Source organism: Phalacrocorax carbo, chromosome 1 (genome assembly GCF_963921805.1).
Source record: "Phalacrocorax carbo chromosome 1, bPhaCar2.1, whole genome shotgun sequence".
In the NCBI taxonomy this organism is placed as follows: domain Eukaryota; kingdom Metazoa; phylum Chordata; class Aves; order Suliformes; family Phalacrocoracidae; genus Phalacrocorax; species Phalacrocorax carbo.
This window is the reverse complement of record NC_087513.1, coordinates 214,632,815-214,740,534: the sequence shown is the minus strand read 5'-3', so window position 1 is coordinate 214,740,534 and position 107,720 is coordinate 214,632,815. Positions and strand designations below refer to the sequence as shown.

Here is a 107,720-nt window from a genome sequence, read left to right as displayed (position 1 = left end):
CTGACTCCCTTGTTAACCAACTTCCAGCACCAGGCATGGCCTGGGATGCAGCAGATAGATAGCATTTTTATCAGCTTTGCAAGACATTAACTGTGCGACCTGCTCTTCTCCCAGGCACCTGCTACGCACTGCAGGTTAAACAGGGAGCAGAGAGCATGCACAGAAAAAAAAGGGGATGCTCTGCTGGGAGGAGATAAGGACAGAAATTGCCCCATGGTGGTGACCTTAGACAGAAATTGCCCCATTGCTAGATAAATAGGGCTGGCAAGAGGCAGAAGTTCTGCTAGACCCAGTCAGGATCTCTTTGGACTGGACAGACAGAAGTGAGGCTCAGAAGGGACTTGGGGTCTGCTTAGGGTGGCAGCCTGTGGATCAATCCCCTTTACAGCCAACACACCAATCCCCCAAGGGGGATGTTAGGGCAGCACGGACTATCGTTGTCTGTTCTGAAGTTGCATGCATTCATGCAGGAAAAGAAGCCATTAGATACCATTTCTTTCTGTAAATATTGATACCTCTTCTTGCCTTGAGATGGCTTTGTCAGGAAGACATGCCATTGCACCTCCCCATGGTGTTGGGTACCAACTCTGCTGCCAGGAGGAGGGTCCAGTGTTAGCATCATCAGGTTTGCAAGTCATTGCAAAATACAAAGCACAGCAAGTCTCTAGGCATTCCCAAAGCAAAAGCCTGGAGAACTAGTGTGTGTGTCTGCAGATCACTTGGGCAGTGCCTGAAAATTTTCTGTGACACCTGTATTGACATGAGTCAGCTAGATCACCAGAGAAGTAGCATAGCTACCAAATTCATCCATGCAAAGAGACAGCACTTTACCAGAGGAGGGTGCATCCATCAGGGCTAAAGGCAATGGCACTGGGAAATGAAGGGGAACATCCACACTCATTCTGCCCTGACGACAGGGAAAAGCCCTTTCCTCCTGATGCATCTTGTCCAGGAGGACTGATTTTGCTGGGAACAGAGAATGAGTTGTAATTAAGATTCAGCCCTTGGCTCCTGTTAACCTCTTTCTGGCAGAAAAGTGTAGGTGAGCATGGGTGTGAATTCCTTTAAAACCACGTTACATGTTCAGCTTACTTGACAGATCCTTGGTGGGGCATGACAGCCTGGCTTGGGCTCTGAAAGCTCCAGGCCCGAAGTTCAGAGGCATATTCTTCAAAATTTCATACATATAAAAAGAGCACAAGGTCAGGATTAGGCTGATCACTGGATGCACTCAGCAGGATCACAGCCAGTGACTCAGAAATCCCTGCTAGGCCTCTCTAGTCCCTGTTTGGAAGAAGGTACCATGACGAGGTGGATGGAGCAGAGAGCTAACCATCTGCAGCAAGGGAGAATTATCTGCTGTAATGACATCTTTGAAATCAATAGTCCTGGATAACTCACTGCCAGGAGGCATCAAGAAATGACCCGAAAAGCCTTTAACATTAAATCTAACAAGTCTTGGAGAACCTCAGGGAAGAGGAATGGGCTGGCACAGGGCCTGGGTCATAGCAACATCGACAGAGGCGAAGGGGACAACCAGAAGGGTGAGAACCATCAGTTCTTAGCAAAACAACCAGAGCAGTTAATTTGGGATTTCATCAATGAGCTGGTAATCTGGACAAATGTACATATGTCTATAAACACAGTCAGATGGCAGAGCAGAAAACCTTCATCAGCATTCATCACGTTACAGCCTGAGCCTCTGCTGATAAAGGCAGCTGTGGCGGTTTAATACATCGCAGTTCCTCCAAGGCATTCTGCTTTTTTTCCTTCTAAACTGCCTTAGATGAGATTAACAAAACATGCATTAAATGGTGCCAGAACTGGTCCCCTGACAGCTCCTGAAACGTGGCTGTGAAGGAACGGGGTTATAACCCTTTTCTTACCAGAGATGGTTTAATATGGACAGCAGTGTAGAAGCAGATGGAAGCGGGTCCAGGCACTGAGGATTAAAGGGCTCAAAGCCCAGAGCCAGGCTCAGGAGGATGGGCTGCGGAGGAGGCTCTGGAAGGAGGTGCAGGAGGACTTTAAGGGGACTGAAAAGCGTACGGGGTTTGTGGGAGCAGTTCAAAGGTCTGTAGGGCAGAAAATGTACTGGGCTGATAAATAGGTGCATCCACAGAAGGAGAGAGAGTCAAAGGGGTGTCAGTCTGGAGGGCAAATACCCTGTCAGAGGGTCTTTCACCCCTAAAGGGTGAGAGACTGCCTTGAACCGCAATGAGCTTGGGATGGGTGAGAGCCAGCCCAGCTGATGTGCCAGAAGAGGCCCACAAAGGTCCTTGGCATCCAAAATGAAGAAAGGTCCTTCAGAAAAGACACCTTCTTGCCTTAGTAGACAGTAGGCTAGGGCTGCTAGGAGGTGACAGGTCAGTTCTGCTGGCCACACACCAGAGGCTGGGGAAATAGCAGAAGGCCAGGGGTTGGATGCAAAACTTGTCACTGTAAATATTTAGGAATGTAACCTTATCCATCAAAGAGACGGCTAAGAGGGATCATTGCATATGCGTATTTGCATAGGGGAAAGCTGTCTGACAGGCAGAGAAGGGGAGGTTCTTCCGCATGCTGATAAGGGCAATAAGAAGACATGATGGGTGAAAGATAGCTCTAGATTAATTCAGCCTTCGAAGTGGACACCAGCTCACTGCAATGAAGTTAATTAAATATTGGAACGGCTTATCAGAGATGCTGCCGAGTCACCGATGTTTCTTATGCTGAAATAAAGATTAGGTATCTATGAAAGGAGATGCTCTAATCCAGTTTCTGGGAAAAATCTATTTTCTGTATACAGAAGGTCAGATAAGATGATCCTCATGGTGCCTCTTGACTGTGCAGTCTGAATTTAGGAAGTGTAAACTCCCCTGTGTAAGGATCCATCTTCATCTGTTACATGACGTGTCAGGCAAATCGAGGGGAAATGCATAATACAGGCTGAGATCCCAGCTCAAGAGCATGCAGCCAATGCTGGGAAGAGAGCTCAGAAATTCCTGGCTTTTATCCCATTAGCCTACTGGAAGATAGATACACCTCTACATTTCTTCAAACCTCGTATGAATCACAGAACTACTTCAACATTTTTGGTTTTGCCTGGTATTTATTGCAAGAGCAATAAAGAGACGCAGTCTGACTGTGCTAAATCGATAGGGCTGGAAAGGGGTCCCCTGCCCCAGCAAAGTTCAAAATCTTTCTGAGGACACGAGGCAAGCAAGAACGGACTCACCTGCCACTCCTCAGTGGCAGCCTGCAAACACAGTCCTCCAACAGCTCAATGAGATCATGCAAGCCATTCCTCCATGCCAGAAACAGGAGGAGGAAAAGCAGGCAAACCTTAGAAGAGCAGGTAAATAGAGCGGTTGTGATGGAGAAAGGGGCACAAGCCCTAAGGGGATGTGGCCAAAGCAAGGATCTATCCAGCAAGGCAAATTTCTGGATGGTGTCATCTCCAGGGAAGAGAACAGCCAAGAACTACCAAGAATAAGGTCTGGGAGTCATAAACAGCCACATGGAGAAGTGCCAAAATATGCCAGATGGAGCAACCCTTGAAAGTGCCTGTTTCTCTTTGCTGACTTTAAAGGCAGCCGGGGCAATCAGCCCAGGTGGAGGCATTAACACCCGAGACATCGGAAGTTAGGTGAGATGAACTCCAAAGGGCCAGAGGAGGCCCAGATGAAACCGTCACAGCAGCAAGATATTTCTCTAAGGCAAAGGGTTCCCTCTGACTCAGTTTCTCAACTGTGGAAAAGGACTTTCAATATAATCTGTCTGGAATCGTCTACAACTCATCTAATAAGAAAAGGGAATTTCAGAGGGACCAAAACTGCCTGTGAAATCAGGTTGCTGGGTGGCCTCATACATTGGCTGGGGAGGACGCTCAAAAATCCCACTCCAGCAGTGTCAGAAATTAAGTGTAACAAAAAGTCCAGACTAGGATTTTTCCTCCTTTTTTTTAGTTCTTCTTTTGTGATGTATCTTAATGGGGGCAAAAAAAGAAGAAAAAGACAAAAGACAAAAGAAGAAGAAAAAGAAAAAGAAAAAGAAAAAGAAAAAGAAAAAGAAAAAGAAAAAGAAAAAGAAAAAGAAAAAGAAAAAGAAAAAGAAAAAGAAAAAGAAAAAGAAAAAGAAAAAGAAAAAGAAAAAGAAAAAGAAAAAGAAAAAGAAAAAGAAAAAGAAAAAGAGGTAAAACTAAGACATGCTAAATAATCCAGAATAAAAATAAAATGATTCATTGTGGGCAGAAAGGGAACATTGAGCATCAAGGCACAATGAAGTCACTTCAGGGGTTTTTTATTATTTGGTGGGGTTTTTTAATCATTTTGCTGAAACCCCCTTGGAAGACCCCTTTTGCTTCAAACAGAACTAATTTATTTCTTTTTTAATCTTCCTGATTTTGGTCACTGAACCACGAAATCCAATTTCAGCTCAGGTCTCTCGGAGAGCCCTGGGTGTCGGTGACACAGGGGTCCCTGATCACTACGCATTGCTGGGCAGGCAGGAGCAGCGAGGATGGAGCAGAGCTAGCGAACACACGCGCACTTACGCACCGTGGGAATATGTTTGCGAGGGTCAGGGCATGCGGGGTTTCCATCTCTCCTTCTTCCTCTGCTGTCTCAGGCCCCTGCCCCAAGTGGGAACAGGATCCTTTTAACCCTGTCCTGCGTGACGCTGCATGGATCCTGCCTCCCACGGGCTGAACCTGCTGCCTGCGGGGCCTGATCCAGCCCTGCAGTGACAGGGCAAAAGGGATCCTGCAAATGTTGAGGGGTGACCGTGCCACTTCGCCGGGGGTGGGCTGGGTGCGAGGGAGGGAGAAATAAAAACATGTATTGGCCAGACCAAAAGTCCCCCTCAGTGTCCCAGGAAATGCCTGAGAAAAGGGTGAGCACAGGTGCTATTTCCCAGAGCGATTTTCCCAACTCCAGCCACATCCCTCTATCTCCAAGAAGCTCCTGAGCTGGGGGTGGTTTCTAGAAGCCCTCAATGGATTTCTTTTAATGAACCTGACCAGTCCCCCTTCGAGCCTGTGTGACTTTCTCACACTGCCATGGTTCTGCAGCAAGGAATTACTCATTGCGTGAAGAAACACCTTTTTATTACAGAGAGAGAAAGAAAAAGTGGAAGAAAGAAATTATGAAGAGAAATAAAATAAAATAAGGAAAGGAAAGGAAAGGAAAGGAAAGGAAAGGAAAGGAAAGGAAAGGAAAGGAAAGGAAAGGAAAGGAAAGGAAAGGAAAGGAAAGGAAAGGAAAGGAAAGGAAAGGAAAGGAAAGGAAAGGAAAGGAAAGGAAAGGAAAGGAAAGGAAAGGAAAGGAAAGGAAAGGAAAGGAAAGGAAAGGAAAGGAAAGGAAAGGAAAGGAAAGGAAAGGAAAGGAAAGGAAAGGAAAGGAAAGGAAAGGAAAGGAAAGGAAAGGAAAGGAAAGGAAAGGAAAGGAAAAAGAAGAAAGAACAAGGAGATAAACCCCTAGCCTAAAGCACTGCCTCTGTAATGCCCTGTCTGTCCAGGGCTTTCTGCCACAGCAGAGATGGAATTACAGTGCTGGAGGATACTCAATGAAATAATGATTAACCTTTGGATGTAATTAGAACAGGGCTGAGGCAGTGTCAAACAAGCAAGTCTGTGCATCAAAACATCCTTCACAGTGCTGGGGAGCTCAGACCCAAACCGCTCGTGCCTGCCAGGCACAAACCAGGCATGGAGGGCAGAGACGTGGCTGGTTGGTCCCTGCCCATGGTGCCAAGCCAGGCTGGGGTCCTCAGATGGGTCCATGGCTGGAGGACCACGGCTGATCCTCCAGGAGACCTTTGTCATGCTGTGCACTGCACAAACCTATCAAGGGAGACATCCCCCATCCCAAAAGACCACATGGTGGTGGAGGGAAGATCACCCCATCATGTCCTCTGCTTTACAACCATAGCTCTCTCTCCCCAAGGAAAGAAAAATTTCCTCCCCACACCCAAAAGCCACCAGTTATTGACACTTCACAGTGAATTGGGATGAAGTAGGGAGCAATTTCCATGCCTGAGACATGGGAGAAGCAGACCTGAGACTCACAACCTTCTCCAGTGACCAAGAGGGGAAAGGGCAAAGGGGCTGGGAGCGCTGCGAGAAAGCCCCAGACATGGAGCAGGGCTGTGATGGGGGCTCAGGAGGCAATCCCAAACCACCTCATCTGAGGGTCCCTATGTTTTTGCAGAAAAACGCTACTAGGAAAGCTGATCTCCCCCTTCTTTTGGCCACGGGCACTTTGTTTCTGGTGCAGGACAAGAGCTCAACTGAAGAGTGCTCAAGGAGGCTGTGAAGCCCAATGAGTCCACTAAAGCAGTTATCCCAGGTGCTTGAACCCTATGTTCTCCAAAGCCAGAGTAATTTTCTTCCTTTTACTGATGGGGAAACTGAGGCAGAAAGCACAGGATCATAGTGTACCCATAACACCTTCCACAACACAAGGCAGCAGCAGGAATATGTTCCTGCCTGTTCATTCCCAACAGACCCCTGCAATTAGAGGGCCAGTAATGGAAATATGTTGGAGGTGAGTAAATTAAGGCAGGCTTCATTTGCAGGCAGAAAAAAAGACACTGGGAGGAAATGTCAGGTCTTGGGTTTCTAAGCTAGGCTGCTGAGACCAAGAAGAGAGATGCAACACTTTTAATTTTAATTAACTCTTAATTTTAAAAGTTTTCACACTAATAGCTATACTTACAGCAAAAGCTTCTGCTCAGCCACAGTCAGGGAGCTTTTAGAAATTGTTCCTTCTATACCCATGGAACAGGAGCTCAAAACTCATTTGGGACCAGAACTTGACCACTTCTATCCTGATTTTCTCTCCATTTATGTTCCTCTTCTTCATCACAGTTATACTTATCCTGCCTGTGTTTGACTTTTATCCTGCAGGTATATGTGATGATCTGGGGGATAGCAGCAGTGGGTGAGCACTGTCCCCTAAATCACAGAGCTCCCTGCTCATTCTTCCATCTCTTGGACACTTTTGTTAACAGCTTGGCAGGGAAATTGTTGTACAAATTATGCTGTTTACCTGCATGTGCAGCTCTTGAGATCCTCACACCGTGATCATGACGCCAGACAAAATCCATGGGACCCAGAAGCCACTTCTTCATCCCTCTCCCACAAGGATTTTTCTGGGGTTACCCAGAAAAGGAATGAGTTGGCTCCTATAGCTGGTTAGCAGAGGGCTTGCAGCAACAAGATGCGCGCTATTTTAGGTTTAAATGAATAACGTTGTTTGCTACAGGGTCTGCTGAGTGCTGGCAGGTCTCAGATGGCATATAGCTGTGGTCTTGGGAAAGAGCGTTAAAACTGGTTGAAAAAAATCACAGCTAATTGCACTATCACGTCATTAGCAATGTAGTTTCCAAACACTCGCAACAAAAGACTATTGTCACTTCTGGCAGCTCCCAGCATCATCATGCAGGGCTGAAATTTTCAAATTCTCCCATTTAATGGGGATCTGCAGAGTGTTTTCTGTAGCCTGGCCAAGCATGACTGTTCTGCTGGCTCAAAATAGCCAGCGTCCAAGCGTGATTTGCTGGTTTGTGTTGCTAGGAAGACATGAAGCCTTACAAGTGGGAAGACAACTACACAGCTCCAAGCAGCTTAAATGGGCCAAAGTTATTGCCTTTTTGGTGGGTGGGAAACTAAGAGAATAAGGAGCTCACTTCATTGTCCTCTCTCCATCATGGCCAAGGGTTGAACCTGTATCTACTAAACCCTTCCCTACACAGCTGCTCTTTGCTCTGTCCCATGGTCTGTAAGCAGAGGACTTGGGGCTGGAGCTGTTTCTCTAGTATCAGCCATGAGATGGATTTTATCCCTTTTAAAACAAATAGCTGCCTGCTTTATTTTCCAGCTTGCCATGCTCCTCCTTTTGCAATAAGCAGAATTCCACCCTGAAGAATGGGGGACCTCAGTGTGCCCCTCCTAATTAGAAAGGTGTTCAGGAGAAAAGAGGAGGGAATAAATAACCTCCTCATAAATCATTTGCAATGAAAGGGGTGGAGAGGCTAATGATTTTAAATGGATACTTTGGCAATTTCTTTAATGAGAAGAAGCAGGTAATTATGTTGACCTTGGAGATCGCGTTATTCTTCTTGGACCAGAGGAGAGAAGTGATGAAGAACTGCCTAGCACTCACTATGCAAGGGGTGATGGTACAGGAGACTGACACAGTCAATAGCTGACCAGGGAACAGGGCATTTACTATCTTATCTCACTCCTTTCCTACCTCCTAAGTGTTTGTTCTTGTGCCTGGTTTTTCTTGTCTTTTATTTTTCGTTAGGGTTAGGTTAGGGCCCTTGGGTTTGATTACTTGTTCCTTCTTGTGGAGGCAAATGCAATGGAGTGGAGGTTGGGTTCTGAGCTGTCTTTGCATCCAGAATTTGATCCAGAAGCCAATGGGCTTCAGGGAGACATGCAGAACCCAGAGCAACAGAAACTGTGCCCCCAAACCAAGCTGTTCCTAGAAAGCAGCCTCCCACCACACCAAAAAAGGGCAGAAAACTGCATTTTCCCAATGGAGCAGAGTAGAGAAGTTCACCTCCGAGCCTGATCCTGTGCCATCATGTAATGCCAGAGCTGTGTTACACTGAGCAGGGGTCTTTTTGATTTAGAGCCACCAAAGGACTAGTCCTTTACTATGAAATTCTGACTTCTTTGAGATGACACCCCACTAAGAATACTGAGGGTCTCTATACCATAAGACAGCTGAGCACATTGCATCTTTATACCATAAGACAACTGAGCTCAGGAGCCAGGACAAGACACAGGGGCAGGAGGTGGGCATTTGTTTTATCCCATGTAGACATCCCCATCCAAGGCAGCAGCCCAGACTGGACATAGGGGAACAGGCACTGCTCTGTATGAAGTGGGTTGCCTGGGGTGAATATCTGAAGCAGGGCAGATGAATCTCACCACAAAAGCACCTATTTCCCTCCATCGACTATTAAGGAAGCCCATGGTGACCAGCTCCATGATGATCCAGAGAGGTGAAACAAGTCCCACTGTGGGGCTGTTCAGAGAAACAATTTCTTCCATCTCTGCCCCCAGCACTCAAAATTTTGATGCAAGCGCAAGAAGAAATTACTCCCATTTTCCTTCAAATTCCACTTAATTTCCAGACCTTTTGCAGTTCTACCTGGTTTTCCCCAGTAGAACAAAGGTGTGAGCAAAGATGGGAAATGAAGCTATCAACCAAGCCAATCTCTCTTCATTTCTTATTTTGCCAATAGCCACCAAAGGTGTGAGAGTGAAGAAACAACTTAGGAAGTGAAGCGAAGCTGTGCAGAGTCTCGATGCATGATTTCCTCTTTCAGAGACTGATGCTTTGGGCAGATTATTTCAGCCACATGTTTTAATGGTTAGGACTGAAATTCTCCAGAATAACTGTTTGACAGCTTGTCACACAGAAGTTTCACTCTTTCATGTATCACCTGGCAAAGGAGACAGACTTCAGCATCATCTGTCACCTCTGTTCATTAAAACATCATCCAGACAAATGAGTTGTAGTAGCTGGGCAGCAGTAAGGTGGCACAGCAAAAGTCTGAGGCTCTGATGGAAGCAATATCTGCTACAAGAAGATAGGGCAGGGTCGTGTACGAGTTTGAATGCCAGATACACATGAGAAGTAAGAAAGTTTGCTGTTAAAGGTGTGCGAGAACAGGTAGATCCTTGCTCTTCTGCCAATTATTTTTCTCCAGGTTGCCCCAGTTGTGCCACAGAGACTTTCTAAAGAAAAATCCAGTCCAGTCTGCTACAGCCAGATGCTATGGCTGGCCAGCCTAACATTTGAGCTTTGTCTAAATTTGCAACAGCCGTGCTGACCCCTCATATCTCCATCCACCAAATTAATTCCTTGCCTGGCAACGTCCCAGTGGGAACTACTGCTGGCTCTAAATAAAGCCCAAAGGAAGTTTGTTAAGAACTGGAAAGGGAAGGTTAAACAAAATTAAGCTGTCCAAAGCTTGTGAAGATTGGGTGTTTGATGGGATAAGGAGCTGCCCTTCATTCACACCAACCAAAACTCAGAGGTCTTGCTCAGGGAAGACTCCTGCTGCCAGATGTTAAAATACTGAGCTGATCAGTGAAGACCCAGTAAGACCGTGCCTAAAACTTCATCCAAAATATGACCTCTGCCAGGTCTAGGAAAGAAAGGGGGGACAGAAAAGTGTGATTAGCTAAAGTGTAGGAGCCTGGAGCAGAGAGAACTGTAAGCCTATGACCAGCTCATTCACATTGTACAGTTTCCTTCCTGATTTGGGTTGGACTTACTCTAAAGAATGGCCTTGCTGAACCTGGGCCGTTGTCCAAAGTAACTTAATTGACTGTTAACACAATTGCAACTGATAGCAGGAGGCATTTCTTGGTCTCCGCTGAAGGCCCTATGCCTCTCTCTGCACCCATGTTCTCCGTCTACCTACTGCTGTACCTGGGTGGTCACATCGGCCTGCCTCCCCCTCGGTCTCCTGCAGCAGAGCTTTGCATGAGGGGGATTTTCCCCATAAACCCACTCATCTGTGAGCTTTTCTGCCATCAGATTTTGTCCTGAGATACAAATAGAGCTCAAACGTGATGGAGACAAACTGGGGGACCTGTGAGCGACAGAATGGAGAAAGACCAAAGAGCATATGGTCATGAGAGAAAGAGACCAGCAGAATTAGGGTGTGCAAAGGTGCTATTGTGCATATGCGGGAGGAAAATGTGAGAGCAAACACACAACTGTGGGAGGGAACAGCACAAAAGCATGTGTTTAGGGGAATGCAATCCCCAAATCCCATCCCAATTTGTTTCACACCAATTTCTCCCTGCTCTTGTTAGCAGGAGCACTTCGGAGTTGCCCTCCAGCACACGGTGGCAACCAGCCACTTACATTGCGTGCGTTCAGCAAGCCACCAAACAACTCTCCCAGGGAGGACAATCACCGAGGATCTAATTAAAGCTTGTCACGCAGATCTGCTCAGCTGACCAGCCTCCGTGCGAATGAGATGACCTCTGTCAATTTTATCTCCCAATGATCATTGCATCAGGGCCAAATCCCTACAGGGAACTCGACACCTGCTGAGAGGTGGACAAAACAGCCGGTGCTCTAAAGGTGCAGGAGACAGGGAGGACCTGGAAACCCCAGTTGTGCACATGGACTGGTCTGGCTGTCCATTGTCCCAATGGGCTGGGGATGCCTGCTGCCGCCTGTGAGTGTTGGTGAGAGAGCAGGCTGGCAGAGCAGGGCAGGCAGAAATGGCTGAAAACGGGGTCTCCTCTATGCAAAAGCATCATCAGCCCTCTTCTAGAAACATGGGACCACCTCCCACTGTCATTCAACTCCACTAGTGCAGCATTTCAGAGGAGGTGGATATGGAACAAAATACAAAATTATAGCCTACACTTTCCTAATAATCATTGTGCAGAAGTCTCTATCTCCCTACCAGCCTCTGGAAAGGATTTTCAGGCAGATGTCTCCTCTCCAGCCATGCGCCAGGGCTGCAAGCAGTGCGGCTGCGCTAGCACAGTGTTGGGCTCTGCTCCTGTACCTGTGCCTGCACAGAGTTGTCTCAGGGCTCAGCACTGCGCTAACCATGTCCTGGTGGCCCCAGGCAGCTGGGACAAGCAGGGGAAATAGGAGAAGACTGGTCTAAGAGAAGCTGTCCAGCGTGGCAGAGATTTAGAAGCCTGTGACACTGTGATACAGCCCCTGCATCTCTGCCTGTGCTCCCTGATGGTCAGCAGATTGGGAGATGAACATTACTCACCTGAGCTGCCTATTGGGAATGGTTCCTGCCCCATGTTATCCCTGCAAACCTGCTCAGAAATTCAGCAAAGGTGTGAGCCAAGCCACAGCCCAGCCCGGCAATGTAGCAAGAGATAATTGAATGGATACTCCAGGCCTCAGAGCATGCCCTGGCACTAATTAATTGATTAATCCTGAAAAATGGGAGCAGATTTTTGATCAAATTGTCCTTCATAAGATCCCTGAAGGCATGAGGCTTGCAGAAAGGAGAGAGAAATCTCATTAACCAATGTCGCTTATTAGTATCATTTAAATAATCTCTCTGAAGGCCCATATACCCCTTAGGGAAAAAAACAAGGACCAGGAAACTGCTAAACTGCTGTGCATCTGGTGGCAAACACAGGCCTGGGTGACCTATGGGATTTTGATAGATCTGGAGTGTATCTGAAGTTGCATTGGTGTAATGGACTTAAAACTGTCATAAATTACCAGGTAAACAACAGGGAATGCAAAAAAAAAAAAAAAAAGCACTACTCTATGTGGCAGCAAGACCAGAATTGAAAACCTCAGAAAACACCTGACAACATGAGGTCTCAGTTTGTTATTCTCTTGTTAGAATGTAATTGCTTTTTTAATATAAAAGCTTTTTTAATATAAAAGCTTTTAAAATAATTTTCTTGGAGTCGGAATGCGGAGCCCACATAAATATCTCAGGATCGCATTGTCTCATCCTCCACCCCAGCATCCCCAATTCTTTCTGATCAAAAAAATAACCGCATTGCCAAAATCCGACATTCTCATTAGTGTGATCAGTTAATTAGCGCTCATCTCCCTGCAATTAATTTAACAGGTGTCTGTTGCACAGCAAACATTTCATCCGCTCCATTTCCTCACTGCTTGTAACACGAAGGTCCCATTTGTGAAGGGGCTCAGCATCCAAAGGACTGACCGTGAGCTGCTCTCAGGGCTCACATGCCGTGTGCATGCAGGAGCTGTATCTCCAAGCCTCTGCACCAAGCCATGGGCACTCAGATGGCTTGTGTGACACCCATGGCCTGGGTTTTTATAGCACGGCCTTCAGGATGAGAAACTGCAGCTGAAACATGATTAAATCTGGTAGTTTCCTCTCTGGGCCCATGTCTGTTCTCATTGCTGATGGAGACAGTTTGACATTACTGCCTATGGGGTCATTACAGATTACTGGTCCGTAAGCCAGAATACGTGGAGATCATTTTGGAGGCTTCTCCTTTTGTTTGGAGTAGACACTCAGAGCAATTTGGTCTTGGAATCCAGGAAGGAACAACCAATTTCAGGACACAACCTTCAAAGCGCGGGGTCTCCTCCATCTCGGATGTGCGTAGGTGATTCCTTGAGCTCATTTAAGCTGGCACAGGATGATGAGAGCTTCAGGAACCTCTCAGGAACTACACAAAGACAGGAATGACATGAATGACAGGAAGACCCTGGAAAAACATGAAGACCGTGAGGTGTGGAGCAACGTTCAGTTGCTTAGCTCAGCCCAAGTCACTTGACTATAGACACATTTTTCTGACTCCTGGTTGTTTACCTGAAAGTGAAATAATGAAATATCCTTAAGTCATCCAATCTAAACAGTTCCCACGCATCCATTCAGGTCCAGGTATTTGTGAGGCGGGGCACAGCAATTAGTGGGTGCTTTGATACTTCTGAAAGGGATTTTAAGACGACATGTAAAACCTGCTACTGAAGAAGGTTTCCCCAGGAAGCCAGCCTCCAAGAAGGTTGATTTGAAGCTCATTCCTTGGTGATGGTGATAGCCAAGATGGAAGACACCCAAGTTGAGCCTTTGATATGAAAACAGGTAAACAAACAATCAAAGGAAAGAATCTGGGAGGGAGGCAGGGGGGTGCTTTGTCTCCTTCAGGCTGCTCACGAGGAACTGGTCTCTGCCTGAGATTCAGAGTCATTACATTTTTAGTGTAAGGGCTCTCTCTGTTCAACGCCACTTCTACTAAGCGCACTGACTTTCTGTTTGTCTCCCCCAATCTCCACACCTCCCCCAGCCTCCACACCTGAGGAATTTGCTTCTTTTTCCTTGGGTTACTTTTTCTTTCCAGTGCCTTTGCATTGTTTATTGCACTAATTGTGCTGTGTCCCCAGTGCCAGGCAACTTGATTCTAACACTGATACTCTGCTGCATCACCTCAGCGTAACTTTACCAGAACCAACGGGCTAGATTTTTATTTAATCAGAGCAATAGAGTCTCATTTAAATCAATAGCTTTAGCTTTTACATTACTGGTAAACCAACCAGCTTACCCCAACTGAAAATCTGGCCGTGTGATGCTACTCAGGCACCAAGCCACAATACTGCAGTGGAAAATCAAGGCCACTTAATACTGTTAGGTTTTATTACAGCAAAAATGTTGCTTTGAGTTGGAATTACAACAAAGACATTCATGCTCTGATCTGACTCCTCCAGCTCAATCTATTATCTCTGGAAGATAAAAAGATATTAATTCTATGTGTAAAGAATGTCTGGTAAACTGCCAGGTTTTCTTTTTTCTTTTAATTACTGAAAAGGAAGATGGGGAACTGGCTCCCTACCTAAGATCTGGTGCTAAAAGCATTTCATGGTGAGAAATAACTTGAGCAAACATCCTTCCCCTTATCTCTCACAGTTCCTCTAGGCTCATTTTGATTTATTTTTTCTTAAGAGCAAATCCTGCGTAGTTAATAAGCATGGTGATAAAAATAAATCAATGCTCCACATCCAAACTGATGTACTTCTGCTTTGCGCACAATTTTGCCAGCATGCCTCTTAAGGTCTCGGTCATCTTTCTCTCTGTTTTGCATTTTCTTTGCACATCATAGAGGAGAAAAAGGAAAATCAGGCTGAAAGGTGGCATGTAAGATGCTGAGATATAGAGAAGGAACATGTAGATGTAGAGAAGGCCCCTGCAGCTGGGCTGAGGGAGAGGCAGCAGTGGTCTGCAGTAGGCACTGGTCTGCACGAGGCATTGGTTTGCAAGCGTGAGAGTTTCACAGTTGCTGTACTTACTCTCTATCCAACCTCCATCCTGGTGTCTAACGTCTTAATTTGCCACAATGCTGCCCTTGCGGTGAACAGGCATTTTATATCATTATTGATGCCATTGATTGAGCCCTGTGCATTCAGCTTTAAGTCCTTCTGCCTTTTCAGTGCTTGCATGAATTATGCCCTAGTGAGACCACATCTGGAGTGCTGTGTCCAGTTCTGGGCCCCCCAGTTCAATAAGAACAGGGAACTGCTGGAGCAAGCCCAGCGCAGAGCTGCCAAGGTGATCAGGGGCTGGAGCATCTCCCTCGTGAGGAAAGGCTGAGAGACCTGGGCTTGTTCAGCCTGGAGAAGAGAAGGCTGAGGGGGGATCTCATCAATGCCTATAAATACCTGAAGGGTGGGTGTCAGGGGGATGGGGCCGGGCTCTTTTCAGTGGTGCCCAACGCCAGGCCAAGGGGCCACGGGCACAAGCTGGAACACGGGAAGTTCCACCTGAACATGAGGACAAACCCCTTTGCTGTGCGGGTGCCAGAGCAGGGGCACAGGCTGCCCAGAGAGGCTGTGGGGTCCCTTCCCTGGAGACATTCACACCCCGCCTGGACGCAGCCCTGTGCCCCTGCTCTGGGTGTGCCTGCTCCAGCAGGGGTGGGACGGGATGAGCTCCAGAGGGCCCTTCCAACCCCCACCAGTCTGGGATTCTGTGACTCTGTGATTTCCCCTAGGAACAGAGGGAGACTCTGGGCATAAAGGGATGAGCTCCTACATGGTGTGGAGGGGTCACTCCCATTTTGCTGCTGGCTTTGGGCTTGCGTCTGTCTTCCATGAAGATTCCCCACAAACCAGTTTTTGGACTCAGAGCACATGAGCCAGGAGTATCTACATAAGGCCTTAGACTCCTTTGGTTTTGCTTTCAACCCCTGAATAAACAAGCAGCCACAGATGTCGTGTTCCTGATGCCTGAAGACACACACCCAATGTCACGTTACTCTGCCTTGAGATACTGCTCATCAGCCGCCCCTGAGTTTTCCAGCCCGCAGATAACAAGACGTAATCTAGTTTAGGCTCATCCGCTCCGCTCATGAGCTAAGCATAGACTGATAACAGCGCTGTTGCCTGGCCACGAGTTTACACTGAAGAAATTGCTGTGGCTCAGCTGATTTGTTGTAATCTGCTTACACAACAAGCACCAACCATTTCCAAAGCCGTTGTAACAGCTTGCTCCAAGGACAGCAGTTACAGTTTGACAGTGAGACCGTTTAGCTTTAAAGCATAGGCTCCTCCAGGCTCCTCAAAGAGCACTGCTGTCTTTAAGGCTGGTAGTAATAGGCTCTTGACCTCCACTTGGTTCAACAGCTATCACGGAGAAGAAATAGGACTCTAGTGCGGCGCAATGGCTTGGAGATGCTGCATTCAGACGGTCCCTTTGCAGTAGGGATGTTTACAGAGCAGGGGGCAATACATGGAAACGTCACCCCTTGTTTAATTCAGACCGTAAAAAGAGAGCAGTTTCCTGCCTGCATTTTCATGAGCAGGCATTCCCGGCTCGAGCAAATTAATGAGTTTCATCTTGTTCTCCTGCACATTTGATATCACATTGTCCTAGGGCATTTAAAGGAATTAGGTTGGGTGGTTGGGGGTTTTTTTTAAATCCACAAGAAAGGGGCATGTCGCCTCTTTATCTTTGATTTCACCGAAGGTTTCCATTTGTTCAGCTTATTAAAATCCAGCAAAGGGAGGCATTTGAAAACTCTGTTGTGCCTTGCAGAGCTCGGTCACAACGGATTTCACAGGCCACTCTACTCCTCTAAAAAAGGAACACGGTTTAGTCTCGCAAGACCTTGCTGAAATCCATCAGTTTAATTAGGGACTATTTTGCAAGGGTAGAAAATAATTATTGTGCATACAAAGTGGAAATAACCAAAAATTGCCTCATTAACGTTGATTCATTGTAGCCGGCACATAATGAGTAGAGACCGGAGCCCCTGGATGAATGGCGCTCCCTCTGTGCCAACACGCTCCGCATCCATAATGGCTGAATACGGCTCATTTTATGGGAGCAACGGTGCGGAGAGGAGGCAGGGCCACAGGCAGGCAACGTGCACGTGGACCAACATGGTGGTGTCACCCGGCTCCTGCGTAGGAGCCCAGAGGTTGGAGCTTGGGGCATCCCTGAGGGGACAGCTCTTCCTACTCACAGCCCCTAGCCCAGCCTGGGGTCTGCCCTGGGGATGAGGCAAGAACAGCAAATTAAGGGCAGGGAAAAATTTGGGGTTAAAATTGGGAATTGTCTCCACTGAGGTCTTGGTTGCCCTTTTATTACCACTGGCCTCAGATACAAATTTTCCCTGGGCCAGGAGTCTCCGATCACTCTACGAGTCTTGGCCCATGGCTCAGGGATGGCACATGGTCCACGGCGCCTCTCAGCGTTAGGTATAGGTCACACAGGGGAGGACACAACAGCACCCCACACATGCTTCTCCCAGATGGCCAAACCAATGTGCCCTGGGTATACAGCTGCAATGACAGCAAGAACTAACACCCCCAAGTCTGACTCATGATGGAGAACAGGGTTTGCCATCATCAACTGACATTAACACGGATATCAGGACAGCCCAGAAGAGGACGTGTCCTCTGACAGTGGTTTTCAACCTAGACTGGACAAATTCCCACCTGGAGCTACAGACTCTTGTAGCACAGTTGGGGTGGCTAAGCCTGTTGTTTCTACTTTCCTCCGGCCTTTTGGGAGGTCTCATGGACTCACAAGCATCTGCAGACCAGAGGATTTCTGATGCTTTCCTGGTACACTGCATGGAAGTGTGACCTTCAGAGAAAAAACAAAGCACTTCCCAATACGTCTGGGTTAATAGTTGTGTTAAATTTATCTTTATATACGTTCTTAAACACCTCTGGGAAAAATCCTTTTGCTGATTAGGCACGTGAGGCTTGGTGAAGTTTTAGCAGGGCTGTATCTCAATCCTTTACAATTGGCACAGGTAAGCCAAGTCAGCAAGGAGTTGTCTCATTTCATTTCAGAGGCACGATACATCATCTGACTTATCCTAAGGCATGCACCTAAAATGGGTTGGGGAATTGCTTTAGCAGTGGCCATTTCTCTTCTGTGACTAAAAATGGGAGCTGAGGGTGACTCAATCAAATGGAGACGTTTGCATTTAGATGTGTAAAGGAAAATGAAGTTAATCCTAGCCTGTGATGGACGTGGCTTGTGTATAGCAACACAAGGATGCTGGGTAGGGTCAGGAAAAGGAGACTAACCGCACAGAACACAGTCAGTGCTCAAACTGCAGGGCTGCTGCCTGCCCCATCTGTCCAAGGACTCAGAAACGCTCCCCAGAAGAGTACAAGATAGCACTCAGATCTCTCCTCCCTGCTTGTGAGACCACAGCCGACTCCTAAAGCTGAGGCTTCAAAACGTGATCCAAGCCTATGCTTGGGTCTGCTGGCACTCGCTGGCTGGATTTTGCCCTTCTAATTAATCCCCAGTGTTGTAATGACTACTGCAAACAGGAATAATTATAAAGACTTTTGTATGTATAAAGACTCTTGTATGTATACATCATGGAAGAAGATAGAGATTGGATGAAGAAAGCAGAGGGCAAAGCAGGAAAGATGAAAGGAGCCACGCAGCCTGCAGACCATGCTCACGGTGACCCAATGAGCCAACTGACTGCATCTGGAGCCCTTTGCCATTCAAATCATTGCAGCTGCAATTCAGTGTAATAACAACCAGGGCATCTTTATGGCTCTTAATGGGTGGTTGCCCCTTTATTCTATGAAATAATGTCACCTTCTGCTGCAGCACAGAAAGGGAAATGTCTGTACTGCAAGCGGTTTACTGGGTACCAGTTTTCCTCCCTTCATTTTCCAGCAAAAGAGATATGCTGGGTAAAGTCCAGCACAAGCCTCAAGAACAGCTGAAATAGCAGTGAGCTGCACTCTCCTCTCAGGACCAAAGTTCATCAGTAATCAGAAGAAGCAGAATTGGAGGGACATTTTTCCCAGGGTCTGAGTGTGGTCTGAAAGCCTGATTCCCTCAAAATCCCACAGGTCGGTAAACGCCAGTCCAATCTGACAAAGACACTTTTAGTGGGAAAACACAATGTTCCTGCCATCCCTGAGCAAAATGTTTCCTTACCAAAGCAGAAGACTACTAATTTTCCGGCTAGTGATACTTTTTTATTTTGGGTTGTGAGCAATGGCAAGGAAGAATAAAAATAAGGAGAGCTTGCTGGCTGCACTTCTAAGTGAGCAGTTTCTGATCAGCTTTCTGTCTGATGACGTCCCCAGACGGACAGGCCCTTTTGGAAAAAGCTACTGTCTCTCTTATCCCAAGGAATGAATCAAAATGGGAACTCCACTTTAAATCAAGTTCGCTCTAACTTTTGTCCTCTGGAGAGAAGGAAACCAATTTCCCTGTGTAGACAGGGATTTATACAGACACAGGCATCCAGCGCAGCCAACAATAACCCAACCGTCTCTAGTTTTCAGGCTCCACATATCATAGTCACATGTTCAAAAATACCCATAAAAAAAAGAACAATTTTACATCAGGGTGCTGAGAAAAGAGCTCTCTCTCTGCCCCTTTGGGGACTAGGCGGTGTTGGCAGGCCAGCAAGGCCCTTTTCATCTCAAATATCTACATTTCCCTCTCTTTGCACATGTAATTTTGCACCTCATTGCTCCTAATTGAGTGGTTTTGAAAACCCTTCCCTTAGAGCTATCCATTACTCTGCCATTGCCAGTGTCAAATAAAATAAGTTCTCAGACACTTCTGTCTATAAATAATTCTGCTGTCGTGAGGTTATCCACAGGGAGTGCTGACAGCTACCTCATTACTGGTGTATTTCTCTGTTTTCTATGAAATTGCTTGTTTCTTCCCCCAGCCTCTTCCCAAAAGCAAAGGTGTGGGAGGTTTGCAGGGCTTCCTAAGGAGCATTTCCAGCATCTTCTTCCTCCCATGATGGATGGCACAGCTGCCACAGGAGCTGCCATCTCCAGGGTGGGATGCAGGAACGAGCCTCATGGTTGCCCGAAATCCTTCACAGCAATTTTCTGGAGTGAAAGGGTGTTAGCTCTAGTCACACAGCCAAATTCTAGCTCTGGTAATTATATCCTGCAAACCCAAATTTCCCCTCACAGTTTCAGCAGGACACGCGAGTCTTCTTGCTAAGCAGTTGCACAGCGTTAAACCCCTGCTGTGGTTTATCTCAGACAGCTGCATCTTGGTGGGGAAAACTGATTTCTGCAGACTTGGCCACGAAAGCCAGTTGCAAGTTTTGGAGCAAACACCATAGCATTGGGTTTCCTTGAGTGAGCAACAGCAGCTTGGTTTCCAGTAAGGAACAGTTGTTACTGAAATGGGAGCTTGGGGGATCCCCCCCAATATAATAAATGTATTCATAGCAGCAATTGAACAGAAGGACTCCCAAACTGCAGAGCACAAAACTTACTGTCTGACCTCCCAGCCCAAATACCCAAGCAACCGTGCCCCAGGTAATGCAGGCAAACCTTCACCTCTTGCTATCGCTTCCCCACAAAGCATTGCCATAAAGCGAACAGCAGCCCAGCACCAATTTAAAGTTCCTACACCGCTTTTGTGCAAAGGCATCAAGTACTTGCACCCTCTGGTCCCTCCCACCGTTATATTTAGTCCATAATTGAACAAGCAAGAGACATAAATAGATGACAACTTAAAAGCACTTTCTTACACTCTTCTTGCTTTCTAAACACAGACCCTACTTCTCCCATAAACTCCAGAGCACTCATTCTCACCAGCACTGCCTTTTTTTGCCTGAGTCCAGGGTATACTGTCATCAGCTGAACTGATTTATTTTTTTTTGCCTTGAAAATGTCTTTTTATCAGAAAATGGCTTTGTCAATCCCTGAGGATTGCTAGGAACATCTCTGAGCTGGACCAGAGTCGCAACAAAGCACCATCATCAGGTCAGTGGCACCCCCTATAAAAGGCTGGTAAAATGCAGGCCACAGCTTTTTATGAGTAAGTCAGAGTTAAAAATTAGTTGAGCTTCTCCAGAATAGATTAAGTCTGATGAAGAAGTTCATATCATTTTTGTCTTAGCTTGGAAACTCCTCCTGCCAGGGAAAAATGCTACTGGTATGAAAGGCCCTGGGGGATGGATGGAGCTAGAGGATGTTATAAAATGCATAACTCTGAAACTTTGTCTTGAGTATTTGACCCTACAAAGACTTCAAAGTGCAGCACCCAGGGTGGGAGAGATCTGAGCAGAGAGCGCGCTGAGGGGTGCTTGTGCCAAGGTACCCCTGCCCTGGGATGTGGGGCAGGAGAGCTAAATTCGGGGTCTTAGAGCACCATCTGCTGGCACCTTCCCTGAGAAGGAGCTGGGGTGGGCTCAGCCAGCAGTCACCATGGCCAGGACTGCAGAGGAGGCATTGCTGAGAGCAGAGGAGGGCTGCTAGAGAACTTCCAAGGTCGCCCCTGAGCCTCCATGGGGGAACGGAGCAAGGGAAAACAGGCAAAACCCGCTCCTTTCGCTGTAATCGGAACAACCGCTGAGGTGGGGTGGGTGTCATCTACCTGGCAGAGGAAGCAAGGGATGAAGGGGGTGATTGCTCCTGCCATACAGCAGGGAGGGCCGAACAGGCGTGTTTGGGTCAGCCCACTAGCTCAGCAAGGATTTGGGATTGTTTCAATACAGTGCCTTTGCTGCTGAGTTGCTGGGCATCACTGGGAGGAGGGTAGACCACTTCCACCCCATCCCCAGGACCAGCAGGCTGTTGGTAGGTAGATTTCCAAGGTATAGGTAGAAATCCTTGCTGGAAGGGGAAGGAGCTGAAGCTCTGGCTTTCTGAGGCGTTTCTGACCACTGGGGAAGTAGCTAAACGGTGGAAAGAAAGCAACAACCTCCCTGTCTGCTCCACTTTGGGAGAGGACCTGGGCGCTATATGCCATGTGAGGGAGACCTCAGTGTGGTGCATCTATCCTAGAGACCAGAGGATTTTTCCCAGTATATGGTGCCACCCACTACCTAGCTTGGTGGCTCCCAATTGTACTGCCTGCCTGCCCTCCCACTACACAGGTTCCTCGGTTTCCCTATTCTGTCAAGGCATCCTGGCATCTGAGCCTTCTTGTGTGTTCCTTAGCATCTCCGTTGGCTTTCCTTTTCCAAGATTTTCCTGTCCCAAGATTTAAAAATCTAAATTAGGTGTCTAGATGCGCTGTTTTGGCCATTAGATGCTTCAAAGTAGCTCATTCTCCATCATTTCCTCAACCATCTTTTCAAACCTTTGCTCCCTTTCCGTGCATCTCTCACCTCTATCCTATTTTTAAGACCATGGTGTCTTTCATACATTGTGCACAAGAGCTTGGCTCTTCAGCCCCAAAATAGTCTCCTGTGTTGCAGATCAGACAGGACAGGTCTATATGAGGATTCTTGGCTCTTGGATCTCATCTTGCCCTTACCTGTTCCACCACACCTCCAAGACAGAGGTCTACGAACACCTTACAGTTGAGGGGTACAGTCAAAATCTGACTCCCAATAAAAGCTTAGGGCTGTGGAGATAGAAAGGATATTCTTGCTCATGGGGACAGGTACTCTGTTTTCACAAGCCACCCATCCTGTAATATCCATCATAAATCCTTTCCTCACACCTATAATTTAGATGGGACCATAATGCTGGAGCATTTCTCGCATTCATGCAGAAAATAGACAGCGTTCTGCCTGAAGGAGGTAAACTTTCTGCATGTAATAGCAGAGCAGAAGTGTCTGGTATGACAGTCAGAGAGGCTATGTAAGCAGCATATTGATTTTTACGTGCTGCAAATAGTGAAAGGCAGTTGTCACTTGATACACTTGGATTTACAAAGCACAACATTTGGCACTGGAAGCATTGCTGCCACAAAGCAGAAGGGACCGTAGTTTGCCTTAGACGGAAACCACGCTGAAGCACTTAAACTACTGCAGTCCCATGTAAAGCTGTTGTGAGGCGTTCATCAAATATGAGTCACCAAATCATCATCTATTGAGCCTTTCACTATTTTCATCTTCCTCTGTGCTACTGTGCATCCTGCACTGTAGGAAGGTGAGGAGCCAGGGCTGGAAGTGGCGTGAGTCCCAGCTCCTGGGATTGTGTGAATACAGGGGATTCTCAGTCTGAATTTTTAAGTACATTTCTAACTGACTTGGCTGTAAAAAAAGAAAACAAAACAAAACAAAACAAAACAAACTCAAAAAAAACCCCAAACACTGGAAAATGAGAACCTGCTGCACCTCTTATGGGGGGAGGGAGGGAAAGGAAGCCCTACAGGATTTACTGTTTTAATCTCATAACTGGAAAGGGGAAGCATGGCTTGAGCTGAGAACCAGTGAGCTGCTTCAACCACCCCTGTTGAGCTGAGATATGGTAAGAAGCAAAATCCCAGTTCACCCAGATCTTCTGCAACGTGGGACATGGGTTCCAGCTCCTCTACAATTAAGGTGGTAAGAAGAACTGTCCCAGGACCTGGGCCTCATATGGTGGCCACCAGCACACCATCCTGAAAGCATATCTGAGGCAGCAGAATAAGAAACATGGAGGAGAACTTGTGCCATCGGTTGGATGAGACTAGGCATCAGAGACAAAAGCTTTGGTCTTTTAGTCACTTTACTTGCCATGTTGCACAGGCATGGATAACCCTATCTCCATGGATGTCCTGTCCCCCTCACCTCTCTCTTTTCTGTCAAACCATACACTTTTGGTAGGAGGGACTACCTGTACGCTGACCAGCTCAGTAAGCCTGAGCTTAGATGCAAATGATGGTCTTCAGTGCAAAGCACTAATTCCAGCCGCCAACTGGATTTAGCTTCATTCACCACAAGGTACCATGTAAATTTACAGGCAGGGCCTGTCCTGAAGACCTACACGTTGCATAGTTGAGGGTTATGTAAAGATTGAAGGCCATGAGTGTGCCCAAGGTCAGACAGAAGTTTTTGTGGCTGAGATGGCGACAGATTTGAGAGCTCATGACTGCCAGTGTTCACTGCATCACCCCACAATCATCTGCAATCCAAATTTCCCTATGCATCTGTCCTTGCCCTAATTCACTCCAGTTGTCTGTTTAATTAAAAAACAGTATGTGGGACAATTGATTAACACAGGCTGCACTGTGAAATGGAGGCTTTCCACTGCAAATCCCAATTTCATATTAAAAAGCAAAGGAAAAGATGCAGGTTTCCCTGCTTCAGTGAACAGTTGCCTTTTCATGCAAAGAAACTCTTTTGGAAGAAAGGCCTTTTGGTTCCCCCTGCCCTGACTGCATTGGTAAAAGATGTTCAGCAAGGCTGTTTTCAGGCGCTAGTCTTGCTATCAGTTGCAGTGCACTGGGACCCATTCTCCATCCATAGGGTAGTGCACATGGAAGGTCTAAACCATCCTGAGAGCTCCTGTTTGATACCAGCCCTAAACCAAGAAGGGATGACGAAGCACAGGAAGAATGCAGGATGGAAACCACAGCCTCATGGAGAAATGCAGGCACCAGAGATGTGGATGATGTCTTGGGATGTGGAAGATGTCCCGAGATGCAGAAGATGCCAGGATTCAAAGCCTGATCTCTGAGCTGAACTATGTCTACTCCATTTGTGCCTGCTGCAGGGGCCTCCTGCAATATGGTGCTTGCTTCTGACAAGGCACTTGGAGTCCCAACGTGAAAGATAAGCCCCTTATAATAAGAACCCATTTTCCCAGGTAACAAATGATAGGACAAGAGGAAACAGCTTCAAGTCGCACCGGGGAGGTTTAGATTGGATATCAGGAAAAATTTCTTCCCTGAAAGGGTTGTCAAGCTTTGGAAGAGGCTGCCCAGGGGAGTGGTGGAGTCATCATCCCTGGAGGTATTTAAAAGATGTGTAGACATGCTTAGGGACATGGTTTAGTGGTGGACTTGACAGTGTTAGGTTAACGGTTGGACTTGATAATTTTAAGGGTTTTTTCCAACATAAATGATTCTGTGATTCTATGATAAATCAGGGTCCGCCAGGGGCCCTGGAGAAGGGCTGTAAGGTCTGAATCAGACCAGAGCCAAGGCAGCAGGTCTCACCAGCCAGCAAGGGAAGTAAAGTAAATACACCCAATAAATCAACAGTGAGGGTCTGGTCTGTTCAGTGAGAGATGCTTCAGCTGGACAGGAAATGATCTTCAAAACCTGAGCTCACTCAAAGCCTAGACACACTTGTATGTATGTCCTCCCCTGGAATTGCATCCATTAGCAGAGACAAGCTGGTTTGTTGATGTGGCAGCTCTCCATAACATCAGTGTCTCAATGGTCTTGGAAATGAATAGCGTTTTCTGACTATCAGGTCTTTTTAAGTGCCTCAGATTAGATAACTAACTGGAAAATCATGCTAACAAATTCAGCCTGATATTGGGAAACTGAATGCACATATAGCTGTTGCTGTCGTTCACCAGCATAGCTATGCCTATGCTGCTCGGGGGGACAGCTGCAGCCAACATTCGCATCCAAATTGACTTATCTAAATACAAGACAGTGCTCTGGTGTTGGCTTGAGAAAACCTTGAGGAAATCCTAGCTTCCCAAGTGGGACCTGACCCCACTTCTCACCTGCCTGGTCAGCTGCTTCTGCATGCCCCTTCTACTCTTGCAGCAACACTACATGATCAATGGATCCTTCTAGGAAGAGTTTCCAGGATCACCTACGTCAAGGACACCTCAGGACTGCAGACAAAATTGTGTAAAGTCAGAACAGTGTGCACATCTGTGCTGGTTTCTCATCATTTCAAGATATCTGAAGTCTTAAACCAACACCATCTAAGCTAGTCAGCCTGGGTTTTGTGTATAATTAAAAGAAAGAAAGGAGGCAGTCTTGCAGCATGATTAATCTGACCCCTTTTTAGACTTCTACTTGAAGATTAAATTATAGATGATATCGGGCATCAGTGGTAACCAGCTTGGAAACACCTACTTTGTAGATATTTATATTTCATCCAAAAAATTCAGCCTCTGAAGTGTTATAATCCAAATGTTTTGCAAGGGCAAAGAGGAAGCACACCATATATACAGGTAAAGCCAAGAACTTATTGTTAGCATAACTGAAAACTCTCTAATTCAAGAATCATTACTAGTCTCGATCTAATTATTAGAGAAAAAGAAAGAATAATAATTCCAATAGAGTAATTCTATACAGAAGAAGTTTCAATAATAGTAATAAGACAATTAAAATTGCATTAGTTTAGTCTCTATCCCTTTTCCTGGTTTAAGAGACCTTACAGCACTCTTCTGTTGCTCCATTGCATCTTAAAGTCAGTAACTTTGGACTGCTGGAGAAGGTAACACTGTAAGGCATCAGCCTCTGGTGTGCCTCATTGGGAAGAATATGCTCTTTGTGTTACTGGTTTATCCTTCCTTACTCTAAAATCCACTTTGGGTCATTTTTATATGCTTGTTAATATGCTTTTACACCTTTCTCTTTCTTCATGAGTCTACAGGTTACATGTGAATTTATTATATGTATGTTCTGCTATTATACTATTTATTTGTTTTCTTTGTTACCCCTAAAACTAGTTTTGTCCAGATCCAGGTCTGCATTTCTGTAACTACCCATGGGTGAGTTGTTTATAGCCATGAGGTCTCCAGTGCCAGCTCATCCTCCATCTTTTCTCATACCGCGCTGGCACTCCTTGGTGCCTCATCCTGTATCTCCACTTCTCAAGGTCTCTGCTATCGTACCAGCCCTGTATTTCTCTGTAATACATCATTGTGTTAGGGCTGTGTCTTGTGCTTCATAGAATAAGTGCTTGTTACTGCTACCTAAGCAATTAGGTATTAGGTATTAGGTTATACAAAGGTATAGCAAATTAGCTGTAGCCACTGTAGCCACTGTAGTGTCTACACTACTGTGTAGACACTGTAGACACTTGGTCAGTCAGGGGAATCGCTGTCACAGCTAAACCAAGTAAAACAAAGCTTAGGCAGGTGAAAAAAGTTCAGACAGAAAACCTGGCAAGGCTCGGTCCTGAGGTCTTGCAAACTTAGTACAAAGCTGATGGTCTGTTGCTACCAACAGCAATACTGGTTCACGGCGCACCTTTACAGAAGACAAGAAACCCCAGTGGCACTGCATCCTACAGCATCCCAATACCTGAGAACAGAAAACCAAGGTGGATCCAGGGCCCCTGATGAGCCAGATCATCTTCCTGGACCACCAGTAAGTGCTCCAGAGAGCATTTCACAAATGCCCAGTTAAAACAGTTGCCTCAAGGTAACTGAGCATTTTGGAAGACAGCCTATGTGAAAGTCTCTGTGTAAAATAAAGTTACATCCCCCATGGAAACCCCTCATTAGCAGCACCATAGTGCAGCAATGGAGGAAATTGCTGGGTATTTTCCCTAATTTGAGACACCCATGCAGCACAGAACAGAAACTTGTCCTAACTACGCTCCCGAGAGCAATGATGGGGGATCCAGGGAGCCGTTTGCTTCAGCTGGCACACCTGGCTGGACAGGTAGCTGCAGTGAATTCAGTGCCTCCAAAAGAAGCGGTTCTCCTGGAGTTCCCACACACACTTCCAAAAAGCATATTCTTGCCTTTGGGAGAGCTCAGGCTACGGCAGCTTGCAGGTTTTTCTTGGGAACCCCAGGAAAAGAGTTCCTGCTGTGCATGGAAGTGCTCCCAGGGCTGACCTAGACTTAGATGAGACATAATGCTGTCCTACCTTCATCCCTCACCAGCACAAGCCAGCAGGAACTAGTGCCCCTACTAAGCAGCAGAATCACAAAAAGAAATCACAGCCGAGGCCAGAACAGCTCATTCAATGCAGGAGCCTCACATCCCTCTCCCTTATAGCACACCCAAGTTATTCCACAAACACCAAAACCAGCTATTTCTGACATATCTTTGTGAGCAAAAGGAGCTTCGTGCTCCAGCTGTGGATCTCCTTCATAGCAAGATTTAGGAATAGCGAAGGTCTTCGTCTCCACATGCATCACTCTTGTGCTATGTATAAATAGTCCTAAAGACTGTTGGGTTTAAGCCCATTTTCAGGACCAGGCTGATGCTCATGTTCTCCACACGCGTGCACAGCCTGGGGCACAGCTGTGAAAGGAAGGCTAGAGCCCATGTTGGGTGTAGTCATGCAGACCACGGCTCTTGTTCACGTTACCCGCAGGAGGACATGGGAACTGGCAAGGGAGCAGTTTTCTCTGCTCAGCTATTCCTAAATACAGAGTGGAAGTTTTGAACTTCTGCTGCAGGCAGGCTCAGAGCCAGCAAAGTGCCCACACTGCAAGACTTAAGAGTCTGAGTCCTCTTTTTAGGGAGCAAGCACAGCTCAGGAACTGCTTCAGCCTTGGAGCCAGACCCGCTGAGCACCACCGACCACTGCTAAATGAATGCAATCGCAAAACAGGTATCACGGAGTAGGAGGAGTGGCTGGGATGCGGTGCTGTTATGCACAACGGTACCTGTTTGCTTTGTGCGGTGGTGTCCCACCTTTGAAAAAGAAGTAGGACTGTTTGTTTAGTGACGCACGTTCATTTTGAGGGGAGTATTGCAAACAGCAAGATAATGTATTTCCCTATCTTACCAGAACCCCTAGAGAATTAGACATTAATCTGTCATCCCAGATTGCTGAAACAGGAGGTTTCCTGCATGCTGGCAGCAATCCCCTCCCTCCTATGACCATTTTCTCTGGGATAATAAATAAGTCCCATCAAGAAAATCCCCAGCCTCTGCTTCCTCGAATCCTGTTCCGAAACATAACTGAGCTATAAGCCCCAGCCACCTCCTCCTGCTCAGCTGAGGTCAAACTGTACTTTCCATGAGCTAAGGCAAAAATAAAAATGAGCTCTTACACTGTGGTTCCCCCTTTCCCCTGCCTCCCTGTACTCCAGGTTCCTCTCCGCGCTTTGAATTAGGAGGTGTGTCAGGATTGTGGAACTAGGCCCAAACTTTCCTGAGAAAACACAAGAGTCAAAGGCATGTTTTGAAAATAAATATCAAAGCTGGCAAGCAAGGGCGATGGAAGACGGAACCAGCATTGTTAGAAGCTGGTAGGAGCACAATAAGAGGGATTCTGCATGGCAGTTTCACACAGGAATCAGCACTGACAGAGCCTCCTGCCAACAATATCTGGGTAATATTGCTCAAAGACCAAAAGAAAGAGCATTGAGCCTCGGGCAGTGAAGAAATTAGAAGTGTCTGTCTCTGCCACTCCGATAACACGAGGAATAATAATAGAGTGGAAGAAATAAGTGAGGGGGATGGTAAAAAAAAAACAAGAACAAGGAGAAACTGGGCAACAGAAAAGCATGTCAGAGATATAAAAAGAGACAGAGAAGGGAATTTTATTCATGAGCTTTCCAAACGCATTTGCCATTATCACAGGCATGAGAATATTATTCTGCTGCTGTCAGGGGGCATGTGACTGGGGCTCCAGCCGTCAGAAAATCACTGCCAGCTGTCAGAGGGCCAAGCCATTAAGGGCGATGGGCCAACACCAATCACACTGTCAAGAAATACACTTGCTTGTCACGAGATTAGCAGTCTGGCCTCCAAAGCCTTCAGAGAGCGTTGGCTTCAAAAATGGAGATGGTCATGTGAATAGTGCAGTCTCTGGCACTGGAAGCAGTGGGTAGAAATGCTCCTTTTAAAAGAGGAATACAAGAAGGGAGGTGTTAAACTGTTTCTGGTTGGCTCTGGTACATCAGGAGCACTGAATAGTAGACAGCATCTTTGCTCTGATGGTGTTTAAAAAGCAATTAATTCATCCAGGAACACTGCTTAGCCTTTGATCAAATGGGCTGATGCACAGGACCTGAGCGCATTGCAGCTTTCTTTGGGAAGACAGGAATGAGAGAGAAGCTGACCTGAGCTGGAGTCTGGCTCAATTTTATCCCCCTTCCCTTCGAGCATCAGCAGTCCCCTAACCTATATCACTCGTACCTGATTGTGGATGGGGCACGTGGTTGGGATTGCAGAAGTGATGCAGATATTTCAGTCCTTGAGAGTCCCCCAGCCTTGTTCAGCGATGGTGAAATCACAGAAATGACAGAAGTCAAGCAACGTTCACAGAGGGTGCTCTATGGCTTGTGCTATGCATATTGCATCTGGTTTAAATCATTTATTAATGTTGCCTAACTTTTAAGCCACACCTACCATGGCCATTGAACTCAGAAACGCATTGAGTGATTCAGACTGTCCGCAGCTGCCACACTCAGCACTCGGTACAGAGCGAAGTTGCCTGAGACAGTTACTCAGTATTATATCCCATTGACTTACCATTGCAGCCATAATGCCTTACCACAGAATTCAGGGTGTGATTCATACGTATGATTTAAGTTCCTATGTTGTAATCAGGTAATTCACATTGTAATTAAAAAATTATGTCAGACTTCTGGATGAAACTTTTCAGAAAAGTGTGTCATGATGAACCCACTCTCACCTACGGCTCTGGTATGACACATGTATGAAGTCTGGTGTGTCAAACACCAGGACACTGCCATGCCCAGAAGCCAACTCTCATTCATATGAAATCACGAAGGGTGTCACCAAGGTGGCTAAAGCAATGGCTTTCTGCAACACAAGCTAAAATTACTCACTTCTCGGGAGCAGGTGCCACCAAGAAAGTAGGGTCAGTGATACAAAAGCTCCAGAAACCCCCTTTTAATCAGTCTAGCAATGAGCTCTTCTACTGAGGCTGATCATCAAACATTTACTGCAGGAATAATCGCGGGACACAAGTCACCGCAGAAGAAAACTGCAAGTGGAAATTACTGTATTTCCTTGTGTTTCTTTTTATCCCCCGTTTAGTTCGTAAGTCTGAAATAGCCAAGCTATGTTAATAATGTCAACTTGAAACATCTGAGCGGTCTCCTTTATTAATGACTTGTTAGAGGGAAGAGTTTGGCTGAGGTGTAAGTTGATTAGTTCACTAGTAATTAACTGATAACCAGAAAAGTAACAAAGGATTTTTGCCAAGTAAATAATGACTTGATCTCTTTCCTCTCCTGCTCCTTCCTGCAGTAAATGAAAGAAATACAGCAATGGTTTCTTTACATGAGCTGAATGTGCTTCATCTCCAGGCTAGGTAGAAAAATTTGCATATGCTTGGGGTAAACATGCCATTTTCCCAGAGATCAAGGAAGAAAATAGCAGCTGCCTTCCCTACTGTAGATGCAGCACAACGGAAGATATTTCAAGTGTTCAATTTTTTAAAAAATCTTTTAACATTTGACATTTTAATATATCTGTATCTGCTTACCGCTGAGACTTTGTGTCTGCTTCTTGTGGTTTTCTCCTTTTGTTGCAGAGGATTCCCAAGAGCATCAATACGAGGAAATTGTGAGACCAAACGCAGGGCACAAGTGGATGGGTGAGGGTTTTATAGAGCATGGGTGGGATGTATCACCTTGCAGGTTCAGACACTAATAGATTCATTATGCAGGATACAGTGAACGAATGGTTTGTGGGGGCTTTTTTTCCCTAAACTGAAGGTTATAAGAAAAGGGTGAGACACTGGCAATAGCTAGTTCCTCTAACTCCACTCCCACTGGACTTTTGGGCCGCTGTTAGCCCTCACAGACTTCCAGCCAGTTTCTTGACAATATTGTGCCTTCAAAATTTGTGTTATGTCACCCTTATATCGTGGAGACTTCCATTCCTGCAGTAGGTGGTCACTGAGCAGTCTTTCCCCAGCCTCCGTCAGTTTATACACCCAAAATGGTATGAGTGGGAAGGACGGATACAACACCAGGAGTTGGCACCTGAAATCAGCGGTGCCAGAAACTTTAGCAGCATGACTGTAGCGGGGAGGAGGCCCCAGCTTGAGGAGCTTTTGCTGGACAGGTTACCAAAGTGACGCTGACACCCAAAAGCTCGCTATTTACCCCACAAAAACACAAAGCTGTCCAGTCTCTGGCTGCAGGGAGTGCCTGAGCCTGGCACTCACATCGGAGGGCAGCAGAGACAGCAGCTGCTTGCGGTGTGACCGGGTGGATGATCTACTCTGCCTGGTGGCAGAGCTAAAGGAGGAACTGGAAAGGTTAAGGAGCATCAGGGAGAGTGAAAGGGAGATAGATTGGTGGAGCTGCACCTTATCATCCCAGGGTCAACTCAGTGGATGGAGGCTCCACAAGAAGCAGAGGATCCCCTACCCTCTTGCCACCAAGCAAGCAAAAGAAGGGAACCAAAGAGATGGGTGGGAATGGAGACAGGTCCCTGCTTGGGGCGGCAGGTGAATCCCCTCCTGGCATCCCTCACCTTCCCAGCTGCCCCCGCACAACAGATCTGGGGGTCTGGAACTTGAGGGCCAGGCAAATGAGGATGTAGGTGAAGGTCCATCCAAGGGGTTGACTAGGGAGAGTCAGTCAGCCTCGTGTATTATGACCGCCTCTTTTAAGAAGAAAAGGATGGTAATTGTTGTAGGCAATTCCCTTCTAAGGGGGACAGAGGGCCCAATATGCCAACCAGACCCATCCCACAGGGAAGCCTGCTGCCTCCCTGGGGCCTGAGTCAGAGAAGTTACTAGGAAAATCCCTGGTCTGGCATGACCCTCTGATTACTACCCGCTATTGGTTGTGCAGGTGGGCAGTCATGAGGTTGTGGAGAGAAGCCCAAGAGCAATCAAAAGGGACTTCAGGGCACTGGGGTGACTGGTTAAAGGATCAGGAGCACAGGTAGTGTTTTCCTCAGTCCCATCAGTGGCAGGGAAGAACAATACTGAAAGGAACAGGAAGACTCATCTGATTAACACATGGCTCAGAGGCTGGAACCATTGGTGGAATTTTGGGGTTTTTTAACCATGGGGAGGTTTACACGGCACCGGGACTGCTGGTGGCAGATGGAGTTCACCTAACTCAAAGGGGGAAAAGGATTCTTGCAAATGAGTTGGCTTTAAACTTTTTAAACATTTTAACTTTAAAATGAGACAGCTTTAAACTAGGTTTGAAGGGGGAGGGGGATGTAGCTAGGCCCACCAAAGAGGAACCATGGGGTGGCGTGCCAGGCTTGGGGGTGAAACCAATAGCCCAGCTCAAGCGCACCTACGCCAATGCACGCAGCACAGGCAACAAACAGGAGCTGGAAGTCATAGTGCAGTGGCATAGCTATGACTTAGTTGCCATCACAGACACATGGTGGGATGACTCTTATGACTGGAGTGCTGCGATGGATGGCTATAAGCTCTTCAGAAGGCATCAGCAAGGAAGGAGAGGTGGTGGGGTAGCTCTGTATGTTAGGGAGTGCTTTAATTGCGTAGAGCTTAGTGACTTTGATGATAAGGTTGAGTGTTTACGGGTAAGGATGAGGGGCAAGGCCAACAAGGCAGATAGCCTGCTGGGGGTCTGTTATAGACCACCCAAGCAGGATAAAAAGGTAGATGAACTCTTGTACAAGCAGCTAGAGGAAGTATCACAATTGGTTGCCCTTGTTCTAGTGGGGACTTCAATTTACCAGATGTCTGCTGGAAATACAGCACAGCAGAGAAGGAACAGTCTAGGAGGTTCCTGGAGTGTGTGGAAGATAACTTCCTCACACAGCTGGTAAGTGAACCTACCATGGGAGGTGCCTTGCTTGACCTCCTGTTCACAAACAGAGAAGGACTGGTGGGAGATGTGGTCATTGGAGGCCATCTTGGGCTTAGCGACCACAATATGATTGAGTTCTCCATCCTTGGTGAAGTAAGAAGGGGACAACAAAAAAAGCTTTTAAAAATATATCAACAATAAAAAGAGAATCAAAGAGAATCTCCATCCTCTATCGAACACAGAGGGGAACATTGCAACTGAATATGAGGAAAAGGCTGAGGTACTAAATGCCTTCTTTGCCTCAGTTTATGACCTGCTGCTCCACTTGGACACTCTATGGGGCCACATGGGATCCACCCAAGAGTACTGAGGGAGCTGGCAGAGCAGCTTGCCAAGCCAGTCTCCATCATTTATCAGCAATCCTGATAGGGGAGGTACTATCAGGCTGATAGCAGTCCCAACAGAGGAGGTCCCAGACAACTGGAGGCTTGCTGATGTGCCGCCCATCTACAAGAAGGGCTGGAAGGAGGATCTGGGGAACTACAGGCCTGTCAGCCTGACCTCAGTATGGGGGAAGGTTATGGAGCAGATAATATTGAGGGTGCTCACCAAGCACGTGCAGGACAACCAGGGGGTCTGGCCCAGCCAGCATGGCTTCATGAAAGGCAGGTCCTGCCTGACCAACCTGATCTCCTTCTATGACCAGGTGACCCGCTTAGGGGATGAGGGAAAGGCTGTGGATATTGTCTACCTGGACTTCAGTAAAGCCTTTGACACTGTCTCCCACAGAATCCTCCTAGAGAAGATGGTGGCTCATGGCTTGGAAGGGTGGACTCTTTGCTGGGTAAAAAACTGGCTGGATGGCCGAGCCCTGAGAGCTGTGGTGAACGCAGGTGAATCCAGTTGGTGGCTGGTCATGAGTGGGGCTCCCCAGGGCTCAGTGTTGGGGCCAGTCTTGTTTAGTATCTTTATCAATGATCCGGATGAGGGGATCGGGTCCACCCTCAGTAAGTTTGCACATGACACCAAATCGGGTGACAGTGTCAATCTGCTGGAGGGCAGGAAGGCTTTGCAGAAGGTCCTGGACAGGCTGGATCCATGGGCCGAGGCCAGTTGTGTGAGGTTTAACAAGGCCCAGGGCCGGGTCCTGCCCTTGGGTCACACCAACCCCAGGCATCACCCCAGGCCTGGGGCAGAGGGGCTGGGAAGTGCCCGGCGGAGAAGGCCCTGGGGGTGCTGGCTGACAGCCGGCTGGGCATGAGCCAGCAGTGCCCGGGTGGCCAAGGAGGCCACCAGACCCCGGGCTTGTGTCAGCCCTGGTGTGGCCAGCAGGAGCCGGGCAGGGATGGGGCCCCTGTGCTCGGCCCTGGGGAGGCCCCACCTCGAATGCTGGGCTCAGGTTTGGGCCCCTCGGGACAAGAAGGGCCTGGAGGGGCTGGAGCGTGTCCAGAGAAGGGCAGCGGGGCTGGGGCAGGGTCTGGAGCACAAGTGTGCTGGGGGGCGGCTGGGGGAGCTGGGGGGGTTTAGCCTGGAGAAGAGGGGGCTGAGGGGAGCCCTTCTCGCTCTCTGCAGCTGCCTGAGAGGGGCTGGAGTGAGGGGGGGGCTGGTCTCTGCTCCCAAGTCACCAGTGACAGGGCGAGAGGGAACGGCCTCAGGCTGCGTCAGGGGAGGTTTAGGTTGGATGTGAGGGAAAATGCCTTCCCTGCCAGAGCGGTCAGGCCCTGGCACAGGCTGCCCAGAGAGGAGGGGGAGTCACCATCCCTGGAGATATTTAAAAGACATGTAGACGTGGCACTTCAGGGCATGGTTTAGGAGGCCTGGTATTGTTGGTTTGATGGTTGGACTTGATGATCCTAGAGGTCTTTTCTGACCTTAATGATTCTATGAATTAAGGCCAACTGTCTTCACAAGGTAGTTGCTATTAGCAGGAGTCCCACCTAATTCACCCAATGGCTTCAGACACTGTCAAGGTACTTAAAACATGGAGAATTCAAAATATTTCCTGAAGGGTTGAAAATATGTTACTTCTACAACACCCGTCTTTCCGCTGTGCCACAGCAATATGATTATACTACATTCAGATTGTTATTTTAACTGCAAGCTGCTAGTGCCCTCCCTTCTCTTCCCCAGAAGGAGCTGGTTGTAAAACAGAACCAGAGTTGTGTTGTCTCCAAACCCTTTCTCAGCACCATTCATGGGGAGGGAGCTAAGACAGGAACAAAAAAGAGAGGAGCACTGCTGTTCTCACCATGTGTAAAGAGGTTCTGCCATTTTTTGAGCCCCAAATGGACTCAGTAATGTATGTTAAAACACTGGGAAGAGCCAGTGGTATATCTCTCCTCCCAGATTTCATATAGGTAGCTTATGTCCTAGGGACTGGTGACTCCAATGAGTGGTATAACATCCAGAAGTAAGGCTGCTTCCCATAAATACCTCGATTCCAGCCAAGAGTTGATTAGGTATGTACCTTCCATGGATGCTGTGAGTATAGGAAACATAACAGGAGCTTCACTGACCTTATACCAGAGTGGGGTGTTTTTCAGAAGTAAGGAATTGGGATTCATGACCTCACCCAACTTCATCCACCCAGGAAAGCCAGACATCTAAGCTCAATTCAGTTGCCAAAAACATAGACATTTAGTGCTCTTGGACACAAAGCAGCTGAGAGCCATATGGGGAAGATCCAGTGACACCAGGGCATCCTGCCTGACCTTCAGCTGCCGCTCTGAAAGAATCTCAAATGACACAAGATGCCAGCATTTAAGGAAGCAAACAGAGTCTCTTAAGACAGGATCCAAATTGAGATTAACAGACTTAAAAATTGCTACAAAGTTCATGCAACACTTTTCACATTGAGCTCTGTGTGTGTAAATTAGCAGGCAGAAAAAGACAGCTTGCTATATTTTCCCTAAAGAGAAAGCTGTTTACAAGTGTAAACAATGAATTGCTACAGCATTTGCTTTTGCTTTTTTTAAAGCATGAGAAGAATTCCAAAGCACAAAGGCAGACCAATTCCCAGATTCCTTTGAAAGTCAATGAGATTGAGGCACATGCCATTTGTGCTTTTTGGCAAGTCTCCCTCCCATGATAGATTTTCATTTGCTATTTCAGCTTAAACTGGTGCACATCTACCATAGAAATTTTGCAGCTGATAAGGCCTCTGGTTCACATATAAGGGTGAATTAAGCTCAGATGACTGGAAGAGTTAGCAAGCTGAGCTCTCCTTCCAAATTTTTCCCAGTGTCAACGGCTTCTCCCTTGGGAATGGCTGAACAGCAGGTTTCTCTCCTCCTGTACCAATTTCAGCCCTGCCAATTAGAGCAAACTGTAATCAATTTTATTTCATGCTAATACAATGGGTTGAAAGCTGCAGGTGCTTGGAGACACCTACGCATGCTGTCTGCTTTCAGAGTAGTAACCACGGGGTGCAGATAAGCTTCAGCTTAATCCACTGCTACAAGAAAGCAAACATCCCAATTTTGGTAAAATGGGATGTGCTGGGGATGGTATCACCTGCCTCAGCTTTCAATTTGAAAGGCTTTGGGATACATCTCGACAGACCAGTTCAGATAGGTTTGTGCTAGGAAAAGGATGGAGAAGAAAAATGCTTCCCTCAAATCTGCTTTCAAGCCTGGATTTAGGACTGAACCGTCCTCTGCATGAGGGAACGTCCTGTCCTCGGCAGGTCTCACCTCTTTTCCCGAATACCCACACTCAGCAGCCCCTATTTTCACCAACCCTTTATAACGCTGTTCAGATTGTAGTATTCATATCCGAGCCCTTCAGTGCTGGATGCTCACAGCATCCATAGAGCTGAAATCTGTGATGCTGTCATTCACTACCACAGTCGTTTGTCAAATTCAAACAATAGCCCTGGAAGTATGACTAAGAACAGTCATATTACACGGGTGAGTTTATGAATATTTATATGGCTCCAGGACCCGAGTCCCTTTGATGATGCTTTACACACGCGTGACTCCATTTAACTTCAGCACAGACATTTCTGCTTTACGTAGCTATGAATAGGAAATCAGTTCTCCTCAAGTCTGCTGGACTTCTGTAAGGTCTTTGACATGGCCCCTCACAACATCCTTCTCTCTAAATTGGAGAGATATGGATTTGATGGGTGGACTGTTTGGTGGATGAGGAATTGGTTGGATGGTCACATCCAGAGGGGAGCGGTCAATGGCTCTATGTCCAGATGGAGACTGGTGATGAGTGGTGTCCCTCAGGGGTCTGTACTAGGACCAGTGCTTTTTAACATTTTCATCAATGACTTAGCGCGATCATGTCTGCTCTCAGCAAGTTTGCTGATGACACCAAGCTGAGCAGTGCAGTTGACGTGCCTGAGGGATGGGAAGACACCCAAAGAGACCTGGGACAGGCTTGAGAGGTGGATCTGTGAAAACCTCATGAGGTTCAACAAGGCCAAGTGCAAGGTCCTGCCCCTGCATTGGGGCCACCCCCGGTATCCATCCAGGCTGGGGGATGGGGGGATGGAGAAGCAGCCCTGCAGGGAAGGACTTGGGGTGCTGGGGGTGAAAAGCTGGACACGAGCCGGCAACGTGCGCTCGCAGCCCAGACACCCAAGGCTGCATCCCCAGCAGCGCGGGCAGCAGGGCGAGGGAGGGGGTGCTGCCCCCCTGCCCCGCTCTGTGAGACCCCCCTGCAGCGCCGCCTCCAGCTCGGGGCTCCTCAGCACGGGACAGACACGGGGCTGTTGGAGCGGGGCCAGAGGGGGCACAGAAATGCTCCGAGGGCTGGAGCCCCTCTGCTGCGAGGCCGGGCTGGGAGAGTTGGGGTGGTTCAGCCTGGGGAAGAGAAGGCTGCGGGGAGACCTTATTGCGGCCTTTCAGTGCTTAAAGGGGGCTTGTATGGAAGATGGGGACAGACATTTTGGCAGGGCCTGTTGCAGTAGGACCAAGGGTAGTGGTTTTAAACTAAAGGAGGGGAGATTTCAGACTGGATATAAGAAAGAAATTGTTCCCAGTGGGGATGGTGAAAGCCTGGCATGGGTTGCCCAGAGAGGCAGTCGATGCCCTATCCCTGAAGACATTCCAGGTGAGGCTGGATGGGGCTCTGAGCGACCTGTGCGGGTGGAAGATGTCCCTTCCCATGGCAGGGGGGTTGGACTAGATGGCCTTTAAGGTCCCTTTCAACCCAAACCATTCCATGATTCTATGATTCCGAGTCTGTGGAAGCTTCTTGGATCAGATCCTTCTTCACATTAGGGAATGACTTCCCTTTTTCACTCGTTCAGGTGCCAATAAATTCCTGTGATACTTCTTCAGGCATAGTTAGCATCACCCCAACACAGGGCTCATAAAGAGCCCTTAAACTTCAAGGCACTTTGTAAAGAATCTGATTCAGCCTCTTATAATCCTGTTTTTAGCATCTTACTCATGCTATCTGCATATAAATCAATGGAATAAATTACATATTACACAGGATCAGTCTTGTACGATCCAGAGGTGTTAATGGCCTTTTTCTGTAACCAGTACGTACTAGACAACTCAGAAAGCTGCCAACAATGACATATTGAGCTGCAGTATTTGGAAGCTGACATCATCATGGGATGCGAGACTTCTGAGCTGAGAACCCTGACTCAGGGTTCCATGCCTAAGATGTTGTATACACCATGACTCAATAAAATAAGATCCTAAAAGAGGCACGGGTTCATAAATACCATAAAATTTGCACTGGTGATTTGTAGCACAAAGTTTAGCTATATTTATGTGGCCTATACCTTTATTTTTATCTTTATTAGAACCAAGTAGCAAAAACATCTTCAAGACTTTGTGTCAATTTTATCTCTTCCTTCACATGCATATACTGATGCGAGGGAATATGTACAATCTTCTCCAACATGTGTAGCCATAGTGAGTTCTAACCATTCTGTTTGTTAGGTCTCATTTTATGCAGAAATTAAATAGACAGCAGCACAAGCCATGGTAAAGTGTTTTTACAAAGCAGGGATAGAGAAAAATGTTCTTCTTCAGGGGTCATTCCCTGAATTTTACAGATCACAAAGAGAAATAGCTGAACACATGCAGCTTTTGAACAGCAGGCTGTTCCCATTCCCCAGGCAAAAAAACTACCGGATCCACACACTAAATTTTGAGGGCATACCCCTCTAATGGTACAAACCGACATGACTCAATTAACCGAACTGATCAGTTAAGCCATGAGGTTTCAGGGCAACATAAAACTGTATGGAAAGAAGATGCTTTGCACAGGCACCCTGAAGCCACAGGAAATTACTCCATTGGCATATCAAGTACATTTTTAGTAATGCTGAAAATAAGCATTTCAGGAGCTCTACGTTAGATTCTCTTCTTGTTATTTCAAAATCAAGACGTTCCTGCCATAGGTCTTACAGATCACACAAAGAAGATCCAACACTTGGACATAGGTAGGTTTGACCGTCTAGTCAGACTGACCCCATTTAGATGCAAATAACTTCAGGCTGTCACATTATATCCAGTGCAGTAATGTACACTACAAAGCGCAGCTCAAGGTTAGAGAGGAAAAGTATTGCTTTTAATATGCATTATTGTAACAGCTGAAACAGTCAAAGTTGTTTTCCTGGAAGATTAATTTACCTTTACAAAATAGTTTTAGGAGGAAAAAAGTGTGTAATTACAACGGTTTGTGGCTGCCTCTTCAATACTACCCTTCCGAGTGCAACGACTGAAAGGTTTGGTTGAAAAGCAGAGAAGCAAACCACAGCACAAGTCAAAAATAAATGCATGTTGTGATGGAGAATACTACAGACACATGTTAAATATAAAAAATTCTTCAGTGATTTGAATTAAGGACTAGCTCTACGCTTTTGCCTGTCTTTCTTTCTAGAAAAAACCAGAATGGATAACCCACATGGTTGCTATTACTTACCCCATGCAATCTTTCGTTAATTTATCTTGCCTAGTTTTAAAGCCAGTTTCATGCCTGACTTCTGTTTCTGTTGTGGTTACAAAACCTCTCATGTCCAACATGCCTGGGATGAGAAAACAAACCAGCATCAATATTTTTGATTATTTATTTAAAGCCAGCTGTAATTGAATATCACAGAAATTTCTTGGTTTTTCATATTGTTCCCATTTTGTGCCCCTGGTGTGAAAATGGGATATTTAATAGTTATTTCTTTAGTTTCTGAACTGCTGCAATTTCAAACTTTGAATTATTTTTTCTGCTAAAAACTTTAATCTTAAAATGGTTAACCATGATAACAGTAGATCAAAGCACTACAAACTTCCTTACTATATAAACTGAACCTTCAAAAGTCCAAAAAGCTGAAGTGCATCAAGCGGGCTAGGATCCTCCTCGTTGTTTACAACCAGTTTTGAGCTTCTGACTCAGCCTGGTACTCTTCCAGACCTCAGTCTTGAAAGTCTAAACCTGGGGAGGATGATCTAGCTCTTAAAAAAAAAAAAAAAGACAGGTGTGCATAAAAAAATCCACAGTGATTTTGATGATGTTTTGACAATCTAAATATTTTATCATTGCCATCACTAAAATCAATTTTGTTTTGAAGGCTTTATATCGCTGTGAAAAACATTAAGTACATCTCTACCTCATGCTGAAAGTAATTATATATAAGCTGAACTGCAGAAGGAAAGTTATTCTTCACGACAAATATATAAAATATAAAACATCAGCATTTACGCTAGGAAAGGTCTGTGTTTAGATTGGTGTTTTTTAGCTTACAGAAAGGGAGGTGACGAGAAAAAAGATGTGGACAAAGGAGTTTGTGTGTTTATATGCAGGGATAATAAATTCTGCTGACCAACAGGGTATAAGCACCGCACACAGCCCTCAAGGTCTGCCCAAAGCTTCTTATCAAGTCTTTGGACCTTCTTCAGAACCATAAAAAACCACGTGATGTTATTAAGCCTCTTCTTGCGTGTTTTATTCTCTTCTATTGTTTCAAGTCTTTCCCTTTTTAGACTCTGTTCCACTTTGGATACCAACTCGGTTTGAAGAGCGCTTTGCATATTCTGGGTGTAAGTAAAGTATGCGTAGTAAGCACTGAGGAAACTAAATAAGGCATCAGATGAGAGAAAACCCCCGTGTAGTAGGCAGTGCTATAAAAAACCTCCTTCCTCCTCCCGGCCCACGGGAAGGAGAAACACTTTCCTTCTCATTTAAAAACATGAAGCCAGCGCACTGCCTGCCCACGTTACAAACCCTCCCTGCAGTCTGCAAGGAAAATCACCGAGGGGAAACTGCCACAAGTGCCACCAAGCCGACCCGGGGAGCGTATTTTGCCCGAAAAGCGGGTGAGGAAAGGGCCGCCGCAGCGAGGCCGCGATGGTGCCCATCCTGCCTCCTCTCCACAGGCAGCCAAACGTGCCCGCAGCCGGTCTTTCCCCACAGATTTTCCCTAAATCTGCCTTTTTCACATCAGCTATCTTCTCCCCTCCACGTTCACCCCAGCTCCCCTCAGACGGACGCCCGGCCCGGCACTCCCGCGCCCGCAGCCCGTCGCCATGGCAACCCGCGTCCCCCTCCCGCTCCCGCCGCGGCGGCGGCTCCTCCCCGGGCCGGGCGGGCCCAGCGCCGGCCCCCGCCCCCGCCGCCGCTTCGCTCCGGGCCCGGCGCCCTTATCCCTTCTCCACCTTCCCTTTCCTCCGACTCTGGCCTGAAGAGGGTTCCGCGATGGCTCCGGCCGCCGACCGGGAGGGCTACTGGGGCCCGCCGACCTCCACCTTGGAGTGGTGCGAGGAGAACTACGCCGTCTCCTACTACATCGCCGAGTTCTGTGAGTGGCGGCCGCGGGGCCGCGTCCCGCCGCCTCCCCCAGCCCTCCGTGCCCTCACCCCACTGACTAGGCCCCACGGCAGGGGAATCCCCCCTCCTCCATGGCCCCTCTTCCCTGAGGGGGCCAAATGGCGGGGTAACGGGGCCTCTGCCCTTCAGACAGCCCCGGCGGATGGAAACGGGTTTTCCTGTCCCTTTCCTCCCCAAATCCGTATCCGAAGGAGGGGGTGGTGTAGCCTCCTCTCTCCCCGTGTCCCAGCGTGTTGTTTGGGCCCCACCCCCCCATTCCAAGCCTGTCCCTTTGGCCTGTGTCTGAAGTGATGGTAGGGCAGGAGGAGGGTGTCCGGGGGCACCAAGGGGTGGGATGGCCCGGTGGGGTGGGTCTTCGGGGGGGCTTGGTGCTGGGGCAGGTTGTGTGGCACTACGTGGATGGCCGAAGAGGGGAGTTTTCACATAAATTGTGTGTGGGGTGCGGTAAAGCCGTGTGGGTCTGTAGCTCTGCTCCCCTTGAGAGGAGGTGGGAGCATCTGCCCAGCCATGGACGGTCAGCCCATGTGAAACTGTTCAGGGAGAGCAGGGAGGGAGACGGTATCTTTGTACGGAAGAGATGTCTTCATCCAGGAGAGAACCAACCTTTGCCCAACTGGTCTTTGGTGGGTCTTGGCCATCATCAGGTCGCTCTCTTGCAGGTGGTGGGAGTTAGAATAGCTCGAAGAGTCGCTCTGTTGCAGGTGGTGGTCTTTTAGCATAGCTTGGAGCAAGGGCAAGAGAGCAGGTGGCTGTTTTGACCTCAAAACTCTGTTATTCAGAGGCAGTCTGGAATTCAGATATATTCAAGAGCATTTTCAGGAAAGAAGAAGGTGCTTTGACTATAGGGTTATCCAGCAGGTGCTTGAGAAGGGAGTATATTGTGGTACCTGGTAAAGGATCAAGGCCTCTCTCACAGTTGTTTTGCTGAAAAAATAAAATATTTTGTATCCTGGGCAGTGACTTTAAAGGCCGTAGTACTTCTAGTTATGTGCTGCCCCCTGACAGACGCCCTCTCCTACGGAAAGCTTTCCTACATGTAAGTTAGCGGCTACTTTTGAAGCGTTAAGACCTTAGGAAAATAGTACTAAGGTGAACCAACCTTGAAGTGCTTGGAGTGGGCAATCTGAGGAGGCCTTTCACATAGCTGGGATGTTTCAGCAGTGCTTTGGAAGAGCTTGGCATACAGGAGATGGAAGGTTCTGGGCGTCCATGCCAGGCTACGACTCCTGGTTACAAACGCTGACATGGGTGAAGGACCAAAATGAATAGTTGTGAAAGAGGTTTTGGAGTGTGGGAATGGGAAGGAGTACAGGATCTGAATAACAGTGGCATAGAAACTCAGAGGAAAAGGAAGTTGATGTGTAGATTTATGGCTGAGAAGAGGCAGGCCAGCTGAAGAGGGAACAAAATTAAATACTCTTAAAACAGGACGAACTTAGAAGTTTTTAAATAGAATGTGACTTTTGCAGAGTGTGTATTTTTGTGTTTTCCTCATGCTAAAAGTAATTTGTGAGATAAACCTCACAGGGAAGAGGAAGCTCTGTTGCTTCACCCATGTGAAAATAAATTTGACTAGCATGTAAATTTTTGAAATAATCCCTGCATTGTTGGCCTTGTGAACTGATACTATTCATCTGCTTCTGGATTACACAGGAGAAGGAAGGTGAGGATGAGATTAATAGTGGGAGGTGGAAAGGTGTGTGTTCTGAAGAAAAAGGGGCTGATTATAGAAGGTCTGGTCCCCCCTTATTGTTTTGTTGTTTGGGGCCACAGTTTGTTGGTCTGTCAGTTGCGCTGAAAAAAATGTGTATGAGGGCTGTGCTGTAAATTAAGGCATTTAAATGGCCCGAGTTTAAAAAGCAAAAGAATAAATAAGCCCACTTTATTTTAGGGTTAGCTTAACAGTAGACAATTTCGGTAGAGATGTCACGGTGGTTTAGATTTTCTTTAGCAATAATTCTGTAGCTGCACTTTAAGGGTCAGAGGAAAAAGTGGTTGGGTTTTGTTTGTGGTGTTTTTTTTTTTTTTAGGATATGAACCCACTGCATTTAAATCTTAGCCAGCAAAAGTTGGTTGGTAACGTAACTTTCATAAACCAACTAAGGGCTTTTCCCCAACTTTCTCTAAAATACTTAATGTGAAGTACTTTGGAATATCAGAGGGATGTTACCCCTAAATCTATTTGCTTTAGCAGAAGAGCTGAGAGTCTTTTCAGGGTCTGTGTGGCCCAGTGGCCTTCTGTAAGTTTCTGTGCCTTTATGGCCTCCTTGCTCTATCAGAAATTCAAATTTGGAGAGCAAACAGACCAGAAAGTGCAAAAAGTATTTTTCTCATCTCTCTGAGTTCTCACTGTAGTAATTTGTGATGGTGCGGATGCTGTTTGTAAAGCTCACGTATGGGCTGTGTTATTTTAAGTGTTACCTTGCAGAAGAGTGAAAATCGGTTTCTGATTTCTCACTGTTTTGCTACCACTCAGTTAAGATGATGGTTTATTTAAAAAATTTGTGTTAAATGCTTGTTATAAATAATTTATAAGAAACTGTTGGAGAGCCAAAGCTTGAAAGATCCTGGCAGGTCGAAATCAAATATCATGTTTTCATCAGGTTGCAGGCTGCAGAACCAAACTGAAAGCTTGTTGTGCAAATTACATCTTTGTGCCATTTAGCAATTTGTTTTTAATATGCTAATTTTCGTCCAAATTGCTATATTAGTTCCAGAAGCCTACACACAGTTATTTGCCATTCACTCCTTAAAGAACTAAATTATGGCAGCTACTCGGTCGTATGTGTTCAGAGATATGAAGGTGAGTTAAGGTGTTTCTGTAGAACTTCATATTTGTGTTCTTTTGATGTACCCCAAACACAATAACCTCTATTCAAAGATTCTTATTTTACTAACGAAAAATGCTTTTTCTTGCCTTTCTGAGTCTGGACCTCACCAGTTTTCCTCCCTTGTGGAGGTGGATGACTAACTGCTCCACGTCATTCTGTAGAGTATTAAACCAATTGAAAGGGAGAACCAGTTGAAAAGAATTATTTTGCCAGCTTAAGTATGTTAAGCCCTAAAATGACTCTTATATCCCTCACTGATCAAATCTGGAGAATGGTGTAGTAATTCCTTCTTTAGGGTTTCTCAGGAGTTTTGGGCTGACTCCTGTGTGCTAGAGGGCAAGCAGTAGAGATGCCTTTTTTTTTCTTTAACTAATCTTTTCCAGCTCCCTGTGCTTGTGTGCTGAATTAACCAACCTTTTGTTCACCAACTTAATCAAAATAATAACAATAAAGGAAAAAACCAGCATCTTCCCACCCAAGCAAATAGAACGAGGTCAAATGTAAGCGCTATTGTTTAAGCACTAAGCACTTCAATGTTACAGTTTACTCCTTATTTTAGCAGGGCTGATGTTTCAGGCCAGTTTAGCCCACATAATGTTCAGATTTGGGGGGCTGTTTTGATGTGAATGTCTATATGACAGGTGCCTTAAGCTTCTTGCGTTCACTGTTATCCCTATAAGAAGGGTTTGTCTTGTAGAACGAGAGGAGTGGATATAACTAATCATAGATTTCCTTTGTGGAAAACATGGAGAGTAGTATCAATTTAAAAAAAACAACAAACAAACCGAAACCAAACAAACTTCAAAGGACCCCTGTGTGGAACCCGAGGCTTTATAATTTTCAGTCAGGAGAATCATGGGGGCTAATTTGTTGTTATCAACTCAGTGCTGTGTATCAGTTTGGATCAAACTTGAGTGATGTTTCCAGGTATGTGAAATATTGTCTTGAGCCGTCATTGTGTACATCACGCTTGCTGCTGTAAATGCCAACCAACATAAGGATATACTATCTCAAAAGCAGTCATCTGGAATATAGCTTCGGGCTTCTCAAGGAATTGGTGAAATAGTTTCTTGGCTTCTGGTCCTGTTTCAGTATGTTCCGCTACCTTCATATAGGAAAAGATTATTTTTTTTTTAAATTACCAGAGGTAAATCCATTGGTTTTTGTTTTCATTAGAGGTCTGGCAAACAAATATTTGTAATTGTGCTTTCCTTATGCGACCCGTATTTAGAGAAAAAAATAATCATGAGAATCTGCCCGTTTCTAGCCACTTTTGCTGCTCTTCATTAAAGCCTTTCTATTTTTGCTTCAAACCAAGGGGTAAGAGATTGAGATAAGATGACGGTTACCTGTGTTGTCAGGTGTGAGATATCTCATTAATGTGTAGATTGACACCTATGCATTCTCTGCATTGTGATCAGTGTCACTGGGGTTTTTTTAAGCTTTGCTCAAAAAAGACAGCTGTCAAAGATGCACAGATCTCTGTTTTGCTTGGGGTTCATCACTCTGGAACTTAACAACTTGCAAAATTTACTTAAATTTAGAATAATGTCATTAATATTGAACTTTGACTGCCACATATGTACAGTCACCTGTTTCTCTTGGGCATCCTGCTGTATTTTACCACATTGCCAGGGGCATTGGAAAGCAGCCAGAGCCTGTTGGGCCATGTACTATCCGTGTGAGTTAAAAAAAAAAAAAGCCAGCTCTGTCTGACTTCAAGAGCTCTGTCTGTTCTTTCAATAATAAAGTGGCAGGTGAAGGAAGAATCATCAGGATTAATTGGGTGTGATCAGCCTGGCTGCCTGGCTGTGGCTGAATAATTTAAAGACACCATGACACAGATGAGTTCTAAAGTGTGATTTAAGAGAAGACAATGTCACAGCCTCACAGACTTCAAGACTAAAAGGGATTCCTAATTGCAGGAAGCCCCGTCACAGGTTTTCTCTTTAAATTTATCAGGCTTCTTGAGGGAGCTCCCTCAACTTAGGGGGCAATACACGGAAAGGTAAAAGGAACATTAAACTAATTGATGGTGGTGGTAAAGGCAAGTGGAGTGTACAGAACAGTGCTCAGCTGTGGGATGCTTTTTAAGATGAACACTTCTGGTTTGCTTTTTGTGCTGCCGACAAAAAGAAGTTGAAAGAGGGGTTCCTTCCTTCGAAGAATAATATAGTGGAAGTAAACTCATAAGTGAGACAGGTGGTCTCTGCTGTCATACTTTCTTATTTCTTTAATGATTTTAAGTGATTTTGAATCAGTGGCAAACACTGTTGCATTAATTTATTTCCCTTCTTTGGTTATACATGTATATACTTGACGTAAGCCTGAAGATAATCTTGTGGCACTGTGTTGATGCGTTTTGCAACAATTAATGATTTATATATTTTTTTTATAAATTCTTTTTTTTCTTTGCTACTTTCTAATCCATGATGCAACTCTACTTTTCATCTCATGACAGCCTAATTTGCTGTTTTCCCAAGAGCTTTCGTGGAAAGACAGGGTCAAATGCTTTTAGAAAACCTACGTTTGTCCAATCAACAGCTCTCATTTAATCCATCATATTATGGATATGCTTAAAACTTGACGGATGCTGTGGTAATGGACTGCATGTATGTTTATCTACTAATACTTGTGTAGTTAAGTGACAAGAAAATTCTTAAATATGGTTTAACAAAGTGTTTGATTACTTTATAATTAGTGCTTCCCATTCAGTACTTGTACAGCTGGCAGTTGGACATCTGCCACTCCAAATGGTAACGGAGCAGTGGCATTTGTACAATTTAATTTTGCTTATGTGCAAACTAAGGCAGACAGGTTTATGATCTGCATGATACGAATTTGCAGAATATGTATTTGTAGCTAGGAACAAGATAAATGTAAAATAAATTACGGTAAAGGAACACTGCTGACTTCTAAATGCCTTTTAAATGAGCCTTTAGTCACAGATAAAAACGATTGTTGTCATAATTGAAAGACAAAAATGTCTTTAGTCTGGGGTTTGTTGAGTCTTTTTGTGTGTGTGAAACTATTTATGTACTGCATTTTCCATATTTGCTGGAGCCTTTCACAGATCAGTGGGGAAGATGTTTTTTTTAAACAAAAGAAAGATTTAATAATCGCTGCAAAAATGTTCAAAGGGAACTCTGGGAGTTGTCTCCAGTCCCAACAGCTCTGCAGTATATGGTCACTTTATCTTGCAACGCATGCAAGTGCTAACACACTCGACTGTTTCTCTGAGTATCTCAAAAGCCTAAAGAGGATCGCAGAAAGGTTCATGGATCATGACAGGTTAAGAGAATGTGAAGAGTTCTTTTAATTCAAAATATGTATAAAGAAAAGTGAGATTTATAATGCTAGAAGGGAGCCTGCTTACAAGTGGTAATCAGGGAAAAGCTACCTACCTTTGATTGCTTTGAGTTTTCTAGGTGTGGGGCTCTTTACAGCCACCTCATTAATTACTGTCGTTTTTCAGTCCGTTAGCAGAGAAGCTGACCTGCTGCATGAATTAAAGGTGCTTGGTTATTCTGTGGTTGTGGAAGTGCTATGAAGGAAGGAAGGTGTGAGGAAGAGAGAAATTTCTAAAATACGTTACAACTCAAAAAAGAAAAAAACCCAACCCAAAACAAAAAAAACCACACCAAACCAGGGCAGCACTGCTTTAGTGTCAATCTTTTACCATTAATTGATCTGAATATCCCCATATAGGTAAGCTCTAGGTAGAGTCCCAGTGATTTTCCTGGGCACGGTTGAGATTCAGTATATCAGGTGCAGACCCTTTTGTGCACTTGAAGATGCAGCTGTGAAATACTTGGGGTTTTTGTACCAGCTCAAAAAACTGAAGCATCAGACTAGGATATGGTTTTCTATCTGTTCTTAAAAATTATTTTCCTTGAAGAAATATGCTGCATATTCACTGTGATCAGTGACTGAAAATGAACATTTTCTCTAGGATCAGTGCGGTCAGCAGCTGCAGGATCATTATCTCCTTTACGGTAAGGTCCACTGACCTCTGGCAGAGTCTGTACTTCACTGTGCCTGGAGTTTGGGAGGCAGAAGTAGCCCTCTCTGTTGGTCCCAGTGGGGAGATGCACCCTTTGTGCCCACCCCAGACTTACAAGGTTCCTCTCCAGTTTTTTGTCTTTCCAGCAACTGGTGACTCAGCCTGCCCTTCACATTGCAGAGCTTTCCTGAGGGAAATTCCAAACTGTGTTTCAGAATTGAGATTAGCATCCAGCAGCGTATCTGTTTCCCACCTGTGTCCTGGGGCTTTATTTTATTTGGTTTTACATTATTCCTTGGTTTCTTTGGACTTGTTTTCAGAATCCTGTGGCCTTGGAGTCACCCAGGAATGATGTGCGCAGGGGGTGTGTGTCTCTTAAAGGATCTCCAGCTGGCTTTGTGAGCAAGAGGGTATTTGCCCTTGTAGCCTAGTCCAGGCAATGCTGCCCTGATTCTTCTCTCTAACCAGAGGAGCTGGAGAAGGGGACAAGAGTGGGGGCTGATTCAGCTGGACAAGGTTCAGGAGATTAGTTTGAGACTTGACTTTTAGGTTTGAGAAGGTAAGGCTTGGTGGTCTTTAGGCAGGAAGGCAGACAAGCAAAGTTAGAAGAAGGGAGGTGTGTGTGTGAGCTTAACATTTGCCTCTGCCTAACAGCACAAGGTGAGTGAAGCCAGGGCAGCATACATAACTGATACTAGCCATGCCTCTCCCTCAGTTTCCTCCTTCTTTTCTGTGAGTCATGGGTGTATGGCAAAGGATGCCAGAGTATGTTTTGTATGAATTCCAACTGCTAGGATTTCAAGTTATCAACTTTATGGTCATAAAACGTGATCCTGGAAGTTCTCTGATTTATACAGTGCTTTACTAAGCTCATTCTTTGCAACAGAAGCTCAAGATGCTACTACAGTGTAGGCTAGATTTTTAGTATTTGCTCATTCCAGTTAGATAAGGATTTTCATTTAGCCAAGATCCAGCATCTAGGAATCAGAGGCACTATTAGATCAGAGGAGAAGTCCTGTGGAGCTATGTAGCATAGCTGAGCATTAAAAATAGTCTGGACACTGACAGTCTTGAGACAGATTATTTCTGTATTGGATCTGTTATTTCTTCATCAGGTTTTCTTCATCTTCCCTGGCCAACACTGTTCAGGCAGAGACCCACTACCCAACTGGAAAGCACGCTACTGTGGTCCCTTCTAATGGCTGTTTTGACCTTATGATGAGGAAACCCAGGGATACCTGAAAAATTCCTTGCATGTCTTTGAGAAATAGCATCTGCAGATCTGGCTTTCTCAGAAATCAAATGGGTCACCTGCAATAGTGAGCTGCAATGACCCAAAGAACTGATTTGATTTGTCACAGAGTGGAACTCCCATTTCTCCTAGATAAAATGGGTGTGGTTTACCTCTACAAGTACTTAACAAGGTTTGCTGTGTGAGAAAGGGTATGTTTGTGTGAATCTTGCTATAGTCTTGATTGTTCTTGGAGGGAGTTTCCAGTGCACTCCTCCTGCCAGAAGCTGCCAGGTCTAGTGCTGGCCCCAGACCGCAGCAGACAAGCTGCGGAGCCTGCTCTGTGGGTTATTACACTCAGGAGGAGAGCTGCAGGGTGTATTTGCACAGATATTTCTTGCATTCCTCCCACAGGATACAGATTTTTTTCAGGTATTAAGTCTTGTAGGCTTAAGAAAAAAAAAAACCCCAAACAACAAAATATTTAAACTCAGAGTTGCTCCAGGTGATACTTTGCTCGTGTTTGAAAACTGATACCTTTTTTTTTTTCTGTGGGTTTGTTTTTTTTTTTTTTCCAAGTCCTTTTCACAGTTGTGGCCATGACCCATATAAGCAGAGAGAACTAACCGTATGCAGCAAGCTGACCAGTGCGTGAGTAAACAGACTGGCAAATTGGAGAAGCAAAACATTTTTCTTTAAATTTTCCATTTAGTAACAGAAATTTAGAAAGAAAGTTAGCAATGCGCTTTTGTTCGTAGCACCCTGTACCTGCAGATCTGGCTTCTGCAAATGGGTGCAGTTTAATGCCATCTCCAGAAGTTCATGGCTGGCTTTATAAGTAGCAGAGTGAAAACCAGATGAGCGTGACCAGTTTGTATCTCTTGTGCCTCTTTCGAGCTGGTGAGTGCAGCCTCTAATAAGAATCAGCTCGATTGAATTGTGTAGATGCCTTGGAAAGCAGCAGAGAAGTGCGCTGTGGTAGTGAAATCATACAGCAGATGTTGTTTTCGTTCACTTAAGCAAGCTGCTATGGCTTTGTGATCTGTGATATCACAGTTGCTTTTCGCTCAGAGGTCTGGGGTTTGGAGGCTGTTAAGTCTTTCAAGGCCCAATTTTCTCCTCCTGTGAGGCCCCTCAGAATAGTCTTCAGCACAGTGTCTAACAGCAGCACAGTACTTGAATGCTAAAACTCTTGAGTCCATCCCAATTTAATTTTTCTTGTCTTTTTTTCTTTCTCTGTTCTAGGCTGCAGAGAAATATTTTAAAGCTATTTCTTTTTCTTAAATGCATTCCCTTCCAAGTGCTTCAGTTCTTTTTCCTGCCTTTAAGCTCTTCCATGCTGATGAAGAACCTTCTTTAAGCCCTTCCACTTTTTTGTGTAATTTTTTTCCCCGGCTTTTATTGTACTTTTTCTACATTTGTCTCAAACCTCTCCTCTGAAAGTTTTCCTCTGCCAGTCTTTGGGCCACCGTTTGTGCTGGGAACTTGGTTGATTTTGTGTAGAGGTTTCGACTGTTTCATATCATTATTTGGTAAAACTGACTTCTGCCTAAATGCTTGCCACCTACCTTATGAACTATTATTGTCTAGGTACTATATTAAGTTATATTTATAATGAAAAGTCAGTATTTAAAGCTCAGACCTTCAATGGGTTGTATATCTCTTCCTGTATTTGGTTTAGATGGTGAGATACTTAAGATTTGGACTTTGATCTTACTGTCTTTGTGGAGAAGCTGCTTCATTTTCCCTCTAGATAAATAGCTTTTGCCAAGGTTTGTGGGTGGATAGGCAACTGCCAATTTTTTCATTTTCATTTTTCAAGCAAGAAAAAGAAAATTGTCTTGAAATGACAGTTGGATGGTGACTAGAGAATGGAGTTGGAGTTAGAAGTTGTGGACTAGTAGTGACAACATTCGAGTCTTGAGTTAGTGAATTAATTGGGTGCTGTTGAAAGTTCTTGCCAGAGGTTGTCATATTAACTGGAAAAGGTTATGAATCTTTAGAGAAAAGAAGCGCCTACATAAAAGAGATGAAGTTGGGTATTTAGGAGCAAAAAAGAGGAGGCTGAGTAATTTCTGAGATCAGGTGTCTTTTATCACATGTTTCAGGCAGCCTTAGGATTTTTCATTCAAGGCAGTCCTGCAAAAAAAGGTTTAGTTACAGATGGATTTTCTGTTAGTACTGCTGCTAAGAGAGGGAATGTCACCAATCAGTGTTTGAATGGTTGCTGTATATCTGAATCTGTGCTGGCTGGCTAGTTTCATTATCCCCAGGTGCTCTGTTTTACATTTGTCACATAGCATCTCACCTTTAATTCCCTACCATCCAAGTAGGGCAAAATGCAAAAGAATGGCAGGAGTCATTAGTAGGAGAGACTTTAATCATTCTGGACATGCAGGGGATATCCATGCTGACAGTAACAAAGGGAGGAAAGCAAGAGGATTTGGATTTCAAAGAAAGGCTACTCAAGCTAAGGCTACAAATACCTGGAAAGAGCACTGACACATATTATTCCCTACCATCCAGTAAGCATATTGAGCTCCCCAAATCTCATACCTCAGTGCGCGGTGCCTGCAAGAGTCCTACAGAGCCTCTGAGATAATACCCACAGCATATTGCGCATCAAGTTGGTATCTCTGTTTGTGGTGAGGGCCAACAGATGCTGGGCTGGATGTGCTCCGGTAGCTCAAAACTGTCAGCTCCAAAAGCTCTGCTTTCTGATCTGGAAAATCCATGGGCCCTGATGGGATGCACCCGCAAGTGCTGAGGGAGCTGGCGGATGCTGTCACTAAGCCAGTCTCCGTCATCTTTGAAAGGTCGTGGAGGACAGGAGAGGTACCCGAGGACTGGAGGAAAACAAATGTCACTCCAGTCTTCAAAAAGGGCAAGAAGGACGACCTGGGGAACTCTAGGCCAGTCAGCCTCACCTCCATCCCTGGGAAGGGGATGGAGCAGTTCATCCTGGAGGTCATCTCCAGGCATGTAGAGGACAAGAAGGTAATCAGAAACAGTCAACATGGATTCACCAAGAGAAGATAACACTTAACCAACCTGATGGCCTTCTACGATGGCGTGACTGCCTGGGTCGATGAAGGGAGAGCAGTGGATGTTGTCTATCTTGACTTCAGTAAGGCATTTGACACTGTCTCCCATAGCCTCCTCACAGGCAAGCTAAGGAAGTGTGGGTGGGATGAGTGGACAGTGAGGTGGACACAGAACTGGCTCAACAACAGAACTCAGAGGGTTGTGATCAACGGGGCAGAGCCTGGCTGGAGGCCTGTCACTGGTGGTGTTCCCCAGGGGTCTGTGCTGGGTCCTGTCCTGGTCAACATATTCATCAGTGACCTGGATGATGGGATGGGGTGTAACCTCAGCAAGTTCGCTGTTGATCCCAAGCTGGGAGGAGCGGCTGATACACCAGCAGGCCGTGCTGCCACCCAGCGAGTCCTGGATAAGCTGGAGAGCTGGGCCCAGGGGAACCTCAGGGAATTCAACAAGAGCAAGTGCAAGGTCCTGCCCCTGGGGAGGAACAGCCCCCCGCACCAGCACAGGCTGGGGGATGAACTACTGGAAAGTGGCTCTGTTGAGAAGGCCCTGGGAGTGCTGGGGGGCAGCGAGGTGACCCTGAGCCGGCACCGGGCCCTTGGGGCCAGGAAGCCCAGTGGTATCCTGGGGCGCATTCAAAGGTGTGTGGCCAGCAGGGCGAGGGAGGTTCTCCTCCCCCTCTGCTCTGCCCCAGTGAGGCCACATCTGCAGGGCTGTGTCCAGTTTTGGGCCCCCCAGTTCAAGAAGGGCAGGGAACTGCTGGAGCAAGGCCAGCGCAGAGCTGCCAAGGTGATCAGGGGCTGGAGCATCTCCCTCGTGAGGAAAGGCTGAGAGACCTGGGTTTGTTCAGCCTGGAGAAGAGAAGGCTGAGGGGGATCTCATCAATGCCTATAAATACCTGAAGGGTGGGTGTCAGGAGGATGGGGCCGGGCTCTTTTCAGAGGTGCCCAATGCCAGGCCAAGGGACAACGGGCACAAGCTGGAACACGGGAAGTTCCACCTGAACATGAGGAGAAACCCCTTTGCTGTGCGGGTGCCAGAGCAGGGGCACAGGCTGCCCAGAGGGGCTGTGGGGTCCCTTCCCTGGAGACATTCACCCCCCGCCTGGACGCGGCCCTGTGCCCCTGCTCTGGGGGTGCCTGCTCCAGCAGGGGGTGAGCTCCAGAGGGCCCTTCCAACCCCTGCCATTCTGTGATTTTGTGACAAACCCTGAGGTTTAGAGGAGTTGGTACTGACACTGAACATGAAGGATGCTGACACCAGCATAGAAGAGAAAAGGTGAACTGGAAGGAGTCAAGTATGATGAAAATTAATTTAATGATTGCTATAGCATCATATTGGCTGCCGTTTAGTTTTAGCAGTGGCTGAAGAGTAAGCTTCCCTGTCTTGGTTGTTTCCTTCCAGTCTGACATCATCAGCCTGTCTTAAAATGTAAAATAAGTTTTATTTTGTTTTCCAATAAAGGTTATAATAGCAGCAAATCTGCCCTTCAGCATCGAGCTTATTGCATGTAATGTTCTATCTTTACATCATCTCAGCCTAATCTCTTTAGGCTTTGATTGCATTTTCCAGCTGTAAGCACTTGCTTTCGGTGAGCCTTCTAGATTGATATTTCAAACGATCTGCCTGTGGCAACTGTTTTTACTTTAAATTTACTTGCATAATCCTTCCAGGTGTACTTAAAAGTAATTGGTCTGCTTGCTATCATCCTAGGTGCACGTTTTTCAGAGAAATGATGCTTCCTTTTCCATGAGGCTTCCCATGCTCTAGGAAAGCAACATTAAAATATGATGTGATGGCATATCAGCTAATGGTAATGCAAGTTTATTTCTGCTAGTCCAGTTAATTGTGGCTATCTTGGATTGGGAATAAAATGTCTTGTAAAAGAGCTGTGAGCTATCATACTTGTCTAAGCTGCTTCCTGCAATCTCAAAAAAAAATGCCAAGGATAGATTCTAGTGCTTTTGTTACATCCTTAAATACTGTTATTTTTCATGTAGTGGTCCCTTCAAAATTCAAAAATCATTTGTTATTGCTTCAGAGTGCCCTACACTTATGACAGGCCTAGGTGTGATAGGTGTAGTTAGAGCCACAGTAAGACAATTGGCAAAACTGGCCTCAAAAGTGAGGAATGTGGCTTTTTGATTCAGCTGTTGTAGCTATCTTAATTCTGGCCTGTCACCCCAGAATATTTCCCTTGCAATTGCTTTCATAATTATCTATTAAACTTCACAGTCGGTCCTCCACATTAACCTATTAACCTTCTTCTGAGGCACAGCATCTCATGCAGACCTTGGACTTCACTCATGAAAGGCTTCAAGACAGATCCCACTGAAATAAAAATCGCTTATCCTTCCCCAAAAAAACCATCAATCCAAGTTGTGGGTCTTTAGGCACTTCATTTGTGATAGTCTTTAATAATTCCAGGAGGAGGAGGAGCAGGAAGACTCCATTATGCTGAACATTATCAGAATTTGTAACAAAAGCATTGTTTCTGGTAAGTACCCAGTTCTTCCTGGGATGTACTTGCTACTTTGAAGCTTTATTTACCAGAGGTGTTGTGGTGAACTCACACATTTTTATTGTGGCAGGTCAGGATGGTCTAGTAGCTACGGGAATGCTTTGGTGTTTGAAAGTCCTGGCTTCGGTTTTATGCAAGTTTCTTTGTGACTCAGGCACCCTCCTCTAGCCTGTCCTCTTCTTGCAAAGATATTGAGGATAAGTATGCAGAAAACTGCGGTTGCTCAGACGCTGCAATAATGGAGGCTAAATAGGTAACCCATGTTTTATATTTGAGGGGAAGAGCAAAAAGTTCTTAGCCCAGCAATGCATGTTTCACCATCCAAGTTCAAATCTGCATTATGGACACAAATGTTGGATTTCCAGGGTTGCAAGTGTGTCGGTTTCTTGTGAAGAAACATGTGGACCTTTACAATTTGGATTTATATTGTATTAGTTTTCATTCATTTATTTTTAGCATAATATACGTAAGAAGCAAGGTCAGCGTTACTACAGTCTCCTGTTAGGTTCTAATTTTCTAGTGTCTTTACTGCACAGTAGCAAAGCACTTCGCAGAGAGGTGAGGATAAAGAAAAGGATAGCTTAATTGTAACCTAGGGCAATTCAGAAGCCATTTAATAATAAGTGCTTTTGTAAGCCGTGCATTCCAAAGAGAGGCTTGTGCCTTAGAAAATACACCCACGCTTTACAGGTTTGAACTGAGCTTTCTTGTGTGTGCTTTGTTAGTCAGGAGTGTGGAGAGCTTTTTCTTCTAATTACCTTTTGATTGTTTTGAAGAACACAAATGTAACATGAAATACTGTAATCAGAGTAAAAACATCTATGAAAACAGTAGCTGAACTGGTATGATGAATGCCAAGGGAAAGAATTCTGCAGCTGGAATATAAAGTGTGTAAGGTCATAAATCAGAACGTATCACTTGACACAGCATGTTGGAACAGCTCATAAATGAGCACTGGGAATAAAAATTAAATTGTGGTGTTAATAATTAATTTTTTTTTCTAAAATTACCTCATTACCCCTTCCCAATCCAGTAAATCACTGAAATGGTTCACCTCTTCAGAAGGATATCAGCATACATTTACATATCCTGGAGAAATGGAGGCCCAGCAAAGGAGAAGCAGCCTAGAAGACCTGGAAGCGCTGACTTTAAGCTCTAAAATCTCCCAGATGGCCACCAGCTCTGCAGCAGCAATGCTGCCTTTAGGTTTTTTTTGGCCTTGTCCCAGCACTTTGACTTACTGGAAGCAGCGCTCTGTTGCGGCTGGGGCTGAGACGCGTGCGACCGGAACGCGGTGTGCTCACAAGAGTGGTATGCATCTGTGGTGGTGCTAGCGTTGAGGAGGAGGCTGCGTTCCTTCCTCCCTTGCTTCCTTTCTTTGCCCGTGGTGGGTTGTTCTCTTTGTTTATCTTGAAGTGTGTTGTCCACTCATGGTTGAAACTGTTCCAGGATTCATGGCTTCATTTAGGAGATGATGCTGCTGCCAAATAAAATTGATCTGTAGATGTTCTACATGAGCTCCCCTTCTCCTTGTTTTAGGCAGTTAGTGCTGATCAGAATGTTCTTCTGTAGCAATAATTATTTTTTTTCCAATCCTTCCCCCATGTATATCTGTTGGCTTTTACTTTGCTTTCATGTGGCTGCTGCCTGGCTGACATTTAGGTAGCTGTTCTTTTTTCTTAAGATCTTTCTTTTCCTTTGTAGTGCTCCTGGTTGCTGTATCTGATCCCTCCCTCCCATTTGTCCCGTAGAGTTTTTCTCACAATCAGGTGCCAACACCTATACAGAGTTAGATTAATGCAGCGTTCCTTTGTAATGTACTACTTTATGACATTTTTCCATGGTGTTTTATCTACCCTTTAATTTTAGGATTCCTATGATGTAGATGAACTTTCTCTTCAGATTTCTGATTTAATTTTAAATACCTAGAGGAACTGTTAGGCCTCCCTAATAACCCATTAGTTTGAAGTGTTATTTATCTGTACTAATTTTTATAGTTCTTCAGGAAGCTTTCATACATAGCTTATACAGTTCAGTAACTGCATCTCTGCTTGTTTCCTTCAGTATTTTTCCCATGTCGTTATTAGAAATGTGACCAATACGAGTTGCAGCTGAATTGCTGCAGTTGCAACTTCAGTTAATGTCCAGATAAACCAAATCAAGGCTTGCTTAGTATTTGGAAAAGGGAATTACGGGAGGTAAGAAATTCATCTTGTCGCTTAAAAATAAGCACTCTGAACACCGCCTGCCTCCATTTTTTTGTTTAAGTCCGTGTTGGTGCTGTGCTCCAGCCTGGAGTAACACTGTATTGTGTTTCACTGAGTAACAGGAAGTTTATATTGATCCTTCATGCACATTACCAAGTAGGGACTTCAGTAATTACACATTGGCAAAATTCCCGTTGGGATGACTCACTTTTTTCCCCGTGAGGTCCTTCTGAAATATCAAATGGAGACAGGAATTTTCATTTCCTGACACTCTGAGGTGCAGTTATTGTAGAGTTTGAAGTGGAAGATATTAAAAATGGCTGGTGGAAGTGAAAATCTAATTGCTATACTGCCCGCCTGGTGATAAGCCGTAAGCAAAAACAGCACAAGATTGAAGTTAGTGGCCAAAACAGCTGATTCTGTGTAGTTGGGTCTTCTGAACAATCATGAAATGTCTGTGTTTTGAAACATCAGTGATACAAACCTTGTCAGGGCTCTGGCTTAGTTATTATTGACTGATAATATATGGTATATATGGTATGGAAACTTGTTGGATTTTATTCAAATGAATTCCTGTGTTGATGCTTAAAATGCTGTGATAAGTGAGCTATGAAGTACTTGTGTCTTAGCAAGGACTCCTATATTAGATTTGAATGAGTTTCTTATTATAAGGAAATACTCTAGATTCCTCCTTGGTCTTTAAGCTCTTAGGCTACCTACTCCTCCAGTTCAAACCTGATCTCCAAACCCCTTTTTGTCTTTCATTGCTTTACCTTATCTGGTGCTGCTGGCCCACAGGACTACCCGTTTCATGCCTTTCTTTCGCTGTTATTCTGTGTGCGTGTGTTCATCTTTGGTCTCATATCCCTAGAGATCTTTCTAAAAGAAAAATCTTTCTTTAAAAGAGAGAGTAACTTAATGGTAGATGGTTGTGCTCCCAAATGGGCCTGAATTGCATTGTTTCACAATTCCTTTAGATTTGGTAAACCCTCTAATAATGAGCTGTAGTTTGTGCCAGAGCTGCTTGAGATGACTCCAGAAACAAAAGCCATGAGATAAAACTCCTTATATCTGAAAGCAGCTAGAAGGATGGTTCAAGTTCTGCATGCTGCCATCTGACAGGCTTTGGGTTTTATAATTATTTTTCTTCATGAAATGATGGAAAAAGCTACGTGGTCCAGGAAGTGCACTAAAATTGACTGTGCAGAGCACCACGATATCCAGACAATGAGATGGATGTTTTCAGCACCAAAATCTTGTTTGTTTACTTGCTTGTTTGCTGTTTTATTTAAAGGGACACTTTGACTTTATTGCAGCTTAGGTATCTATTTTAGAAAACAGCAGCCACTTTCCTTTCTCCCGTTTCGCAGTGAGGGGAGGCTGAAAGCCTGAAATGAATGTCATATTTGTTAGTCCTGATTTTAAATGAGCTTTTTAGGTATAGTCAACTTTTCTAACTGCAAAAAATTTCTCCTTTGCTCTCAGAAGGTAATATCTATGTCTGTTGGGTTTGAGTCATGTAGAAACCATAGCAGAGTGAAAAGTCTTCATTTGTTTGGCAGAGGGAGAAAGAGCATCCTGACATTTGAGAAGATCCTTGCAGTTGGTCAGTCTTGGAGTCCTCCTGTGTACAAACGCAGGAGAATGGGTCTCCTAACACCATATAAATCACACTGGTCACCTTGTCAAAAGCAGATGATGATAATTTTTTGCGTCATCTTTCATAATAGCACTTTTCCTCCCTCACAGAAAACAGAAAGCAACTCTGTTCTGTTCCTGATGTTTTTACGACCTGTGTACAATTTCTTTATGAGCATGTTCTGTTACAACTTGACTTATTTACAACTTTACTTGTTTTATCTGTTTGACTCCTCATCCAAATGTATTGTAGAAATGATTTGCTAATGTAGAATTAACTACATATTTGGGGAAGTGGAAACTTTATGAAAGTAAGGTCCTTCAAATTTGTGTACTCTTTAACTGTACCAAGCTGTCTGTATAACAGTAAGCGGTATATTGTGCCTGCGTTTGCCTGTAAATACTATTTCCTCTTTAAGTTTGTATTTTCCCTTTGCAGTGGTCAGTCTTTGTACAGATCTTTGCACATCTATAATAATATGCCTATGTTTTAGGACCTGAGATATCTCTGAATGTTCATGCATCATAAAAAGGACTTGTCATGTTTTGCTGCTGTATCTGTAGAACAGGGTACAGATGTGGTTTAACACTCCTACAGCTGTCCTTCCCGTAGCCAGAGGGCTGTTGAAATGATGTTTTGCATAAATTTGATTTTGTTCTGGTACCCTATGGCATTCTCTCAATGAATAAAACAGTATTTTGAAACAATGGTTTGCGTTAAAAGAGCCTTAAAAGACTTTTATGAGAATTTGTAAGGTCAGTCACACAGTCTGCATTTATCATTCATTAATTTAGCGCTTTGCCTAGCACCGTGTATAATCTTTGTGGACGTAGTCTCTTTTACTACTGTGAGAGGCCACCACATCATGTAATCTGGCTTTTGAGCTTACTGAGCTCCACCCTGAGAGCGGGTAGGTTCATCACACTGCCCATTTCTGTTTTGAAGCAGCTGTAAACATCCTCTCTTCAGTGGAAAGCTTTCCTCTTAATTCTAGCCCATGTTTATTTAGAGTTAGTTTATATCTATTTATTTTTTTGTCAGTATTATCCTTCAGTTCAAATAGCTACCTTTCGTCCTTGGCATTTACCCACGGTGTATTTCCAAAGCGCCGTTTCATTCCATCCAGCCGTTGTTTTGTTAGGCTAGGTGAGCTGAGCAATTTTTGTCCCTTCTGGTGATGTAAGCTCCCATTCATCACTCCCATCGGAGTGATGCTTCTCTGTACCTGACACGCTTTCTCTTCTATTGATAACTAGAGAACAGTGTATTCTATTGGCTTGCCTGAAGACGTTACTATTTTCCCTGCTTCTACTGGAAATGAATTTCGGGGGTCTGGTGCCTACAGTGATGGTTTAGGGTCAGTCACCAAGTGATCTTAATTCACTTTTCTGCCTCTTCAAATAGATTCATCCTACATTTGGAATAAGGATTCATATTCACTGAAAGGCATGTTCTTGGCCATCGTATTTAATCCTGTTCCTGTCATTTCAGTCCGAGAGTTCATTAATTTCTTACTCTGATAATCTAATCCTCCTTTCTGTTGATAGACATGCTGAAGATAAAATGTTCAGAATCAGTCTTTGGTCACTAGAGAAAAATTAGATTGCTCCCTGGACCAGTATTCAAGGAATCCAGTACTGAAGAATAATAATGCTTGAGTCCAGGTCCGTCCACGTGCATTCATCTAATTTCCGATATACTATATTTCTTACAGACGTAATCGATAATCTCTTCTTTAATTATATTGCGTACTTTCTGCCTCGTGTCTTAGTTGCAAATTCTCCAATCTCTGGTTTTCCTAAGGAGGCCTCCTGCACTATTTTTTTCTTTTTTTTTTTTTTTAAATATTAGGGTTCTTGAAAGTGTAACTTTTCCCCTTTTTCAATTCTGTATCTATTTCCTTCAAAACTTTGTTTCACTTCCTTGTTCCTTAATTGACTTCAGAGTTATGGGTCTGTAGTTGTGTCAGCTTTTACTTCTTTCTTGGTATTGTTTGCTGATCTCTGTGCGTGTCCCACTGCTGGTTTTTTGATGGAATTAGTAAAAATCCCTTTTAATGAATTTATAAGCTATTCTATGTGAGGATAATCCTGTAAAGACTAGCTAGACTTTTATGAAATATGTGCTCCTAGGGACCTTGGGTTTGAAAGGGACCTTGTAGGTTTTGTTCTTGAAAGAAGCAATTTTGCTAGCAGCATGCCAGAAGACTTCATTGTTCCCCCACCCTCATTTCCCTTTTTAAAAAATTTACACAACTTCCACTGAGTATGTTTGCAAATAGGCTTGCCTAATCCGTGCTATAAATATTCTGAATAATATCGGCCAAAAAGTGCATAGAAGGAGTGGCAGGAATTTACAGCTCGATTAAGCCTACGGTATTTCCTCTTTCAGCAAGATGGTCCTTAGATTAAATGCTTGTAAATTTTCAGTAATTTTACATAATTATAGCTTTAGAGGAAGTGTTGAAACCTTAGTCTTCCTAAAGAAGAATCTCTTTTCTGCATTCTTGCATCCTTCTGAAGTTCATTATCCTACTGCAACTCTCTTCTAAAGTCATGTGCCTTCCTAGTTGCGGGTAAACACCATGGTATTCTTTTGTTCAGCATTTTCATAATTGAATTTTTGCCAGGTTTTTTGATAGTTTCATAATGAAGTGACCTTGAACGGTGATATTTATATAATGCCTTATAACTTCTCTTGAAAATGGGTGTAGTTGAGAACTGCTTTAGAAAGCAGGATCACAGAATCCCAGAATCTCAGGTTGGAAGGGACCTCAGGGATCATCTAGTCCAACCTTTCTAGGAAGAGCACAGTCTAGACAAGATGGCCCAGCACCCTGTCCAGCTGACTCTTGAAGGTGTCCAACGTGGCCGAGTCAACCCCTTCCCTGGGGAGATTATTCCAGTGGTGACTGGCCTCACTGTGAAAAACTTCCTTCTGGTGTCCAATCAGAATCTCCCCAAGAGCAGCTTGTGTCCATCCCCCTTGTCCTCTCCATGGGACTCCGTGTAAAAAGGGAGTCTCCATCTTCTTTGTAGCTGCCCCTTAAGTACTGGTACATGGTGGTGAGATCCCCTCTGAGCCTCCTTTTCTCAAGGCTGAACAAACCCAGCTCTCCCAGCCTGTCCTCATATGGCAGCTTCCCAGTCCTCTGATCATCCTGGTGGCCCTTCTCTGGGCCCCTTCCAGCCTGCCCACATCCTTTTTGTACAGCGGGGACCAGAACTGTACACAGCGCTCCAGGTGTGGCCTGACAAGCGCTGAGTAGAGCGGGATAGTGACTACTTTATCTCTGCTGGTGATGCCCTTTTTGATGCAACCCAGCACCCTGTTGGCCTTCTTGGCCACAGCAGCCACTGTTGGCTCATGCTGAGCTTCCTGCCCACCAGGACCCCCAGGTCCCTTCCCACAGAGCTGCTCTCCAGCCAGGTGGGTCCCAGTCTGTGCTGCACTCCTGGATTATGTTTTCCCAGGTGCATGATCTTACACTTGTCCTTGTTGCACTTCATAAGGTTCTTGCTGGCCCACTCCTCCAGCCTCTCCAGATCTCCCTGCAGAGCAGCTCTCCCTTCTGGAGTGCCTACTTCCCCACTCAACTTGGTGTCATCAGCAAACTTCGTCAGGCTACACTTGATGCCGTTATCCAGATCACTTATAAAGATTCGCTCTTCAGCCCACATGGCCTTTACTCGACTTTTCGAGGCTGGTTGACATCTTTGCACGATTTGTGGGAGGATGTGGTAACGGTCAGTATACCACGCGATACTGAGTTGTAGTGGATTCCCTCCAAACCTGTTCTCCACCAAAAGTGAATCACTGTCCATTGCAGCTCTGTGGGAATGTGGTAGAAGGTTAATGATTCCCCAAAGAATTGAGGCACGAAAAAGGCCTTTGGTATGAACTTTGGTATAAACTTGTATGTCTTTGCAGAGCTGTTCGGTTTCAGCTGGGCTTCTTTTACATGGAGGAACTTAGTACAGAGCTGACTAGAAGAGTAAGATCTCTGGCGCATCTGTTTTGCTTGTTCTAACTTAGTGAAATTCATGGTTGCGCAGGGGATGATGTTAAATCAATAAGGAAGTGATTTAAAGAAGATCTAGTAAAAATCGCATCTGATTTTTATCTGGTTTAGAACATCTCAAAGTGAGATTTGTATCTGCTTTGTGAGAATTTCGAAGAGCTAACATGGTAAAGTTAACCAGGTACACTTCTGCTTCGTGTGTTCTGAAATAACCCTTTTTTCCATTTGGGTTTGAATCTTCTGTAAACCTGTAAAGTATGGATCTTTTTTCCACAGGTGCTGTAATACTTTGGGGTTCTGTGATCGTAGTTCGGTAGCTTTCGCTTTTCTTTAGGATGGATCTTGGGAAGTAGGAGTCTGAAAAATAGGTGCTTGAATGGGAGAAGTGATTTGGACATGGCCTACTCACTCTTGTTCCTTCTTGTTTTAGAAAGTAAAACTCTTCTGAGATTTTCTGCTGAAAAAAAAACAACAAAAAAACCAAAACAAAACCAGAAATAGGGTTTCTTTTTGCCTCTCCATAGCCTCATGGATTGTACTTTTCTTTGAGATATTTGGGAATTAATTTCAATTCCATATGTATTTAACTGATGGCATGTTAAAGTGTGCAGCTTAATTATGCAAGCAACGTTTTGCCTTTTTTAGGAGTTGCTCTTTTTCCCAAATTGCGTGTCATTTTATTGCCATTACATAACCTTTATTCTCAAAATTATGATTTGTGGTTAGGCTAAAAAGCTGAATCTGCATCCTTTCTGCTGAGAAATGTTCCATTTCCTTATGCTTCACTTAAACTTCAGTGTTTCATTGTATTTTTGCATAGGCCAGAACAGTTTGAAAAAAAAATAAATCTAAATCAGACTGGGAAAGTAGTCCTAGAGAAAACAAAAAGAAAGGTTCCTTCATCTTCCCGAGTGCTGGGAGAGTCATCACGCCCCCTGGTATGAGAGCTGGGTCACTGGCTTGTTGTTGCTTTCTCTGGCCTCTGTCACTTCCGTGCGTTGCATCCCAGCTTCAGCAGGGGGGATGATGGAGAGCAGTGGTATCTTGCTGAAGCTCAGCTTCTTGATAAGCTTTGACAGTTCTCCCTCATGCTGATCACTAGCAGCTTCTGACTTTTTGTTCTTCCTTATTGTACCCTTGTACAGTCTTTGGTCTTACACCGTGACCTGTGATGGAGCTTCCCATCGGCTCGGTCGGGGTGTGCGCAGTGACTAATGGTAAAGATCGAACTGGTTTCATTTGGGAACGAGTCACTTGGTGACCTTAAAGTGTCTGAAGGGAGAGTGGAGGAGACAGTTCCAAGAATAGGTTTGAGAAAAGAAAAAACAAACAAACAGCTCTCTTAAAATACCAGGCTTGAACTATTTGAGGCTTATGTCTCCGTAAGGAATTGGGTTTTAGTTCATGAATGGTGCAATCAAGGTAACCCTGTTTTTCTGCCTCCTACTGAGAAAGCAAGCACGATCTAAGTCAGTTTTTAGTTAAAATAGTATTTTATGACTATCCATACATGTGGAAAAAAGGCAAAAGAGTTAAAATGTCCTTAGCCTTCAAGTAGTTAACTGTGTTGTAGCAAAATTTAACTTTGTGTTACATGTGAAAGCAGAAGACGACTTCTGAAAAGGTGTAGCTTTCTGGATGAAAACTGTTGAACCTGTCTGCAATGAGTGAAAGCAGCTTTATATTTATTTAAAGTGCATAGTACCCAATTCTAAAGCTCTGCTTTTGGTTTCTGTCTTACAGGGAACACAGTGAGTAACCTGATTTTCATTCTACCTCCAATCTATGGTGCGATTCAGACCTGTAAAGATGGCCTTGAAAAACGGTATTTAGCTGCATATTTGTGTCTTACAGGTATGTGTAAAACTTAATTTGCTCTTTCATTATAAAGAGAGCTCAGATGTGCAATGAACAATAGCCAGATATTAATAAGCCAAGTATTAAATCCAAATACTATGTGTGTGAAACGTAAACCTCAATTTGTTATACTCGTTAATATTTACAGAAAATTGGTATTTGTTGGAAGGACATGAAGTTAGAAATCACTAAATAACTTTCTGAGATTTTAAAGTGATCCTTTTCTGGCTTTACGTCCTGCTCTGTGCATCTTAGCTTACTGTGTCCTTTATGATGACTTACAGAAGATATCTTATGTGTCCCACTTCCAGACAGTTTCACACTATGTTAATATTTTTGTGACATTTATATGGAACAGCAATACAAGGAATGGCCAAGATCTTGGAGGAACTGGAAATGCTGAAGTAACTGAAAACCCATGAAGTTGTACCTAGTGTATGTTACAGTTTAACTGGCACCAAGAATCCATTTAGTGTATGGATATGTGGTTTTCAATGGTGTTTATCTAAATACATAAGTATGCCAATTTTAAAAGCAGTATTTACAATAAACCAGTCTCTTACCACTGGGAAGACTGGGGAAGGTAGCCTCCACAGAGATGGGAGCTGTCGTAGCTGGGATGTTTTGCAAGGGTGGAAGAACAATGTGACATTCGTGCATAGGTGAACTTAAGGGCAGCCTGCTTTTTCTCGAACAGCAAAATCCAGGAAAGAACAGACTTCCTTTAAAATGTTCATTATGCAACCAGAAATCATGTTCCTTATGAGAAAAGAAGATGTTTGAAGATGGTTCAGATTTGGCAGTTGGGTCTCGAAGTAGATTACACAGAATTTCTGTTTCACAGAATTTCTGTGTTTGCTGTAGCTTCTTATCTTTAAAGGTCACTTGCAAAAACGTTTCTTTTCTGGGTTTTTTTGGTCTCTGCTTCAATATTCGTTTCACAGCAGTTGAAAGATGTGAAGCAATATAGAAGGCTTTATAGTTTCTCAGTGAAAAACAGGAACAGGATGGTTTAGAAGCACAAACCTCTTAACATTTGTTCTAACACGGAATAAAAGCAGCAAATGAGAAGATAAACAGAATTTTAAATATAGTTGAAATGTGCCGGGAACATTGGCACTTTTTCTGTGCGTGTGACTGAATGAGGAGTGAAGTGGAGAAGAAAGTGTACAGAAATCTTTGTAAGAAAGTACCAGGGAGGCTTCTTTCCCTTACAGTAATTATATTTATTAAAAGATTTCACTCCACTTACTTAATCTGTAACAAACAAGTAACAAGTTTAATCTATAAAGGGTTAGTGAATTTAACACAAGCTTCTGATTTCACTTCAGGCCCCGTGCTTCATTACAGACCATATAGCAGAACTTCTAACTGGCTAGTAGTGTCTGAGGGTTGTTTTGTTGAAGCAGAAATTCTGTAACAGTTCTGCTACGGAGATGGGGGTGGAAAGGAGGGCACTGAGTTAGTTTTAACAACTTTGAATCATTACTGAGTTTTTACAAGATGCTAAAAGACAGCTGTCAAAGCGGACATGAAAATTAAATCTGTTAGCATTTGAGAACATAAGACGCGTTGTTTCTAGACATTATTTTGATCCAAATCAGCTGTTTCTTTTGGATGCTTCCAGACATTTAGCTGATTGTCAGTTCCTTTGTGTTTTACCATGCCGTGTTCAACGCTTCATTTTATACCCCACAATTTCTGTTGTTGACATTTATTTCCTCTTTGAACCAAATGCATTTTGAATTAGGGAGGCTCTGTTCACTTCACATACATGCTAAGATCCAAAGTTGGCAGGACAAGAAGGGGGATTTCTAAATAACTTTAAATAAATGCCTTGTTCATGGTGCTGAGCCTGAGTTGCACTTTTCAGCAAGTTCTTTGAGATACAGCACATTGTTCTCAGCCCTTATTTCTGCTGCCTTTCAGCTCAAAGGACATGTTGTCAACGGACTCAGTAGGAACTGGATACAATTTTTAAGCTTTAGGGAACTATTTAATCAACCTATAAATTACGAAGAATAATCTTGAACAAATACTTTAGCATGCTGCATCTCATGAAATAGGTGGAACAAATGTCAGATTGTCACTACCTCAAAGAATAAGCAGTTGGTTTTGGAAGGTTCCTTATGATGCTGTGGTATTATTGTATCAGGTTCTACCATATGTCATTTCCTCATGTGTCCTGGGAAGCTATGATTCCCAAATGGTTTGTATTCTAGAAGGGTCTCTAAAAAAAAATACATAGGGGTCTTTTCCAACCTTAACGATTCTATGATATTAGGGGAAAAAAAAAAAAAAGAATGTAACTGTTCTGGACCTGAGAAGATAGAGAAAGCAGTCAGTGGAGTTATAAACTTTATTAGATGCTTTACTTTGGAAGGATTGTTCTGTTTTGTATTTCTTTGGCCTGTTTAATAGGGCTCAGTCATTCAAGCTGCACCAAAGTGGAGGGAAAAAAGGATGCAAAAGGTTTTCTGTTAGACGTAGCCATAGGAACTCATAAACACCTTGCTAAACTTCATTTCCAGTGAAAATCTGTATCTGCGAAAATAGTTGTTAGAAGCCCTTTGGTCAACGTTAATTCCCTTATTCTTACCTAACAACCGTAGAGAAGGTGCTTAGGTCATGTCATCGTTAGTAAATCGAATGTGCTGGGGAACATTCCTGAGTGCTGAAGCCAAGTAGTGTGGAACAGCCTGTGTCTGTCTTTGCCTCCAAAACAAGGTGACCACATACAAATCCCCTGCTGGGCATGGGCCCTGGACTCTTCTGGCTGCTAGGTTGCACCTGGGAGCTGCTCAGGGAAAGTGCTAGCTGGAACAGGCCAGGCTCGCGCTGTGACTGTTCTAATAATTCACTAGCACAGGCGGTTGCATTATAGTGCCTGGGAACAGTCCCAGCCATGCTCGAGTTTACCTGTAGAGCTGCACCCTTGGAGGAACCAAGGACTCTCCTGTGTCTTATGCTGTGGAGGGAAACTACTACAAAACAAAATAAATCCAATAAAAATTGTTAATTTAATTCTACTCTTTCATCTTGTTTCATTTTTGACTGGTCATGATGTAGTATGTTGTTGTTTACTTTCAGTTCAGTACTGCCATTGTAGGAAACCGTAGGTGGAATTCAGCTCCAGATTCAAACACCTAAACATGTGTGTCTACCTGTGCAGAGGGGTCTCTCTCCCCTTGCAGTCAGAAAGCCTAGAGAATCATTTGGCTCGTCATAAAATATCCCCTTATATTTGGCCAGTTGCATTCTTTATGATGCCGTTCTCTTCAGTGCAAGCTTTGACACGTAGTTCATGTGTGGATACCTAAATAAAGGCATTTGCATCTGGAGCATCCTTCCTTCAGAATGTTTTCATTCAGTGCCTGTACAGGTTAAATTCAAACCACATCTATGAAATCCTATTAAACTGCTTTTTCTGTAAAGGCTTTAGGCTTATGGAAAGAATTTTGAATGCTGATGGATAGTCTTACCTCGACATGAATTATCACTGATGATGTGACACATCTGATTCTTCCTAAAAGCTATTGAAAAACTTGTAGGGGATATTTGTGTCCCTCTGGGGTTCAAATCCTGAGATTTTTATATGGTTCATCTATGGAGTTGGATCTCGTGTATAATGTCAGATTATTTCTAGCATGGATATTCTCTTTGGCAGTGTGGGAGCACAGTGAAATAACTGTGCATGAGTAAAGTTGGCAGATGCATTGCCTTTACATCATCACTAACACAGCTGTTCTATCAGCTGGCAGGAACCACACATTGTGTTTGCTGCAGGACAAAAAAAAAGACCGTGTTAGTCTACATAGAGCAGCTAACCTGACTTTGCATATCTGGTCTCTTTAAGTGCTATTCTGATCTCATAATATTGTGACCTAATGCGTATTCTGTGCTTAATACATAATGTTATATATATACCCTGAAACTTGAGAAGTTCATTGATGTAACCCCTGCTTTCAAGATAAGGAGTAAATCTATTGCTCAGTTTGCAGTGGCTCTATGGGAAAGTCGCTTCTGTTGAAAATCAGTGTAATTGCAGTGATTGTGTTCACTCATATTTTGAAAAATACAAAGCTGGTAGAACATGTCATTGCAGTGATGGCTTTTGTGAAATAAGCATTCCTTAGAAACGTCTTGATCCTGAAGTTATGTCATGAGAAGGATATCTAAGGTAGCTGCATTCCTGTAGAACTGCAGGTAGAAGCTACATGTGAAGACATTTGAGCTTAAGTATTAGCCCACTATTTACTGGAGACAAATACATGTCAAGCCCCATGTAATGTTACAAGTTGGACTGTGTGTGACAGAAAGGTAGCGTGCTCTGGGCATAGCAGAGGAAATAAAGATTTCCTTGCAATCCTTGGCATGCGATAGGTGCTTCCTCTTTTTATTTTGGAGTGTTTTCAGCACCAGGCGCTAACCCTGCGTTAAGCCACGAGGCAGTATCTCCAAGTAGCCCAGCCCTGGGCCCAGTGAGCGCAGTATTAGATACTAGTTCCCTTCTGCTAAAGTTTACCAGTTTATATAGTGACGTTAGTGAAGCAGAGGTTGACATATGCTTCAGCTGCTGCAGTTCAGTTCATCGTCTCTTAATGCAGTTTCCTTCTTCCTTTTTGAACAGATTCCTGAAGCTATTTGCACAGTTCTGTGTTAAGATAAAAACATACGCCAAAGGTAGCAAATGAGAAACTTGGTTCTTAGCTCATTCCATGTCTAGATGTGAAACATTTTAAAGTTATCCCTCTGCAGTGTAAAGCATAGCTTTTTAAGTTATCCTTCTGCAACAAGCTGGTATAAATAGGATACGTGAAGAATCATAGGTTTATTCTTCGGTCTTCATTTAAACTATCTCTTCAAAAAGATGCTGTTGTGCATGGTTACTGCGGTAGTGTTTGCTGAAACGTCATCTGTGCAGTCGTGAGAGGAAAAGTGTCATCTGACGAATAATCTAGTCATACAATTTCTATAATCACGTAACATCTGGGGTTTCATGCTGAATGCACTTAAATACCAGACATGACCGTGCTCATGAGGTCTGTCAAGACTGCAGCAAGCAGAGCTACAGCCATTTCCAGCAGCGGATTTTATTTTAGGAGGGACCATCTGATGAGTCCCTGCAAACTTTTCTTGTTTCAGATAACTATTTAATTGCTACACAGTATAGCTCAAGCATAGTTCTCCAATGCATAGTAAAATGTCATGATCAAAGAAACTCCAAGTGTGATCATTACACAGAAGCAAGAGCGTTATTATTTTTAGAAATCAGTTGTAGTTGTGGGATTAATGACCTGAAACACTAATATCTGCAGCATTCTTGATTTTTTTTGCAAAGATTGGAAGGGAAAAAATCTAGAAATGACTGCTTCTAACCCTGTAGGAGGAAGGGAAGGAGTTCAGTAGCTGATTGTTGAGATTTATTAACCCCAATAACATTACAAAGAAAACCAACAACAACAACAAAACCACAAAACCTTCCCAACAGCATATTTTTTTAATTTAAGATCATTTGAAATTTCTTATGCAATGATTTTGCCCATATTTGAAAATTACACTTATTACAAATAAGAGTTTGTATCATGGAGATACTGAAATCACTCTGACAGCCAGGATAATGGATGCTACTGTTTTAATGATGATGTTAATGTTTTTTTTCTTTTGAATGAACAGTGGCTGTAACGTATTCTGTATAAGTAGAAAAATGGCTATGAGAATTTCTCATTAAAACCTCAATGAAGGTGAAAAACAGTTGTTGCGTATCCTTTGGAAAGAATTTTCAGAAGCAAAACAATTTAATTGAAACGCACAGAAGTGCATATGGTGCTTTATGTTCTGGTAGACAGCCATCATTAATTTTCCCAGAGAATTAATGACATTGAAGTATTTGGCAATACTTTTTTAAATGTTAGCTGTATTACAGTTTTATGTTTCAGTGAAGTTACGTGCTTAGGTATTTCATTGAGTATGTGTAATAATCAGGTTTGTAGTCTAATAGCATCTAAGAAACATCTCCAGGCGTGTCTGTCAACTGTCTTGGGAATCCTTTATGAAATGCACAGTTTGTTAGATAAAGGTCTGTTTATGCATCAGTGAAATCTAGCTGTTGCATGTAGAGAAGGTTACGCTCGTGCAGCAAAGCACAGCAGCACTACCCAGTGATCAAGGCTTGAGTGCAAATTACTTGGCTTTCTCTGAAACCAGAGATAACATTTCAAAGTAATGAATGATACATTAAATACTCTGCCAGCTTTGCTCTAAACAATGAAATCTAACTTCCAGGAAGCATTGTCCTTGTCTAACTGAAAAAGCTGTGTATAGGCAAAGTATCTATCTCATAAATTAACTTCAGAAGTAAATTCGGAGTTTAAAAATCATTATGTAGAAGGATGCACTTCTAAGAAGAAGGCTCAGAAATGGTGATCTCGTTTCACAAAATGAATCCGTACTGCATGGGTTTTGTTTGTTTACCCCGAATCCGTAGGTCTGACTTCTAGCAGCAATTAATTTCTGCTTCTAGAGCTGACAAAAAGCTCCTTGTAAAATTTACTTTTTAAAACTGGACAATAAGCAGAAATATCACAGGCTTTCAGGAGTCATAGCGGTTGAATGATGCTTTGCAGCATAGTAGGATTGAGACAGACAAATCTTAATGTACTTAAAAAAAAGATAAATAGAATGATACTGCTCCATTCATTTTGGGTTCCCTCCACTCCTAGTACACCAGTTCATGGGAGACAGTATTGAGAGGAAGGAAAGAAAACACCTACCCCTTGCCTGCCCCCCACTCCCCCTCCACCCCCCCCAAAAAAAAAAAAATTCAAGGACATCACTGGTGACTAAAGTATGAAGCAGAAGGCTGTGGAAAACTGGGATTTGGCCCTGAAATGGGATGCTGATGTTCTAATTTTTTTTTCCAGTAGAGTTAATGCATTTAAGTTAATGTACCTGAGAGTTTTACATGTAGATCCTTATGCTAACCGTAGTTTTGATTTGTTTTCAGCTGTGGGATTGGGATCTTGGTGCTTCCACATGACCCTGAAGTATGAAATGCAGGTGAGTATTGATAAGTAGCTGTGAATCATTTGTTGTGTGTATCTCACTATACAGTCATATTGCTGTTTCTTGACTAGGTGAAACTCGTATAACGTGAGTTAATCTACCTTAAGTACCATTATACGTGACTCCTGCACTCAACAAAAGAGTAGTGCAGGTCTTGTTTTGTTAGATATTTTCCACCAATAGCTATACAGGAGCATGTACTTCCATCTAAAGTGAGAGCTCTGATCAATTGCTTACATTGGTAGAAGACCCTTCAACCTTTGGAAAATCATACTATCTTTTTACTCAAGTTGTTATTTCAAAATTCCTACAGCTTTGGCTCAAAAGCAAGCAGTACAGACCAGAGTTACTGTTATTTATTGGATCCTTTTTTCATCTTAATGTTTTCCGTTATGTTCTCTATTTATCTAGATGTACCTGTAGGATTAATACTGAAGTCAGTGTTTTCTGAGTAGTAATAGTTGAGTCTTCCTCTCTCTTATTCTCAAGTAGAAGTCATTCAGTAATAAATCACTTGGCAAAAGGATTTGGTCCTGGTATTTCCCATTCTCTAAAGGGAGACGAGGAGTCTTGTCCTCTTTTAGGTTTGAGAAGGTTAAAGAAAGGTTAAAGGTTAAAGTCAGGTTGTAGTGGGATTCAGTTCAAAATTAAGAAACCTCCATTTTAAGTGTGTGCTGGAAGTCCATGCTCCTGCCATACTCAGTGCAAATAGTTAAGACAGTGGAGGTTAAAGAGCAGGCCAGCTGACTGTTCTCCAGACTCCATTGGCAGTCTTAATCTGGATAATATTCGTTTGTCTGAATATAGGTGTTTAGTGTCATTTTAGACCCCGTGAGTGTTCTGTCTGGCCTCCAGCTGCCATCCCACAAAGGTGCAGGTGTCTGAGACCCCCCCTCACGTTGGCCAGTCTTGGGTGGGCATATTGGAGGTGGCGGAGCATCTCAGATGGCATTGGGCGCCTGTGCCGTGGCAGCTGAATTGAGTTCTGGATTTCTGCTGATCATAATGGGACCCGAGACACTGCATATGTGGACACCAAAAGTTAGGTGTCTTAAGCATGGACTGAATTACATTCTGTAGTGATGTTTACCTCCATAATGCTGCATTTTATCTCTCTGATGCGTGCTGGAGACTGTCAGCCTCCATGGAGCATACTGCTGCCACCATGTAAGAATATTTTCTGCTTTTCTGGGCATGAAGAAGGTGGTTTTTAGATCTGTTTCACCACTCCCTCCCAAACAGGGGCATGACTTACCTATGTTCTCTTCAGTGGTGAAACTGCCTTGAATTTCCACCTTTTCATTTCTCTTCCCTCAGCTGTGTGTTCCTAACCCTGCCAGTGTTTCGAATCCTCTTCCTTACACTGATGCAGAGGTGAGCAAGGCCACCCTGAAACCCAGATCGTTAAAATGATTCAGGCTTAAAACATTCTTATGTGGGTTTGGTTGGGGTTTTTTGGGGTGTGTGTAAAGGCTATTTTAATCCAATTCACTTTGATGCTACTTACCGTGTAGTTCTGGTGTTGCATCAGGACAACTAAGGGGCCTACGACCTGTGCAGAGGGTGGGCAGCAGCAGCTGAGAGGGGAGCAGGAATGTCTTGCATCACCCTTCCAGCTGGTGTAAAAGGCTTTGTGCGAGACACACAAACTACAATTATTATTTTGGCAGCCAAGGGAAATCCACAAGTGGCCCATAATTAACTCTGATTGCTAGCTCACGAATCACCATAGGGGAAACATTTTAACCAGTAAATAATCTTTTCTTGTTCGCTTTATCTCTTGTTATGATTAACAGTCAGCATTGGTAGCTGTTTGAAGAGATTTTATTTTTACATTTGTTTTTCAGTCTTAATACTGTAAATGGTCAATTCAGTCCGCTTAATTAAGAGAAATGTGAAAGCTTCTGTTCTTGAAAGCAGTTACTTTGAGTACTTCTGAAGTGATTCCCATAAAAATAAGAGAAAAAGAGAGGTAATGTGCTTGATTGTGCGTTCCTCAAGAATCCAAAATGCTTATTTAACCAGCGAAATCAGCTCACTGAGTTTCCTTCTATCCATGTTTCTTCATTGTTCAGACGTGTTCAGTCATGCTGTTGACAGTATTTCTGAAAGTGTTAATTCTTTTGGATACAGAAGCTTGTTGTGTTCTGCAAGCAAATTCTGACTAGGATCTTTTGAGAGGCTCTTTGATGTTACCGTTATGTCACTGAGACGCGGCCGGCGTATGAACTTCAGAGTGTAGCAGCTGTCCAAGTTTGAAAAATTTTGCTATATTGTATTTCTTACTCTACCCTCTTCCTGCCTTTTTCTTTTATGAGGCCTTAAGTGACTTATGCTCTTAAAGAGCTGCATGAATTGAGGGTGCCAGAGCAGGGGCACAGGCTGCCCAGAGAGGCTGTGGGGTCCCTTCCCTGGAGACATTCACCCCCCGCCTGGACGCGGCCCTGTGCCCCTGCTCTGGGGGTGCCTGCTCCAGCAGGGGTGGGACGGGATGAGCTCCAGAGGGCCCTTCCAACCCCCACCAGTCTGGGATTCTGTGAATTAATCCTGCAGCTAATTCCTTCAGACTTGGTAAAGAATATCACTGAAGTTATAAATAATAACTATTAGTATAAAGCTGAATTCAGCTCTTCTTTTTTCCCTCTAAGTTATCACAGCGAAGGTAACGTGACGGCAAGGTGCCACCTAACGCGCCTGTTGGGTTCAGCTACCAGCTCTGATACATTCCTGATACTTTCTTTGTGCTACCTATTGCTGTCCCTGACCCTATAATGCACAGGTTCAGGGATTTAAACCTTTTTCTGCAAGGTTAGCGGTGTGCTGAATCAGCTATTGGAACTGGCTCACCGTGGGTCAGCCGAGCGTGACTGCCTCGCTCGAGGGAAGCCGCAGGAGCGTGGGTGAAGCAGCAAGACCTGCCCTTTCAGTGGCAGCTCGTTGGTAGGTCTGTTTAGCAGTATTGTGAAATATTTCCTGAAGTTTCTGTGACCAAAACCACAAAAAGCTAATAGTTCACACTCAGGATAATATATCTTTCTCCTTTAAAAAACTAGATCACTTTTTTCCCCAATACAAAAATCTCAAAACTAAAAGTTTTTGCCTGTGCAGTTAGAGAAATTCTCCCAAACCAAGCAGAATCAGGCAGGCTTAATAAAAGGTTGTGTGTAAGCTGCTGTTGCTCTTAATGTGTCTCATTATTCAGAAAAACATCATTGTGAGCTTATTAAGTAACCTGTACCAGTAGGAAGAAGGTAATTTCTGTACAGGTATGGCCATTAACAGCTTTTAGAGCGATGGTGGAAAGAGATCAAAATCTTGTTTGCATCCAGTTCTTGGTTTTTTTTTTTAGGAAAGTGTCAAACCTGGTGGAACAATTCTAAGATACCTAACTATTAACTTTTATTAACATATTAGAAATCAGAGGCAGTGGATCTTCACTGATCCATTTGTATGTTTTTAGATTTTCATCGTTTTTAGTCCTTCATGAGAAAAGGTAAGTTTAACTGTGTATTTATGAGCAGAAATTTGTTAATGTCCTTTGAGAAACATTTTAGAAGAAAAAATAATGCTATGATTTTTTTTTTTTGCTTCTAATGACAAATAGCAATTTTGAGCGTACCTGTTCTTGAGAAACCACCTCTTGTGGTGATTATTTTAAATCCATCTCCTTTAAGGTGGCAAATTCCTGGAGAAATAATGTTTTATAAAAGTTTTGTAACAATTACAGAAGACCGTAACACACTGGTCTTCTCCCAAAGTGTAAAAATCATTTAAGACAATAAAACGTTATATGGCAGTCAGAATTTGGGGAAAAAAAAAAAGAACCCCACAACAACCAACTAACCAAATAAACGCCCCTTCTCTGAATTAAAACAACGTAAGAAATTTCCAGAATTAGGAAGTAAACACGCAAGCACGTTGCAAGGTACTTCCTAATGGGCAAAATTTCTATTTTATGTTATAGAAAAAAAATGATTCAGTTTCTCTGTGAAGTTTATACAGAAGTAAAATGCTGCTGGCTGCCTTGAGCAGGCTGTAACTGGGGTGGCCTTATTCCATCTGGCTTTACAAAACTAATTCATATAAATGTTTCAAGAGGTATGAACGGGGGAAGCGGCATGAGTCTTTGAAGGTGTGGGCTTTTTATGAAACATAATATTCAAAAGATTCAAAGTAATAACCTTATTAATGCGGCAAGCGTTCAGTAGTTGAGTAGGATTTGACACTGCTGCGTACTGAAGTACAGTCAGGAAAGTAGATATCCAAATGACTTTAACTCCTGTTTTCTTAAGACTTCTCTCCTTAATTAACTTACACGAGTGTGTGAGTTAAAAGTAGTTTTCATGTTTTGATGTCTCTGCTTTTTGTAGCTGTTGGATGAACTGCCAATGATATACAGTTGTTGTGTGTTTGTCTACTGCCTGTAAGTATTTGTTAAATGTTCTTTTTCTGAATATTTACGAAATATTAACTTTTGAAATGTAGAATCTGTGAATCCCGATCTAGCGTATAGCGAGGCTGACACTGAAGCTTCTACTGATCTCCGTTTTGCTAGCAGCACAGCATTATGACTTGGCCATTAGAGCACCAGGCTGGTTTTAGTCCTAGTTTTTGCTAATTTAGAGATGTTTTACCAGTCTTTGTTTAGCAGGAAAAAAACCCCACCTCTTGTAAAAGACACTGTAGTATACAACCGGAGCTCAGTGTTACTTGGTATGTAAACAGCAGATGTAATAAAATCAACTTCAGTAACACCTACAAAATCATCAATATTGTTATTTATTTGAACTGTACTTCTCTGCTGTAGTCTGACTCCAAATACAAATTTCAGATTTCTGGTTAAACCTGCTTTCCACTCCATCTGGAAAAGTAAAGAAAAAAGGTTTTATGAAGAGTTGAGTGCGTATTTTGTAGAGAGTGTCTTGGCATTAAGCTGTCATGCATGTTCCATGCCAGGTTGTTTTCTCCCACTTAATTTTGGGAGCAGTGTAGCATTCGGCGACTGTAAAGGTACCGTAAGTTGTGTTTTTCTTGCCTGTTGCTGCAAGGCCTGGATTTAACATGATTTCTTCTGTCACTTGGAAAATCCAAACGATAAATCAACCTGTTGCAGACAAAAAGACCAAAAGCAAAAAGACAAATTTTTTTTTTACATATCAAATATTCAGCCATTGAAAATTGGAATAGCTTCGGTGAAGATTATTGGGAGTTTGCAATGGAGGTGGGATGCTCTAGGACTAAACCCACATCTGTGGAAATTATGATGGAATTGTGTGTGAGTCATGCATTAGGGTGATTTGTGCAAACTCGGGATCGGAATCATAATGCCTCGGTTAGAGCGTTACAGTGGGAATATTTCCACTATCTCCTTGAAACTGCATTTGCATTTCTTTTGTCTGATTTGAATGCCATTGGGGAAAAGGATGGGAAGTGGCTATAAAAATCTGTTTGCAAAAATAATCATGGTTATTTTGTGCAATGGTTACTCTATTATCTTCAAAAGCACTGGAAGTCTGTTACTGCGTTTATGGCTCTAATAAGATTCCATGTATGTATGTTTGGTAGTAATTAAAATGTTCTGAAGAATGAGCTAATGTTTAGTTTAGGAGGCCTTTAATAATCGTTTTGGTTTTCTTCAAGGTAGGTTGTTCCGCACATGACATTCCCTTATACATCATTCAGTCCTACTGACTCTCAAGCTGTGCAATTACTTTGGCAAGGCATTTTGCAACGTAGCACATTGTGCTGGCTTGTAGATTCCTCCCTCCCCCCAGATATTCCTATATGTTTTTTCTTTGTCTCCCTTTATTCATCCATGATGGCGTCTGTTTCCAAAAGCTTAACAACACATAAACTAGGCAGATGTAAGGAGTTATATGGCCAATGTTTTTTGGACCTTTTTTCGGATGTAGATATGGTCTGGGATGTGGGTGTATAACTCCATTACAACTGTGACTGGAGTGTAGTTTAGAGGTGGTAAAGCTATATTTTAATTAGTTGTTTTACATACTAGGAGACATTAGCTGTTTTCACCTTCCACTTCTACCAGTACTCAGGCCAGCAAATTTACTGTGCTGTGACTGTCGTAGAGCCATAAACAATCTGCATTTTAACAGATCTCTGGAGTTCGCTGTTTTGTAAGGCAGTCCCTTTCCCCTGCTGCCTTTAGCTCACAGATGTAATGGGTTTTTGGCAGCTGTATTGCATTTTAAACTCATTTCTAATTTGCTATCCATTATCACCCCTTAAGAACCTTCTGAAAACACTTCTACTTTCCAAACTCTTTCCACTAAGTTATTCTTTGTAGATGCATGAGCTTATTGAGGTATTTTGCACTAGATTTTTTTTCAAAAAAACCCCACATTTATTGGTAAAAGTGTGATTTCTTTTTTTAATATTAAAATGACACATCTTTATTGGAGGACCTACAGTTTCTTGAAGGGCCTAAGGCTCATTTGCATCAATTTTCTCACAAATTTTGTGATAATATGCCTTGAAACTGTGTTCTTTATATGGTAAGTGATGAATGTTCTCACTCTCCTTTATGTTCCGTTCCAGATATGAATGTTTCAAGTACAAGAACACGGTCAATTATCCACTGCTTTTCTTGTTAATAACATACAGCTTTGTCGTCAGCATAGTAAGTACCTTTTTCTAATACAGTATTTTCACCTGTAGGTTGACAGTTTTCCTGCAGTGAAGGAATGTTATACGGGCAGTGCTGAATCTCTCTCACTTCCAGTCAAGAAGGACAAATTATTCTTTTGTTGGGAAAATTATGTGCTGGCCAGAGAAATCTTCTCTTTCTACCTAATCTTTCTACCTAAACCGCTGTATAGAATACATGAAGAAGAAAAGCGGTAATCCAGTTGCTAGAATAGGAGTGTGAGAAAAACAGCCGCTGTTGACTTGTTATGGGACCTTGGACAAGCTGTATTCCTCATCTTCCCTCATTTGAATTTATCTGCAGAAATGGGAATAATTGTGTTCAACAGACTGCAAAAAGTGAACTGTGATACATAGTCCAGGATATTAGCTGGTGTTTTAAAACAACAGCCAGAATAAAAGGAACTCAGCTGTTACTGTTAAAATTCCTCTAAGCTTTTTGTCATGGCTAACTCGATTCCCTTCCTCAGTGCCGTGTGCCCCCTTTACAAATAAGATTAGTCTTGTGCAGGCTGTCAACCACAGCTGGAATCTCCATTATTTTTATTGATAACCATTTCTTAAAAAGAAGTGCTATGGGTCACCTTCTGCCTTCAAAATACTTGCCGGTTCTCTCCTGTGCATCCCAAAATTTTGTTAGACACATGCCATGTTATGCCTAAGGCCTGGTGCCCTTATCTCTTCAAAAGCAGAAATTAAATGAACTGCATGAACAATAGGAAGAACCACTAGCTTTTCGTAAAATGAGTTGAAATGTTAAAGCATTGTCAAAAAACATTAATAATAGCAAATCAAAGCAGAGGACGTTTTCTTCTTGCAGTGCGTATCGAGAATGTGTCTGGTAATTTCTGCATCCTAATTATTTTTCTGTGTTGCAACTCTGTTAAATGAGGAGATTTTAGATGTTAATGCCTCTATTTGTGCTTCTTAATTTAAAATAATTCCACAGTTAAAACCTCAGATTTTGCCAGAGGAAACTTCAGATGTTTAATCAACTTTAATGGTGCATGGACAGGCACTTGTGTCTTGATTGTAACGGAACTAGTCTTGGCAATATTTAGATGAAGAATGTTACGATTGTTCTCTGTTGCATATAATTTCTCTTTTTTTAATCTTTCCAGATTTACTTAAATTTGAAGGAGCCCGTATTCCATCAGGTAAATCTTGCTCTGTTGGAGAAGCTAATCTCGTTTTTAAACTGTGCTGTTTTAGTGGAACGTTCTGCAGGATTTTGTAGCTGGTGGGAAAATGGAAGGCAAGCACAATTTGCCTTTTTCTTTAGGCAGTACTGCTGCCTGTCATGTTACCATCCTAAAACTTGGTGACCTGAAAAACTACAGTAGTTTAATGCGTGTTGTGTTTTAGCACCATAATAATATTTTATGTGGGTTTTGGTTTTTTGTTGTTGTTTTTCGTTTTAATCAGTGGCAAGCGTAACAAGGTGACCCTTCCCATGGGCTAAGGTGTGTGTGAGAGGGAGGGCTTAATGAGTCCTTGTCTGCTTCTTTCCATTAGCAGCTGCTGTGAAACTGTGACCTGACTTTCTAACATGGCTTGGGTCACTTAGCACCACGTTTTTCTCTCCATTTTAACATATAAGTTTAACTACTTAGTTTTACTTTGTGCAAATTCAAGCTGAATTTAAACACAGAATGTCTTCTAGGGTTATGTAGCAGAGTTGTTATGGTCTTACAGGCTTACTGGCACGTTTGGTACAGATTCCTTTTGTGGCAGCCCAAGAGTGTTAATATTCATCCACTGCTTGTGGGGACTGGACTTGTATCACTTGCCTCTTCACAAAATATGCTCATTTATGTATGCCAAGAGTAGTTTTCCCTTATGATTTTTTGATTAGGGATAACAGCTGAAAAATTGCCAAGCAAAAGTACTGAGCTCTTTGCAGGACAGAGCTTTTAAGCCTTAATTTCTGAAATTGGTAGTGCTATCGCTTGTCAAAACGTGCCTGCTGCATCAGCAGTTTTACAAATGATACGTGATTCCTGTTGGTGGATTAGTGAAGCACTGATGAATACAATTCCCAGCTGCTCCAAATAATCTCTCCTAGAAACATGAATTGTTACTCTACCTATCGATAAAGAGTAGCTTGCAGGGCTTTTTTTATGATAATGTTAATGAAACCCTTTCTTTTTGTTCCCTTTACTTACATTTCCTGCAGGGGGGTGAAAGCGGCAATTTCTGATGCTTTTACTGAGCTGGTTATAACTGGTTTTGAATGAAGTGACTCAAAGTAATTTTGTTAACAACAGTGGCAGAATTTAGTACGTATATTGGACTTTTATTTCTTTAATCAGTTATCTATTCGGCCTATATTTATTATAATAAAAACCATCACAGCCCCACTATATTTGAGTTTGATGCATTGGCATAGGTATTGTTCCGTCATAAATACTAAGACGATAGATATTATGACTTGTCTGGAAAGAGGGAAATAAGGAAACTTTTAAAGGTCTGGGGCAACAGTTTATTTTTTGCATCTGGTTTCTGTTAGGTTTAAAATACGAATTCCCTGTTACAATTTATACATGAGGAATCAATGTAGAAAAGATTTAAGCCCATAAAAGTGCTGGACTTCTTACAACAACTCTTTCCAAATTTATTTTTGTGGAGAACATATAGTTATGGCCAAATTCCAAATATTCAAGTACTACGCTCATTTTTTTCAAAATCTTTGCCAAATATGTTGTAAATCGAGAGGAAACGTTTCTCTGACTGCACAGCTAAGCACCGTTATTTTCTTAACACTTGTCCTTTATTTTAAAGTGCACCAAAAAAACCAACAGTATTTTCCAACTGAACGGGTCACATAGGCTTGAAGTAAAGTTAAATATGTTTGTGCAATCATAGTTTAAATCACAGTTTCGGTCCCTAACTGTATTGGAAAGCAGCGTCAGGACATAAAGCAGCATTTCATTCCTCAAGGTATTTGTCTATAATCATCATCATTTGTCAGCCTTGCAAAAAAGGGGATAACTACATAGACAGCTTTATATTGTTCATTGTTTCAGCGGTTTTTGGTTTGGTTCCTCCCCCCCGAAAGGAGAGCAGTAAGAATGGAAAAGGATCCTATTATGTTTAGTCACCAGGATTCAAGCCTCATTTTTCAGTGAATTACTTTCTACTTTCCTTCCCAACTTAGGCTCATAAATTGCTTACTGCCAGCAGGGCATGAAGGGGATTTCAGGCTGTTATTCATGGCACAGTGGCAACAGAGACCAACTTTTTTTTCTCCGTGCACATATTGCAGATCTTTAAGGGTCTTAGTGCCCTAACCATAGGAGGGATGAGATGCACGTTTTGGTCAGTTGGAGGCTGCACATTATTAGAAGGAAAAAACTACTTCCCTGCCTAACAACTGATGGGGTATTTTCTTGCAGCTTCATCAATTAAATGAAAGATAGCAGTGGCCTTTACAAGCATGTATTGTCTTGTTTATGTCAAATTCTCTCAGGCTAGAGCACTATTATTACCTAATTTCCATGGCACTAAACAACCCTGCATCCCAGTTTCCAAGTTGTTTCTAAGCCAGCATCACTGTCAAAGAAAACAGCTATGCCTCTCCCCTCTTTCCCATCTGGCACACAAATTTACCCTCTGATGTGAATTTGATTGGGGAACTGAACATGTTAAACCTCTCCTCAGAATTAGTTTTAAGTCAGATTAGTTGCTCACCACTTTTTACTGCGTGTATATGTGTGCTTATACAAGGAACCGGGTAGGGGAGGATTGGCTGCTGGTATGGAGTGATCCATAGACAGACAAATGTAAGACAGCACTGGAAATAGAATCAATTACCATGGCAGTTAAAAAATTTAGACTCTTACAAGTAGCCTTCTTTCTAATACGATATGACCTAGAAAGCTGTCACCTACAAAGCATTGTTTTCCATCCTGATTTGTTTACTTGCTACGTACCATATGCTGGCTATACACCTGCAGCGATCAAAAACCTCAGTCAGCTAGAGGGCCGCGTTATGTGAATAATGAAACAGATCTAAAAACCTGTTTTATTTGCGTAGTCATCTGCTGCAAGAGTTTGAAGCAAATTTTGAGCAAACAAATAATTAAAAGGTAAATAGAAAATTGGATTAAATAGCTGCTTCTTCTACATTAGGAAATGTGATTTAAAAAAACATTTTGCATAGACATTCCAGAGGCGGCGTTATGGTGTCCCGTGAGGAACTAAGCAAGCTGGACAAGTAGATCAGTATGAGGATTGCAAGTAGGGTAAGAGAGTGACTAGTGGAAAATAAAGGAGATGATGAAATGCAGTCTCATTCTGGGCTTTCTCGGGATCAGTAGTGGGACTGTTTTTGTTTAACAACCTGTAGCAGGAACTGATGATATTTATGATGATAAAAGTCCAGGAGGAGGAAACGAAGGGGTAACTGGGAGACCTTGAGGGCTAGGGTGACAAATGAGTCAAAATGGAAGAGCACTGGTGGGCAAATACCAACGATGGTTGTTCTAACCTGCACACAGACACCAAAGGCGGGAGGGAGGGAGTGCCTGGATGTGTTTGCTGGTCACAGCATAATAACATGACCAGTGAGTTTTCTGCAACAGTGATAGAAGTAAAATACAAGTATTTGATATGCCGGTTAAGGTGGCTTTGGGTAAGAGGGAGAGAGTGAGTGTGGGAGAAAAGGTTATTTCATTTGCCTCAATGAAAAAATTAATAAAATTGTTCTCCACCGGTGATTTAAATATACAAATATAAAGAAGGGAGTGAAATCACTATGAAATGTGTGTGTAGAGGTACATATGAGAGCCTGAAACTGCAGGAAGAATATCTTCTGTCAGGGTACAACCTGTTCAAACTTACAGGACTCCCCATTTTGGGGAGTCTGTGTGGACCCACTCGATGTCCTGCAGCTCTCCAGAGTCCCTCCTGCTTCTACGGCAACAGCTGTAGGCTTGTGGTTTAATATATTGTGCCTTTTAGTGGAACGTGTTGTCTTATTTCCTACATGTTCAGGTTGCCAAGCAGTCTGTTAAAAATGACCTTTTCAGGGCATGTCTCCACCACGGGGCTTTTTCTACTCGGGCATTGTCCTGCTGAAAATCACGTATAAAACTTATTTCAGTGACCTTTCACTCTGTTACACAGCTTGTTTGGGGATGTCTTCCAGAAAGCGTGTACATCTTTCATTCTGGCTAGTGCTTCTATCTGCACAATAGCTTAGGGAACGTGGAAGGATGTTCAGACCCTCCAAAGGATCAGCTTTACAAGTCATCGAAGGGGAAGCTCAGTTTCCTGCTGCAGACAGTGTCCCGGGAGCTCTGGAGAGCTGCTCCGAGCCGTGCAGCAGCAGTGACTTGTGTTGTTTTGCCATCACGTACGTGCATCTAAACAAGACCAAACCAAGTGGACCTGAATTGGTTCATTCAGGAGCTGTCAAGGCAGCATGTAATAATGAACAGCCATAACAATGCTGAGTAACTCGGTGCGTCAGTGTCATCACGGGGGTTGCCCTTCCTTATTCTCTCTGCTCGGGTTTCTTTTCCAGAAATCCAACAACATGTAGAAGACCCTTTTCTTTGTTGTAAATTGCAAATACAGTTTCCAACTTCAAGTACTTAGGCTAACTATTTTTTGATAACTGGTTGGTTTGTTAATAGATAGGCAGCGGTTGCCAAGAACACAAAATCTCTTGGTGCAGTTCCCAATGTGTACGCTAATATTTGAGGCTGATAAATTGACTTTATTAACCAAGGATGGGCAAAAAGGCCAGGAGCAGAGGAAACAGAGAAGTGGAAATGACAGGCTACGGCTGCTTTCTGCAGGAGCAGGGTAGATGAAGAACCAGTTTATATGCTCCCCCAGTGTAGAGTACCAGCCTTGCCTCCGACTTGCGTAAGAAGTGAATCTATATGATTCGCTTAACTGCCTCCACATCAAAACTGCTGCCAAACACTGAGCCCTGAACTGCTTACCTCCCATTTGTGAATTAGAAGGATGTTCTTCATATTAGCCTTCTTATCAGGTAATGCACTGTGTATTCATAAGACTTCGGGTTTTTTCCCCATTTCAAAGATACGCTTAAAGTAGGTAGATAGCTTCAAAGCTGAAATACACACAGCTTTACTTGCATCTTAAACAGCAAAGAGGTAACTGTCTAATGATAAAAAAAAGATAAGATCCTGCTGTTTCCTTTTGTTTCAACTGCAGCGCAAGGGTGTTCTTTGGCTCACAATTTAAAGGCACGGTGAGACCAAATAGCACAAAGCTTGCTTGGGTTTTCATCTGTCACTTAAGGGATGTGTTAGGTAAAGAAGAACAGCAAAGGGAGCTAAAGGGTTTGAAAAAATGGAGTCAAACTGAGTAAGGCAGATTTTTTTTTTTTACTCTTATCCTTCTTTGGGTAGACGGGTGGTACGTAACGAATTTTTGGCATGATGAAAATAATAAATCCATGGGTGGTAAAGGAGTAAAATAAGCACTGCTCCCTGAAGTATAAGCTAAGCTGTGTAGCTCGGTTTATAGGCCTCTTGTAAGAAACAGCTGTAGCGAGACGTGCAGCTACAGTCTCTGCATATCACAGCAACACCTCCTCGACGCTTGCATTCAGCGTGAAGAGGAGGACTGGAGCATGCAGAGCAGAACAGTTTGTTGTTCCAGTCTCTCACAGGCTTTTAAACACGAATGTGTTTTACTGCTAACAACCTGTTTGTGTGGGGGAGCGGAAAGGGCAAGAAATTGAAGTGTCAGCTGTGGGCATATTTTTCTTCAGTCACTGCAAGGTTGTTCTTATTTTTTTTTTTTTTTCCTTCCTCCATTAAGACTGTCCTCTTCTGCGAGCCATTAAGCAACTCACTAGGAGACACCAAGCCAGAGGCTCTACAAAGAAAGCTTTTCGTAGCTTTTTGCTCTTTCCTGCTTTTAACAGCTGCTGCAAAAAAAAAAAGTGAGCATTTTTAGCCTGTGTTTTACCTGGGCTTTGGGCTGCCTAGAAGCCATGTTTCTCTAGGCATAGCCTGATGCTGTTTAACGCCTTGTAGAAAGAACCCGAGAGCAAATTGGATAAAAGCTTGAAGGTGGTCACACCCCTAATGAGAATGATAGAAAAGTGTCCTCATGGGTAGGGTTTTCCTGTGTCTGCTGCAGAAGAGCATTTTAGCAACAGAAACTGTAGGAAAGAGGAGATCAGCAAGGAAAGGGCATCAAACTGTGATTTGGGTTCCAGAGGAGCCTTTCTAGGAGTTTCTTGCTCTGTGCCACACCTCTCTCAGAATAAATTACTGGATTTGATTAGGAAAATGAAAAAGGCTCTTTTAAATGAAACTGATGAAGTAAAAGGGCATTTAGCTTTTAAATTTAGTCTGTATTTGTAACATGGTGGGGTCTCTTTAGGCAAGATGTCAGTGATGAAGAATTGTACCCTGAGCCGTCCCCTTTCTACCCTTAGCTTGGGACTGAAAAGCACTTGATACTCAGGCTGTGTTTAGCGGGCTTTGTTGGGGTGTGTTTTTCCCCAATTTAAGTGGTGTACCCCGGCAAGGGGACTGGAATTAGCGAACAGTTTCATATGAAGTACAAGCCAGAACCAATTAGCCTTTCAAATAGTTTTGCTTTGTTTAGCTCTGCAGAGCAGAACACACAATAGTAGTAGTTTAGTTACTGAAGTTATTTGATCTCACTCTAAATGCAAATAAAAAGCTGCTATGCTGAGTGACTTTGCATAGTCAATATTGGAGCTTACTTTTACCTGTTGTCAAACATAAACTTTAAACTCTACTTGAAGGGGGAGAGGAATAATATCAGGCTTGCCTGTGACAAGCTGTGGGATGACATGTCAAATTTAGAGGGATGGGGTGCTAGCAAGGGCCCTCAGCCTGCCGCTTTGAGATGCGCTGGCTACGCTGCAGCACACAAAGTGTTATGGAGATAAGCCTGGGGCTCCTGAGGTAACAGAAGCCAACAGGGAAACACCTCAAAGGCACTAAGGGGCGTTCCTCTAAGAAGGTGACAGCCCAGCTGAAGTGCCTCTGCACCCGTGCACACAGCATGGGCAACGAATAGAAGGAGTTGGAAGCCACCGTGCTGCTAGAAAACTATGACCCAGTTACTGTTACTGAGACTTGGTGGGGCAAATCCCGCGACTGGAGTGCGGCTATCGATGGCTACAGGCTGTTCAGAGGGGACAGGCGAGGAAGGAGGGGCGGAGACGTTGCCCTCTACATCAAGAAATGGATAGGGCGTGAAGGGCTGTCTCTGAGGAATAGCCACGAGCAGGTTGAAAGCTTATGGGTGAGAATCAGAGACTGAGGCAATGAAGGGAACCTTGTGGCAGGTGTCTACTACAGGCCCCCGATCAAGGGGAGCCGATTGACAAAGCCTTCTTACTCCAGCTACAGGAGGCATTGTGCTCGCGGGCTCTCGTCCTGCTGGGGGACTTCAACCACCCCGACATCTGATGGAAAAGTAGCACGGCAAGCTACGGGCAATCCGGGGGACTCCTGGGATACGCTATAACTTCTTAAGCCAGGCCGCAGACGGCCCTACCAGAGGGGATGCGATACTGGACCTGTTGGTCACCAACACAAGTGAGCTAATCGGTGACATCAAGCCTGGCTGCAGTGGTCACGCACTGGTGGTGTTCGCAGTCCCGAGGGATGTGGGTCAGGCGGAGAGCAAAGTCAGGACCCTGGATTTTAGGAAAGCAAACTTCCAGCTCTTCAAGGAGTCAGTCCATCGGGCCCCCTGGGCAACTGCCCTCAGGGACAAGGGAGCAGAACGGGGCTGGCAGGTCTTTAAGGACGCTTTCCATAGAGCGCAAGAGCTCTCGATCCCCAGGTGTAGGAAATCAGGAAACGAAGGCCAGAGACCAGCATGGCTGAGTTGAGACCTGCTGGTCAAACTAAAGGGCAGAGGAAATGCACAGGCAGCGGAAGCTGGGACGGGTATCCTGGGAAGGGTATAGGGACGCTGCCCGGTTGTGTAGGGATGGGGTCAGGAGGGCCGAGGTGTGGATGGAGCTGAACTTGGCAAGGGGTGCAAGGAGTAATAAGAAGTGCTTCTACAGGAATGTCAGCCAGAAAAGGAAGGTCAAAGAAAGCCTGATGAGCAAGACTGGCAAACTGGTAACAATGGACAAGGAGGAGGCTGAGGTACTCAACAGCTGCTTTGCCTCAGCCTTCACTGGCAGCCTCTCTTCCCACACCTCCCGAGTGGAGGGATGGCAGGGCAGGGACTGGGGGAGCAAAGTCCCTGCCACCGTAAGAGCAGATCAGGTCTGTGACCACCTGAGGAACCTGAAGATACACAAGTCCATGGGACCTGATGAGATGCATCCCAGAGTCCTGAGGGAATTGGCTGGTGTAGTTGCCAAGCCACTTCTCATGAGGTAGTTGGTAGTTGGGAACTACCAACCCGTCAACCTCACCTCTGTGCCTGGGAAGACCGTGCGTGGGCAGCAGGGTGAGGGAAGGGGTGCTGCCCCCCTGCCCCGCTCTGTGAGACCCCCCTGCAGCGCCGCCTCCAGCTCGGGGCTCCTCAGCACGGGACAGACACGGGGCTGCTGGAGCGGGGCCAGAGGGGGCACAGAAATGCTCCGAGGGCTGGAGCCCCTCTGCTGCGAGGCCGGGCTGGGAGAGCTGGGGTTGTTCAGCCTGGGGAAGAGAAGGCTGTGGGGAGACCTTGTTGCGGCCCCCCAGGGCTTAAAGGGGGCTTGTAAGGAAGATGGGGACAGACATTTTGGAAGGGCCTGTTGCAGTAGGACCAAGGGGTGATGGTTTTAAACTAAAAGAGGGGAGATTTCAGACTGGATATAAGAAAGAAATTTTCCCGATGAGGGTGGTGAGACAGTGGCCCAGGTTGCCCGGAGAGGTGGTCGATGCCCCATTGCTGGAAACATTCCAGGTGAGGCTGGATGGGGCTCTGAGCGACCTGTGCGGGTAGAAGATGTCCCTTCCCATGGCAGGGGGGTTGGACTAGATGGCCTTTAAAGGTCCCTTTCTACGATTCTATAAGGGCTGTGTTGTCTCTCTTGTTCTGTATATATGCAGTGATAATACAGTGTGTGCAGCAGCTTACAGCTTGTCCTTACAGCTAAAAAGTGTTTGAAAATTTTCCATTATGGACTTCTGAAAGGTAGGTTTCAGTTTGCATTATTACAGTGATCTGTTTTATGTTGGATGACTGGACACGTGCATATGCTTGCAGGATAGTAATAGCTGAATGCCCTGGTTACAGCAGAGTACGAGGTAGTCTTGCCTTGGAGACAACGTAGTTTAAAAGAAGGCAAGTTATGAGGAGGTTGGTACGACACGGTAAGGGTACTGGTTTGTAAACACACTTCTGTGAGGTTTAAGCTTTTAAAAATAGTTAGTGAAGGTTTATAGTTTTTCTGTTTCATGTAAAACAAGGCAGCATTATGAGTTAACTAAAAGCAAGGCAAGAAAGGGAAGTCAGTGAATACAGAAACAAAAAATAGCGAGGGGCTTGTGCACCACTGGAGAGAGATGAAGAGCAAGGCAAAACTGCTTGGAAAAAACTGCCTTTTGGCAGGAGGAAACCAGTTCAGAATAGAAAGGTGGAGAGTAATTTAATGTCACCGGCGTCTGACAATCCTCCCTGCTGCAGTGGCTTCTGCATCACTTTTCAGGCATGACTGACCACATCTCTTCTTTAGTCTGTACGTCGTGGTGGTGGTGGTGTGTGGATCCTAAGCTGGTGAATAAAAAACAGGGAGAGTGATTTAAAGATCACGAGGCAGAAAAGAAATTATTGCTTTGACTTTTTTGTATAAGTCAGGCGGTTACATTCAAATTCATCAAGCCTACAGCGAGCCAGATTTTGCCCATGGATCTTTTCAGAGTGTGCAGCCTTCCCACTGTATAGATTGAATCCCAACAATCTGTGATAGTTGGTTTTAAATGCTTCCTGGAAAGTTTCTTGCATTTTGGTGCTCAGTGTGGGCATAGCGCTTACTCTATTCAGGTGTTTGCTTTCAAGCAAAAATATTAATCAAATATCAGCGAAGGAATTAGAGCTTTCAAAAATGGCTTTAGCTGATGCTTACACAATCCTGGGCTGACATGCACAGACACAGAAGAGATGGAAGGGTTATTTACCATTTTCATTTCAGGGTGCTTGCTGAGTGCCATCTAGTGTTTGCCTTCCAATTCAAAAAAGTGAAGCAGGGTTTTTTTACAGCTGGCTGTTCCCGTAACTGCATAAAGGGCATGGTTTGTAATCATACTTTTATTTGAAACTTTTATGCAAGGCTTTCTGGAGAGGAGGTTAGAGGGGATGCTATTTTCCTGAGACTGAAAAATAAAAATCAACAGAGGCTTCAAAAATGTTTTACTCCTGGAGTGTGTTGTAAAGTCTCTTGAATCCAACTGCTGAATTTTCTCTCTGTTTTTATTTCCAGATAATGTACGGAACACTAGTTTCCATTATAGTTCTACGATCTGTTTATATAGTATTATGGTAAGTAACTGTTTAGTTCAGCACTATAAGACATAATGTAGCATTTGCATCTTTTTTGGTGGGCTTAACATGAGAAATTGGCAGTGGCAAAATTTCTTTAACTAGGTATTTAATGCTACCCCATGCGCTCTGCTTGGTTGAAAGGGAATGGCTGATCTTGCATTTTTTTGAAGCCACTGGGATAGCATTAACCAAAACTGAGATCTCTACGCTAATGATCGGTGGCTTCAGCTGTTAGCCTGGGACTTCAGGGGAACGGAGTTTCTGTCTTTATGTTGCTGGGTAGCATGAGAAATCTATTGCCAGTGTCCAAAATCTAATGATGATACTTGGAGAGAGGTGAGAGCAAGATTGCAGAGCTGAACCATCGGTTAATATTTTCCTTACTCAAGTGTCTAAAATTCAAACGTAAAAGATAATGACACAGAAGGGTAAATATTTTTTCCTTAAAGTTTTGACTGGGTGAGGTTAAGAATACATTATAGAAATCAAAATAAAAACTATTTATGACAAACAAAAGGGTATTGGAAATGTTAGGAGACACTGAGAAGCATTAGAATCATCAGAGCACGGGCTTGGTGGGTGAAAGTGGGGAAAAAAAGGGGATGAATCAGTATTGGAATAAGCATATACCTTTAGCTCTCAAGGGTTCAGTTGGTTTCCCCTTTCTGTCTCTCCCCTGTGAATAGCTGGGGTTCGTATGTGTCAGGGGATTACACCAGAAAATTACTGATTTCTCTCTGTCTTCATTCTAAATGTGCTTTTGTTGAACTTTGTTTTGAGTTACAGGCATATCTGTTCAGGCATACAGGGAGGAATTCAACAAAAGGTGTGAATTTAGAGTCGTATCACCTTCCAGTTGGAATTTCACTTAACTTGCTTTGACTTTCCCCAAGACATCCCCACAGACCCAGTGTAAATGTTCAGACTTTTATTAAGCAAGAAGAACTTAAAACTGATGGTGTGTTGCTTGCTGCTTTAGAAACAATCACTGTTTTAAAGGCACTTGTCAAACCCATGAACGTGGAAATTTTAATCCTAACCTAGAGATCTTAAGTGATAATACCTTAATTCACTTCCGAGAGAAACTAAGTTCAATCAAGTTCAGGTCATTTTAATTTTGTTCTTATACAAGGATTTAGCACAGTTCTAGTCACTTAAATTAGATTTCTTTGTGTAGACAAACCCTTGGGCCTGCTATCTTTCCAGTTCTGCAAATTCCACACACTTGCGTGTTCTCATTATTTCTGAAGCATTTAATTGCCTTCTGTCACTGCCAATAACACCACCATCCTTCCTCCCGGGGTATCATTCGTTGATTCCCTCCAGCAAAATCTGTCTCTGAAGTTCTACCTACTTTTTCTCTTCAATTTTAGGGGTTCTGAGTGTATTCCCTTAATTATCGAGGTCACTTCATTGCAACGTGGCCCTACAAAGACTTGGTTCCCCCTTTGGTTGTATTACGCGAACTGGTTAGAAAGGTGGGATGGGGAGAGAAGTAGGCTTAAACTACTTGTCAGTTTTAACTAAACTATTGGTAGTGTTGGGTTGACAGTTGGCCTTGATGATCCTAGAGGTCTTTTCCAACCTTCATGATTCTATGATACTAATTTTAAATTTTGCCGGAGAAGCTGTGCCAACCTGAAGGTATGCTTTCCTTTCTCTACAAGTCATCCCCAAGTACACTTTTGGATTTACTTCCGCCACCTTGCTAAAATGTACTCCTGTCTTTCCATTGGTAACGCTAGCACTCGTCCAAGCCTGTTTCAAACTACGCATCAACCCTGATTTCTGTTTGTTCTTACTTCCCTAATATGTATTAGGTTCCCATCACTCATATGTCTTAGCGTGGGGCTTGAAATCACTCTGAGCTTAGAATAAAAATCTCAAAGAACAGCACGTCATTCCTTCCAGGCTGCTACGTCCGTCTATCTTCTTCATTTGGGGCTGTTCCTGCCCGTTTTCTCCACGCTTTTCATCTCTTTCTTGGGTCTGCTCCCTTCCCAAGATTACAACTTGGCAAATGTCGTTCTCTGTTCACAAAGCATGTTCCCTATTAGTAAGTGATGCCAGCCTCTCTCGCATTCCTTCACAAAACACCACCATTTATTCCCTGAACAATTCTAGCTATAATTACCTAATTACCGGCACATATAACATACTATTTAGTGCTCTTTCATGTCCTGGGCTTGCTTATATCTCTAGAGCACTGAGTTGGGAATCTTACAGCATGGTCTCTGCCGTGTACCGCATGGTGCTCCTTGCATTTATTAGGCTAAACAAATGAAAACAAATGAAAATGGTGCTAGTTTATATTGGCAGTACAGTTGTTGCGAACACGTACAGCTTGTATGTGGTTAGCTTGCCCTGTGGAAGAAGCTCTACCTCTCCTGATTTGCACGTTTTTGCTGGCTCTGAAACGTACTGTGTGTAACAGGGGAGAAAAACCAGTTCAGGAATGTGTTTTAACACAGAATCTAAACTGTGCACTTATAATGCTTATAAATAACTTGAACAGTATTTCATGGCAGCCTTTTAGGGTTGGACTTGGGTTTGCTTTTGGACTTGTCTTATGAGTGGGAAAGGAGCAAATGCCACCAACTTCCATGTAGGAAGTTCACAGTTCCATGGTCCAGCCTGAACGCAGGTAGTGAGGGTGAACTTATTCATGGTGCACTTTGTTGCACCTGATTCTTCTGTGCGTTTCCCGTATCCTGAAGAGAACTTTTCTCCCAAAATTAAAATGACATTTTTCCATCACCAATAGCACTCAGCGAGAAAATACAATGTGAAATTACTTTTTCTAAAGCCATTCGTTCGGTTAGTTGTTACATGGTGGTTTACATTCACCAAAGACTACAGTCATTTTGAAAGACCTTATTTAAACAAGTCCCCTAATCGAGGGATATCATGTATTGGAAAAGAAGAGTCTCTTCTTTTGGGAGAGTCCTAATTTTTAACATGGCTATGTTTTTTTTAACTGAAAGATTATACATGGGACTGAAGAATTAGCATCTTTTAGCCAACTTCAGTTTTCCCACTTAATCGTTGTGTTAGGAGAGAGCAGTCTTTAGGGGAACAGTTAGAAATACAGAAGTAAAACGTTTAAAAGACAGTCTCAGAGAATGTGAATTCAGGAGAGAGGGGAGGAGGTGAAATACAATACCTAAATAGATGAGATTTGAAGTCAATGTTGTAGTAAATCAGTTTATGTGTATGTAATAGTATTTGTGTGTTACATAAAAGCTGCCTTTAAAGAATCTTGAACTAAACTTTGCATTATTTCTCTCTCTGTGTCTCTCTAGGGTATACCCATGGCTTAGAGGTCTAGGCTATACATCTTTAACTGTATTTTTAATGGGATTTTTTCTCTGGAATGTGGACAACATTTTCTGTGATAAATTGAGGTAAGTTCTTTCACTTTGTCTGGATAGTTCTTAATAGTCTTTTTGCATAAAGCTTTGCTTCTTCTGTGGCGTATATTCAAGCCCATCTCTCGGTATGTATTGCATGCTGCATACAAAACATTCACAAGGGTTTTATCCAGTTTGGTCATGACTAGATTCAGCATTCAACGGGTTTTTTAACAGTTTTTTTATCCATGAATAGATTTAGTTTTTTAAATAAGTGATATTTCCCTTTAACTTCAATGTAAATTGAAAGAAAGTAACGTCACTGAAGTAATATTGAGGATCTGTGCCTTACTAAAGCCTGCCCTTCACACTTGATTTCATCTGAATGAGGTTTTTATTGTGCCTTTTTTTTTTGTTTCTGCTTTTGCCATTTCCCAGGAAAATATCAAAACCAGTAGTTCTGCAGGTTAAAGAAATATCTTTTGCGGTATATCTGCCACCAATAAACAACAGCTGTGTGAGCATCTCAGAAAGAACAGTAACTCTGTGAGCCGCTACACCCTGCTTGGCTGTCATTATTGGCTTGAAGTCTCCTGGCTTAGCACTTGTAGAGGAGGCCAGGGAAGACTTCCTCGCTGTTTAGTGTGTTGCCAAACAGAGTAAAAGAGGCTTCCAGACAAAGCTTGTAGGAACCCACCGCCTCATTGTCTGGCTAGATACGCTCTCCGTGCAAGAAAGAACACCGGTCCAACAGGTTGTTCTCTTAACATGTTTTCCTCTGGAACTGGACACAACTGCACCATTCTTTCACCTAGTTATGATGCTTGTGTTTCACCACAAGCTGGAGTAGAGGGAAAGGTTGTTTCCAGCATCCAGAAAATCTGTTCTTGACTATCTGATACACTGTTATGCTGCTGAATCTGCAGTGTACAGAATTGTCCTAGTAGGTTGCTTTGTCAGGCTCGGATCAGTGTGCCGTAACGAAGTCTAGCGTTTTCCATCTGTCCCTTACGGCTCTGTAGTCCTTGCACTAGGTTAGGCCAACTGAAGCTTAACTCCAACAGAGTTTTCTTGAAACTTTTTCTTAAAAAATATAGGTGTACTGAATATAATACACGGTGCCTCATCCATGGAAACACTTGATACAGATGGCATCTGTACCATACGTGCCAGCACAAGTGGGTGGGTATGCAGTGACTTCGTAAATATTGGCATCGGGGTTCATTTTTGCAGCTGCATCACATCGCTGGTGAGATCATAACCCCCAGTTCATGAAGCCTGCTGAGCTGCTGCAGGTCCGTGGGGCTTTTGAACTTGATCCTAGACACAAGATTACGCCAGCTGCTGAAGCACTTTTTTCCATCCTCATTTTGCAATGGGGAAAAAAAAAAAGTTAGCATATTTCCTGTAACAGTTGTTTGGTTACAGCGCTGGAAAGCAATAAATGCGCTTGTTTACTAGCTTTAATCAGATGTGTGCAGAGCCTTGAATTTCTCCAGGTGGTATTATAGCTTGAACCTTAGGAGAAAGTATATTCTAGTTCCTTGTAATTTTTTATTCCTTAAAGATCTAACTTGTGAATCATCCACCTACCTGCTTTTTTTTGGTTTAAATGTTCAAAATTGTATTTTGGTTCAGTTTTTCCGTTACATTTGGAACTTATTTGAAAAACAAAACCCAAAAACAAACCAAAAAAAGTCTATAGCACTCAGCTTCCCTGGTTGGATCTGTGCACTTTTTAACTTGAGCTGTGAGATTTCCTGCCCTCCGAAGGCTCAGGGGCTGTGCCGGGGTGACAGTCTGTGTGTTCTGCTATGTCATTCCCAGACTGACTGAATCGAAGCTCTGCGTTCATGTTTGTGACTGAGCAGCTCTGGAAACTAAGTAGTAGCTCAGGGATTATCGTTTAGTCAAGGCGACTGAACACCGTAACATCAAGCAGCAAATAAGTATTACAGAAGCTGCAGATTTTTCTTCCTTAACACCTGCGATCATTGTTTTCCCTGTTTTGTTTTGACTGAATGTGAAATGAAAGTCAAAAAAGATGACAGGCAGATGCAAACATTTGCTCCACCATCAACCAAAATAGGTGTTATCTGCAGAAGCCAAGTGAGCAGGAGAAATCAGGGCAATGTAGTTCCTCCCCTTTCTTTCTCTATCTCCATCCCTTGGCCTCTCCCCACGTAGCTCACACCCCATAACTGTGCAAAGTACAAAACGTGTCAGCGGAGTATTTCAGACCCTCTGCTTTCATTGCTTCCTCACTAAACACCCACTTCGTCCCTGGTTTAGAGTACAACAAAAGGCAAGCTAAGCTTCCGTGGAGCTGGAGAATAGGTGGTGTGATTGCCAGATGTAAAGTGGTGATGTCTGATTGATCCCATTTCCCCTCTCAGACCTGAAACTCAGCATTTCATCCTATGGACAGTAGTTCACTAGGTTTTGGGGAGAAGGGTGGTAGGACCCAAGGGAATGGCAGGGAGATGTGCCAGGGGAGGGTGAGGCTGGGCATTAGGAGAAGGTTCTTGCCCCAGAGGGTGGTGGAGCCCTGGAACAGGCTCCCCAGGGAGGCATCACGGCACCAGCCTGGTGATATTCCAGAAGCCCTTGGCCAAGGCCCTCAGAGACACGGTGTGAATTTGGGGTGTCCTGTGCGGGACAGGAGCTGGGCTCGATGGTCCTTGTGGGTCCTTCCCAACTCAGGGCATTCTGTGATTCTAGAACTCATTTGAGACTGTGGGATGCCATAAATATATTACCTGAATTTTGAGTCCAGAAGTAACTGATCGCTCCCTGTATGAAGAAGTGTGTGCTTTCTTTAAATGTGTAAGAAAACCAGTTTGCTAACATCTTTCTATACTGGCGGTATAAGGTGTAACTGCTGTTCCTCACCTGCTGAAGGTCTGACTACATGAAGCCTCACTTGTGAAACACATGCCTGAGCTACAGAAACAGTACTGTGTGATCTGACAATCAAGCACTGCAATTTGAGGTTGTGTAGCTTGGAAAAAAAGGCATTACATGGTGTTCTTTCTTACAGAGCACTACGAGAGAGGATGCCTCCTGTTGTGGGAGCTGTGACACAGTTTCATGCATGGTGGCATATTCTCACAGGCCTGGGCTCTTACCTTCATATCCTCCTAAGGTAGGAAATATTTTCTAAACTGGGTAAAGCAGTCTAAAGAGTTTTCCCAGCTTCAGATTTACTTCAGAATGTTGTATCGGCCAGAAGAGCAGGAAAATAACTTCTTAGTAAACTGGCGGTTGTCTGTCTTTCCTCGTTGCAACTGGTCTAAAAGCTCTGTAAAAATAACGTGTATTCTTCAAAATCTAATCATTAATCTTTAGTTATGGTCTTCATGAAAATGCAATTCAGAAATGGGAACCCTGTAGCAGTCAGTATGCTGTCAAATAGTTTTGCAGTTTCATTTCAAAATATAAGCAGTTGATACCTTTCTGTTCTTGAGCAGCAATCCTGAAGTACTGCAACATTAAACGTGTTGAAAATTAAAACATTAAACATTTTAGAAGCGTAACCAATCTTTTTTGACAGGCGCTGTCGCTCTTGCAAACTAGCAGGCATCATGATGTAGGGCAGAAGGGTGGCGGCCGAAGTGGTTGGAGCAGAAGCTCTTCCCAGAAGTGCAGGGTATTAGTTGTAGGAGGAGACTTAAATGAGAGCCGAAGTCAGCAAGTCTGCAGCTGGCAGGTTTTTGTCCCTGTTCTTGCTCTATACCACCACCTAGTGGAACCAGGAGCGAAGGCGGAGTTTAAGCTGGAATCTGCAGGATTTCTGTAGTTCGTTCATTATTTGACAAGATGATGTTTTACCACTTAATGTCTGTTTCAGATACATTCCATGAGTCGAGAAAAGTTGATTACATCAGTGTTTCTACATCTAACACAGTATTATCCTTTTTGTCAGATGGTAAAATAGCTAGTAAAAGGAAAACGCAAGGGAGATAAGTACATTTCCAGTAGCTATACTGATAGCTTTTTATATATACACATATACATACAAAAGTACATATATACATGTGCATATGGATGGGTATCTATATCTACCTGCGTGTGTATATATAAAATACATCATGGTACGTGGAAATCAGCTGCTCCGTTTTGGCTGGCAGGTGGTGTGCTGCCCTAAACAGCTCGAGGTAATCTTTTGAAGAAAACTCCTTGCAGAAAGCAAGCTGATGCAGAGAGTGTGGATAGCAGAGGCAAGGTTTTTTTCCAGCATGCAGCACAGAGAAAATAATTTGGGTTTGCATCCTCTAGCCCTTTGGGGAACGTGCAGATGCCTGATTTGTCAGTGAATGAACCACATGCTTTCCCTGCAGTAGTTTCCCTAGTATTTTCTCAGCCGCACAGAGGCATCGCCTATGTCCACCTCAAAAAGTGAGGTCACACACAGGAGAAGATCTGCTGAGGGGAGAGGGCGTATAAGAACAGAAATGAGATACAGAATCAAGCTGTGCTGCTCCCCTCCCCCACCTGAACATCTGCCATCTGTTTTGTAGTACACTGATTTAATGCCATCCTTCCAACATGACAGGCTCTAGTCGCTGTTTAGTCTTTTCCATAGTGGAGAGAGAATTTACTTCTCTGGGTTTCTCTCTTTCTCCCCACATAGGGGATAGGATAGATTAGTTTGCTAATCATGGTCTAGCACAGATGGATTTACTCTCAGCTAATGTCTCCTATTTTGCATAAATCTAGGCAGGATGGGTAGCTCTGCAATCACAGAGCAATCCTTTTTTAGTTGGAAAATAAAGCTGGGGTTAGTACATTGTTATTATTTTATATGCTGTCTTATACATGAAGTTTCAAGCACACTTTTCTTCTTTTCCTCAGTTTATACACAAGGACACTTTTCCTGAAACACAGGCCAAAGGTGAAGGTAAGCAAGCAATATTTTGCATCCGTTAATGTACTGCAGCATTTGGATATCTTATGCCTTGAACTTGCATTGGGGCTCACTGATGATGCCTCTTAGGGTCCTATCTTTGATTTTTACTTACATCCCAAGAGATGCGGTTGAAATGATGGTTAACAGTGGTTGCCTTCTGTTCCGAGAGACATAATATTCCAAGGAATCTTTCCCTTCTTCCTATTTTTCTTTTAACAGTTTGTCTTTGGAATATGGCCTGTTCTTCTTGTGGAGCCACCCAAGAAGCTTTGACTGAGACCTAGGCAGTCCCACGCGATCACCCAGCCTGGCTGAATAAAGGGATTCAACAGTTTCTATGGCTGAAGTGTCAAAATTATGGATCAGTTCAAGTACTGTTGCTATAAAAGGACTTCTCTGCATTACTAGGCCAGCTGGCCAGAACAGAGCAAAGAGCTGGCACACTAGGGAAATAATGTTTAGTACAGGTTTATTCTAAGTTGTTAAAACAAAGATTAAGACACAATATTTTTCTGTATATATTGTATAGCTGATGATACTGAGCTAATATTTCGTGCTGGTCACAGAAAACTAACCATTTTTGAAGTGGATTGCGTATGTTTTTCATTCAGTTGTTGTTCTTCCTGTGTTTTAAACTAATATTAGTAACTGAATGACAACAACAGGCCATTGATGGCCAAGCTAAGCATTTGTGTGGCCTGTAGAGAACTGAATGCTTAACCTGAACTACTTTAATCTTGCACTTTTATACAATTAATGAAGTATGTAATGACTGATTTAGGGCTTTATTGTATCTTGCTTTTCCACAGCCGCGTTTGCAATTTATATTTTAAGCAAAACATTTGGGATACCTGTGCCATTTCGTTCATTTTGTGCCAAACTTCCCTTTTCTCTGTAGTCCAACTGAGGTACATCGTGGAGGATGTTCCAGGGTGTGACCGGCAGAAGACACTTAAGATGGTGAAGCATTATAGGGGTTCTTATCTGGGTGTGGAAACTGAATTCCTAATTTGTTTGACCAGTGCTCCATCAGGAGACTGCAGGGTGACTGTATAAACGCAAGAAACATATTTTTTTATCTTTTTATAATTATTATTTACATGCCTCCCTTTTCTATCCCTTATTTTTACCCCCCATGTCCCTATTACAGATTCACAAACACCTTAAATGTGTGCTAGTTCAGCTTTGAATTCATCTCTCTCCCTTATTTTACAAGTCTTAAATATTGGTCTGACTTTCAGAAGGATCTTCTTACTCAGAAATGTTGAAGAAAGAGTAAAGAACAAGATTGCTGTTGAGGATACCCCAAAATAAAACTGGCAGCACTTTGGTTGCTTGCTCTTAATCTGTCCACCACGCGGTTACTCTCTGGAAAGTTGACCACCTTTGTAACACCAAACTTTGGGAATTGAAGTGGGGGACGAACCTTCTGGTTTCTGCAATTTTTATTTACCCAGTTGATGAAAGTTAATAAGTGAGCATAAAGAAAACATTGAACTAACACAGTTTTTCAAAATATACCTCATACTGGAGGCTGTGGTTTTGATTCTTCAGATCCTGAGGCAACTAACGGAGTCTGTCTCTGGGCCTCCTAGCTGCTGTGCTATGCAATTCTTGTCTGCTTTTGATTTTCTGAGGGATTTATCCTTCTTGCCATGAAGGAAAAAAAGGGAAATGCTCAGACTGATTGGAAATCCCATCTGTATTGATTTAAAACGTGCCCACAGCAGCAAGGCACAGGAGTGGAGCTATAAAGCTGTCTCCCAGATCACAAAGTCCTGGCTAGTGTAAGCTTCCTTGCTTCAACTACTGAAGAAGGCAGACTGCAATCTGTATTGTACAATCAATGCTGACTAAAATGGTCTGCTCCCTTTAATTTCTCTTTTTCTTTTTTTCTATTTGCAGCTTAGCTGCATCCTCCTTGTCCATCAGTGGCACTCCTACTGATCTGGATCTCCAGATGAATTCATGGCTTTGATTATGTGACTGACCCTGGACTCTTGGGATCAAATAGACACGAACTCAGGGCTAGAAAAAGATACTTAACCTTGAGTGACTTCAGTGAGGTTTAAGCACGTGCTGATAGCAGTGCGTTTCGCCCCGTAATCAGCAAACTTCTATAAAGATTCTTGAATGAAAGTTTTGAAATGATTTTTTTTTGTCAGTAGGCTCCAGTTCCATAGACAAGGTCAGCATCTGTGTTGGGAAATTCGAGTGATCTTCAGACTGAAAGACATTGGAATGACTAGCACAGAGGTACGAAGATGTTGTCTTGGATCAAGTGTCTTTAATTATCCAGAAGGCGTACTTTTTTTTTTTTGTGAAGAGATGTGAGAACTGTTTTAAAAACGTAGCTTAGAAATAAGTGCCTGCCTGTTCGCCTCCAGGCTCTCTCAAGCATGCTCTGTACCCTATTTTTGTATTAGTATGTTTACATGTTTTCATAAGTTAGGGAAAGAGTCCCATAACAGGAGCAGGGCAGCAGCGAGACCTGTAAAGGGTCACTTGTGACATCTGCTAGGTATGGTGTTATTTTTAAGAAAACAAACAAAACCTTTATTTTAGTGGCCTTAGTTTTGTTACTGGAGGATCTGGGGGCTCTGGTTTCCCTGAAATTGCAGGAACCAGAGTGTGCTGAAAAGCCACTTTCTTACTGATGGGGCTCCTCTACAATGGTAAATTTTAAAGAAATTTGTTGCTTCTACACATTTGCAACTAGGAAGCGTATGCTTCTTTTCAGATCTTGGTGAATTAAATTGTCAGGGTTTAAAAATAAAAGTTGGAAAAACTTTTGTTTTAATTTTATGCTGCTGTTAGCTTTTCATTCACATATCATTTGTCACTGGAGTTTTTTATCTTTAAATTACACAAATTGGCTTCCTCCTTCATTCCAAATGACCAAAACCATGCACGCCTCTACCACCCTTCCAGCAGCCCTTCTTTCAGGTTACGTTAGATCCTGAAGAATGTAATTTATGTGTGTATTCTTCTAAGCATAAATAATCTAAAATTATGGGTGCTCTGGTTTCACTGCCTTATTGATCTTGTGAGTGATACTGAAAATGGCAAGCCAGTTTTAACTGCATGTCACTGAAATTCAGGCTGCCGTTTCTTGTGCCTGGAAAGACATACATCCTTACTCCTGTAATGTGTTAAATGTCCGCCCAATCGCTTTTTATTTATATCACCTGTATGACATGCTGATTTGTTTTTTTCCTACAAACCTTGGAGCAGCATATCCCAAACTTTTCTTGCACTACATCTTATAAGGTGGGTCACCTTTGATCCTATTTCTTGAGTAGGATTCAGACAGCAGCTACTTTAAAGGGAATCGGGGAAGTATCAGGTGTCATTTAATATGAATCCTACAGGATGTGTTGGACAGATTTGATAGCAATGAACTCTTATTCTTTAACATCCATGAAGGACCAGGAAATCTGCCACCTTATGACCGTTGGTTTGGCACAGACCAGCAGCAAGTAGTTCTGCAGACTATGAGCTGAAAAATTCTTCCTTGGAAATAAAAGAAAAACCTAAGAATTACTCGCCCAGCACAGATCAACACCATAGCTTAGCTGGGAATCGAGGTTTTTCTGGGTACAGCTCACGACGTGCATTATCCAGAACTGAAGATGAGACGTGATAAACAGAAATCTGCCATCAGGACGAATCTCATGCATGTTTTGAAGGCAGTGTTGTTAGCTAGCAGTATTAGTCATCTCCAGACTTCATTGTAAGGCTTTTTGGTTTAGCACAAGGAAGATGTGCTCACCTGCGAGTGTTTAGAAGACCACTCCACAGTCAAAATTGGAATATGCAGTCTATCACTTGATCTACCTCTGTCATGTATTGTACAATACCTGTGCCCTTAATTATGTCTGACTTAGACCGTGCAGCCCCTGAGGTTGGCAGCAGCATTGTATTGATCCGTGGCTGATCCTGTTCACTCTCCATAAGCGTCCTGACTTGTCCCGTGTCTGTCGCTTCTAGGTGGTGCTCAGTCCGCTGTTCCTCTGTGTGCAGAAGTCTGGCTGCCTTAGAATCAGATACAAGTAGGATGACTTTAATTCAGGCAGGTGAAGTGAGCCCATTTTGGTAGTTAAGTTATATTTACAGCTAAGTTGAAAACAGTATAACTTGTTTTACGTGATTTTTGGAAGAGATGTGATGGAAAATACTGTTTTATAATTAGCTTTAATTCTCTTTTCATCTAATATTGCACTGTCTTGTTTGCCTGAAGGGAAATTGTATGATTTGAAATGCAGTTGACTTCTGGCTGCAGTGCATTTGCTTCCAATACCTGTTTTCGAACAGCTGAACGAGTTTTTCAGCTAACTCCTCCGTGTGACACACTTAGCAACACACAGTCCTCCCCGTATCACAAGTGTTTCTCACAGTCACTACCGCCTGGTTTTGTCTGCGTTCAAGAATTTCAGTAATACCTTTTTGTTTTTTAAACCGGTTTCTCTCTGTGATATATTTTTGGCATTTGATATCAGGAGGTGAAACAATTCAATGTAACACTTCTCACTGGAAGATGAGCTCTAATGAAGCAGCACTGCTGTTTTCTTCAGTAGGCCTCAGAATCCAGGAACAGACCTTAATTTTGGCGGAATGTGTGCCCGGTAATTTAGAGTAACACATTCAGGTAAAGCGGTTTACTTTAAAGAAACCCCATCTGCACTTTATAAGTAGGCAGTGGGAGGCTTTAACTGCAAAGTACTGTTGAAGCGTGAGGCTTTAGTGGGACGAGGGTTAAGTGATGAAATCTTTATTACCAATGAGAAGCGGAAGCCAGGAGGAGATGAAGAAATCTTACATGGAAAGAATAACAAAAGATTAAGCACAGAATCCCATAGTATTACATCAACCACCCTCCTGATAACTGCACTTTAGATTCTTATGTAACGAGCTTGAACGTTTTGCTGTTTTTACGTTTAACTTGCCATGCTGACTCTTCACTCTTTGCCACAGAAGCGACGTAGACTCCATTACATTCGGTTCATTGTAGATTATTCAGCTGGGTTTTTTTTATGTAAGACACAATGTTCGTACGTATCGGACGGAACGTGACACAGATTGTTTTGTACGTGAACGAGTACATTTCTTATCCATCTAGAACATCCTCTGCCAGCTTTGTTTGAGAGTCCGTAACGTAACTACAGAGATTATACTGTATAACTGTTAAGACTGATTTTGGGTTTCTTTGTTCAGTTTCTCGCTCACGACTGCCTACGGCTGCCAAGTGCCTGATCTCTTTGTCGCAAGTCCTTTTTGAGAGCTGAGGCTGTGTTTTCCCCTGGGGCCCATAAGACAAGGTCCTCCGTCGGTGGGAGGTCGGTCTGGCTTTTGTTAAAAATTCTCCTGCTGCAGGAGTCACAGCGCTCTTTTCAGTCGCTTGCCAGAAATGTAGTTATCCAGTACGTGGCTGCCTCTGCTTGGCTCAGATGAACACCCCACGTCCGTGATGCTGTTGCATCTTTTCAGATTTTGAAAGGTATTTAGCCCCACAGCTGGTGTTTATTTCAGCGTGGGTACTTCAATGACAGGCAGGGTGAGGGCGCAGCAGTCAAGCAAGCACTTTATGCAGAGCCCTGTTACTGGAGCTCCCAGCCAGATGCTCCAAACAGGACTGGGGATATGGGGCCCCACTACTTTTGGGGACAGGTTTGATGCTTGAACATCTTACTTGACTTGAGAACTTTCCCTTTTTACTTGTTAAAAGTGTTTAGATTTGATTAAACATGTAATTGCAGATTTAAGAAGAACCGAGTTCAGAATCCAGCTAATGCAAGACCCTAAACCAGTGCCTGCAGATTTTTTTTTGCACATATTTCACACACGTTGAATCTGCCTGATGTTTAGAGCAGATTGCTGAAATTTTACAAATGCAAAAATAAAGGGTCTTTTGATTATTTGTCCTTCATCCCCAAAACGCATGAATAGCCCTGAGCACAATCTCTGATTCCCCTTTCCTCAAAACCATGGAACATATATATGTTCCTCCAAAGCCGATGTTGAATAGAGATGGGCTTTCCATGTGCTCATTTAAATCATGTACTTCTAAATTAAAGCCTTGGTCAGCTGCTGTGGAAGAACTTTGGTTGCATATACTGTTGCTCCCTGGATTTTGGAAGAGAGGGTTTCAAGCAGCATAAACCGCAGTTAGTCCTTCGACCGAACAGGAACTGATTTTTCTCTTGATCTTCCAAACTAATGTTGACTATTTGATGTTGACTATTGAACTCAGCTTAATGCACTGATGATGTTTAATGTCTTAGCAAATAATATTTGTCCACCTGTAACGGACATGAAATACCCTGCGCATTACGTGACCAAACTTTCTGACAATGATGCTATTAGTTCTAACGTAATGGGTTTGGTTTTTTCTCCCTGAAGTTCAGCATATTGGTGCGGGTAGATGACTACACTGTGACAGATGAATAGCAGTTGACCTGTAAAACACAGCTGCATTGGGCAGTGTTTAGTGACAATTTTTATATACTAAACTGATTCTTCGTACCAAACCAGCTGGTAACTAACATAAGGCTTATATGTATCAGCATATCTTGTTTTGCAAAGCACAGTAGCTTTGAAATATTTAATGTTATTCATGCTGCAGTCAAGCACTAATTTGTGTCTTTATAGTTCAAATTATTAAAGAATTTTGTTTTAAATACAACCTTCCCCAGGTGTTTCTTGGCTTTTGTGTTGCACGGGGCTGGCCAGTTCATCCTGATGCTGTTCAGCAGATGCGTGGTTGTGTGTCTCGGCTAGTGGGCGCACAAGGAGCACAGCAGGATTTGCAGCGATGGGGAACCTGCCTGCAGCTACGACAGTTGGAGCCGCCGTGGTAGTAGCACAAAGCTTGGTCATCTTGGCTTCTGCCTGCAGCTATCCAGCAAACAGAGAAACATTTTAAAAGGGAGAGAGATGTGATTGCATTAATTTTGAATGCCAGTGCAAGGCTCTGGGGTTCCCTAGTCTTTACGGCCCTGTGCTGGGGCCCTTTGAATCATAGAACCATTAAGGTTGACAAAGACCTCTAGGATCATCAAGTCAATCCCCAACCCAACACCCCCAGGCCTCCTAAACCATGTCCCCAAGTGCCACGTCTACTCGGTTTTTGAACCCCCCCAGGGACGGTGACTCCCCCACCTCTCTGGGCAGCCTGTGCCAGGGCCTGACCCCTCTGGCAGGGAAGGCATTTTCCCTCACATCCAACCTAAACCTCCCCTGACGCAGCCTGAGGCCGTTCCCTCTCGCCCTGTCACTGGTGACTTGGGAGCAGAGACCAGCCCCCCCCTCACTCCAGCCCCTCTCAGGCAGCTGCAGAGAGCGACAAGGGCTCCCCTCAGCCCCCTCTTCTCCAGGCTAAACCCCCCCAGCCCCGCCAGCCGCCCCCCAGCACACTTGTGCTCCAGACCCTGCCCCAGCCCCGCTGCCCTTCTCTGGACACGCTCCAGCCCCTCCAGGCCCTTCTTGTCCCGAGGGGCCCAAACCTGAGCCCAGCACTCGAGGTGGGGCCTCCCCAGGGCCGAGCACAGGGGCCCCATCCCTGCCCGGCTCCTGCTGGCCACACCAGGGCTGACACAAGCCCGGGGGCTGGTGGCCTCCTTGGCCACCTGGGCACTGCTGGCTCATGCCCAGCCGGCTGTCAGCCAGCACCCCCAGGGCCTTCTCTGCCAGGCACTTCCCAGCCCCTCTGCCCCAGGCCTGGAGCGTCGCCTGGGGTTGGTGTGACCCAAGGGCAGGACCCGGCACTTGGCCTTGTTGGACTGTTGAGCACTGGACCTTGCTCGGAGGTGTGCTGACTGCAAACAGTGCAGGATCTTCTCACCTTCGAAGGCCTTTCCTCGCACACACCACTTAGAAGGGAATTCAGGTGGGAGAGGAAAAGGCAGGAGTCAGGTCGTTGTGCCATCACCTTGAAGTGTGTGGTTTGTACGTTGTTGCCTCATCCTTTTCTTGTTCCTTCCAGTGAGAAATGAGATTAATCTCTGTAAAGCAGAACCTCTCCAGGCAGAAAGCATGGACCAGTAGGCACCTACCCAGCAAGTCTCATCACTCCCCAGCAGCCAGGGTCAGGTAGTGACCATCAGGTATTTCCCGTTTCTGGCATTTCTCCCAGGTCGTACTCAGTGACCACATTTTCTCCTGCTCACACCTGCAGCTGTCTCTGCAGGACCTTGAACTAAATATTTGGGAGCCAAAGCACAGGGCAGGAAACCTCAGAGCCAGTGGTGTAAATGTCTGGGGAAAACAGTGCCACCTCCCCTCGGTGCTTGGTTGGCAGTGCCGCGCACAGAGGCGCATCTGAACTCCGCGGGCAAACGTTGCCTGACTGCTGGGCTGGGTGAAATCCAGCTTTGCATTTTGCGTTTGCATCTAGCCTAGAACTGAGTAATACTTGGAAATTTCCCTGGGGATAAAAACATTGTGGTTCTATCAAAGACCTCCTTCCAACCAGAAAATTCAATTTTGAGCTTGACAATTCCCTTTCAAGGTTGCAAATTTACTTGCAGCCTTATTAATTTCCCATTCCCTCTTCCCCTGCTACTTCACCCTTGTTTTTTCTTTATTCAGCCTGTTTAAAGGCTAAAACTGAAGCTCTGTATTTGCAGGACTTTAATCCCAGTGGCCCTGACCAGAGAGCTGACTGTGCCTGGTGCCGTACCCACGACGGAGACAGCTGCTGCCAGTTTGGCAGAGGAGCTGGTGATCCAACCTGGACCTTTGATCATAGAATCGTAGAATGGTTTATGTGGACCTTTGGAGGCCATCTAGTCCAACCTCCCTGCAGTGAGCAGGGGCATCTTCAGCTAGCTCAGGTTGATGCTACGTGCATGGAGATGGTGGAGATAATGGA

General features: G+C 43.9%; 1 protein-coding gene across 1 annotated transcript; it reads left to right on the top strand.

The window, feature by feature from the left end:
* The first annotated feature begins 41,822 nt into the window (after nucleotides 1-41,822).
* ACER3 (alkaline ceramidase 3) lies at nucleotides 41,823-105,533 on the top strand. The gene is made up of 11 exons (XM_064441503.1): nucleotides 41,823-42,020; nucleotides 65,291-65,401; nucleotides 72,411-72,463; nucleotides 76,840-76,892; nucleotides 79,028-79,109; nucleotides 80,257-80,292; nucleotides 90,531-90,589; nucleotides 93,895-93,996; nucleotides 96,983-97,087; nucleotides 98,797-98,842; nucleotides 99,071-105,533. Exons 1-11 carry the CDS (start codon nucleotides 41,918-41,920, stop codon nucleotides 99,122-99,124), a joined length of 804 nt encoding a protein of 267 aa, XP_064297573.1. The 5' UTR covers nucleotides 41,823-41,917; the 3' UTR covers nucleotides 99,125-105,533.
* The last annotated feature ends 2,187 nt before the right edge of the window (nucleotides 105,534-107,720 follow it).

What these genes read in the sequence shown, in the direction of transcription:
- ACER3 (XM_064441503.1), top strand. Translation starts at nt 41,918, where the DNA reads ATGGCTCCGGCCGCCGACCGGGAGGGCTACTGGGGCCCGCCGACCTCC. An exon ending in TCTGTTTATATAGTATTATG is followed by an intron (nt 90,590 to 93,894) that starts GTAAGTAACTGT and finishes GTGTCTCTCTAG; the next exon opens with GGTATACCCATGGCTTAGAG. An exon ending in TACCTTCATATCCTCCTAAG is followed by an intron (nt 97,088 to 98,796) that starts GTAGGAAATATT and finishes TCTTTTCCTCAG; the next exon opens with TTTATACACAAGGACACTTT.